This window comes from Hippopotamus amphibius, chromosome 5 (assembly GCF_030028045.1).
Source record: "Hippopotamus amphibius kiboko isolate mHipAmp2 chromosome 5, mHipAmp2.hap2, whole genome shotgun sequence".
Lineage (NCBI taxonomy): Eukaryota > Metazoa > Chordata > Mammalia > Artiodactyla > Hippopotamidae > Hippopotamus > Hippopotamus amphibius.
The window spans coordinates 152,502,296-152,646,474 of NC_080190.1; the positions used below are offsets into that span (position 1 = coordinate 152,502,296).

General features: G+C 38.2%; 2 protein-coding genes across 3 annotated transcripts; one reads left to right on the forward strand and one right to left on the reverse strand.

Moving 5' to 3' along the window:
• Positions 1-24,745: 24,745 nt before the first annotated feature.
• Positions 24,746-104,930, reverse strand: EIF3H (eukaryotic translation initiation factor 3 subunit H). Of its 2 annotated transcripts, XM_057736086.1 has the most exons (8): positions 104,772-104,930; positions 88,498-88,654; positions 39,614-39,781; positions 37,992-38,091; positions 36,681-36,830; positions 29,107-29,227; positions 26,926-27,058; positions 24,746-24,968 (listed from the first exon to the last, which is right to left on the reverse strand). In XM_057736086.1, exons 1-8 carry the CDS (start codon positions 104,901-104,903, stop codon positions 24,871-24,873), a joined length of 1,059 nt encoding a protein of 352 aa, XP_057592069.1. In that variant the 5' UTR covers positions 104,904-104,930; the 3' UTR covers positions 24,746-24,870. The 2 variants fall into 2 exon arrangements, with proteins under 2 accessions (XP_057592069.1, XP_057592070.1); XM_057736087.1 differs by lacking the exon at positions 29,107-29,227.
• A 13,585-nt stretch (positions 104,931-118,515) lies between these two features.
• On the forward strand, positions 118,516-124,777 carry UTP23 (UTP23 small subunit processome component). The gene is made up of 3 exons (XM_057737170.1): positions 118,516-118,799; positions 121,836-122,010; positions 122,963-124,777. The coding sequence occupies exons 1-3, from the start codon at positions 118,612-118,614 to the stop codon at positions 123,347-123,349; spliced, it is 750 nt and encodes a 249-aa protein (XP_057593153.1). The 5' UTR covers positions 118,516-118,611; the 3' UTR covers positions 123,350-124,777.
• Positions 124,778-144,179: the final 19,402 nt, after the last annotated feature.

Consider the following 144,179-nt stretch of genomic DNA (forward strand, 5'->3'; position numbering starts at 1 on the left):
CAAAAAAGTTCTATACCCACTCACTACCTTAGCATGCCTTCTCGAACTGCAAAGACTGAAAAACTGAAAATGGTATTTCCCATCATCTCTTGCAGTTAAAATTTGAACATAATTTAGGTTGGCCAGCCATATACGACGGGATGACATTTGTTAAATGTAATGAAGGTAAAGGTCTCATTTCAGGTCCTTCTGATGTTGCTGCTGATCAGCTTCATGGGGGCACTGGGTTTCCTGCAGTAGCAGTGACAGAAGTCCCCGTATCCAGTTGCTGACCTCACGGAGGTAAGAGAGAGAGTTCTGTGGTTCGTGTTTTACAGAGGTGGATCTGGAAACTGTAACATAGTTCTTAAGGCAGTGGTTGCCATTGTAATCCATGCCTGGATTACAACCCACTGTATTCGTGGACCCATCATTTGCTGTGTCAGCCTCCCAATTCTCTAGCTTCATGACTGTGGCCAAGGTGGCAGCTCCCCAAGCAGGATGATTCTGGACGTCACTCCTGAAGTCTCAGTCTACTCTCCCAACCATTCAAGGACCTTATGAGCACCTAATTCCCTTTCTGGTTAAAAAGTAGCTAGACTGGTTTATGTTAGCTGCAATGAAATCCTGTCATAATGGAAAACATTCAGAGGCATTAAATAATTCATTCAAAGTCTCATCTCTGAGTTGAATTCATGTCAAGGCTGTACTAGAACCCAGTTCTTTCAACACTAAGTCCTCTGTGCTTGGTATCCACTCAACTACACTTTGTAGGAATGGAAAGGGGGGTGAAATAAAGCCTAAGGAAAGGGCTTAGGTTTGGGATGAGGTTTTGTGCCCAAATCTTACTCCCAAACTCCCTCTCTCCTCTGGAGTTGTTGGCTAAGAAAGCATTCACACAGCAACAAATATCAAATAAAACAAAACATTATTCTTTTAAAAATAGAACAAGCCTCTGACACTCCCATAAAGTGGCTTCTAAGGTAAACTGGGGAGGTGCATGAAGTTTAGATTTCCTACGATGCCAACAGAGATGGTGGGATCTGTCAGCAGACTCCAAGCTTCTGATTTGAGCAGCCAAATGGAAGAGGATGGCCAACCTGTAACAGGGGTCCTTGGGCAGGGTTACCACCTGGAGGCAGGACCCTCAGGAGAACTTATCACATACACGGGAATCAGGCAGAGAGAGAGAATGAACAATGAGTTTGCATCAATGTCTTGGGCTCTGACCACCCAGAGTCGCGGCTCTTTCGCTTGTATTGCAGTGAGAAAAAGGAAGCTAGAAAATGGGTGGAGAGCAGAATGGAAGGGCAGGCAGAATTCTGCACCCTTATTGGGCAGAGGTGAGAATAGGGGCAGAAGATTCTGAGCATCCTTGTTCCCTACAGAAAGCAGATCTGATGGGGAATTCCAGGTCCTGGAGTCCAGGGTATCTGGACAACCAGGGGAAAAATGAGGGTACCATGTTCTGGAAGAATTGGGAAAAAAAATTTTGAGGAGACAAAGGTTAACAGAAAGATGCAGGGCATTACAGAGATCCCTTGCCCTGTTTCACCATCATGCTCAAGAATCTTTTGGAATTTAGAGATCTTACATCATGTGGCAGTAACAACATGTAAATGTGGAGTTGAGCATCTCTTCCAGCCTGGTGGTGAGGAATGCAAAACTTTTATACCTCTTGCTGGGCCAACTTAGCTCCATTCCCTTCTAAGTGACATCTGCTAATAGACTGGCATTCATCTTACTCTGGCGAGTTTATTTTATCACAGACGCACTGAGGGGAAAAAAATTGCAACTTACCACAATAAAGTAAATATCACAAGATAAATGACATTGTTGGAATGGAAACCACTTAGGGACTCAGAATGGTCAGATGCAAACAGTTTTTAGACTATTAGCTGTTAAAGGTTATGCCTTACGTCACCCAAAAGAGTTTTCCCCTAGATTTATAGCATGATCTCCAGGAAGATTTATTGCCTTCTTAATTTTTTCCCCCATTTTAACTTCATGAACCGTCAGCCTGGAATTCCTCCTAAGTCATTTAGGAATGAGGGGTTGCTGGGTTTTAAGAAACACTTGTGGAACGTTTTCTGCAATGCTAATATTCTTATCCTGAATCAGATTATGATGCCCTTGAGTAAGAACCAAATCATCTTCCATTTCCTTCCCCAGATTTACTCCCTAACGTTTTCCACCCTACCATCTGTCCCAGGAAAGTGACCAGCAAAGATACAGAATAAGCGTTCTTGCCTTTGGTTTCTAGTTGGGTACAGACACAGGAAGACCTGGCCTGAGACTGGAGGGAGGGAGGCATTTATCCCCCCATTTCCCTCCTCTGTGCCCCGTGGCTGACTGCTCCCTCACCGCGGAGTCACTACTCCCGTCAGGCAGCCCTCTCTTCATAGCTCACTCTCTCTCTCTCCAGGTTCCAGTAATCACTCCCTCCCCATGATCAACTGTACCAATTGTTCACAAATTTTCATTTTCACTCTCAAGAGTATAACCCTCACTCTGCTGATTTTTTTGGACTTGACCATTTAAAAATGCCTTGCTTTGGTCAATGGAACAGAAGCAGGTGTGCCATTCATCTCATCAGAGCAGAAGTGTTACAGGTGTTCTTGCATAGTTGGGCTCTGCCCCTCTTATCTTACCCTCCATCATAACAGTCTCAATGAAAGACTACTGTCAGCCTGGATTCTAAAATGAGAGGATACGTGGAGGTCAGCCAAGTCTAGCTAGGTTCAGTTGAGCCCAAATGAACCCAGCTGAGGCCAGCAGAGTCACGCAGAATCACCACCAGTCTACACCCTTCAGGTAACAGGCACAAGGAATGAATGTTTGTTGCCATAAGCTACTGAGATACTGAGGTTGTCTGTAGCAAAATTCAACTGATACACTCTCATTGCCCCTTCAGACCTAGGGGTTTGACCAATAGCTACAGCTGCTAGGTTCAGAAATTCGCTATACCCCTTGTGGTTGCCCTACACCCTTCCCAAGCCTTTAGAAATAGTTTCTTTATTAAAGACTCCTCAATCTGCCCAATATGATTACATAATCTGTTTCTTGCTGAGACTCTGACTGGTACATGTCATGTTTAGAGCTGAGAATATTAGAAGAAACCACAAAGAAGCTTGATATGGAATAATGTTCACCAAACTCTAAAAACTAAACAATAATAAGGAGAAAAAGAAAAGTGGGAGGGAACAAGAAGAGGAGGAAGAACACAAGGAGAAGCTGGAGGAGAAGAAAGAGATGAAGGAGAAGGAGGAGGAAGGGGAGGAGGGGAGGGAGAAAAAGAAGCAGAAGAGGAAGAAGGTGGTGGTAGGGGAGGGGGAGGGGAAGGAGAAACAATAATAATGGAGGAAAAAGAAGAGGTGGAGGAAGGGAGGGAGGGAGGGGGAGAAGAAGTGGGGGGAGAGGGAGAAGAAAGCAGTTATTGAAGTTCTACTATGTGCCAGACACTGCACTGAGAACTTAAAGATAACCTTATTCCATTCCTACAACAATCCTAGGTACTATCAGTTATGCCCATTTTATAATAAAAAAAAAATAAGATAAAAAGAGAGTGAGCAGCTTTTTCAAGGTCACCCTCAGAGAAGTCCAGGTAAATTGCCCCACAGCCTCAAACAAAGGAGAACACATCTAGTGTTGTGTGGTGGTGGGAAGGCCTCCTGATGACGCATCTTGAAGGATGGTGGAGTGACGCTAATTATCCACAACGCTTGACCAATGGGTGTCAGAAACTCTTGCCAGCCAAGGGAAAATACATCAACAAGCAGAGCTGCAAGATACCAACAGAGAAGCAAGCCAGTTCTTGCCTTTATAAACTATGAGTCCCTGAGTAGCTTGATTCATTTGGTGTCTGAGGATTGTGTGAAAGAAGCTCCACGAAACTGCCAAACATGTGTACAGGTGAGCCCCTTGTGATGCTGGCATCACCCACTGTGTTGCAGTGAATCCCAGGGCTCTCCTGAGTGAGGGATTAACATACAAGTTCCCTCTTAGGGCTTTGTTTCTGCGTCAAGATTGTCCTCAAAGAGGTGACCGTTTGAAAGAGGCCTCCACCTTGCACTGATCTTCCAGTCACGGGCTGTCCATTCACCAGTCTTGCGTGGAAGTCTGCCTCCAGAAGTGCAGGCAGATGGGCCATTACTCAAGTCTAACGAGCGTTTCGGAGGAAGCCACGCACAGCCAGCTTTGCAGCATCACCAGTGACCACTTACACACCATCAACACGTTATCCACCGGCTGCTGATTCCACTGTTGGATCCTCTTAATCTTTCATGCCTTCAGTTGCATCTCCTTGCCTGCAAGGGCTTTTAATCACCTGTGTTTATCTGCCAAACTCCTTCACCTTCAACACACAGCCTCCTCCCTTGTTTAGTCCTTGCTGAGCCAGGATGAATGGCTGGTGGAGAAACATAACTTTTGTTGACCATTTGATACGTGCAGCCCCGTATCTACAATCTCCCCTGATGCCCAACAACCCCGAGAGCAAGATATTATTACCCCCACTTTACCAATGGAGAAACAGGATCAAGGGCTTAAGTAATCCCATGGTAACACAGCTCCTGGACTTAAGAGAGTCCTTCTGCCCCTCTTCCCATCTACTGTTCCTGTCCTGGTGTAGACCACCTGGAACCACCCATGCACAGCCACACCCAAGGCCAGAACTGCCCCAGGAATGGCGGGGGCTCATGGATCCCTGCTCACTGCTTGTGTTCCAACATACTGATATTCAAAAGCATCTAATGCCCTCCCTGGGGGAAGATTTACTTCCCTGCCCCATTGGCAGCAGCCACTTGATTTTGCCAGAGAAACGTGAGCAGAGGAGATGTGTTCCATTTCCAAGCAGAGACTTTAAGAGCCAGCTGAGAGTCTGCCATATTCTCTTTTCCCTTCACTACAAGCAACACAGCTTTCGGGGTAGAGGCTGTTCATCAGTCTGGGTCATGGATTGAAGCCACCCACAAAGAACACGAAGCATGAGTGCAAGATACACCATTGGCTCGCCAGTCACCAAGATGGTGTCACTTGTCACTGCATCACAAACTAGCCTGTTCAGGGCTCTGAAACTCCAAGGGGCAGATACACTGCCCAGTATTATCTGTTAGCTTTTTAAATGTGTGATAATTACCTGAGCGGACCACGGGTCGCAACGAGCTGGGTTTGAATCTTGACTTGCCATTTACTACCTTGCCATATGCCCTCCTGGTAAGTTGCTTAACCTTTCCTTTTTTTTTTTTTAAGCTCTTTATTAGAATATAATTGCTTTACACTGTTGCACCAGTTTTTTTCTGTACACCAAAGTGAATCAGCTGTATTTATACATCTATCCCCATACTTAACCTTTCTGAGCTTTCGCTTCCTCATCTGTAAAATTGAGAATTATAGGGACTTCCCTGGTGGTCCAGTGTTTAAGACTCAGTGCTTCCACTGTAGGGGGCACAGTTTCGATCCCTGGTTGGGGAACTAAGATCCCGCATGCCATGCAGCATGGCCCAAAAAAACAAATTTTTTTTAGAATAATGCCTACCACATACACATTTTGAGAGAAATCTGAGAGATAACAAATGTAGAGGCCCTCACTCTGTTTCTGGTACTCTATAAACATCCCTCCAGCCTTCCTCCAACTCTAAGTACAACCCCAACACACGAACTGGTGTGTACACATGCGCCCAGCACACCTTCTCCAAGTCCTCACTGCATTTCCCCACTCCCTGTGAGCCCTTTCTTCCTGTCCTGTCCCCATCCTGTCCTAATGACCAGTGTTCAGACCATCCCCTGCCCTCCCCTACACTTCTGGACTTTCTCTCCTGTTCCCCTTCCCTCTCTCCAGCACCCCGCTCTCCCCTGCATGCACACCCAGACACGCATCTTCCTTCTGATGCCTTCTCTCCTTCCCTCCTTCCTCCAGTAACAACTCTTACCCAAGAGCCTCAACCTCTTTCCCTGCATCTGTAATCATCACTAAAATGCTGAGCACAGCTGGATTCTCAAAGCCAATGGTTAATTGCAGGGAGCTGAGGGTGACCCAATGGCAGTTTCAAGTATTTAGAGTGTGAAATAATGAAGATGCTGGTGCGCAGACAGCCTGAAAATCAGCATACAACCTCCCTGAACAGCTTCCAAGGGTTCTGATGAAAGTGCCTCTCCCCAGCTGGTGAGGCTTGTGCTTGAGCTAGGAGGCAGACAAGAGCCAAAGACCACCCCAGAGAGACGCACAGTGGGGAGAGTGCATCCTCAGACCTACAGGAGGATTTTGATAACTTCCCCAGTTACCATGGCAGCTTGGCTCAGAAAGGATCACACAGGAAGTTAGCGGCAAAATCTTTAATGAGGTGATGACCTTGAGGGCCTAAGTCTCCCCTCACCAGACACAGTGGTCCCCTCCACCTCATGGCCATTAATGAGTGACCCCACTAACACCCGTCATACAAAGAACAGGCCTACCTCCCATGGATGAAGAGGGAACCTGATCAAATATGTCACGGCCCAGCTGAGAGTTAAGAAAATTTTGAGAATAGTCGGTCTGTGCCCCTATCATACCCTTCTCTGCCTAATCCACAAATTTCTGGACCACAGTGGGTAGATAATACCCTAGGCGTGTTAGCATATTACTCTACTGGCCATCATATGGTCCTATGGGTTTATCTGCATGGAGGGAAGTTTCCCAAAGAGTCTCCAACTTTTAAAATGCAGCAGTTTTTAAAGTATTTACTCTATGTCAGTGCTGGGGACAAAGTAATGAAAAACGCAAGGCCCCTGCACTCAAGGAGTTTATCATCCAAGGAGGAGAAACATAAACAAACGATCAATTTTAACAGTGAGGGAGGCCCAGGAAGCGTGGGGGTGGGGAATGACGAAAAATGCTTATCTTGGGACAAGTGCTCAGTAAAAGATTTCATGTAAATGAATTTTTTTAACTGTGGAAATAACCAACAACTGGAACAACACACCAGGTACCTTCCCACAACAGGGCATTTGCACCTTCTGTTCCTCTGTCAGGAATACTCTTCCCCCAGGGACTAGTGTATGAGTTTCCTGTTGCTGCTGCAAGAAATTTCTACAGACTTAGCAGCTTAACACAACATAAACACATTCTCTTACCATTCTGGAGGTTGGAAATCTAAAATAAAGGAATCAGCAGGGCTACATTCCTTCTGGAAGCTTCAGAAAAGAATCCGTCTCCTTACCTTTACCAGCTCCTAGAGGCCACCTGCATTTCTTCACTCCTGGTCCTTCCTCACATCACTCAAACGTCCTACTTTGGTCATCATATCTCCTAAGACTGACTCTGACTTTTTGTTTCCCTGTTATAAAAATCCTTGTGATGACCTTGTGTCCACGAAAAAAAAACTCAAGATACTTTCCCCATCTCAAATTATTAATTACATCTGCAAAATCCCTTTCACCATGTAAGGCAGCATAGTCCCAAGTTCTGGGGATTAGGTTGTGGACATAATTGGGGGGGGGGGGGCATTATTCAGTCTTCAGAAACCCTCATGCCTCCTGTTCTTAACTTCTCTGCTTAGACACTACTTACTTCTGAGGTTTTCTTGGCCAACTTAGCATCAAATAGACATACTACCCGTAGCTAGGGCACTCCCTGTCTTCCTTACCCTGACTGATTTTTCCCATTTAATTATTCCCATCTGAAATACTATGTCTTTACTCACGATTTATTCCTCTCCCCTGCCACTAGAACATAAGCTTCATGAAGGCAGGAACCTTGTTGACTCTGATGTCACTAGAGCCTAGAACAGTGCCTGGTACTGTCAACTAAATGAAAACCTATAACCAATAGAGGAGATGGCATTGATGATGAGAACTCAGCCAGGCAAAGGGCTAGTAAAGAGAAAAGGGGGATAGGGAGAGTTCCAGGCAAAGAAAAAGCTTGAACAAGGCAAGAAACATGGTTAGTTCCAGAAACAGAAAGAGATTCAGTATGACTCTGAGGTGGACACTATTGGTTGCCCAACTGTAATCCATTCTCCCATTTCCCTTCAAATGGAACCTCAGTTTTGAGCATAAACCCCCTACTCATGTACACACACCCCGTGGATACTGACCCGCTGCCTTGTTCTTTATCACACAGCCCCTGGCCCCAGTGGGCTGCATCTCCCGGGTTCCCACATCAGCCACTGACTTGACCCATGGAGGTGCTGGTAGGAGACAGGAAGCATAATGGACTAAATATATATCCTCTCAAAATTCATTCGTTAAAACTCTTACTCCCAATGTGACTGTGTTTGGAGGTGGGGACTTTAAGGAGGTAATTATGGTAAAATGAGATCAAAAGGGAAGGCTCTCATCTGATAGGACTGGAGTCCTTCTAACAAGAGGAAGAGACACCAGAGTGCGCCCCCTCTCTCTCTGCACACACAGAGGAAAGACCATGTGAACACACTGCAAGAAGCAGCAGTTTGCAAGCCAGAAAGAGAGCCTCACCAAGAACCAACTCTGACAGCACCTTGATCGTGGACTCTTAGCCTCCAGGACTGTGAAAATAAACATCTGTTGTTTAAGCCACTCAGGCTGTGGTATTTCCATTATGGCAGCCTGAGCAGACTAAGACAGGAAGGAAAGAGAAAGAAAAAGCCAGGATATCTCTCTCCCTTCTTCTCTGACTCAGGCAGTTCTGTCTCATCAGTGGTTCCTGCTGGACAGGCCCACGTGGTCCTTGCATTCAATCCCCTCTGTTTTAAGAATTCACAAGGGTTCCTACTTTCCTGGTGGGACCCTGCGTGACATCTCTCATGGTGCATAAGGTGTGTGTGAGGGAAGCAGCACCAGAGGATGTTAGAGGGTATGCGGGGGCTGGTTCACCAAATCCCTTGTCCACCAAATTGCAGGGGGTAATGTCAGAGCTCAAGGTGGGGCGTAAGCAGGGAGCAATGCACCAACACAGAAGCATTTGCAACAGGGGGAGGGCCATTTTCAGGGCTCCATTTTAGAAAGATCATGTCACAAAAGGTATCTACCTGCAGCACCTGAAGGTTTATTCTCTGGGGCTTATATATTTTCCACGTGGTTTCTCTAACGCTGTGTAGACACTACCTAAGATTTCTCTTCCAAAAGGAAAGAAGAGTAGAGACAACACAGTGATGAGAAGGCGAAAGCTGGCCCTCCCACTGTCTCTGGACCTTGGTGTTCTCACTTGTAAATTGTGTCTAACTCCTAAATCTTGCCTAAACCATAGCTGATGTGGTAGGGCAGGCTATGGAAACTATGGCATCACCATATCCGCCCTTCCTCCCTTACAAACCCTGAATTCTTGTGCCTAAAAGCCAAGAACAGTAGGGGCTGAAAAATGCAAGCCAGAAACTCTCCAGTCAGCACTTTGAATACAGGATTTATCAGTTCCAAGTAAGGGTGTCATATGGGTGATACAGCAAATACCAGCTGGTAGCTGTAACTCAAAGGGCCAACATCTTGATCTGTACAATCAATCACAGGAAGCGAGCAGAGGCCTGTTTGTTCTTTGTCATCCATCAGGAAAAGTTCTCCAGTTGGTACACTTTTCTCCCTCTCTTTCCTCAGCTCTTTCTTCCTCATTCTTTTTGTTTGTTTGTTTGTTTGTTTAATATTTCTTGGAAACACTCTTCTGCCAATCACTGTCAGCGGCTACTCAGGGCCGGGTAAAGCAACAGCAGATGCACATGAGATGTACAGACTTGGAAATGAGCTATGGAGGGTGCGTGGGAGGGAGTCTTCCTTCCGAGAAAGAGCTGATAGAATGCTAGATGCTAATACAGCCTAAGACAAATTCTAATCTAGTAAGAATCATTCTTCAGGTGCATGGATGGGCATAAAACGGAATTTAACACATCACGCAGAACTGATTTCTTCTAAGTAATATTAGAAATGGTATTTTCCTCCAAAAGAAAGCCACTGCGATGCATATGTATTGCTAATATATTTAAGGCGGAAGAGGACAAGACAACAGCCTCCAACAGGGTCACGGGAACTAAACGGAAACAGACAACGTTAGAGCTCAAGGTGGGGCCTCCTGTCCCAGGAGGCCATGAATCATCTGAGACGCTCTAATGACAGGTATCCTTGATTATCAAGGTCAGAGGGTCCGGATGTGGTGGATAGGTGAAGGGGAACAGATTTTAAGGACACTGGCCTATTAAAGAAATCAGCTAGGTTTGTAGTTTAAGAAAAGCCATGGATTTCAGGAAAAGTCTCCTAGGAAAATTGGAAGAGCTCCTGGTCCCTCTCACTCAACTGTGATCCGCACAAACCTGTTTGTCAGCGTACACAAGCCATTCTCTGCCATCTACACAGAGCCACCCACACGCCGAGGACTCAACAGGGCCTATGGCTGGGAGGCAGCAGGGTCAGGTACCTGAGACGCCATGGGCCTTATGCTTGGACTCTTGCTGTCAGTCTCCAAATATTAGCATGCCATACTGTGTCCTTGAGACACACTTGCAGGACTAATTTTATAACCTGTTTTGGCATTTCATCATTTTTTAGAAGAGGAGAGATGACTGGGGCCTCTCTCAATACCGACAGGCCCTTGGTACCAAGGACTTGATAAAGTCTCATCAATAAGACCTACACGTCTCAATGACCTGGCCCCCACCAATGAGCAGATAAACCCAGACTTCTTTGATACTTTATGTACAAGGTCTCAGTTGGGTCTCCTTAAGAGTGTATGCTTGGGGTGGGAGTGGGGGCTCTTTTTCCCGGGAGAAAAAAAATGGAACCATTGAATCCCAAAGGAGAGAACATGAGGAAAAAACAGGAATAAACCTTTTTTGAACCCCAAGAATTTCTACAACAATGTGTCAGACATCATCTCTCCCTCTCTCTCTCTCTCCCTGGAAGGTCCCTAGCCCCAGCCTCTCACTCTCTCTGGAACACTCTTCTAGTCCCTCTTTATCTGGCCAACTACTGCTTGTCTTTCCAAACTCAGCCCCAGGAAATCCCTTCCTCCAGGAAGCCTTCCCGACTTTCTTAATAGCAGGCTGTCTGTGATACCACCTTGTTGGCCTCCTATACGTCTCCTCCATGGCTCCAATCACAACTGCAAATCACTGGTTGCTTATGTGACTGTTTGTTTCACGCCTGTCTCCCCCTCCAGACTGTCCACGCCAGGCAGGCAGTGCGGCCACCCCTCAGGTCTCTTGCTGCAGGGAGGGTGAGTGACCACTGGCCCCAGCTGCTGAGCTCACCTGCATCCACCATGGCGTCGTGCCAAGGCCTCGCCTCCCGTGGGCTCTTCCCAGCCACTGACCAAGGTCAGCACAGAATGCAGGTCGTTCCCGTCAGATGTGGGACTCCTCTGACAGGCAATGTCACTTAAGGGCTCCCTATTCACCTGGCCAAAACTTTCCCAGAACTGGGCTGCAGTCTGAGACTCTGGCTACCCAGTGTTCTTCCCTGCCCTCTCTCCTTTACCAGCCCGTCGGAAGGCTCTCCCCACCCCTCCAGCTCCCTCCTTTCTCTCTCGAAGGGCATCTGCTTCCTAAGGACCTGGAGGACTCGCCCCGACACCAGCAGTAATTCCTGCTTACTCCCCACTGTTTCCCCAGGGCCTGGAACAAGCCCTGGTGTATAACAAGTGTTCAGTTATATGTGTAAAATGAATACATGCTCGCGGACATGGTGAAGATCAGTTGAGAGAGCATGGGTGAATCAGAGCGTATCTAACTCATCCTCTGGGAAAATACCACCAGGAATATGCCCTGTAGAATCAATACCAGTGCCCCATTCCACAGAGCAGAGCCTCTGTATTGTGAGAGTGACCATACCAGTGGCTGAAGAGAAAAAGCTGTTCTCAACACTGCAACATCAGCACCAACACAGCTACATTTTACTGAGCACTTCATATGTGTTAGGCACTGACCACACAATTTATAAGCATTAATTTATTGAATTCTCACAACAGCAGTACAGGGTTAATCTTACGCCCATTTTACAGATGAGAAAATTGAGATTTAGTATATCAGGATAAAATTTTGCTGTGGTGATAAAAATCCTCAAATCTTGGTGGCTTAAAACTATCATATATAAACACTAGTTCTGTTCCTGATATCCCGTGCCTCCTCCTAGCCTTTCAAAGAAGGAGCTGATAAACCTTTTGCACCACATCAGGGGTGGAGTCTAACCTCTGCATCCTGAGTTGTTGATGTCCTGCTTAGCTTGGACCCTGCATCACCCGGGAACATCCATGACTTATTTGCTGGAGTCGGGCTTCAGGGACCTGAGGTCACAGGGATAGACACACTCTTGCACCGACACTCCTGGCTGTCACCAGTTCTGGAGAAACCAAATCAGCTGGCTTTCCATCCACAGTGCAAAGCCCACTTGCTAACTTCTCTTGTCCCTGATGAAAGCTGGCATCAGCCCTTTCAAAGACGAGGTATTTTATTATTTTTAGTCTTCACATTCTCACTGTGATTCTGTCCAGAATCCCCTTACTCTGAGCTTGTTGTTTTAGCCAGGCAACTAGGAAACAGTCTATTTTTATTTCAGCCTTCTATTTTTTTAAATTAATAAACATTAAAATCTCCTTTTGATAAACGTTAAAATCTCCCTATCTCCCAACAATCTTCAGACTGACTAGTTATCCCAAGTGACCAAGGGAATTTGATTGAGCTTCCCTTTTGGCAAATGCCAAGATGGGCAAGTTACAAAACCAACAGATTCCCTTTTTTTAATTTCCCCAAATACAAAATTAAACCATAATGTTAAAAAGTGTATTCAAACTAAACCTAACACTCCCACCCCCCAACCCCACTGAGGACACTCCTGGAGGTTCCGCTGTGCCCTCCCATTTGGTAACCACTGCTCAGAAAAACTGCAAGTGACAAACGCTATCACAACCCTCTAGACGGGAATCCATTTGGTTCCAGGACACTTCTCCCCTGAGAGACAACCTTAATACAGGCCACTCAAGGGACGGAAGAAACCAGCTTGTGAAAGAAAGAAAAGAGACCCTGTTTCCACATTGCCCCGCTTGTCTTTGACAGACGGCAGCCTTCCAACTCACAGCTCGGATGCTGCCAAACTTCTTTTGCCCTGAAGCAGCATCTGGTTTCCTGATTCAAGTCTCTCCTTTGTCAAAACGGGTTCTCTCCCAGCAGGGTCTCGGGTCCCTCTAATGCTTCTTAAGCCTAATTGGAGTCGGGGGTCTGAGAAGTCTCAGCTGCTTTGGAGAGTCAGGTAGTCCCAGGGAGGGAGACCTCGGTCCCATTCCTAGGACTTGCCAGTTGTGTTGGCCGGAGTCCTATGTCCAGTGATCTGAGCCAATCCCATAACCAGTTTCAGTACCTCAGTTTCCCCACTCATAAAACTTAGCGCTGGGACGTGGGAGTCTTAATGAGCATTGGGCTTTCCTGGAGAAATTAACCAGGTGCCGGAAACATCTGTGGCTGGAAGTGGAGTCTGCTGTATAAACAGAATATAGTATTCTTATACACAGGACTGCAGCTAAAGCTCAAATACCAACTAAGCCTGACTTCATCCTAAGTCCTATTTAGTAAGGCTCTTGGGAAAAGTCAATCTCTTCTCTTCTAGACTAGGTTATGTTTGAGGGACTCACCTTCTCATTTAGCTCACTCTCTTCAACTCAGGACAAAGGGTTTTCTGTAAAAAGTAGAGGAATCAATAATTCTTACAACCCCATTTTCCATTTAAATCATATAACAATACTCCATAAATAAATACCAAGAGAAAAGTGTGTTCCATATGGACATAGACAATATCTGTCTTACCACAATGTCCCCAAAGTACTGATTCACAGAGGATACTAAAAAAGGATTTGGGGAACAAATGAATAAATGCACAATCACCCTAGAAAACTAATACTATATGTTTGCACAGGTTTTAGGCTGACTTTATGCCATCTCCTTCCATGCTGTCCTCAGTTTATGAGCTTATTAGGGCAAAAAATACTTGATAAAGGCTCAACAAAGTCAACTTGACACAGCCAGTGGCAGATCAAGTCTCCAAATACCCAATTCAGTCTTCTTGCCTCTACAACCCACTGCTTTCCTTTGTCTAAAGTAAGGGTCAGAAAACTACAGCCCTAGAGCCAAATCCAGGCCATTGCCTGATTTTTGTAAATAAAGTTTTATTGGAACACAGCCACACCTATTCCTTTGCATATTATCCAAGGTTGTTTTCCCACGACAAGGCCTCTGAGTTGAATAGTTGCCATTGAGACCACACCCCCACAAAACCTAAAATATCTACTGTCTAGACCTCTATAGACAAAAGCTCGCTGACCTAGCTCTCTAACCACCTTCGCCTGCAATCCCATCCGTCCTGGAGCTCTGTGGTCACTCTGATTCAGTCACACAGCCCACACGACCAACAGCCCTTCAGGAACGCTTGCTCCTGGGAGTGCAAAGAGCTTTACCCATGTTGACCTAAAACAAAGAGACCGCCAGTTATTTGTCCAGCAAAACTGCATTTATTTGGGATCAACAGAGAATTGGAATTCTACAACCACAGTAAGCTGTCTGCAAGTCCCCACAGAGCAGGGAGAGGAGAACTCTTTTAAAAAGGGGGAAAGGAAGTTGGGAGGGCTACAGTGAACAGAGCCCACTGGGGCAACTGAGAGTTCAGAGTACAGTGGCTTTTCCCAGGCTGAGTTGTGACAGTCTCTTATTGGCTGAGCTCTTGCCAAGCAAGTAGAGGAAGTCTTTCTTCTTCCTGTTGGGCTCTGCTATGGTAGGGCTCAGCTATGATCACAGGATGTGAGAGCACCCTCTTCTGGCCTCCTGACTCTATTTTAATTGAGGTTTCTACTTATTAATTTTTACACCCACGTTATCCTATTTAATTCTCCCAACAATCCTATGAGGTATGCATTATTAAACAAAGACATATTGTGCTAATAGCACTGGACTGAGCAATAAGAAATTGCTATTTTTTGTAGGTCAAATACTGGCAATTTCATGTAGGTCAAGCTAACACTATTATCTCCATTTTAAAAATGAGAACACAGGAGCAACTGACCCATCCGCACTCAGTTAAGTGAAAGCACTCAGCTATTAACCAGTACTCTGCCTAGGGCAGCCACTAGCTATAATGCTTCTTCTTAAAACTTTACACTTCACTTTGTGTATTAAAGGTTGTGCTAATATTGAAGTAAAGAACTAATCTGAGTCTCTTTAGGCAAGCCTTTTTCAAATTTATTCAACCAGAAAAGTTCTGGGGATCCTCCCTCCCCCAAGTAGCACCTAAAAATATCCCACAAAACTAGTCTTCCTTGGCCAGAAACACCTCTGCTTCCTCCATCCCCATCAAAGAACTTGCAACATTTCACAGGCATTGTCCTCCTCAGTCCTCTGGCTGCAGCCACCTCCTGCCTCCTCAGAACGCCCACACAACTGCTCTGGGCATGCTCAATTTGAGACACACGGTACCTTGCTCCACTGGCAAATGGAACTCCATTTGCACTAAAATAATCTGGATAGTTCTTGCTGTTGCTGCTGGCTAATTCCATTTGCAGGAATAATGAAATTTCATCCTTGTGTGGCGTTGGATATTCATTTAATACACTTTAACCATCCCATACCTCCCATTTGTAATGCAAATAAACTGCATCTTCCATCAAAACTGCTTGCTCTCCCTCTAAATCCAAATTCTTCATAGGATTTATGTGCCGAATCAGTTGCAGGCTTTCTCCCAATGGCAGTGTCCAAAATCTGCGACTGGCTTTCAGTCTAGGTCAATTAAACAACATGGTATAGATACGCTTAGCGGGGTTTTATTTTGTTTTGTTCCTTTCTTTTTAAAAGAAAATAATGGATAGTACATATAAAATTTACAGTCAGGGTCTCATTTATTACAAATTTTCTTCAGGAATAATATAAGTCCATAGTTGTCATATGCATCTTCCCCTGACCCCTCCTAAAATATTAATTTGGTGGGGAGGTTAGAAATTTATCATAACCAATGACAGACATCAGGGCACAAAAATAGCAAGCCTCGAGTTTAATATTTTATTGCCATATTTTGAAACAACTGGTTAGGCAGATGCTACTGTTATCTTCCAATTACTTCTCATTTTTCCAGAGTTTGAAATGCAAGCTGTGACAAATTAAATCTAAATTTCTATATGCTTTTCTTAAAAAAAAAAAAAAGACAATTTCAGAAAACACTGCAAAAAGAGAGGAAGAAAAGGATATTGGCAGCAAGCAAGATGAGAACTCTATTCTCAATGCCTCCAATGACTTGTTTCAATGGCCTCAAGGTATGCAGATATGCCTTCCCCACACAGGCCACGCAGTCTCTATCCCAAAGATTCTTTGCACCAGGAACTTGCAGTTGCTAAAAAAGCAGCCTCCCTGCCAATTTTATAAAGGTGCTGAAGAAGAAATCCCACCACCAAATGCGAATAACTCATACGCTGGTGTAACACTCTATCACTGGTGCCTAAATATACAAGAAACCTCAAAAGACGTAATGGGTCATATTTCAGAGCTATCCGCTCAAACAGAATTGCGCAGGATTCCAATTGGCTGTGGAGATAGCATACAGCGTGATTTTTTTTTTCCAACATCAATATGTTTGCACCATCAACTATGGGGCCAGTGTTCAGCAATTACATTTTTGCTAGAAAAATAATATATATTTGAATCGTCTCTGTTTTTCATAAAATTGGACTCCTTGACCCTAATTAGGGGGAGCCATGGATAAAGGTAGAAGGCAGATTGTTACAACTCCTTTCCTCCCTGCTGCCGGGATTCAAGTAGATTTCTTAACAGAACTCATGTCACTCAGCCTTCGCTCAGTTCAAGGATGTTAAGAGGCACATGTTTGTTTCCTTCTCTGCAGTGTTAACACCTCTGCCTCTAGGTAGCCACTGCCATCAGCAGTCAGGTACACAAAGCCCTGCTATTGCTATTGTCTCAGGCTCCCTGCGCACCTGCTTTGTAATATTTATTTACTTACTTACTTATTTGGCTGTGCTGGGTCTGCAGCATATGGGATCTAGTTCCCTGACCTGAGATCGAACCCGGGCCCCCTGCCTTAGGAGCTTGGAGTCTTAGCCACCGGACCACCAAGGAAGTCCCCTGCGTACACCTGCTTTGAAATGCTGGTGACTCAATGAAAAGGCTCCCTGGCACCTGCATACAAGGCTCTCTCCGGGCTTTCGTCTTCTCCATCCCTTCGTCTTCTTCCCACTGCCTCCTTCTCCTTCTCTCCCACCTCCTCCTCTGTGCTGGTTCTAGCCAAGCATGCCTGCGGGCCTGGCTCCTTTATGCTCTGTCTGGAATCCTTCTCCAGAACCTGACCTGACTACTACTCTAAACCTCTCACAGACATGGCTACTCTAAAGTAATTCATTGCATTATGTCCTCCCAAAATCCGCTTAAAAAAAGAAAACGATTCCCAGGCCTATTTCAGACCTGACTTTAAACTCCCCAGGCAATAATGACACACAGCCAGATTCAGGGGCCACTGTTCCAAAGCAATCTTTCACAAGCCTCTGAAGCACCAGGGCGCTCCACCCTCAAAGGCTCAAGAATTTGCATTTCTGACAAGCTCACAGGTGATGCTCCTCCGGGGCCACACTCAGAGAACCACTGCCTAAGGATAAGTCCCTTCAGGTCAGGACTGCCTGCAATTCCAGCCCCAGGGCTCAGAACCCTGTGTGACACGTGTGTCTGCTGAACGACCACCAGAAGGTGCTCCAACATTAATACAATATAGTACGGAGGAAAACATACAACAGTCACCATTTAGAGAGTGTAAGTTTGTGATTCTACCTTCATCCCACAGTGATGCTCCATTTGCAAAGCTAAAACCCACTTGCCAAGTTAGACATAGCGAGAGACTCAGAGGCGCTGCACCGACAGAAGAAGCAACACTCGATTCTTTTTAAGGAAAAATGTCGCTCTTAATTGGTTGGCTGGTTGGTTGGCTGACTTCTTCCTAAAGGTAATGAGAGGCAAGCATCTAGTACATAAGAGCATCAGGAGAAAAATCATCTTTTTGTCCAATGGTGCTTAAACTGGGAGCAGTGATTTACTGCTCACACTAAATGTATTCAGAATCCACGGAGGATGTGCACGGCCAGCCTCTCATCACTTTCAGCAGAGCACCACTGCACAGCTGCTACGGTCCTTCCATACAAGACGGGAGATTGTCATCTGAGATCTGCCACATCAGGGCTTCATCAAAATGCAAAATCAACACCTTCCCTTTCTCCTTCTCCTACCCCAGATGATTTCTGAATTTCTATACATTTGCGAATTCACAGAAGCATGAGCAGAATGACATGAACATCACAAATGCAAATGTCTTTGTTCCTAACAAACTGCTCCAGTTCCTCCCTCCCCTAAGTTTGGGAGGGGGAAGCAAAGGACTCCATAGTCCATTTCATTCTAAGTTCTGAAGGCAGAGGCAAAGGTGAGTCATAGCGTTCCAAAGTGTTCTGTCACGAGGAGCTTTTAAACACACACCCCTCCCCCCACCAAGTATCCTTCTCTCCATTGCTGATTTGTACTTTAATAAAACTGACATCTGCATCTCTAAAGAAATATTTCACTGTCAAAAGAATCTAACTTAATTTTGTTTGTCTGAAATGTTTTCATCTCGGACCAAATTTAGAATACCCCACCACCTGTTTACCCCACCAATCTCCAGCAAAGCAGCAAAAGCTCACCTCTTCCATCCTCTTCCTAGCTGGAATAGTCAGGGTGACGGGGGAAAGAGATACAAAAGGTTTTTAATTAGCCCCTAACATCTTGTTCTTTCTCGAGAGTATGTGACCTTTGTGCTCCAAATGCTTCAGAGAACACACCTCAACTCCACGGGGCATCAGAGAGCATTTCGAAAACAGAAGGGTTCAGCAGGAAGGGGCAACACTTGAGTTCTTGAAGAAATGCTGAGACACAGAATAATACAAAAGAAGAGCGAATGATCTAGGCTATTTTGGAAACAATATTTAAAGCTCTTGGAGCCTGTTTCCTCATCTGTAAATAAGAGTGTGTGTGGTACCACTGCTCTATTTAAAATGGATAACCAACAAAGACCTGCTGTACAGCACAGGGAACTCTGCTCAATATTCTGCAACAACCTAATGGGTAAAGAATTTGAAAAAGAATAGATGCATATTTATGAATAACTGAATCACTTTGTTGTACACCTAAGACTAACACAACATTAATCAACTGTACTCCAATATAAAATGTTAATAAATAAATAGTGTGTGTGGTGGCCAATAGCTCAGGCTGGGTTCCCTCCTGCTCTAAAATGTTATTAAGGTATTCACAAAATAACTTTGATTTTTCTACTGCTTTTAAGGCTGTACCTTCTCAATCCCATTCAAGCCTTAGTATATACATGAGTTGGATTAGGTATTTTTGAGGTTAAAGACAACAGAAACCAACTCAAATTTGAAGGGGGAAAAAAGGTAGTGTTATTAAGAAGATTCAAAAGTGTTTTTCTAAGACTCAAGGGCAGGAATACAAACAGGCCTCAGAAAGAGACTGGAAACAGAAAATCCAAATGTTAGGAACTTGGAAGCACTCTTCCACCTTTGTACCTCTCTGCTTCTTCCCCTAAGCTCTTCTGTGCTACTCAGCCCTATATTACAAAACGGTTAACAAGACGTTATTCTCTTGTCAAGAAATGAGCCCAAATGGACACTGGAATCTCTTAATCTCAATTCTTATTTATCAGAAAAGGGTCACTAATTGGGTGAGGTGTCCACTCTGGCCCAATTGTAAACATGGACGTTGGGAGCTCACCACTGGGATCCTATGACTTTAGGGGGTGGGATAAATTAGGGGGCAAAACAGTTCCCCAAAACTGGTGGGAGGAGGGGAGAGAGCAGGTCACCCCAGAAGTGAAGATATCATACAAATGGGAAGCTGTGTGGAATTGAGAACTATCTCCCTAGAGTTGCGTTGAAGAGGGAGGTTGTGCTGAGGCTTGATTTCATAAGAGAAATCAAGGCCTGGGCTCCAGCCCTGGGGTCCTGCCACCTACAAGTGTGTGACCTTTAGTTAATCACAGCTTTCTGAAGTTGGGTTTCATCATCCCTGAGCAGGAATTACCAAGTACCAAAACAGTGGCTTCATAACACATCTGTACTCCTTTTCTACCCTAAGCAAAATACACGAGCAAGTACTCTGTGAGCTGTAAAACAATATATTGCTGCAGGAGATTCTTCTTTAAAAAGCTGTTTCAAAGGCAATGTAATTAGTCTATCCACCTTCTTTTCCAAGTATCTGGGTCTGCTGCCTCCGTAACGGGGGGCCCCCTTCAGCGGGCATCAGAGGGACTACAAGCCAAGACAGTACCACCCGTCCATTAAGACCAGACTAGATATTTTACGTAGGCAGCACATGCATTTTGTATTTCTCTGGCCCACTGCCTCCTGAGAGCGCATTTCTGTTATAGTACAGTGGGCTAGAAGTGGAAATCATTAGCTGTAATTCCCCTCTGTATCTCATTAGAGGTCTAGCTTCCCCTTAATGCACATGAAGACCTTTCATTAGCAGTAATGGCGGCTGCATGCATCAAAGAGAAAAATAGACCCTCACCATTTTGATCCAGATGAGGTTATTGGGACACTTGCCTGCCTGACTGGAGAATTATGATATCCAGAGACGCATGATTCCATCCGGGAAAAAATTAAAATCTTTATAACTGTTTAAGAAGAATGAAATGCAATTTAAAAGCCTCAAAATGGAGAAGGGCAAGAATCAAAACTAAAGAATCATAGGCAGATTGAATTCAAGAATGGGTTAAGCAAGTAAAAGCCAAATGACAAGATAAACAAAGGTGGGGAAAGATTACCCATGGGATCTGACAAAATAAGAACTGTTTCCAATACACACAAAGTAAAACATTGGCAAGAAGAGACTCCGGTCTCAGAAGAAAAAGCAAGGACCATTTACCGTCAGAAGCAGTAAACACTGCTGAAAGTTAAACAAACCCTTTGCCTCCAGGTCCACAAAGGAAGATGGAAGATGCCAGAAATGGCTGTGCCCTGGAGAAGGGTCAATGAAAAAAAATATTACCAAAGGAAACCGAAGTGACACCTGGGTTTACGTCTTGAGGTTGACACAAAAGCAATAAGAATACGCTCCTACTGCAATCAACTTGACTGTAAATAAGGACACTTGGAAATCAGCCACCCTGTATTGTTAAGGGTCTCATGAAGTGGGAGTCCTTCACTTTTGGCCAAATGTAAAAACAGTAATTTCTGGATTAAAAGAAGAGTTAAATCATTTTTATATTTCTTTATAGTACAGCATCTGTGAATTACAATTCTCTTATACAGCACTTCTTTTTGGAGGGGTAGGGGAGAATACATACGGAAAGAAACTAAATGTTTATCTGCAACCTATTGAAAAGGAGTTCCAAAAAGTCCCTAGAGTGAGCATGGATTCAGCACCCCATCTACTATCCCCTCAAATCACACAGTTTCCAAGGAATATTTAATTAACTTAGTGAGAATCTGAGGCTGCTATCCAATCTTTGATAGTATGCTAGCTATTGATTGAATGAAAGGATTGAAAACAAATTGCCTAACTCATAGTTGTAAGAAAATGCAAGTGACTTCAAAATCAATCCCACCAAATCAAATTGTGATTCTAATAAACTGATCATATGACAATTCATGTGAGAGCTTAACAGCCTCTGAGAACAAGGAAGATGTAGGTATTTAAAGAAATATCTGGGACAGACTGAACCCCTACAGAATGGCCCAAACTCCCCAAGTTGGGGGTGATGGCTCATGGAAACCATTCCGCATCCAGGGACTATGTTCCTAAAAGCATTATAGAGGCTTCAGCCTAGCCATTCCGGGTTACACTGCAGAGCCAAGCAGGCTTGAGATGCATTATAGGGAGTGTGCATCTATGTAGAAAGAAAGCTCAAGGCGATGGGTATTAGGTCACAGCTGTTTGCTCCAGCAATAGCTCTGGCGCCTCATTCCTCCTTCCCTACCTCAAGTAACGTGGAGTCAGATCAACCCCTGTTCCAACCCATCCAAAGAGGTTCAGACTTCAATTTGGGAGTCACCGCCCACTAAGCAGTTTCAACTCCTCCACTGCACATTCTTAGGACGTGGGATGCAGAAACCATCCACTGCTTTTTCCTCTGTCAATATTAATAGATTCAGATCTTCATCCTCCCCTTCATTACTTATCTACTAACCACCGTCACCCCTTCCACACATGCCAAATAAAGAAGGAAGCCTCTGCTGGCAGACAACTTGATGATGCTTTCTATAGATGGGCACTTCGGTCATTTGCTAAAATAAGCCCTGACAGGCATTGGGCTTGACCCAATTTGAGTACTATCAGCCCCATCTCTATGGCAGAACTATTGTAGAAAAAGATGCCTAATGAGAAAACTGATAAATGGTATATTATATATTTAATTTGAAACAGAAATGTTTACTATAAGATAGAATTTACAACCTAAATAAAAAATTCTTTCATAACACTCTGATATCCACACCAGAGTTCAAGGTCAGCACGGTTTGAAAGTAAAGCTGACATAGGTTTTCCAAAGAATGTTGTAAAAACATACTATGGACAGTGTAGCAACATTTTAGAAGACATTAAAACTTAAATATTTAGATGCTATAGATGAGAAATTACACCAAGCTCCATTAATGAGGTTAACATTAGATAACCACATCTCTATTTCCAAGCTTCAAAAAATGGAGAAAAAAGTTCCTTTAGTTTACCTCCATATTAAAAAAATAAGGTATTTTGGGCAGGCTAAAGATTCATTCTCTCAGGTATCTTCAATTAAGAACAATGCTATATTTTCTAGTATAGATAACGCTTTATAAGTTAAAATCAAATAGGGTTAATATCAAATAGGTTTTACTTTTCTTGGTTTGTAACATCTAATTTTCCATTAGATTAACATGCTAGTTTTTTCTGCTCCTTTTGTTCTTGGGTAAGTGAATGATTTATTAGACCTAGTACTCAGTTTATGGGCTTTTCTCATTTCAACTTGAAGAAATTGCAAATATTTATAGAAGATGAACCACATGTATTTGTTCCTGAAAAATGTCAGAACACAGCACTCAAATCAAATGCCGAACAGAAGCTATTCTCTAGCACTACATACCGCGGAGATTTAATTTCCATTGGCATGTTTTCCTAAACAGTTTTTCCCACTACACTAATTCCTAACTCAAAAACTACTGAAATCTGCTGTTAAGTATGTACTCACATATTACCGAGTTATGGGGACCTAAACAGTCATACAGAATTTCAGAAAGATCCACATCTTTAAAAAATACAATTAAATCCTATTAATCATACACCATAAGGAAAACAGTACATAAGATTATGTTTGAGCTGACTAGACTTACTTTTAGTTTGCTCACTGATACTTCAAGGGAGCTTTGTTTATCCACAACAAAACTCCAAATCTAGGCAACTAGAATGCAGGGAAATGAACCAAGAGTATATCATCCGCAAAGGCGGGAACCAGCTTTGTGTATCAACAATCCCCTCTGCCTAACACAGTCACACAAATATGTGTTCACTCCAATAAGGAATCGCCGTGGGTGGGAGTACAAATCAGTATAACCTATCTTGAAGGCAATATGGGCAATAAAAGGCCTTAGAATATACCCTTTCACCAGTCTGTCTGCTTCTAGAAATTTATCCTAGGAAAATTAATTACATGTGTACTTGAATTCTAGGATCTTCAAGGGCCAGATCTTTTTAAAAGCAAAACCTGCAAATAAATGAATATCCTGAACAGAGAGCCCAGAGCATGTCCTTCATCACAGTTCACACTGAGGCCGCTCCGCACCAACCACTGCCCGCCACGGGCCCCCGTTAGCGCTCCCTGCACCCTACAGGTAACACACTTGTCTCCTTCTCTGGATAAGCAGAGTGATGCCCAATCTGCCTCAGGGCACACAAAAGGGAAAAGAGCCAGGATGCAATCCAGCTGGCTGATCCCAGAGCCCCAGTGCTGCCTCCAAAACAATGTTGCTGCAAAAAATAAAAATAAAAAAAGATTTCTCAACTCTTCTTACCCGTCATCCATTCCTTTTGATTATCTTCCCAGGGGTCATGTCTTCAAAGGGAAAACCATCAATGACAGTCTCATAGACACACCTCCACCAGCTGGTAAATCTCACTGATTTTGATGTTATACAAATACAGGATTTTTTATTTTGCTTCAAATACAAAATTATTAAATAGTACCCCCCCACCAACGTAGCTCTTGCCGCCCAATTCTTCTTTCTTCACTCATAAAACTTGCTATTAGCAGAATCATATTTCATGGTATTAAAAAAAATAAACATGAAGTCCTCAATTTAAAACACACACACACACACAGAATGAATTTCATTTTCATACAAAATATGGTCCTTTAGTGAATTTTTTTTTTTTTTTAAATTCTTGTGCCCAGTGAATGGCCTATGAGCATGGGGACTGGGTGACCATCCCCTGAATAAATGAAAAGGCAGGCCCACGGGAAGCATGCCAAACGATTCCACGCCAGGGCACAAGGGGTGCCAGGACAAGCACAGGAGGCCTGGGGCTCCAGAGGCGCTCACTTGGGGGCGAAGAAGTCCTAGAATCCAAGGCGGGTGCCAGCACCTCCGGTCAGGCGTCGGGACAAGCAGCACTGGACTGGGGGGGTGAAACGCGGGGCCACAGCGGTAACACAGGTGGTGGAGCCTGAGCCTGCTGAAGCTTCTGGTCAAGGCCGCTTTATGTTTGGAAATATATAGGTATAAGCAAAGAAAAAGAAGAAGCTGAATATATCTAAAACCAAATGAGCAAGCAGTCAAGACTGTTTTAGTTTTATTTTATTATTTGCTAGAAAGACTTTTCAATATGCAAGTGTGCTTCTTCTGAGAGTTGCCCCAATGTGATCTCAAGAGTCCATGTTAACTCCTTTGCTGGAAACTTCCTTTTCTTAGTTGTTGTATTCTTGAAGAGCCTGGGCCATGAAGAGTTTGCCTAAGTTTTGAGCAGTGAACTCCTTGATGTTCTGGCAGTAAGTGTTAATCTGGCCTGTGCATTTGGGAAAGTGAGAAAGAGAGTCATAACATTCCACAAATTGTAAAATGACCCAGAATACTAGTCGAATGAGAAAATCAGCATAATACAGAATCATCAGAATTTTATTTTGTTATGTTTTGAATTAATAAAGAAGCAGACTCACAGATATAACTAGTGGTTACCAATGGGGAGAGGGAAGGAGGGAGGGATAACATAGAGGGAGGGAAACAAGAGGTACAAACTACTAGGTATAAAATAAGCTACACGGCTACTAACACGGGGAATACAGCCAATATTTTATAATAACTATAAATGGAGTATAACCTTAAAAAATTGTGAATCACTGGATTGTAAACCTGTAACATATTGTACAGCAACTATACTTCAATAAAATTTTTTTAAGAGTTTATTGTTTTTTTGTAAGCTCTTTATTGGAATATAATTGCTTTATACTCTTGTACCAGCTTTTGAGGTACACCAAAGTGAATCAGCTGTATTTATACACATATCCCCATATCCCCTCCCTCCCGCGACCCCCTCCCACCCTCCTCGTCCCTGCCCTCTAAGGCCTCACGCATCATCAAAGTGATCTCCCCATGTTATGCAGCAGCTTGCCGCTGGCTGCCTGTTTTACAGTTGGTAGTGTGTATTAATTCTATTCCTTCATAAGGGATAATAAAGAATATAGGGGGTTTTTTGGGTTTTGTTTGTTTTTGAAAATAAGCTATCTTCCACTCTTGGTTACATGGAGAATGAAGAAAAACGACAACTTTTGAAAAGATTATTAGCAGTTAAGCACATATTAGCTGTCAATCAAAATGTACTGACTGTGCAGATCAGACCAACACTGTCATTAAGACAAATGAGAAAACAGTGCTGGCTCCTCTAAGCCAGGTAGGAAGGAGATACCAAATCACAGAACTGTAAACTAACCAGACCCACCTGACCTAGATGTTAACTACAGCAGTTTTCAGTTTGTGCTCTGGAAATATTAACGGCCTCCTCCCGCAACCCCAGAGCCAAGACAGAGCAGGAGCAGGGAGCCCGTGTAAGGAAAGGGCTCTATCCCTGCATTAGTCTTAAAACTAATGATCTAATCTGATGCAACAATTACACATTTCTTGAAAGGAAAAGAAATATAATTTTGCTTAAACTAAACTTTAAGTAATGTGTCTCAATTTCCCAATTTTAATTTATACATGCACCAGAAAGCTTTAAGAATTTGTAATTTTCCCCCACACTAAAAATAAATCAGCAGAATTAAGAAATTGTAGATCTGCTCTTCTTTGAGTTGGATTTTCACTCTAACAAATCTCTCAGACAACTGGCTGACTGAACCAAACAGTATTCAACATTTATACAGAAATAAGGTATTATAGCTAAACAAGAGCATGAATGTTATATATTCAAAATCAAGTCCTAGCATAGGACACAAGACCTCTACTACCTTAAGGCAGTGTGAAACGTTAAGTATTCCCAGAGAAAGTCCATCCAGAATTACATTCATGTTGCTACAATACAAGTCAAAGTAAGGGAAATACTTCTTCAAATCAAAAACTCCAATTCAATTCAAACACCCACGTACAGACTAGGCTCAATGCTACGCTGGAATATCAAAAGTAAGGGGTTTGAGCTGACTGGTTTTTACATTATGAGTTGATAAATACTTTTTCTTGGTTTCCGTATAAGATGACTCACATAAAACCTTCCCATTTTAGAAAGTTTATATAATCCCATCTCAGAAGTGTTTGTTTAGATAAACACAGAGTGAAGTACTGAAAGGACCTTAGGAATAACAAAGACTGACAAATTCTTAAATTTCAGAAATTACAGGCGCTAGATTCAAGTTCATCATTCAACCATTTTAAATACACTAACTTTTAGACATCTTACTCTATGACTTTCTCACTGTCTTCTGCTTTCTAAAGAATAAAGAAAACCAGCCATGCTCTGCAGTGGCTAACAATACCTGCAATGAGCAGAGAATCCATCCTGGCAGGGGGCTGGTGTGGTTTGAAGAGCTTGGACAGATCCTCCTCCGGGAGCGGGGGTTCTCCTCGACTCTGGCGCTGCATGTTCTCCTGCTGGCGGCGCTGCTGATACTAAAATTCAGAGGGGAGATGATTGGTTTATTATCTTTACCTGAGGAGAAAAAAGGCCTCCCTCACTTTAGGTGATCAGCAAAATTCCTCTGCTTTGAATTCCAATCTCAGTTTTATAAATGTAACCCTTTGTAACTCTTGCTTCTTAGAGGCTAAATATGGCAACAGTCAAAGAAAATGTGCTTGTTGTAAACTCTAGTGTCACTCTGAGCTCTAGGAGTCTGTAACTAACGATTTGGAAAAACAAAACCAGTTATGTGAGAAACAGGGGGCTTAAAAGGCAAAGAAGCCCAAGATGAGTGAGCAAAAGGGAGTACTTGTCAGACCAATGATGACAACGGGGTAAATCGCACTACAGGTATGATTCATCTTAACTTAAAGAACTGAGTAATGAAAATACCACATTGGGGAATTTTTTCAACTTTATCCCTACTGATCAAAATAACAATAATACTGACTACTACTACAATTTTAATTGTAATTGTAATATTGATTAGTATTACAATAATACTGTTACTATTTTAACATCTCCATTACTGTTATTATTATAATAATAAACACTAACACTATTCCTAACAGCATATAATCATCTGTGCTTTACCTCTACAGCTAAGAATGAATATTAGCTCAGATAATGCTTGAAAAGCTTTCAAACTCTGGATTCTTACGACTCAATGCAGAGAAACTGGGTTTATATATAAAGGTATAGATTTACCATAAACTTATAGTTCAAACTACAATCAAGATGCTAATAGCTGTGGACTGCTTACAATAGCAGACGAAATAATATCACACAGCCTTAAAAGGTCAGGTAATAGGAAACCAGGGTAGGCTAGTAAAAATTTTAAGACCTTAGAGTCCTAAAGAAGGGAAGCAACTTGCTTTGCACTGATTTCTACTCATTATGGGGTATGAGAGTAGAAGTGAGACAAATCTAAAAATGGTTGTGAATGGTGCTAAGTAAGAATGTCAAATGCACAAATTTATGACATATTAGAATTCTAAAAATATCTCTTAAGATTGGTCTCCACAATTAACTGTTTCATTGGTGACAGATTTTCAATTTGATCCTCCAGTTGAGTCTTTTGCCTACAGAAGAGCAAGCAGGAGAATGGAATCAAGCTGGCTTATTCTCCCCAGTTTATAAGAGATTTTCACCATCACCATCTTCACCACCATCTTTTCAGTTAAAAAAAGATACTTTATACATTTATATGTGTTTTAAAAATTCTATGTGTGTAGCAATAAAGTATTTTAAAATTCATTAAATATATGAACATTGATATTAATTTTTAAAATATAATGTTCTCAGAACCACTTTGTGCTTAAAGTCCTATAGTTACAAACATCTAGTTTAAAGTACATTTTAATGAACAGAGTAGTCACTCACATGGATGTACATTCTGGAATCAACTTCTCTATGAATCAAATGCTAAGAACATTTCAGAGCAATATAGTCCAAAACAGTATTCCAGGAACTGTGAAAATCATGTGGCCTTCAGGCAACACTAATAAAGAAGAGATTAAATGGCCAGAGCAGTATGGATGTGCATATGAGAATATCCAGGTAATTCTAGGGTTTTTATCTGTATTATACTATCTATTTCACAGCAGTTGGTCCATTATTTCCTATCATAATTGCTTGCTCTTAATCACAATTGCTCAGTTTTTTTAATGAACTGAAGATTGCTAACTGTACTGCACTGAGCCACCTGCAAACCAATCATAGTAAAGAAATGAGCTGTGACCTTCTAGAATCTCTCTGCCTCTGGTTTTCTCAATAAATATATCTCTTATTTGCATAACCTTGGCATTACAATCTGAGCTTAATATACCAGCTCTCTTCAAAACAGGTATTTTTAAGTATAACTTGTAAATAATATATTAGGAACACACTATTTAAAGAATAATCTTTTAAAATATGATATAGACTTACTAGCTAAGCATCAATGCTTTACCAAAGCTAATTTAGATCACTTTGAAGATGACTTTTGAAGCATCATACTTAGAAATGAATTCTGCTTGCTGAATTTTCCCATAACACCAACCTGATGTTTCTGCTGCTGCTGTTTACTCGTGTTCCTCATGTATGTGTTGTATTTAACTATATCTTGGCTCATTTCATCCACTCTGTCCATCAGCAACTGGAGGGTCTTCCCCAAATGATTGCTGAAATATAAAGTACACTAACATGTCATACTTTAAAGTTATAGGTCTGCCACTGCTCTAAGCAGTTTTAAAATATTAAATTGATCTGCCATTTGCTAAAAAAAAAAAGAAAGAAAGAAAGGAAAGTACACACATACAGGAAAGCAAGGGTAGAGGAAAGAATGCGAGTCAGCTTATTATTAAACTTTCCATATGAAACCCACAACTATAACTACAAGGGTATCTGAAATAGCTCAATTTCTTATTGTAAGAGCATACACAAGTCAGAGTTGAAAGAGTTAAACATACCTAGCAGGGTATCTAAAATGCGTACTTTCTGAACAACCAAGTTGAACCTAGGCTCATTACTCCTGAACCCATTTCCTTAGCCCCACCTCAGCCTTTCCCAATCATGCTCCAGAGCATTCAAATCAGCAGCCACAGAAAGAAGGAACCAGGCAAACAGACTAAGACTTCCAGCACACGATTTCTCTGCCTGGCAGCTTCTCAAAGAGTAACAACAGCATTTATTCTGCAAGGCCAAATGAAGAAAGCGGGCTCCTTTCCCTCTGCCCTTCCTAGAATCTGAAGTACAGTCACTCATCTTTCTTTTCCTCTCCAGACATTGCTACTGCAGCTTACTTATCAAAGTCTTCTCATAAAGTGATGTTAATGGTTAGTACATCTCCCACCATATTCACTGATTTCCACCTGCAACTATCTCCTACCATGGTAAGGCCCATTACAAGTATATGTCCTCTAAAAATAACAAAAAGTACTCATTCATTCACTCCAAACACCTAAACACCTCTTATGTTCCAGCCTCAGTGTTGGCAAATAAAGAGACAACAGTGAATGAGACATTCCTGGTCTGGGTCTTCACTGAGCCTATAATTGATTGGGAGAGGGGAGAACAGAAGAGGGAAGGTAGACACTTAGACAGTATGGTTAGAATATCTCTTTTAAAAGATGACAGGCTGAAAGCAAAAGATTAGAAGGAATCAGCCATGCAAAAAGTATTCTAGGTGGAAGAAAGCACAAGTGCTGAAGGCCTGAGATGCGCAAGAACTGGACAAAAAAAGAGGCCTGGCATGGGAGGAGCACAGCGATAAGGGAGGTCAGACAAGCACACATGAGGAGCCATTCGCTGCCCCACACAACACCCCAACACCAGTTATTTAGTGTGAATGAGACTCTGCATGAATAATGCCCTCGTGACATGGTTTGCCTGAAATTTTAAAATGATTACCCTGGCTGCTATGCAGAGAATACACTGAAGAGTAGAAACCAGGAGACAGTTAAGAGTCTATCGTGGAGTGCTGGCAAGACACTCATACATTGTGGTGAGAATGTAAAATGGTGCAGCCACTGTGGGAAATAATTTGGTAGTTCCTCAAAAAGTTAAACATAGAGTTATCATATGATCCAGCAATTCTACTCCTAGGTACATTCTCAAGAGAACTGAAAACTTATGTTCACACAAAAATGTGCACATGTACACTAATAGCTGTATTATTCAAAATAGAAGGGGGGGGGGGACCCAGAAAAGGATGAATGGATAAACAAATTGTGATAAAGCCACACAATGGAATACTACTGAGTTATAAAAGGAACAAAGTACTGATACATGAATGAAACTTAAAGGCAGTATACTAAGTGAAAGAAGCCAGACACACAAAAAAGCCCGTTTACAATATGGTTCCGTTTATAGGAAATGTCCAGAAAAGGCAAACCCACAGAGACAGAAAGAAAGTAACTAGTGTCTACAGGGGATGGGGGGAGGAGAGGTGACTACTTAGAGGCATGGAGTTTCTGTCTGGGGTGATGAAAATGTTCGGAATTAGTGATTATACTTACACAATGTTGCAAATGTATTAAAAACCACTGAAATGCATTCTTTAAAAATGGTAAAAATGGTGGATTTTATTTTACTTGAATTTTTATATCTACTTTTAAAACTGCACATACACACACACACACACACACAAAATCTACCGTGGCATTAGAGAAGTAGTGGCGGCCTGGATCAGCCCAGTGGCAGTGAGCATGGAGAAAAGTGGGCAGAACTGTGAGTGAAAACGAGGGTGACTCCCAGTTTCCTGGCTTGAGCAGCTGAACGGTTGGTTACAGCACTTACAGAGAAGGGAAAGGCTGAGGCAGAAACAGACTAGGAATATCGGGAATGACTAAAAGTAAATCCAGATAAAACATGAATTCTATATGTATTCCATTTGCAACCTGAAGAAAATTAGAAAGCTTTGGCTCTTTATCTTAAATAGCAGAAAGAGCATAGATCTTGGGTGGGTGGGTGGGTGGGTGTGTGCGTGTGTGTGTGTGTGTGTGTGTGTAGACAAATCAATCTTTTAATTCCAGGTCTGGCAGTACCTACCTTACCTCTATCTAGTAGCTTGGCCTAATGATTTAACCTAAGAATCAAGTGCTTTTTTTCAAATTAAATCTTATTTCATATTTATCTTATTCCATGGTAATTTCTGTGAATCACTTTTAACTTTTAAATATTTCTTCTTCTTTGGAAATCAGATTAAGTATTCACCCTTCTGTTTTCTTCCAATTTCTTAACAGTCTGATTTTAATTCACCCATAATTTGAGCTGATGGTGCAAGGTCAGGAATTAAAATGATTTTTTTTCCCCAATAACTAATCAAATGTCCAGATCCACTGATTATTTATTAACATTGCTTTCCAAATAACTTTAGGACTGAAATTTAACAATACTGTGTCTTCTCACATGCATTCTTTCAACACACATTAGAGTACATACTTACTTTTCCAGTCACTGTTATATAAGACCTTGTTGCACTCAAAACATTCTAGTGAGAAGAAAGGAACACAAAAAGAAATGCAACACAGTGGTGGTAGATTCTATAATAGAACAGATGCATAAAAGATCGTTTGGTAGGATCAAATGAGACTTTCCAGATTACAACTGAATTCAGAGTTTTTAAAGGGCTGGAGACAAGGAAGATGGAAGGGACACTGCAGATACTGTGTGTACATAGCATGTTCACAGACACTGGCATGAAAAGTATGATATGTGTGAAGAATTGCAAGTAACTCAGCCCGTCAGAGAAGTATGGGAGAAGGGCGAGTTTGGGAAAAAAGAGAACAATGAAACTGAAGAGGCAAACAGCCACAGTGCAAAGATTCTTGGAAGCTAAGGATATAAGTTTGAATTCTATTCTAAGGACAATGGGGACTCAGCCAAAAATTTTAAGCAAAGGAGTAATATGATCATACAATTTGCATTTAGCAAGATCACTGCAATGAAAGAGGTTAGAAGCAAGAACTTAGGAGACTGTGAAAGTAATCAGGAAAAGAAATTAATGAGGCCCTGACCTAAAGTAGCAAAAGACAAGGAATAACATGAAATCACCCCAGGAATCACACACAGGAAGACAGACCAGAAGGAACACTGATATTTAGAAATAAGCAGAAGAAGGCTGACTGTGGAGAATGAGAAATAACCCAGTGGTGGTATCCTAGACTCCAAAGAAAGTATTTCAGGAAGAGGGTGTTATCAACATATTAAATGTTTAAGCGTCTACAACATCCAGCAATATCGTGATAAAGTCATCTTTTGCAACTTCAGTGAAAACTCTAACCACACAGAACAGAAGGAACACAAAGTGTTTAGGATTAGTGGAAAATGAGTAAACACAGACAGCGAGATGTAGAAAATTCTATTAAGAAGTCTGACTATTAAAAAAAGGAGAAAATCAAGTAAAAGGTGAAAGGAAATGGATAATAATGGCACGAGGTCAAAAGGTATTCTTTTCATAATTTTGTATTTTAAGATGAGGGTGGCTTAAACAAGTTTAAATGTCCTTACTTATTCTTAGGAGATACATGTTCAAGTATTTAGTGGGGGGCTAAGTGTAGTGTCTACAATTTACTTTCAGGTATTTCAGGAAAGAAAGTACTCATTTTTGTCTACAGAGAGAAAGAGAGAGGGTGAAAATATAGCAACACATACAACTAGTGAACGCAGGTAAAGGTTTATGGTGTTCATTGTATTATTTATTATTCTTTCAATTTTTCTCAATAGTCAAGCATTTTCAAAAAAAAAAAAGAAAAAGAAATTTTAATGGGAATAGCCAGTTAATAAATGTAACAGAAAAGAACCCCTTTTCCAGAGGAACTGGAGATATCCGAGGAAAGAGGGTAGAGAAAAAGAGAGACCCAGATGGGGCCTCAAGGAAGACACTGATCCCTCATTTTCATCATTAAAAGAATTGAGGTCCAAAGAACTGTATTAAAAACAAGAAACACTGTAATTAACTACATGATTACTTGTTAAATAAGTATTTTTAAAAAATACTTTTTTTCTTTTTTAAATAATTATTATTTTATTTATTTTCTTTTATTTATTGATTGATTGATTTTGGCTGTGCCAGGTCTTAGTTGCAACACTCAGGATCTTCACTGAGGCATGTGGGATCTTTTGTTGCGGCACGTGGGCTTCTCTCTAGTTGAGGTGTGTGGGCTCAGTAGTTGTGGTGTGAGGGCTCAGTTGCCCTGAGGCTTGTGAGATCTTAGTTCCCAGACCAGGGATCAAGCCCGCGTCCCCTACATAGGAAGGCAGATTCTTTACCACTGGAATACCAGGGAAGTCGCAAGTCATTTATGCACTTAAGTGCAAAAGAAATTCAGAGAAGGGAAAGATCACCACCAATCCTTGACTGGGTGATTGAGAAGAAAGCAGTGACACTGGAGAAAGCCATTAAGAAGAGTTACTGCCACCGCCGAGAAAGATCTATTATTTGTTCCAGACCTTACATCTTGGAGACTGACTACACTGATTTTTAGCAATGAGAAAGCTGCTACTAGAAGAGACCTTCCCTCTCCACCAAAAAACATCTTTAATGTAAAGTACTAACATTATGTGTTGCACATATATGTAATTATAGTGAAAGAGCACAAGCACAGGTATGTGGACTTAAACATTTCATAATATTTCTATTAATATAACGCTCTTCAGAAATCTAACCAACAAGATGAAAATCTGCACAGGACACGTCTTGAAGGGCAAAAGGAACTAACGATAATACATAACTATTGCACAGATAACATTCATAAGGAACCAGGTCCATTACAAAGAGCAATTTTATGGGGATCTTTTCAGTACCAGTTCAAGCAGAATACTGAAACAGGGAGTTATTGTTAGGAGTTTCAATAATGTAGTCTTTTCTTTTATTGCCAAGGAAACAAAGAACTGCAAACAGATAACTTAAACAGATGTGAACCTGGATGTGCAGTGATAAGTCTGCCCTGGTTGCAGTATCAACTTGTCCTTATTATCCTTCATGTGTGATGCCCACCCTTAGTTTACTTTTCTAAAGAGGAAATAAAAACAGAATTGTTTTCTCATGTGTGAAAAACCGAAGGCTTGTGTAACACATTTTTAAAAATTAATAAAGGCTGTTATGAAATAACCATTACCAGAACTTCCATCTAATAAAATTAAGAATTAGAATTTTTTTAAATGAAAGGGAATGTAGTATGTTTTATTCATAGCATAGAGCAAATTTATCAGGTAAATCAAAGAACTGGTACACACATAGGAGTTGTGAAAAGCAAGACCAAGCAAAATGTTTAAGGAGCTGCTTCAGAATGATTTCTGATGCGGGGTCTTGGAAAAAATTAATGGCAAATGATGATTACCATCATCATGCTACTAATATTATAAATTAAAATTTGAGAGATACAAAGGTTAAATTTCAGTCTCGTAAATTAGTATTATCAATTTGGGTCAAGGTAACAACAGTTCATTAGTATAAGCACTGCTTCAAGGTAGCTTCTTTTTTTTTTGCCTCCCAATAGGAACACCAATTTACTCTTTAAAATAACCTCACATGGAAAGCAAAGGTCTTCTCTTCCTATTTCACATAAACTACAGAAGATAAAAACTATAATAAAATATTTGTCCAGATCTTAGTTGCTATGGCAAACTGGCAACATTTTCTCGGCTACTCTAAATGCCGCTTTGGACAAACAGACATTACAGACCAGCTCACTGGTAATGGGAAAGCAGAGAAGGGCTGTATTTGTTTTCTATGCTCAATAAAGGAAGCTTGGGAAAAGGTGAAGACATAAATTACATAAGCAAAAGCTTTCACATAGTAAATTTAAAATTATTATATAGTTGTATACTTAATACATCAAATTGTAACCTTAGCTCAATGCTTTAAATACAGGTGTGCCGAGTGTGTTTGTGAAAGCAGTGAAGAAAAATATGACCTTCTAAAAGAGACAAATTAAAGGACTATTGTGAATATATGTTTGCAGTCAAACAGTACACTCTTTACTGCCAAATGAGCCTCGCAACCTGGCTGTATCACTTAGCACTCCGTTTACCATCCAGTTTCCATCTCCTTCCCCTGTAAAGACTTTCTAGCGGCCTCTGTGATGAATTTGTGCAGCGGAAGGTAGCACTTCAACCACAGTCCTACCCATCCCAGTGCATGGAGAAGAACACTGAGTGCATTGGTCCTTCTGGGTTCATCCCCACTTGTCTTATATTAAAGAAGTACAAAGCCTGCATATTCTTTTGTACAAGTTTCTATCTGGGATAGCTAGAAATCTGATAAATAACTGAGCTTCTGTTCAAAACTGGTTGCTTTAAGAAAACACACCTTGTTTTTCTCAGCCATTCAGCAAATGCATACTGATACATTACCTACTTGCCGTTAGCCTTCTCCCGCCACAAAACAATCACTAACATCAAGCTTAAAGGGCATTTAAGAGGAGCTACATATACGACTCTGTTCATATTTCTGTTAAAAGCAATACATGAGGGGAAATGAAATATTAATTCCATAAAGGAAATAATCTGTTTTGGAACACCTCAGTCAGCATTTTACCAATATAATAAATAATATCTTAGCAACTAGATAGCTAAAGCAGTCATGATGGAGCAAATTATGTCACCACTGTCTAGCAAAAGCCAGCGTCAGGTTCAGAATATTCTAATTTTGGTTGAAAATTCAAATGGAAAGTTTACTGCTAATAGAGTCTACATCTGAATAAGGCAAATGCCACAGTAAAACAAAGAAGCACTTTCGGTTTTCTCCCAAGCATTATTAAACATCCAGACATAATGCCATAGCTTCTAAGGACAGGGCACAATAAATAAAGCTGAGCCAAATCAAAAAATCCCTCCCCCCCCGTGGACATGTACCATCTCAAAGCAAAAATGACAGAGCGAAGCCAGCAGAGGTTCCTATAATAACAGGACCTATTAGTATTCAAATACCATCTCACTTTATCAATAACTATGGTGTTTTTCCTGGGATTTTAGCAGAGCTAGACAAGTACTACATGTTGTTACTATGTCTTAAGAACCTCAAAATGTGCTTAAGTAATTTTTCTCTTGTTTCACAGGTTAAAGTCTAAGTAAAAGAATCTTTTGCAGAAGGTGATAAAAAGGGACTTTTCATTAGACAGGGCCGCTTACCTGCTAGCAAGACTGAGCAATTCATGTTTATCTGCTACAGCTGACTTCTTCTCAAGCTCCCACATTAGGACGTTGATCAGATGTGAATTTTTAATTACAATCGGCACTTCTTCAAACATGTGCTCAAAGGTGATATTTCCCTTTTTCAATCTGTGAAGCATGTTAAAAACACTTTAGTGTGGTGGTCAGAAGTAAGTGTTAAAGTGATTATTTCATACATTTTCCCTAATTACAGGCCCTCTTCAGGATTTTTGTTTGTTCCATTAGCACTCTTTTAAAAGGGGAGAGAAACCAGAGCTTTACAGAGTCAAGCATAAGTTGAGTGATTTGAACAACTCTGAAAATGATCCGAGTTGGAGCTGTAAGACCAGAAAATGAGACTCTCAACAAAAGAAACTATTCTTTCTTCATAATCAGGTATCTTCAAAATTTCAGATACTAAATGTAAACACAATAAGAAATTATGCTAAATAATCTATATCTAAAATAGTTAAAATAAATAGCTAGAAAAGAGAAATACCCTAGTTCTTGGAAAGCTCACTTTAAAAGCGTACTGAACTCAAGAGATTAACAACCAGCAGGACATTCCACACACAATGGTTGAGAACACAGCAAGAATGCAACTATTCACAGTTTAGTTATAACTACCACGCCCAGGAATTGTTCATGAGTTAGCTTTTCTTTTTAAATTCTTTGCATCTTAATTTCTTTAGGAACCAAAAGGTAAACTACTAATGGATTGTCTGTCTTACACCAAGTCAAAGCCACTAACTTTAATTTAGTAAGAAATAAATTCCAGTGCCATTATGTAGGATCACAAACAGCTTTATCAATTGTTTGCATACCTGTCACCCACAAAATTTCCAAATAAGCCAGATTCCTTACTGAACCCTTAAAATGTTTATCTTTCCACACCACTCCCCACCCCCGCAAATGAAACAGGAAGTCAGAAAATAAGACAAACAGCTCACAACTGTTCTTACACAGAGCTTACAATCTGACAGCCACTGAACACTCATCCCATCTCCCTTTATTTAATCATATATTTCTTCAAATCCAGTAGCTAATTAATTCCCACTCTAACTGAATTTACCCATGGTGAGAACAACAGATGAGACATTCCATAAAGAACAGTTTAAACATGGAAAGGGAGAAATCAAGCGGCACTCAGCCATGCAGAAACTTCTACCGTCCACATGGCAAAAACATTACCACACCACCACCGAGGATTCAATACATGTGGCAAACTAATATTTTAAAAGAAAAATACCCAATCCTTAACATATGCGTTATAGGCCCCCAAACACTTACGCTTCAGGAGAAAAATCCTTCTCTTTACAAACTTCCATCAGTTTAGGAGTCAGTCTGTATGCCTTTAGCGAGAGAGACCCTTGGGCAGTTTTTATGGGATCTCAAATAAGGAAAAGAGAAAGAAATTACTAAAAATTTTGTCACTACCAGTGCTCAAAGGACACTGGTTCTAGGCACGTTGTTAATTATCATACAATCTTTGCAAAATGAAGGTCAAAATAAATAATCAGAACATAATTTGAAGCAGATTCAAACCAGTATAGCAAACAGTAAGTGAAAATGCCCGAACCTATCATCCTATTTACAACAGGCAGAACAACTTCCTCCTGAAACTATAAACAGAAGATATAAAATACAGTTATTTTCAAATCTATTCCTCAGCTAGCACCAGCAATCTTGGCAAAAATTAAATATAGCATATGTTCTATACATCTTATACACATCTTGCATAATTAGAAGGAAAATACTAATGAATATTAAATATGAAAATTCACTGGATGCACTTGCGTAGTTCTTAGTCCACTAATTTAAATGAACAGCCCTTACAAAATTTATCCATCCTAACAATCACTGTTCAAATGTTTTAGTTAAAGCAGATTCTAAAAACAAAACCACTAAAGTCAAAGTGCAATCACAAGTGTCTTTTTAGTTTTAGAGAAACTAATTTTGTCAAAACTAACTGCTTAAACACTCTGTGAGTAAGGCAGCTTAGCACTTGCTGCATGATAACGGCTCCGGCATGCCAATATGCGCCTAAAACCTGTGTTAACATTCATGTTGCCTGAAACTTAACACAGTGAAACTTTTAGCAATAGGTGATAAAATGAAAACCAAAATAGATTGAAACAAGTGGAAAATTCATCAAGGTCTGATGATGCAATGTTTCCAGCCAATATACGTACACTTTAACAACTTGTTCTTTACTGTAATCCAATTGTTAACATACTGAAACAATTTGGGGGCAGCTCATAAGATTGATCGTATTCATTAGTATTTTTTCTGACAGATACTCAGGACGTTACATTTACTTCTCAGCTGGAAACTATATGCAAGTCTGCCAGATATGGCAAACTGTGAGTGTTTGGGGAGGGGGAGGCTATAAAGCTGTTAAATTGCCTACAGTTCTGATACAGCACAGAACATCTGGTCTGGAGAGCTTGAGGAAACACCATTAAATAGGCCGAAAAGAAAAAAATCTTTGTGCTGAGAAACAGTCCAGGTTTTGTACGCTGCTGTCAGAGGTATAAAAAAAACTTGGCACGCTGTGTTATGATTGGTCAGTCACGTACAGAGCCAGACACTCCAGCAATCGGGGTTTGTTAGACATCTGGTCTAGTTCCACCAGTCCCTTCAAATGAGGGAGGGGAGATGGAGGAATAAAAATGAAGCAGCTACTCCAGCATTCCAAAATGTACACATCAGGGCTCTGATAGCAAGAAAAATAAACAGAAAGAAGGAAACCCTGTCTAGACTTAGCTGCTGCTGAGGCTGCTGCAGGAACAGAGTTGGTATTTACTTGAGAAGGCCTGCCAGGCTGCTCTTAGAGGCAAAAAGACAGAAAGCAAAAATAGTAGTAATAATATTAAGGGAAGAAAAGAATAATAAAGGAAACTCCTACTAACCGTAAATGAGAACGACAGATTCTTCAATGGCATGCTGGTAACTGAACTGAGAATCCAGAAGCGCCCGGGTGACGAATGAGCCGTAGTACGTGGACTGGTACCAGCCCACGTGGAGATGGTCGATGTTTACATGGCGAAGGCTCCGCATCATTTCCATCTGATATTGGACTAGACAATGGGGACGAGGGGGACAAAAGAAAAACTATTTAATGATATCACCCATATTAAAAACAAGCCTTTTTGCAAACAAATTTCTATTTATTAGCTAAAGGGAACAGGTTTCCAGATTTTCAAATTCATTTGCTTCATAGATAAAGAAAACAGATTAAGCTTTCAAATCATGACAGCATTCCTTTTCTTATTAACAAGAAAACATTTTGTAGAAATAGTATTAAAAATGTATTAATAATGCCTTATTCCAAACAAGTTATTATTTGTTAAATGTGTCTACTTTTAAGAAAAAATCTGTGTAATTACTGAACTGGTTGGCTGTAAGAAGTTACATTTGAATTAACATAGCTTTTAGAACTGAGAAGTTAAAATCATCGAGAAAACTCGAGAAAACTAACAGGGAAACAATTAACTACCACATTATTTAAGTATGAACAGGATACAAGCTGTAGCTGATTAAAAATATAAGAATTCATTTTTGCCTTCATCTGGTGCCCCCTGCTGCATGTGCTAAATTTAAAAAAGAATTCTTTTTTTTCTTGTTTCTGTGTTCCTTTGTGTTAAGTGATAAACACTTTTTTTCATTAGAATAGAGTTATATTTTAATCACCATGCATGGAATGAAACAGTTGGATGACTTTTACTTGTCAAATTAATGACTATAATGTATATTATTAATTCAAAGCAGTGTTACTAGAAAAATAGGTGCAAACTGACAATATAATAAATATTTTAAAAAGCAATATAGCCCAATAATGAGTAGCAAGTATGTAAAACAGGAGAAAATTTTATAGTTAACATAATATTCAAGCTTATTTCTATTATAATAAATGCATGACTGTGTTGAGTAAACATTTGCTTAACTCAGGATCTAACCATTTCATTTTTAAAACTCTTAATCAGGTTTTAGCAAAAGTAAAGTTAAATGTCTGTCATTTCCTTGGTTATAGCACTAGGGTTTTACAAAGCAAACGAAATTCAGGGTCATAAAGTATAAAAGAACCTTCCCCAGAGGGACACGGTCTTTTCAACACTTGTTACTAGGTAAAGAAATTATAAATCTGCTTATTCCATGAAGGTTATATTTCTCATGATAAAAGATGGCAGTCAACTCATCCACCACTCAAGAATTATGTTTTTTGAAGTTTGCTTTTTATATACAACATGATGGCCTCAAAAAGAGGCAGCATAAAATTAATATGGTAATCTTGTATCAATTATCTTTTATCTTAATTTTTTCATTCTATAGCATATGAGAGACCCCCGTTCCTAGGCAGTTTAACAGATTCCTACCAACCACATAAAACTAGGATAGGACCATTGCTATGGTCTCTGCTTTAAAATTTCATAACTCTCCTAAAGTAAAATCACTGACGGCTAGTAAAAATTAATCAAATGTAACTTATGAATGAAAAATTCTACTATCACCAGTAAAACAGGAGCCAGGACTAAATTTAATATTTATTTTAAAGGGATAGGAAAGAGGAGATGGGGAGCGATTACCAAGCAACTGACAGTATAAATACGATGTTACAGGATGAGTTTTTTAAAATTGGTACTTCTAAGACATCTGTCAATGTACGCTTTAGCTATAAGCAGAAGTCAGATTCTACCAATTTGCAATAGTAGAAAAGAAGAAAAGACCTGGAATCCAGAGATCTAGGTTCTCTTGTCGGATCGGAGATTCCTCCCGTGGAGGATACTGCTGTCCTCTGATGCTCAGTTTTCCCATCTCCAAAAAGATCTGAGAACTCATCCTAGTCAAAATGATATGACTCCACCCTGTTCACTGGATATCCTAATTATAAGTAATGATTTTTCTATAAAATAAAGCAGGGCCTCTAGCATGCATTAATAATTAAAATTAAAATGCATTTCTCTGAAAAATATTCTGTAATCTTACTAAGTCAAACAGCCTGAATACAACAGATTTTATAATAGCATTTTCAGGATGCATAAAGTAAAAAACTTTACAATCAGTAGCAAACCTCCAGACTCCTTCATCCAGAGTTTTACCTACCTTATAGACCCCCTTGAACAAGGATAAGAAGGAAAATGAAGTGTTTCTCTCAGCAAGGGAAGAGACTCAGAGATACGAATGAAGCCTGTCGCCCTGTGGAGTTACCATTGTAATAAATGCCAATGTATTTATTTCTGGGGATTGAGGAATGGAGAAATAAACCTCTATATTATGGGTGGGGGTGAGGGGGAGCACTTCTATTTTCCTCTTCTAAAGCTTAGAAAATCATGATATACAAACAAGATTTCATGAGGCTTTAATAAAAATTTATTTTTTAGGTCATAAGAGTTTTCATATGATGAAAATACAAATTTAAGCATTAAGAGCAATGACAGGTGAGTTAATAAAATTGCTTTTGAAAATCTACAGGGAACTGGAATCTCACTATTACACAAAAATATGTGAAATTTCAGGTCATTCTTCATCTTGGTTTAGATTTACCACCCCAATTTTTCAAATTAAAATAAAACACAACTTTAAAAAAAAAAATGAATGTCCTCTTAGAGATATCATCTCAAGAAAGAAATCTAAAAAGACTGCAAGTGAACCTTGAAAAGGTGAGGGTAAGGGTGCAAGAGCTCGAGTGAAGCTGGGGTGCACTGAGGCCCAGTCCTCGCTGGAACTACATGTGTGAGACTCCAATAAATGCACGGTTTCAAGAGGTTACTTCGATTTAACAAAAAAATTTTAAAAAGTCATATTTGTTCTATTACATGCATGCAAGAGACAACTCAGAAACAGCTAAGTGAATTTTTATTTCTACAGTCTTTTAGCTCTGTGTCCTTGTTCTAACGTTGACAGAGACATGTGACCCTTGTCTCCCTTCACAGTGCTTCCTCCTCCTCCAACCCAAGTTCTCAGAAAGTACAAAATCAAACACTACAAAAACTTCTGGGTAAACCTAAGTAGGGATTAGAAATGCACAGCAGACTGTACCACTAAAGTATCTCAAAACTGTTCTCCCAAACCCCCATCAATCAACTGAGCTGAGCTGCCACACCAGCTGACACCTATTCACCCATCTGACAAGGAAAAAAATCGTGACATAGTGACATGCCAGTAAACTTTACACAGGAAATAAGGAATGGTCACTCTAGATTCTAACCTCCCAGGCAAATGCCACTGCTTTAGTGGCTCTGCTAGTTCCTCTCAAGAGTTATACTGGAGGTGGAGGGGTGGATACTGGAGGTGGGTAGGTGAGGCATGAACAAGAGACCCAGTTTAGGGAGGACACTGGGTAAACAGGGAGGGGAGGGGCTCGTGCTATCTGGAAGGGGCTGTGAGGACATGTGTCCCAGCTCACAGGCTTGGTGAGTGGGGGCTGGTGCTATTTCCTTCTCATTCCCAGCCATCCTCACTTACCCTCCCTGCACTGGAGTTTTAAAAGAAGGGTAGAAAAGATGTGGCTAGACAGGGAGATTAGGTTCACTCCTATCTCTCAGAAGGAAGAGAATCACAGCAAAAGAAACAAAGGAGAAAGGAGAAGGAAAAGAAAACCAAAGTTCCCTGATACAAAATACCACACCTCCCAACTGTTGAGTTAATGCAGATCAATGAAATAAGAAACAGGCATTTACTGGCAACTCTGCCAGAGTTGGTTCAGGGTTAGGGACACTTTCATTTTTGTTCTAAAGTTCTCATACTTAACAGAAGCCCAAGTGGCAATTTCAACCAATGATATTCGCTTTGGAGTTAATGGCTAAATATTTCTGGAGAACTTCCCAAAGGTGAATAGCAAGGGGAAACTTTTTGGGAGAGGGGACTACTTAAAATTTATCATAATATTCAACAGAAAGACTCGGAACTGTGTAGTGAGATGTTTAGGAAAGAACATTTTAAACACTGTTAGTTTAAGGAGCAAACACCCTACCAACTGAGGAGAAACAGTGCACAGCAAATGAATTTCAAAGACAAATTGGTAGTTACTACTATGCCAACTCAAATTACTAATATAAAAGTTACACTTAGATGCAACTAAGGTGGTGCTACAAAATTTGTAAGGATTAAAAAATGAGGTGAAGTTTTATAAGTGTCTTCAACCTCTACAATTGTCTTAATTGGTTAAGCCTCTCCCCAGCAAAGGAGAGCCTGGTTTACAACACCAAATAACTGTTCAAAGTTTGGCACCAGTATATCATATTCACTTTTTCCAGATATCCTCTCTGCAAAACAGTCAGTTGTAAATTACCTAGAGCTAAAACTGTCTTAACTGAGGCAGGCTGCCCAATAACTATTCCTTTCAAATATTCACCACATTTGTTGGGCTTTCTCTTGTTTTATCTCCAAATATGAAAACACTGAAAATAATACGCTGTCATACTTAAATGCTATATCTGGACTCACACTGGCAAACTACCAAACAAGAGTTTGAGATTTGAGTTCTCCTTAAGATCAATGGGAAGGACAATGAATTAGAAGCTTTTCAGTTCAGCAGAATAATTAATCAGCATTCTTTTCACCTCCAATTCCTTACCTTCATGTTGAAGGAATTGAACCTTACCATCTTTATTTTATTACTTTAAGTGAGCCTTCATGAAATGCAATTTATCACCAAAAAAATAGGAACAAGGAAGTACCATAGTTAGCCAGGCTGGGATGAGCTGAAAGTAGAAAACTAAAGCTGAAGCATACTCTAAAACTATCTGTCTAGCAAATTAAGGCTTAATAGGGAACAATTAAAGAACCAAGTAATGATCTAAATTTTAAAAATTAAAAACAATTCAATAGACCAACTGTCTTATTTGACTACCTAATACTGTACCAAATAAATCTAAATAATTTAAAAATATATTATAATAAAATCACATTAAAAATATACATAAATATAGCCTAGAGGAAAAGGACAGTGCTAAGCACCAGGAAAGAAACTAGCACTTGGTGAGCATTTATTATATCAGACTTCCTGTTAAATGGTCTACATATGTTACTTGACTTTATTCCTCACAATAACTCTAATGAGCTAATCACAATTACTGAAATCCTTTTAGAACAGCTTGTGAAGTGGCAGGACGCAACTGAATTTTAGACTTTCTGACTCCAAAGCCCAGGCAACCACCCATTTACAGAACCTCATCTCTTCTTATTAATAAATGTAGAGTGAATCATTTCTGAATCAATAAAGCATAATAGAGAGAGAGCAAAAATACACAATTTCTAGGTTTTCAGAAACCACAGCTTGTGCAAGTTTGATCACTAAATTAACCAATAATTTAGCACCACCAGTAAGATTTTTAAGTGACAAAACTACCTTCAAAGATTTTTAAATGTCAAAGTTGAAAATTAAAACAAATATGTACTCAAACTCCTAAAACATTGCATTCTATGTTACTATTTGAAATTTGTGCCAAGACTACTTTGTAACTAAGCACTGGCTCAGATCAAAGATGACCTGCACAAACACATCAAGAAAAGGAACAAAGAGAGACCAGATGTAGTTGTACATGCTCTTTGCAGCAAAGAAACAAACTAAGCTCAACCAAGAGATGCAAATGGCTTTAAAGCAAACAAACAAACAAAACTCACAACTCTGAAACAAATCAATGATTACAACAAACATGACAGGGAAATGGAATACATCAAAAGCTCCTATCTGTTCTAGGGCTAATCTAAGGAGGGCTTTTTTTAAAGAAAATTATCCCAAGCTTCTTTCCCAGCAGCACCATGGGACACTGAGCGCAGACAGGCTATGAACTGCGAAGGCTCTGCCCCATTATTTAATAAGACAAACTATTCTGTGCTTTCCTCTTCATGTCAGATTTTCTGCCAAGCCACACATACGTTTCAGGCAATGTTCAAAGCTAGGAGCAGATGTAGATCTAAGCAAACAGAATGTGCATTTGAAAAAAGAATTAAATAAGAATCTACTCTGGGTGAACTACAGAGTATACATTTCTTAAAACTTCCATATTCTCTTCACCCAGTCTGCATTACACAGTCACATGCCGCCCCGCCCCTCCCCCCCATTAATACATCTGTTATTAAGGCCACTCTGGGACTGCTTAAGAACTATGTTAAGAGTTCAATTTCTCACAATGAAGTGTCCAATATAAATTCTACTCTATCTAGAAATTAACCTGTTCTATTTAAAAAAAGTAACAAAAATACTGTCTTTCTTAATCTTACGAGAAGTGTTTTCTCAATTGTTCACTTGCCCTGGGTGGTTTAATTTCTTCTTTGAAGTGTTTGTGAATTCTGACAAATAATTTCTTCTGTGTGCCAAGCTGGGAATACGTGAAGGGGATGTGCGTGCTTCTCTATCTTTTAAAACTATAAGGGTGAGTCAAAAATTATCCACACTCTGGCTGTAGAATTTATTTTAATTAACTTTTAGAAAAGACAAATACATCATTTTTCAACATAATCTCCTTGCTTTTCAATACACTTTGCCCATCTGTCAACAAGCTTTCGTATATCCTCATTAAAAAATGTTTTAGGCTGAGCTGTGAGCCACGAGTGCACCGCTGTCTTCATTTCTTCATCAGAAGTGAATCTTCGTCCTCATGGGGCTGCTTTCAGGGGACCAAACAGGTGAAAGTCCGATAGAACAAGATTAGGACTATAAGCAGGATGCTTTAACACCTCAAAACGAAGTTTTTGCAGAGTGTCGAAAGCGTGGGCAGATGTGTGTGGATGTGCATTGTCATGCAAGATCACAATGCCCTTGGATAGCAGTCCACTGCATTTAATCCCAAATTTAGGCTTCAGCACAAAACCTAAGTCTGCCATGGATTATTTCGGAGGTAGAGCTATGGCTCATTATTGATGGCTAACACTTGTGCCACCTTCCTTGACCTTCTCCATCCGTTCATACACACTTCTTCACGACAAAACACTTTCTCCATACTGCACACACAGTCTTCGATAAATAACGGCACCAGGTACACAGTACACCCTCAGACCACAAAAAACGAATCACTGCACACTGCTTGCTGCTCTTCTTTCATGCAAATTACAAGTGGAGTATCCATTTTTGCTTGCACTACAGTTACAAATGAACTGATATAACATGTTCACACCTGCACAGCAGTGACTGGGGAGATGGTAGCCTTGAACTGCAAAGTGCTGATAAGACAGTACAGCCAACAGAAGTTTTAATATAACTGGAGTGCGGATAATTACTGACTCACGCTTGCAGTAAGAGCTTTGAAAATTATTGGAAATTAGGGTTTTTTAGAGGTTTTAATGTATCTCAAGAAGTCTTGTATGAAATAAACTGGATTCTTCACAGAAAATAATGTGTATATTCTGCAAAAAATTCATATTATCTTCTTAACCAAATCATGAAACACAGCCAAGAGATCCTATTGCTTTGAGGTTATGAGAATTTTTAATACATGTATACATTTATGTCCGTGGTCATGAAAACAGATGCACATAAGTGAATGACAGAGAACAGCAACTAAGTTAATTGTATGTCATTTGAGATCTGTTTACACAAAGTGAAGTCACCTTGATGGGAGCAAGGGGATATAGACCCCCTTCCTTACCTATCACCTTGAAGAATTCTCAGAGAATAACCTGCTGACCACTGCTACCACTTGCAACAATTAAGAGCACAGTAGGTCAGAAGACCAAATGAGAATCTCTGGATTTAGAAATATATATATTTCATGCTTCTTTCATGAAGACATGTCATATTTATAGCTATATATAAAGTACTTGTTTAATGATGGCACAAAGTTAGGTGCTAAAAGAAATATTTCAAAAACATGATTGTTGTTAATATACTAGCGAATAGTCATAATTATTAGGAAATTACAGATAGGTAGGTAGATAGATAAAATCAATCCATATCCATCTTACCATGTTCACAAAGGACATGACGTAGCTTGCATTAAAACATAACCAGTGAAATCACGTCTAGGGCAAGTATAAATTAAAGAAGGTGGAAACCGAAGGTGAGGCAGAGACCTGAACAAAGTGAAGCAAACCACAGATATTTTGCTTAAAATATACAAATTTAGCTCTGAGCTCTGGCAATCAAAGCCAAAAAGGAAATAGAGTAACTTATATTATCCAAAGGGAGAAAAACACAACCTCTCAAAGTTCTCTAGTTCTTAACCCTAAAATAAAATTTTCATGTGGGGTTTCAAAGGAAAACTATTGTGCAGTTTTTTGAGAAGCAAAGGCATTTCTCTAACAGAACAATCACAACTGATTTGCCTTTTTCATAAAGCTAGGTTTTCAAAGTAAAATAAGGAGAGAATGGCTCATGATATTTTCAGAACACAGAAAACAGTTTGCACGAGAGGAGAAGGAGAAGGAGGCACGGAAGGGGAAGGGGAAGAGGCAGGAGCAGCAGCAGGAGAAGGAGAAGCAGCAGCAGCAGCAGGGGAAGGAGAGGAGAAAGCGTCAGCACAATGAACCAACCGTTTCATCCTGTAAGAAAACACCGATCGAACTCAGGCTGTTCAAAACATAGAATGGGATGCATTAGCAGTGAACACTAAATATTCAAAATAGGTAACAAATGATCATTATTTAGAAGTAACGTTTGCAAGTGTACAAGCAAAGATGTTCATCCTGAAACCATTTACTGAGCATCACCTGTGCTGGGAGCCTATTAAAGTTACAGTGACCTGATCTTTAAAGGTACCCCCTCTTCAATATGAGCTGGTGGTTAATTATCTCTCTGAACCTTAATTTCCTCACCTAGAAAACAGTGGTTTCAACTTCCAACCATATGATGATGGCAATTTTAAAAACTTACCTCCAGTCCAGATGGCTGTTTGCTTAACGAGCATTTTTAGGCAGTAGTTCCATAGGTAATGCACTCTATAAAAGTATACACTGACTTTTTATCAATCCCACCCTCCACGCCTACTAAATTCTATGTTTTCTCCCTCAGTGAGAGGCCCTGAGTCATCAATCTTGACCACCTTCTCCCACACTCAGCTCATATAGTCCTCTACCTTCTTTGTAGCTCTCAAATCTGTTTTCTCTAAGGCAAAAATCACAATGTTTCTAAAAATTTTAACTGGGAAATGCTCATGAGATGCTGAGGGTGGGGGGTGGGGAGGAGAAGGAGAACATGTGAATAACCTAGGTTGCTCCCTCCTCCTTAAGAGAAAAACTAGAAAGAAATATGCTAAGATGGTAACGGCAATAGTTCTCCAGGAATCGGATCATAGATGACTTTTGTTTTCAAATTTATTCTTACCCGTATTTTCCATGGCTTTCGGCAAAAGAAGTGTGCAATACATATGATATTAAAGAAGTACATGCACATATATCGATAGAATTTTCTTTTGTGGGCCAATTTATTACATTTAACCTGGTCACCAAATAACCTGGATACCAGAGCTCCTAAACTCTGGGAGCAGAGAACAAAATACAGTACCAGACTATTCAGAATCTGAAGTAGCCAACCTGGTCTGAATACCATCTGCTATGGACTGAACTGCGACCTACCCCAAATTCGTAGGTTAAAAGTTTGGCCCTCAGTGTGATGGTATTTGGTGATAGGGCCTTTGGTTTTAGTCTTAGTTGAGGTCGTAAGAGTGGGGCCCTCACAATGGAGTATGTGCCCTTACAAGAAGAGACACCTCGGAGCTTGCTTCCTCTCTCTCCATCCATAGGCAGTATGGAGTAATCAGGCTGTGTGAAGACACAGTGAGAAGGTGGCCACAACCCAAGGAGATACCCTTCACTAGACACCAACCCTGCTGCCATAACGACCTTGAACTTCCAGTCTCCAAAACTGAAAAAGAAATTCCTGTTGTTTAAACCACCCAGTCTATGGTATTTTGTTATGGCAGCGCAAAGCTGACTAAAATACCATCTTTAACACACATTAGTTGTGTGACCTATGACAAATTATCTCAGCTGCTGTAAGATGGGAATAAAAACAGTCATCAACTTCACGAAGTAGTAAAGAGGATTAAATGAAAGCCTTAGCAATAAGAGCTTGGTGCACTGAATAACCTTAAGAAGAACTCAATAGGTTTTCACCACCACCTATTATTCAGAAATGCTATTTACAATCTAGAGGTTATGGTATTTATCTAAGTCAAAGGAAAATTTTGGAGAATTGGGTTTGATTAACTTGGTCCCCAAGTGTTGTGTAAATTCCCCTTTTTCATCTGCATTTTGGGAGTAGGAAGAAATCAGGAAAATGGGAAAGAGGATTAAAGGTTGCATACATGACTACAAAAAAGTCTGTGTAACATCAATTTCATGAAACAGAATTCATATGTACAAATATGAATATGATCAAGAAAAAATCTACCATGGAAAAGGATTAAAGAAAAAAAAGGATTACAAAAGGAAAAAAATACTTCTTAGATACTTAAACTATAAGCTAATTATATTCAGTACAATAAAGAACAGATTCAATAAAGAAAGAGACAAGGTAGAGAAATTAGATTTCAAGAAAAGGTAATCTTGGGTATTCTATTATTACTGTGTATCTAACAATATAATTGCATTGTACTATATAAGTTTCTATCTCCTGATTCCATTTGTAACTCTTCCAAAGAAAGGAAATAAGCTCCCTCCCCCTTTCCCAACAGGTAACTTTAAAAACAACACTGAGAATAGGGATGGAAATGGGAAGGAGGCGTGAGCAGGAGTGCCACCTTACACAAGGCACTGACTGGGTAAAGGTTACTGGAAATACTGCCCACCCACACATTGGAGCTGAACTCAGTTCAATACAGCAAACCGCTTTCTAATGTGCCATCTATTGCTTGGTGGGGTGACCCACTCACGCAGCCTCAACTCTCCAAAGACAGTTTCCTTTACCTTCAAACATCAGGACAATCTGGATTAGAAAATCAGTATTAAAGATGCTAGAAGAAGAAAGCTTAAAGGACACGATCTTATAAGAGTATCCTTAACTGCAACCCAAAGAAGGGAAAGCTGGCAAGAACGGAAAGTAACAGGAGTTATCAAAAAGAAAAGGTGAGGAGAGCAAATAATTTCCTATGGATTATTTATATCAGAGAAACAGGAGTACTTATAACCACACTCTCCATCGAACCCTTTCTTGCCCCCATCTTTTTCCCTACATATTGAGCTTCATCCAAACTTATTTTTATGGGGTAAGGAATGAAGTGGTGTATGCTGAGAAAATGATCAAGCAGAAACCCTCGTAGCCACCATGATAAATCTAAGTTTGATCCCTGTGGATTGTATTTAGTGAGGCCGTGTTACTTTCCTGTTACTATCTCCTTTTCCCAAAACCATATGAATATGCGCTTTTGTGGAGAAAGGGTGTAAAGCTTTCACTAAATTCTCAAAGGGGCTAAGATCCAAAAGAGAGTAAGAAGCACTGAGAGGCAGTGGAGAACAAGCCAAATGTGGTCTTAGCTCTCCAGGAACTTCCACTCCTCTGTACACATGTTGGGGAAGGGTGGGAGGGAGGCAGGCAAGATGTGAAGCAGTGATCAATACAGTTCAGGAGCAGCCAAACAGCAGCACAGACAGCACTGACATCACCAAAGACACACCAACAGGAAGAGTAAAAACGACAGGCCGAATGTCCCCAGAAAACCCCAGTTTTCAGCAGGACACCCAACAGATTGTCCCTCTTACCCCTGTCCTACCAAGACCAGAAGTCCATCATGGGGAAAGCTGGATGGAGGCTTCATCTAAAATACTCCGCGATTTAGATTACTAATTCCCAAGATGGACAAGAGAAAATACATGCCTTTACCTATCAGGTGACATGACTGGAGCTAGTAAGCAAGACTGTCCTAAAGGCAAGGAGTGGTGATCCCAACAGAGAGGTAACCCTTTTCTATGTGAGAAGAATATACATTTTGGGGGAAAGCTGCTCTCTAACAAAAATGTTACATCATAAAAACACACTAATACAAACTGTATTCGGCTATGTTACAAACATACACTGGAATACAGTTCTACAGTCACACACTAAAAACCCTCCTCAAGCAATTTAGTAATCCTGTTATCTTTTGTAGCTTTTACACAGAGATCTCTAGAAGCCATTACTCAGACTTGTCTAATCAATTAGTTGTCATTATGTAATCTGAGGCTCCTGAGGATGCTTTTCTATGGTGGGCCTCTTGGATTAGAGACGAAGATGAAACAGAGCGTACAGGCAGGAAGTAAAAATCACTGAAAGGCAAGAAAATTATTACAGAAAGATGTTGGAAGGCTACAAAACAGACCAAATAATTCTCTTCCGCAAATAGCAGGCAAGATCCTGCCAGATGTTTGAAATAGAATTAACCTCTATGGGCTACACTGATAGAAATAAACTGCACAACTATAAATAAATATCTAGGGAAGCATAAATAACTATCTAGGGAAAGGCTATCTGTTTCACTTTCCCTGAACTTGTTTCAGATTGTTCACCCCCTACTCAAACCAAAAAAACTGTCCCTCACTGCAGTGTCCAGATACAGAGCCAGCAGCGTATACCGAGGCTTCAGAAAATGTGCCAAAGGCAGCTCAAACAACTCCTGCTTAAAAAGCTAATAAGTCTAATCAGAGTATCTGCAATGTTTCAAAGCATTTTCAAACCAGGTAATATCACCTTTACAACAACAAAAAAACCCCTCTTATTCCCAAAGGATATATATCTCTTCCTTGCAGAAAAGATTTTGATAGTCAGATAAAGGCAATACGAACAGCTTACAGAGGCTTCCTCCTCATATTTCGGGCAAGAAAAATTTTGAACAGCAAATTCACACATTCATCCCTTCATACATTTACACAGCAAGTATTTACTTCAAGCTATAATCTGCTGGACTTTTAGGTGCTGTCCGGACAACAGGGCGAAGAAGATAGAAAAGGGTCCTACAGCTGACATTCTAGTAGAGAGGAGCAGATAAGACACAGGGTGGCAGCCAGCATTCTTGGGTTTACTCAAATGCTTAATGTTGCCCAAAGAAAATACCTGGGTAATCCCATATAGTTCTCTGGGCCTTTAAAATGAGTAAACTATCTCTGTTAGTAACAATCAGGAAATCAGCTCTGGAATCAAAGGCCTGGCTTCTTACTTTGCAGAATAATATGGTGCAAAAGAATGGTTGCAGGCTGAGAAAACAGCAGACCTGAATGGCATGTTTGGCTTTGCCATTAAATACGATAAAATAAAGCAGAGGCAAACCTCCAAACAACCAAACGTCCTTAAAAATACAGTTTTAAAATCATCTAATTTTTTTCTCAAGTGAAAAAATTATTTGGATTAATGCTTATCCCATGGTAATGGTGATCACAATAAACAGTAGTAAAATGGCAATGATTACCCTTGTGAGAAATCTGACATTTTAAAAGCATTAAGGCACAGACCAGATAAAAATCCTCCATGAACAAAATTGCATGTGTTTCTTTGCTAGGTTTTGAAATTGGAATCAACTATCTCTATTGTGCCTTCAGGTGCTGATATTCCAGAGACAAATGGGGGAAGAATATTCCAGAGATAAATGGGGGAAGAAGTCAGTTTCACTAAAAAATACGGTCTAGGGACTTCCTAGCTGGCTCAGTGGTTAAGAATCCACCTGCCAATGCAGGGGACACCGGTTCAATCCCTGCTCCAGGAAGATCTCACATGCCACGGAGCAACTAAGCCCATGTACCACAACTAAAGAGCCTGCACTCTAGAGCCCGTGAGCCACAACTACTGAGCCCATGTGCTGCGACTACTGAAACCCATGTACTTAGAGCCCGTGCTCTGCAGCAAGAGAAGCCACAGCAATGAGAAGCCCACGCACCACAACGAAGAGTAGCCCCCGCTCATCGTAACTAGAGAAAGCACGTGTGCAGCAACAAAGACCCAACACAGCCAATAAGTTAATTAATTTAAAAAATATGATCTAGAAACTCTAACAATAAGAACCGTCAGAAGAAGAGGAGCGGTAACAAGGATCACAGTTTAAGAAGTGACAAGAATTCTAGACCACAGAGCATAAGTGGGTTCCTCACACAGAAAACAGGCCTCAGGCTAATCCCTGAAGGAGGAGGGAGAGGTTCAAAAAACATCATTAGGTTTTCTTCCCAACACAATTTTAGTTCAGACAAACAAGCACTGGAACAATCTCTCTCACACTTGAATCATCTGCAGAACATTTAATGGACATCTGCACTCACGAAAATCACCAATTTCAAGTTTTTAAAAAGTTAAAATCATCCTAATTTTAAATGTATAAATAAAAGTTTTAATAAAATTAAAAAGAGAAGATTATTAGAGAAATTCAAATCAAAACTACAATGAGGTATCACCTCACACCAGTTAGAACGGGCATCATCAGAAAACCTACAAACAGTAAATGCTGGAGAGGGTGTGGAGAAAAGGGAACACTCTTGCACTGTTGGTGGGAATGTAAATTGATACAGCTACTATGGAGAACAGTATGGAGGTTCCTTGCAAAACTAAAAACAGAGTTACCATATGACCCAGCAATCGCACTACTGGGCATATACCCTGAGAACACCATAATTCAAAAAGACACATGCACTCCAATGTTCACTGTAGCACTACTTACAATAGCCAGGACATGGAAGCAACCTAAACGTCCATTAACAGATGAATGGATAAAAAAGATGTGGTACATATATATATACAATGGAATATTACTCAGCTGTAAAAAGGGATGAAACTGGGACATCTGTAGAGACATGGATGGACCTAGAGACTGTCATACAGGGTGAAGTGAATCAGAAAGAGAAAAACAAACATCGTATATTAACACATACATGTGGAATACAGAAAAAAGGTGCAAATCAACCAGTTTGCAAGGCAGAAACAGAGACACAGATGTAGAGAACAAACATATGGGACACCAAGTGGGGAAAGCTGGGAAGGTTGGGGGGGAAATGAACTGGGAGATTGAGATCGCCATATATATATCACTAATAAGAAAAAAAATACCAAATTGTACACTTTAAACATATGCAGTTTATTGTATGTTAACTGTATCTCAAAAAAACCTCTTAAAAAAAATTGCTGTATATTAGTGACAGAGATGATATACATTTACCTCCAGGGTTTAAATATACAGCCTGGAGATGGATGACTTGGATTATAGGTTATATATCTAAGAAGCTTCTTCTTTTCTCATTCTATTTCCATTAAATTAGCAGCTCCTTACTCAGACTCATAGGTCCTCAGGAAAATCAAACAGCACTTTGTTACTGTCAGATGATCCTACACATATCAATGAAATAGACCAGATTCTAATCCTTGATTTCATTAAGCTCTGGAGCTATTCATATCCTGCTGCAGTATTTAGATTCAGATTTTTAAAATATGCCTAGCAATCTCATCAATGTCTTCCTCTAATAAACAAATTATCAAGGCTTAGTAAACTGGGAACACTTTACTCTTCCCAGTATCATAATCTCAACATTAAAAACTGTGGTATTTTACTCAAAATGAATACCGTAAAGCTACTCAAGATTCTACATGTTTAGCTAAAATATGCCACTTTAGCAAATTATTTGAAGGAAGGAATGGAAATAGCTTTTATTGGCACTGACTGTGTTATAAAGGAAGTATAAAAATGTAACCTCTACTCTCATGTCAAAGATGCATGCAGGTATCTTTCTTCTCACCGGCGGGTTGGAAAAGCAGAGTCAGATTTAATCTCCTGCCACACATTTTTCATTGAACATATTCTAAAGATAAATATTGAAAGACTGAAATTTTAATATTTTCACTATTTCCTTCCATACTAAATTAAGATTGGAAAGCATAATAGTATTATCTCATCAAGTCTAAAACGCCACTAAGCATAAGAAAGGAAAGAGAGCTGGTAACTTTAATTACAAGACACCATGGATTAAAAGGTGTATTACAATTTCATAATGTTCAGGTGCAAAAAAAAAAAGGAGAGGAGGGGAGGAGAATTCTAGAGCCAATGAAGCTGTTCCCTGTAAAGAAAGTAGTGTGTGGGCAGGCACTGTGGCAGTAATGCTCTTTTCTTGCCAAAAACACAATTGTACTTTATCAGTACTCTAACACACTTTTCCCAGTCTATATAACTCACAAAATAGTTGTTAAATAAAAACTCTCTTCTCTTGCATCATGGATTTTCCATGATAAACAGAAAATCGCCTGGCACTTTTCCTTCATACAAGAATAACGTATATGCTAAGAATGAATGCTTTTGTGTACATCAACAGTGAAGCTGAGTACCTAGCAATATGCACAGTTAATAGAAAGTGCTTTTGCATATTCTATGTGATTAAAACTATGCAATATTAACTAACAGTCATTTTGTAAAGGAAAGGATATAGGTACTCTGCTTTCTCTGCAAACATAGCATTTGTCATTAACTTTGCAGCTGCTTTTACAAGGTTCTCTGCAATAGCGCAACTTATGCTTGTTATTTTAAAAAAAACTGCTACTTTTAATGATGCTCTGGTAGTTGGGACTCTTGTCCATCTTTAGCAACAAGATTCATTATTTCGGGAAATAATTCTTCGGAAAGTATTTTACAGCTGTCCTGGAAAAACTTCCTTGATTTATAAAAATTGTCATAGTTTTAAGTCACATAAGTGTTTTGGTGGCACTATGCCACCACCTGACAAAGTTTCATAAATAACCAAAAACTTTGAAGACTAGGGGCAAATTATTCAAGAAGCCCATAAAACCTACTTTTGAGGCATATACCACAGTGATTCCTATTCACACTTTTCTTTTTCAATTGCCTGTATAAATCATCACATTCTTAGATTCTCATTCCCAGCATATACAGATCCTCTTTCCACGGAGGCCTGGGTTTCTACTGACATTCTGGGCCAGGTAATGCTTTGCTGGGGCAGGCCGTCCTGTGCGCTGCAGGATACTGCACAGCACCTCTGGCTACCACACACTAGATAACAGCGGCACTCCCCAAAGCGATAACAAACAGAAATGTCTCCAAACACCGCCAGTGTTACCTGAGGAGCAAACCCCAACTCTCCTCAGAAAACTGATGTAGGAACTGGAATCTTGTTCAATTATCACATTTATATTATTCTGAGACACAGATTTTGTTACTATTTTTATGACTGAATGAACCACTCCCCCCACCCCCTAATTTTTGAGATGGAATTACAATACAATAATAAGAATAAAAAGCCCAAATTCAACAGACAGAAATATGTAAATAATGGTAACAAATACGTAAATAATGGTAACAAAACAAACTACCCTATTAACTGCTATCCAAGACACACTGACCAACTCACTATCTTTTAGAGCGCACATACAAGCTTTAAGAACTTAACAATTATTAGCAATGTAGAGAAGTCTTCTAGGCAAGTTGTAATCAACCTTACACTTCAAAACGTAAAATGTATGAACACGACTGTTTCAATGCCTTTTCCTCTGAAAACACCAAAATTTGAAGGCAGAAAGTGAAGGTTTAATTTTTTTTAATATTCATATTTCAAGCGTTTAATATAAAATTCACTACTATCAAAATGTGATACAGGCCAGGAACATGAAGAACTTTCAAAGGCTTTAGAAAAACTATTAACAGATACACGTGCAGCTGAGATCCACAAGTTGGGGGCCAATTGTGGTGATCACACATTCTCATAACCCTCATGCTTTCTCACACTCTCACAAAGTGTCTTGATACAGTACTATTTACTAACACTAGTTACAGAAAAACCAGAGGGTGGGTAGACCAAAGCCTGAATTAATACAGTAGTACTAACACACATGGCAGACAAGGGAAAAGCTAGACATGTATTACTCATCTTTCAGGTCTTAGCTCAGAAACCCCTTCTTTCTGGAAAATTTCCAGGTTCCCCGAGTCCAAGCTAAGAGCCCTTACTTTGAGTACCATGCTTCTGCTCTTATAAGATTATTTCACTATGCTATAATCACCTTGCTGTGCCTACATTTTCACAATAAAGCCACTGTGTCCTCCGCACCAGGTACATTGCCTTGTACAAGTGGTGCTTTTAATAAGTCCTTGTTTTTTTTAAAAAAATAAAAAAAGAAAGAAAAAGGAAAAAAAAGGCAGGTGAATCCTATGACAGCTCTCCCTATGATATACAAAAGGAATAACAACAAATGCAACTTTATCCAGAGTAATTAATATCAAGGACAGAGAAAAAAAAAAATCCTGAAAACAACCTGGAACACTGCAAACACTAGGTTATTTGAAACCTCAGTGAGCACTGTAAAAGACTGTCTCTATATTTAGAAAGAATGAATCAACATTACACAGCTAATTTTACGTATGTCTTTTTCAGAAGAATATATTGTGGAAAAATAAAGATAATATTTAAGATTATGTTTAAATGGAGAATTTTACTCCACTGGACAGACTATAATTCAATATTATTTGTAATCAAGTAAATTTGAACCAAAATATGTCGGTTTTCACCTGAAAAAAATATGTAACTTAAAAAAAATATGTACAATGATGGTAAAGATATGGTTTAATTGCAGGGTGACATATGTTCCAAGTGTAGCTGGGCTCCAGTTTATATCTGTCCAAACCCCACATGATTTGGCAATGGATTAGGACAAAAGTTTCCCAATTTGTGTGGTAAAGTATATGGTCACACTTAAATGATACTCTCATATACCACTGAGACCAACAACCTTTAAGGAAACAAGCTGGCCCTAAGAAAAGCTTCCACTTACTGAGCACCTATATTTCAATACATAAATCAGATACTGCCTATATTTCATATGTAAGGAAGATATTACCTTTTCCATTTGTCACAGGAGTAAACTGCCCATATAATAGGTTAAATGACCACACAGCTCAAAGCTAGATGTTTCCAGTTACCAAACCTACATTCTTTTCAATATACCTTAAAAATGTTTATGTCCTTTAACTCTGATTCTTCTGCTGGAAATCAGCAAAAGGGTTATAAAACTCATAATGGGGAGGGGGGTATTTTTAAGTGATCATCAAAAACTGTTTATCACAAAAAATCAGAAACTGTCTAATATGTCTGACAATAGGAAGACGTTAACGCATACGTTTATGCCTTCAAGAGTTCACAATACAGCTTTAATAACAATGGTGAAAATCACTCAAAAACACAATAATATGTAGTATATGAAACAGATACAAAAGGTAAAAACACTCTAAAATTAAAAATGTTAAAGCATATTTCAAAAACTTGGAAGGAAATATACCAAATTATTAACCATCATTACGTTAAAGACACAAGATGGATAATTTTTCCTCTTTTCCAAATTCTCTGAAATATTGTTCTATTAATTTTTTATAATTCAAAAAAGATATTTAAATAAAAACTTAGCATGGGCTAAAAGTTCAAATAGAGTACATTCTGTTCTCTAATTTGTAACAAAATTCACATGCTCACAAAAGGGATAGTTAAGTTTAAAGATATAGATAAGATAGGAAGAGGAAAAGCAAAACAGGGATGCAAGAATTTGAGCTCAGTAACAGAAGCACTTCAAGAGGTAAACCAGATGTTCCTATGGAACTGCAGCAGAGGGTCCAGGAAATAAATTCATAATGTCAAAGGTTATATTCAGATCAAAGAGCATAAAAGTAGGGTCCATTTGCTACAGAATTGTCCATTACACTGAGGGGATCAAGCCACACTAAGCTCTCAGCAAAACTCAAATTAAAATCAGTTGAAGACTGTTGAGTAAGAAAGCAATGGAAAGATGAGAAGACTGCTTCCTCAAGCATTTCACTGGGAAAAGGAAGCCTGGCAATCCCGTCAAAACAGAGGTCAAAAGCATAAGTTAAGGGAATAGTGTCTCATTTGAGGCCATAAAAAGTTGTTACCAATAGTAATTAGCAAATATCCATTTTATTTGCTTTTACTACCATAATGTCTTTTTCTCTAAGCATCTCTCTTCTGTTTTACTTTTCTATAGATAAGGCAATGTTACAGTCCTTTCTCCAGGACTTCTCCAAACCAAATGAAAACCTCTTTAAATAGATACTCCTGTTTTCAGAGGCAGTATTGTTCAAAGGCCCTCACAAAACACTTTACAGGTCACACTTAAGAGGGAAGAAGATGCATCCTCTGGTTAAATTTCTCACAACAGGTAAAATGTAAAAATTATTCAAAGTGCTTGGTCTGTACCTAATAAATTTACTTTCCCTACAAAATTAAAACAGAATTTTATTAAAAGGACATGCAGGGTGGTACGAAGCCACTTGAGCAGGAAATATTTGATTTCTTGGAGATAAAAGTCTTAGCTTCCAACATCCTGTTACTTCTATTCAACAACCAAATCAAGAGAATATATGAAAATGAAATGTGTGATATGTTGTTTGCTATGGTTGTGATGCATGAACTTTTCCCAAGACCTCTGCTTAGATGATAATCATCTGACACTGAATTATGACTAGTACACTAAGTGCTTGTCCAGAGAAAATCAACTAAACTCACATGATTGTTTAAGGTCAAAACATCTCAGAATACCTACTATCCACAAACAGTAACATTTTACAGATGGTGTCATAAAACAAAAATTTCACTAGACATCTGCTCTCCTATCAGCAATAAGAATAGATAGAGCCTACCCCAGACATTAAATAAAGTGCCTTTTCACTGTCACAGTGCCCTGTATAATGAATTTATCTCTTTAGTATGAGAGAGATCAGCCTATTTCCTACCTAACTCTTCAATTTTGAGCTTTCCTTGTGTATTAGTCTGCATGGGCTGCCACAACAAAATACCACAGAAGTTTACTTCTTCATAGTTCTAAAGGCTGGGAAGTCCAAGATCAACGTGCTGGCTCATTCAGTTCCTTGTGAGCGCTCTCTTCCTAGCTTGCCAGTCTTCTCCCTGTACCTTCACATGGTGAAGAAAGAAGGGGAGGAAGCTCTTAGTATCTCTTCCTAAAAGGACTCTAATCCTTTCAGACCAGAGCCCCGTCCTCATGGTTTCTTCTAACTCTAGTTACCTCCCAAAGGCCCCATCTCTAAGTACCATCACACTGGGAGTTAGGGTTTCAACATGTGGACTTTGGAGGAACACAAAATTCAGTCCATAACAATTTGTATTTAAATTTCTCAGTTTGGCAATGGTGTGTGTGGAAAGGGATGGATGACATAAGCAACAATGTTTATTTAATCCATAAAATTTTTGAATAAAAAAGGCTGATATTAATATTCATAAAAAGGACTAAAAGAAAACAACACCAAAATTGGACAGAAACAAAAAATAAAATCTCTAGTTATCATGAAGATGCTGTTGTGTAAACACTCTGGTCATAACAGTACTCAGTGATTTATATAACCCAGGCAGGTTACATATGTTGAATTCTTTTTCATTTTAGCCATTTTTATTTTTTAAGCCACAAGATGAATAATAATAGCCTACATTTATTATTAGACTACACACCTCACATGTATTTATGATAATCTTCCTGACAGTTATATGGTGTAGGTACTATTATCCCCATTTTACAGACAAGGAAAACGTAAGAACTGTCTATTACAGTAGTACAATTTCAGAATACAGAGTTTAAAAGAAGAAAATAAGACCTGTCTCTAACAATTCTCTATCTGGAAAAAGGACTATTCACAAATCTGTAGTCTTTCATTTGACTATTAATAAAAAGAGACGGTCTTTGTTGTGTGTTTTAATCTCAAAGAGAAGCTATTAAGCTACAACCACTGGAGAGAGCCAAGATGAAACTGGGCAGAAGGATCAAGTTCTCACCAGATGGAAGTCCTGCAGACATGAGGGCTTTTTCCAAAATATTTGATTGAAAGCAGGAAGAACAGAGAGTGCATCTTCTGAAATGCACTATAAAACTTCCCTTGCTGGATCCACCCCCACCCACCCCCCGCCCCCAGCCCCACAGTGAAAACATAGAACAGACAGGAATAAAGCAAAGTTTCCAAAAGAAAAGATGCTGGGATTCCTCCCTTTCTTCAATTAATACGCATTTTTTAATTACCCTGCAGCGATTATATTCTTATTATTCCAAAGAAAGATGATGCATTCCTCGATACTACCACTACTTTTACAAAGTAACACTCCTAATGTTACATAAAAGTGCTAAACCATTATTGATGGGAAGGAAAAACAAAGAAATTTGGAATATCGTGAAATCTTTTCCAGACTCAGAATTATGACTAGTGCTAAAATTCAAAGATTGAAGGAAAAAGATAAGAAAATAATTCTTTTGAACTGTAAGCATATATTACAGGAAGTATGCATAGCATGAAAACATTTTATAGTGTTTATAAATCAACATCCTGCAGATGTTATGATTAAGAATATCCACAATTTGTTCAATTATAAAATGTTTTAAATTGTCAAATTAGCAAGAAACTCGTATCTGCTTCAAATGCTTTTTTGGAAGAAGTATGTAAATCATAAATAGTTGTTGCACAATCAACAAAGAATACTACTTCACTGTTTATTTCATAAAAAATAAATATATTCTTGAAATATACATTTCCCAAACCTTTTCATATAGAATATACATGCAATATCAATTACAAAGTGTAAAATGTAGCTACAGCACAACTTATTTGATATTATGCAAATCACCCAGTCTTTCAGGTTATAAAAGACTGTGTCTTTTTTCTTATTTATAAACAACCATAGTCTGCCTAAAACAAACTTCAAATTCTGATTTCTTATAGTGTTTGATACAAGAAACTAACCAGAAGTTTGCCCTAAAGAGAAATGAAACATCTGGTGAAATGTGTAATATGCTTCAGGATCACATCTGCTGCTAAGGTTAGTATTCTAATGTGATGGCTGTAATCTCCAAGCTAAGTGGTAAAAGCCTAATGGAGAATAAAAAGGTACTAAAGAGGCATCTTCTTCCACCACAGAGTGCTTTCTTTTTCTCAGCAATGTGCTAACAACTGGGCCTCACAGAGTACTTGGAGAACTATTTCTGTAATAAGTACACCCTTCAGTTCAAAACACGGACCTATTCAATGGACTGCTTCTACCATGGAACTGCTGATTGCGTCCCTCCCCCAAGTATATTAACTAGGCATTAATCAAGACAAAACGTATGCTATTTCTTGCCTGCGAGTCATCAATCTATTCTGCTTTTATTTTTCAATTCACCAATAAGAGAATATGGAGTAGAAGAAATAGGAGAGGAAAACTAAGAGAAAGTCCAGGTGACCAGGAGAGATGGCATTATTAATTCAAAAAAGGTTGCTTTCACAAGCACACCATGCTCAGCAACCTTTCTCCTCCATTCACTTTTAACTTTCAATTTTCTGCCATAAACAGCAACAACAAAATTCTATGCTTACTGCAGCATAAATTGCCTTACATTTGTGACACTTTTAAAAGCCCCTACTGTGCCATCAAAAGTTCCCAAACAAGGAAAGATCCGCACAGCAGGAGAGGAACCCACTTACATTTTCTAACAGCTGTGAAGGATCAGTCCCCTTGAGTAACAGAAATCAAATGCAAACTGAAAAGTGTTTAGAAATAAAATGTTTCCATCACCTCACACTATCAGCTACTTCCATTAGTATCCATGAAAGAGGCATGGATTTTACCCAGCATTTTAATACAATAAACTTTACTGACAGTAGAAAAGAGAACACAATTACAGACTAATCCTACTATTAAACACAGGAAGTCATCAACGAAGAAAATGAATACTCGACTTCCCATTTCTGCCGCTTCTCTACTGGACTAAACAACTAATCACAAAAGCCTTAGGGAAGAGTTTACAAGTGTTATTTATGAAGCTTATTTGGGGTTCCATATTCTAAATTAAAAACATATTACTTAAAAAATATAAAACATTTAGCATCACATCAGGAATTGATTTTACACCAAGTTCAAAGTCAGTGATAAGCCCTATGAGGGAATTTTATATACTTTGTGAAGGTTCTGTAAATATCTTGACTACCTACTCATCAGAAAGGATAATAGTCTACAATTCCTGGAAAATGAAAGATGAGTGACCAAATGGGCTCAAATCATCCATATTACGCTAAAAATAGGAGGATGTGAAAGATATTCAAACCTCATTACAGAATGAGTCCCAACTCCAGTTCCAGATGACTTCTGCCAGTATTTCCTGAGCACCTATCTCTTTTTCTAGGCACTAAGGTAAACACTGACAGAGTCTTGAATCAAGTCCTTGCCTTCAAGCAGTTCAGAGTAGGTAAGAAAGCCACATTAACAATACCATGCAATAAATTCAAGGTATATGGGCTGCAGAGTTAACACAAAGGGGACTATGTGGACAGGGGCATTAGGAAAGGCTTTACAGAGGTTCAAAACCTGTGCTAAGTTTTGAAGGATCGGTAAGGGCTTGCCAGGGAGAAAAAGTAAGAGCCGTAGTCGAGTCTGAGGAAACCACCACGCAAGGCACAGAAGAGTAAAAGACCTCAAATTTTTAGGGAACTCTATAAACAATCTTATACTATATAATGTGCACAGGAAAAAGAATAAGAAATAAGATGGAAATCATATGCCTCAGTCAAATCTCAAAGCATCACAGGCCAGAGATACATGGGCTTTACTGTGCAGGTAGAGAGGTACCAGAGAAGGGTTTTAAGTAGGAAAGTGACACTCTGAGACTTCTGGGGTTTTGTTTGTTTTTTAAGGCATCATTTTGGAGGGAAGAAAGGACCACAAAGGAAAAGACCTGGGCAAGGAAACCTGTTAAAAGGCTACAATAATTCAGGCAAGAGATGACAATGAAAGCCTGAAGTTAGATAATGTAGACAGACTGAGCGGTTAACATGAAAAATGGAATATGCTCAACAATGCTACAAATTAATTTTAAAAGGAGCTCGCAAAAAGTTTAAATGAGCTACCAAGAAAACATCAAAATTACAAAAGGCATTTTAGGTTGTGTACTGCATTAAAGGAATACTGCAAAACAATTTCAATTAGTAAGAATCAACAAAGTTTACACATTCAAGAAAAGGCCTAGAAATCCACATCATGCCTGCTTCAACCTTGGCGCTCCAGCATCAGACACAAAATCACAAAGTGTTATCACAAAATGCACAAATCAACAGTGCAACCTGAAAGTTTCCAAATAAATAACTACTATAATTTATAATTACATGTTACTATATTATCTAAAGAAAAATAGATGCAGGAAGTCAAGAGAAACTGATTCAGTCATTTGATAGGCTTTATGAAGTATTTTCTACTTGGCTATTTTTTTTTTCCTTTTAAGTGAGAAGGGCCAGGAGACACTTGTTTAACCTGGGGTGTTTTTACAGGGTTTTAAAACAGCATCATTTCCAAACAGCTTTTCCCGTGACTGCTTTCATTTCTGGAATAATTTTCAAATATACTGAAAACCACCTAAATTTACAAAAGCCCTCTAACAATTAGGGTTGCTAAGTTATTTATGTACTTGATTCCTATTAAAGATACTTGTAATAAAAACTTGGTCACAAAAGCAATCATTCATTCAATTAAGAAACCTAAAATGCCCAAGACACTAATCTAGAATGAATCAGGTCTGACTACTGCCTACAAATAAAATACAAGGGTAAGTCAAAAATGATCTGCACTTCGGTTATTTTAAAACTTCTGTTGGCCACACTGTCTTATTAGTGCTTTCTATTCAAGGCTACTGTCTCCCCAGTCACTGCTGTGAAGGTATGAACGTGTTAAATCGGTTCATCTGTAACTGCGGGGCGAGCAAAAATGGATGCCCCACTTGTGATCTGCACAAAACAAGAGTAGCGTGAGGTGATTTTTTTGGTGTAAGGGTATACCTGGTGCCGTTATTTATCGAAGACTTTGTGCACAGTATGGAGAAAGTGTTTTGTCGTGAAGAAGTGTGTATGAATGGATAGAGAAGTTCAAGGAAGGTAGCACAAGTGTTAACCATCAAGAAGGAGCCAGATGCCCATCCACGTCCATGGCTGACAATAACATTGAGGATAGATGTGAAATGATTCTGTCAAACAGATGAGTGACAGTGGATTCTGTGGCAAATCATTTACAACTCAGCCATGGCTCTGCCTATGAAATAATCCAAGACAGACTTACGTTTTGAAAAATTTGTGCTGAAGCCTAAACTTCGGATTAAATGCAGAGGACTGCTATCCAAGGGCATTGTGATCTTGCATGACAATCACATCTGCACACTTCTGCCCACGCTTTTGACACTCTGCAAAAACTTTGTTTTGAGGTGTTAAAGCATCCTCCTTATAGTCCTGCTCTTGCTCCACTGGACTTTCACCTGTTTGGTCCCCTGAAAGCAGCCCTATGAGGACAAAGATTCACGTCTGATGAAGAAATGAAGACAGCGGTGCACTCGTGGCTCACAGCTCAGCCTAAAACATTTTTTAATGAGGGTATACGAAAGCTTGTTCACAGATGAACAAAGTGTACTGAAAAGTAAGGAGATTATGTCAAAAAATGATGTATTTGTCTTTTCTAAAGTTAATTGCAATAAATTCTACAGCCAGAGCATGGATAATTTGACTTACCCTCGTACAAGCTGGGGTTAAAAATATAGTACTTTAGGGACTTCCTAGGTGGCGCAGTGGCTAAGAATCTGCCTGACAAAACTCAAATGTAGTCAGACGCCCTATTGCATTGAAAAGTCAGATTTTCTGTATTTTAATTAAACTATTACAGGTGAAATGAACTGCACCAATAGGAAGCACATATAACAGAAACATATCCCAGAAAATCCAAGGGATCTGACATTTTAATGCCATATCTACTCCTCCCACATATGATAATATATTTCTACCCAAAATAATCAGTATCACTTTAATAACTGCTGAAAATCATTTCTACTTTCACAATTATTACTAAATGTCAGTCATACTTGTTCTTAGAAGATACCAAGCCCAGGACCTTCTTCTCACTGGCCCCCACTTCTTTTTGTTTTTGTTTCCTACTACTTGGCCTTAAGCAAAAGCAAAGAGCTGGCCTAGGACTTGAGCTGACAATTCCTTCAGAGCATTAACAATAACTACTGAAGTCACTTGTCTATTTCTGAAAATACAGCAACCTGAAACCATCAGGTGGAGGGCAATACAATTAAAAGGAAAAATAGCTCCTCTCTTCCTTTATCCCGAGCTAAGGCAACTTACTGAAAGGCTGCACACACTTAAGTCCAGGAAAGGGTGTACTGGATTTATGAATCCTTCAGACTGCTATTAACATTACTTTTGATCCTAACTACCATATCGAGGTTGACTTAAACGGCGATGTACTTATTACTTAATTTTCTTAGTCTCAGTGTCTAAAACAAAAATGTCTAATATAATTGATACAGCAAATATTAAAAGATTAGTTCTGCTCTGTGTATTCATTTTAAATAAAGAGAACATTTAAAACACAGGTAGAAAATGCTTTAAGTATATTTGCTAAATTAGGCAAGTGACTAAGAAGAAAGCCATTATTCCCAACATATTAAAGGCTCTGACAATCAAATAAAATGTGAAAGCAATATGAACACATATCATGGCTAATCCATAGAATTCTCACCAAAATTAGTGACAGTGTTGTATCTTTGAGAATACACTCAACCCCAATGTTCACTGTTCAGGTAAATGTCGTTTCCTAGTATTCTTAGGTCAAAGGTACATTTAATAAACAGCCTTAGTGCACTAATCTTGATGGCAGCTCCTAATGAGAACAAACACTGCTTAAACTATTAAGTTAGGAAATAAAAGAAAAAGTTTCACTTTCCATCTATAAATAACAACCCATTTGTACACTTCATCCATGATACACATACCTACCACACTTTGAAAGAAATGCTGTTAACAGTGCCAAGAGCAGGCTTCAGTAAAAGACCAAATGCCACCTTTTGGTTTTGACCATCACTCGCCCACCCCCACAAACCTAGCATTTGGCGGGGGAGGGGGAAACATGTGCTTAAAAATCCCCAAGGACACTCCAAATAATGTACTCAAGTGTTCTTTCTTTTGGTTGTTTAATGTGTGCTAAATTTCTTGCATTTCTTGCCTGTCACACTATACCTTGCATTTCTTGCCTGCCATGCTACATGTACTCTTCAGTCATTTAATATTTAATTTCCCTTCAAAACACTACCACAAGGAACCTCTATTAAAAAGAAATAAAAATTTTAAAGCGTATAAAAGAAATGTCCTTCCATTAAAAGGGGGGGGGCTTCCCTGGTGGCACAGTGGTTAAGATTCCATGCTCCCAATGCAGGGGGCCCAGGTTTGATTCCTGGTCAGGGAACTAGATCCCACATGCATGCCACAACTAAGGAACCAGCGAGCCATAACTAAGGAGCCTGTCTGCTGCAACTAAGACTCAGTGCAATCAAATTAATTAATTAATTAATTAATTTTAAAAACTGAGTCACAGCTGCAATTTTCTAGATCATCACATAAGTCTAATCTATAAGTCAAGTTAGCTGTCGCTCACTAATGCAAATTACTCCTTCACTCAGAAGACATCAAATTTCTCATATCTACCCCTTCTCGCATTCCCACCACCAATGCTCAAATTGGTCTTCTTGCAGTTTAATATTTTTTCTTAAAACAGATCTGAAGCTTTCATAGCTGCCCACTATCAATGATACAAAGGCCAAACTCCTGAACATAATGATCAAAACTAATATAAAACTATGTTGTAGCTATTGACTGTCTCCATTTTACAGACAAGGAAACTGAAGCTGAAGGACTTTTACCATATTCCACATGTATCTATCAGTACCTTGGTCATGTAACAGCCTCTATTTTAAAATCTTTCCCCACAGTTAACCTCTTTCTCCATTTTGAGAAATCCTAATCTCTCATGTGAACTCCAATTCTTTAATGTTGCCAATCCCTAAATTTCATTGTTTATGATTTTTTTTCTACTGAGAGATGCAAGATATTGTTAATATCAGTGGCTCATCTTTGCAAGCAACAGGCAGTGTGGTTATTAAGAATTTATACATATAAACTTTCCACACAGACATACATACATTTACTTGGGTGTGTATGCCTGAATTCACTGAGTTATAGGTCCCATTTTATTAATTAAAACTGATTTGATAACATTCGTTTACATTCCAACCATTTCATAATTCAATTTCCCAACAATTTTCATCATCAGTAAAACACTTGACATTGGGCTCCTCTAAGCTTAACAAACTTTTTTTTTTTTAATTTCACCAAAACAGTTAATTTAAATGAACACATAGGTGCTCTGATTATTCTCTTCTAAGAGCAAGGGCCCTTAAGATCAATGGCAAATGAGAATGTAGATTTTTGGTTTCGAGGTTTTTTAATGGAAATAATGAAACAGAAGACAGTATTTTAAGTCTCAAGTAGCCAACGATAATCTGGAATTGGAGCAAGATCACTTAACCACCTGGGGGAAAAAGCAGATAACAAGACCTATTCTTAGTGGGATGGATGGTGGCAACAGCAGCTGAAACAAAAGATTAAAACCAATTATCAATCTCCTGAAGTCCTCAACTTCTTCTTAAAGAAAATCCCTCTTCATTTTTTAGTCACTACTTAGCAACAACGCCAATGGTCAAATGCAACTATGGTTTATCGTTCCTGTTTTTAGTGGATCAACTGACACTTTTTTAAAAAAGATTTATACAGTTTGGAGGGAAGCCAGAGAGCACCCATAAGTAAAACTGGCATCCAATATGGAAGTTAAATATAGCACGCTTGGGGTTCTGAGAGTCCATTTATAATGCAAAAGCTAGGTTAAACATAACACTGGTAGTTTTAAACACCTTTTTTGAGAAATGGGATGGGATTTTTCTATCACTGCTAATTTACTTAGAAATTATATGCTTTCCCAAGTTAAATCCACCCTTCTAAATATACAGTATGCTCAAAACATTCAACCAGCTATCTTTAATCATATAATAAGACTTCTGGCCTAAATTTATTTTGTTAAATTTCTTGATTCTAATCAGTTCTCTTTCAAAGCTAAGAAGAAAAAATACTTTTTCTAAATATGTTAAAATTAGGGAAGAATATATATTTTAATCACAAACAAAATTAAAACAAAGGAAACTAAAACAATAAAATTTTTTGTCACATTATTCAGACACTGTTAATACTATTCCACCACCTAAAGGATCAAGTTTAACTAATTTAGCTTTGTGTGCAACTTACAATCTCCCTTTTTTGGTTCTAGCCATTCAACAAATAATTTACTGAGCATTTACCATATGGCACTGTTCTACATGCAAAGGAAACAATACATCAGTCTTAATTCCTGAGCTCAATAAACATCCAGTCTAATAAAAGTGAATAACTGAAAAAGATAATTAAGATTAAGCCTGACAGTCCTCATAATATTTATTAGTTACTTATTTCCAAAAATTCTTTGCTACTCATCCCACTAGGAGGTAGAACTTAACTCCCCTCCTCTTGAGTAGTAACTCACTACTAGGGAAAAATAGTAACTATTCAGTGGAGAAACCTGGCAGTCACCCCCTAAACTGAGTGGCTAAGGTTAGTACCACCAGTACTAAAACATTTTTGATACGATGTGATGAGAAAGGCACTTCTCTTGTATTCTTCCCCAAATTCCATAACCTCAATCTAACCATGAGAAAGCATCAGACAAATGCAAACTGACAAGACAGTGGATAAAAGACCTGATACTAGTACTTTCCAAAATGTCAAGGTCAGGAAAAACAAGGAAAAGGCACAGATTAAAGGAAACTAAACAAACATGACAACTAAATGCAACATGATATCCTGGATTGAACCTTGGAACAGAAAAAGAAAAAACATAAGTAGGAAAACTGGAGAAATCTAGATGAAACCTGTAGCTTAGGTAATGGTATTGTACGAATTCTTAGTTTTGACAAATGACAATGCTTATATAAGATGTTAACAGTAAGGGAAACTGGTTGAAGGGTATACAAGAACTCTGCAATTTCTGTAAATCTAAAATTATTTCAAATTAAGAGAACAGAATAATCCAGGAACAAGAGAGATTTTGGTTTGGGTAGAAAACAAGTGGTTTAGCACAGCTGGCATAATAGGGGGAAAATTGAGGGTAGTGTCAAAGGACATGTCAGAGAGAAGCGGGAACCACATAATCTTCAAGATCTAGCTCAAATTTCACTACTTCCAACCTAGTGCTGAAGGGACTTCCTCTTCTGAAATCACATCCTATACCAGTCTTTGCATATAACCAAGTACTGCCTGGGAACAGTACAATACTTACTTCATAAAGTAGGGGATTATATTTAATGCATGCCAAATGCTCAACACAATTTTTGGCACTTGATAAGTGCTCAATAAATGTTAGCCATCCAACTGAGGTTGTAACGTTATCACCACCAATACAATAATAATGACGATGACGACATTCAAAGATCACTGCCTCCCCACGGCTAACTTTCAAGATTTTTACTTTTCAGTGATCTTTCCCAGTTAAAAATAGAAAAAAGAAAATTTCTTACTGCTATGTTCTTACTGATAACTAGGAAAAATATCTATTCTACTAATAATAGTAGAATCTTCACGTACAATTGCTTTTTTCCCCATACACGAAGAGTAATACGGTTAGTCAATAAATATGAAGAGATACTTGGAGTCAATAATCAAATAAAAGTTTAAGAACTGCAGAAAATGGAAATCAAAGGAATATCCCTGAAATTTCAATACAGCCAGGCTTCCACATCCCCCGTGTTCCACATCTGTGGATTCCATCAACTGCAGATTGACAGTGTTCAGGGAAAGGGAAAAAAAATTTCAGAGAGTTCCAAAATAATATGTAAGATAAGAAACTTGACCATCCGTGGATTTTAGCATTCACTGTGGGGGCCCTAACACCAATCCCCTGTGGATACCAAGAGATGGCTATACATCCTTTCTTATCTTCTTAACTGGAAAGCTGAAAGTCTAATAGTTTAAAAGCTGAAATGTTTCAAACATCCCAAAGAAAATGCAAACTATTTAAGGCTGGTTTTTAATTATTTCAAGCACTTTTTCTTCATCTCTTATATAATTTCATAGATTGCATAAAAATGTGTAGCTCTCACGGTGGTAATATATGCTATGTCAGTAGTCGAAGGTGTGTTTACTATAAAAGTTTGGAGAGTTCCTTTGTACAAAAGGCATTTTGCTGTGTATAGAAATGATTGCCAATAACTCTGTGTAGGATCACACATGGGAAATGTTAATTCCTGCATCAAATAGTCCTAGTATTGAAGTGTTGATGAGCTACAAGGAATGTTCTCCAATATCTAATTCATATTCTGTCAGAGATGGATCCTACCTGGTCTGAATGAATTCAGATACCCAATAGTATGTCTGAGATGGTACAGCATAAAAGTTAAAAAAAAAAAAGGTAATCTAAACTGTGAAAAGTTACATATTAAGGCACATAATATACAACTTTACTCATGTTTAGATATTAAACTATTAGGAACAGACCACATAAGGAGAAAAGTTGAGCTGTTTCTTCCAAGAGAAAAACTCTAACTTTTCAACCAAAACATCGATGCCCTAATGTTTCCATAAATTATAATGATTTCCACGATAAAGTGATAATTCAAAAAGGGTATCAGACACCACCTTCCCCAAGTGACCAAAGTTAGCATCACCAGTGATGTCATGTGGACAACATTCTACCCTCCAACAGGAAGTCATTAGAGCACTCACCGTTGTGGGTTTTCCCTTCAAAACTCTAGTTTAAACATGAAAAAATATCTGACAAACCCAAACTGAGGGACATTCTACAAAATACTTAATCAGTACTCCTCAAAACTACCCAGATCATGAAAAACAAGGAAAAACTGAGAAATGGCCACAGACCAGAAGGGACTAGGGGGACACGACGACTAAGAGCAATGTGGTATCCTGGATTGGATCCCAGAAAAGCAAAGGATATTAATGGAAAAACTGGTGAAATCTGGATAAAGTCTGGAGTTTAGTTAACAGTAATGTACCAAAGTTGGTTTCTTAGTTGCACTTATGTACCACAGGAATGCAAGATAATAACATTCAAGGAAGCCTGGTTGAGGGCCATAGGAAAACTCTCTGAACTATCTTTACAACTATTGAATACACCCAAATTATTCCAAAATAAAAAAGTTAATAAAAAAATGAAAACTCCAGAAAAACTTATAAAAGTTATCCAGTAGCCACAGATAAACTTTCTTGGAATAAACACTATCAATGCATTCAATCGCCAAGCTAAGTTTTCATAAATATTTCAAATATACCACCAAGAAGAAAAAGTCTTATATTAAGTCACAGAATTATAAAGAACATGACAGTCATTAACTCAACCACATAACTTAAAACCCTTCAGTTCAGTAGCCTCTTGCTGCTTACTAAATAAAACCTAAATTCCTATAAGGCTCTGAATGACACAGCCCCTTGCTGCTCACTCAGAAGGATTTATTGAGACAGCCTAGCTTTCCGAAAGTTGCTAAACAATGACAAGCTCATTCCCACCTCAGGGATGGCCTTTGCACTTACTTGGTTTTCCTCTACTCGTGGCTCTCATACAGCTGAATACACCTCAGTACCAGGGGCTCTGAAGGGATCCATTTGAGGTGGGGCACCACTCCCTAAAGCATCTGTTTATTTCTTCCACACTACTTAACACAATTTGTAATTATTTTATCTGGTTAACTGTCTTATGTCTCTCTCCTCAATGTGTTCATTATGTTATCCCTCAATATCTGGCAAAGTTCCTGAGGTAGCTGGCACTCAGTAAATATCTTTTAAATGAATGAATGAACCCATCAACTTGTAAAAACTATTCTCAAGACAGGACACAACTGTCTAAAGAATTCTATCCCATGAATGGACGGTTCTGTTGAAAGAGTGAAGTAAATCTACTTTACTCTTTATTTCTATTTTTAGTAGATCTTAGTTCTGCCCTTTGGAGCTTTATAATAAAGATTAATCCTCTCTCCTTAAGACAGCCCTAAAAATATCAACCCACATCTATATCATATTGACTATTCCAAACAATGCATGTACTTTTCAAAATGGTCCCAAAAGCTCCCTGAATTGAAAAATCTTAAATATTTAATATTTTAGTAAAGTTCATATCGCCCTGCTGGTTATCAACAGCTCACATTCACTGTACTCACCTGCTCTGTCATACATACCATTAATCTAGAACGGGTGCTTTTTACAAATTATTCAAGAGGAAAAGGGAAGACAAACAGGATTTAATTCTTCTAGAATATGTCAGATATTAAATCTATTCGCTACATAAAGTCAAGCTCTCAAAATGTGTGTATAAACTTGAACTCAACCTTTTGCCATTTCTTCCATCTCTCTAGTATTCACCTTTTCATTCTTATTGCTACTACCCACATTTCATTCAAACCTTCATTATCCATCTTCTTTTCCTGTCTCTAGACAAAAAAAAATCTGATTTTATACACTTACACCTCTGCTGGGGAACCTAAAGTGACACACAACTGCTTCAAGTCTAAGCCTCTTTTTCAAGCATTCTGTCTTCCATAATCTGACCCTATTAATATTTCAAATCACTTCCCCAAACTAAGTCTTTGCTCTAAGTGTCAGACCTCATTTTTCTATGCTTGTATCACATGCTTGTTCCTAAATCTATGCCTCTGCATTTTATATGAGTTCGCCTTTCCTCAATCAATGAGTCACAAACCTCTACCCTACTTTCTAAAATAAGAAAGTTACAAACTCTTGGTAAGCAATCTTTCCAATGCTCAAATCTTTTCCTATTTTTAACACTTTTCTCCTTTGTCTTATCAGAAAAAACAAAAAGGCTGTTGATTATCACTTTCAAATACTTCTTTCAGTACCAAGGGTATTAAAAGAAGACCATTCTTACGTGCCCTTAACCAGGCTTAAAAGTTACACTGGGACATGGAAACTTCAAGCCAAACTACAAGAGTTGTAAGAGTACTCAAAAATCAAGACAGTGAAAATTAATGAGCATATCAATAAATGTACAAAGCATTTTACACATAAATTTTCAAAGCAGCACTTTCAATAATGATTATTATTACTATTATGCTAAGGACAATATTGTAAATTATTCAATCTTCCCTGTCCTCCCTTTACTAGTCAAAATGAATATTTATTTTCCTAAGCCAAAACATTTGCTTAACTACATAACAAAGATACTACTAAATACCTGTGAAAGACTATTTCTAAAATTAGTGGAAGGAAAGTCTGTTGATTTTGATGACTAAAAATTTCATTCGTCTGTATTAATAGGCTAGCTAAAGTTTAAAATTTCAAGTTCAAAGACAAAGCAAGACAATTTATCAAACAAATTAAATTCTGTGATTAGTATAATTCATTCATTATGGGTGAAGTAGTTAAAAATCTTTCCATAAATTCTCAAAGATGCTCATCAAAACCACTTAATACAAGCTGAAGGGAAACCGACAGCAGTACTACATTCTCAAGACCTGAAATACATATTTTAAATGCATGTATTTATATCAAACAATAATTAATTGAATTATACCAAACAGCATTATAGTGCTCCACTACCATATGACAAACAAAAGTGTAATTATGATCCAAGCAAAAAACTAAAGAGAAGCAAGGTCAGATGAACTTGATACTCAACTGCTGTACTTTCAAGCTTTTAATTTTGTTTAAAAGGTTTTCTCATCCTAAGGTTCGCTTAGCTGTTGAACTTGCACCTCCCCAGAATTTCGGCTTGGCCAGGGCCTTTCTTTTTAAAAAAATCTCTTTGCAGTGAAAGAAATTATGGTTGAAATCACAAAGATGACAAGAAACCTTAGCAATTTAAATAGACAAGCCTTGAAATAATATTGTGATCAAAGTATCAAGCAGCCTAATAAAACCCAGGTGGCTCAAGCTTATCATACATGGTACTCATTACCACAATTGCACTATTTAATCTACTTCCTGGTGTCAACAAAAACTTTCTGTTATTAATTCCCTACAGTTATGGATCTGCTTAAGTTACTGCAGTTTTCTGATAACACAACTCTTTGTCCAAAAAAAAATTTTTAAAGGGGGAACGAGTCTCATTTTAAATGTTTTAGAACTAGAGCCACGGTTGGTAAAACCACGGAAACCACAGTGGCTTTGTATTATTAGTCATCTATACAAGGTTATGTTAATTCCTAAGGAGGTACCAGATGACTCATGATTAACAGTTTTATAAGAGCTCATATGTTTACATCAAAAAGGTAACCATATGCACACACAAAGAACTATTATACAAGTTATAAGCCTCAGATTCAAGTAAGAGATTTACCCACTGACAAAGGTATACAGGTTAGATTCTGCCAGTCAACCCCTCTTACCCATGCACAACTTCTCCATCGTTCATATGGTTGGTTCCCTATTGGTTACAACTTGTAAGATTTCAAAGCAATTTTCCCATCTATAGGTCTTACTGACCTTTTTTAAAGCACTTAAATGTTTCTCAGGAAACCTGTTTTACAGCATAATTTGTTTCCAAAAAGATTCCATTTAGGCAATGTAAAAATGCTAACATTATTAAATCTACCTCAAATACTGAAGCAGCAAAAAGATTTATATCAAAAACTAGAGAAAAATAATAATAGGGTGGCATGATCATGGTTACTGTCTCTGGATTTTCTAGTTGGTCTCAAGCATAGGTACCACAACATCCAAAAGGTGAAACTGAGAGCTGAAAGTATCGCAAGCCTCCAGTTTGCAGACAGCTGGTTGCACTGGTTACAAAGGGAAATCACTCACTGCTCAGTGTTTCATGAGTGGCACCCAGTGTTCACACAGATCCCTTACAACTAACTGATCCATTTCCTTTCCATGCTCTCTTCTCTCTCACTCTGCTTGCACAGATGGCAGTCACAGCAGATTGGAAGCATTGCACAACATACCACTTCAGCATACTGTGTACTTAGTAAAGAAGGAAATTCACATGACAGACTTTATCAGTACTGTCTGTTTAACTCATCTGCAAAGCAATGTATTCTAAAAAGTCTTCCTGTGTCATCAGCTTATCTCCTAAGTCAAATTAAACCATCTATTCGACCTACTGTTTGTAATTGCATTCAATGGCATTTAATAAGAACGTATTTTTCCTTCCTTAGCCTACCCAGATCAATTTATACTTTCAATTAGTTTCTTCATTCTTTCAGCACTGAAATGGTCTTAGAGTGCCAGAGCTAACTGTATATATTCAACTACCACTAATTTTCTGTTGACCTAAAGGTTAGAATTGCCCTTCGTTTTTATTTAATACCTAGTATACAGGCAGAAACTTAGGAAACTTTCTGAATCTAGTGTTAAATTCAACAAACATTCAATTCCAGATGTGCTGATAGTAAATAACACCAAGAAGTAAATACACCATGCCTACAAGTCACAACTGCGTGCATGTGCATCACTCACAGAGATTTCAACAAAATACTGGAATTACTGACAACCCTCCTAAACTGTGGTGAATTGCACACTAGACGGGCACGTTGGAATTTCTAGTTCTGGATTAGCCACTCATTTTAAACTTGGGCCTCTTTGGGCTTCAGTTTCCCACATGCAAGAAGAATCACAAAAGTTCCTATTGTGATCCACTCTGCAAATGTGAAAATCGAGGCTAGAGACACATGATTACAATTAGTAATGAGCCAGAACTTTACAGGAACTCAATCTAAATTTCCTTCCTTTTATGCTTTTCAGAAAGTTTGCAAGATTTGTATAAAAATGATTTAAAATTTTTTCTCAACTAAGAGGTATAATGGTAAATGTGTACATACACCATTTCCATATATGTGGAATTGGTTACTGCTTATTTTTTATCAGGCTACCCATAAGATGAGGAGACAAGAAAGAAATACAAATCTGGATTCTTGCAAAACATCAGTCTCACAGTTAATCATGTCGAACATCTCCTAAAAGAGCAGGGAAGTAACCCAGACATGCTTACTGTGATTTTAACATTTCACAGTATTTCTATACCATCCCATTCCTCATTCATTCACCAGAGAAAATAGCTAATACCCATAAAGGTGTTATAGCACCACTCTTCATACAATCCTTCGTGTCTTCTAGTAATGAATCTTTTCAATGTTTTGTTTTATCTATGTTTTCAAGGCAGGAATGGTGATAAGAGCGGTATGAGGAAAAGAAGAAATTTCTAAATTAAGGAGAAATAATTCACCTCACCAAAAAAGTCTTGCTAATAGATTTTTAAAACTGAGCACATTTGATTACAGATTAAATTACTGACAGAGAAATTTTCATCTAAAAGTCTAGGAGTCCCTACCAAGTGAGATCAAAAATATTTCTAATATGAAAATGAAAAACATGATGCGTTTACGAATCTTTAGGAACCAAATTATTTTACAAAATAATGGAATCACTCTGAATTGCAAACTTGGAGATGTGTAGATTTGCAGACACATAAACCCAAGTCATTCTCCAACTGCACAAAAATTTTTCTAGACACCTGCACCTGAACAGCAACCTAATCTTCACTTTATACACTAATCTGATTTCACTAACATAATATGCTAACAAATCTCCCCACGCTTCAAGTCAAACACACTGCTTGGAACAGGTAAGTTCTTTAATGAATACTTCAGAAAATATCCTTAGCAAATACAGGCACGAAATGGCCAGTGGAAATGTCTGGCACATAGTTCCCACTGAAATACTGACTTGATGAATGAATAACAAATAACAAAGAAAGAAAAAAGAAAAGAAGAAGGTAAAGTGACAACAGTGGAGCCTGGAAGCTACAGTAGCTTGAGGACAACTGTTATTTGTGGAGTGACTGCTGGGCCGTTAACACGTGCCCCAAGTCCAAAGTTCCCCAATTAGGACTCTGCTACCGGACTCTTACAACCACTGTGGCTGCTTATGGGACTAGCAGCCTGCCACCAAAAACTGTCCCCACAAGGTCCTCACTGATCCAATTCTACAAAACAGAAACAAGACAGATACATTTCTGCAAAGACCACTGGAATCATTTTGTGATCTTCTCACCAATCAAGCAGGGAAGAAAGGCTGTCTGTATATTGAAATGTCTGTAGGTTAAATATTAGGAAAAGGGTGAATATGTATGCGGTGAAGAAGCGGGGAGATACAGGGTTGCATTATAAACCTCTGCCATTATACTGTTACTTAACTCAAAATAAATATTGCCTTTGTTCTCAAATGTATCAGAAAGCATCTGAAGCGTACTGAGTAAAAATTACTGATGTTTAAAAAAAGGCAGCAAATAATTCTTATGTTGAAAAGGGATAAAGGTATGAAAACACCAGTGTGAAACTGATAACAAGTAAGTCTTGAAGAGTAATCTCAAACAGATAAAAGTTTCAAGAGCTATGAAAATTTCACCTAGAGAGATGAATACAAAACAAACAGAACACTTCACTGGCATATCTAAGATATCATTCTCAATATAAAGGGCAGTTTGCAAAACTCAGTATTAGCACCAAAACATCAAATCTAACTGTAAGTAATCTATCAATCTATAAAATCTGCAGATCAGGTAATGTATTTAATTGGGGAGTGAAGCCAGGTAGCGCTTCTCCTGGGCAAGACAGGAAGCTAGCTTGAGCTGTGATGGTTAGGACAATCTTTGGAAAAATAGAAATAGCAGGGATCTTTGGTTACACACTGTAGCTGTGGGCTTGACATTTTAATTAGTGCCAAAACAGTTCATTTTTAATGGTTATTACCTTACAGTTTAGTAATAAATTCAAATATCTATACCTAATGTTGTTGTGGTTCAAAAGTAAGGCAATTTTTATTTAATTAAAATTTAAACTACTGGGAATAGTAATTTAAGGATTACATTTTTAGACCTGGGAAACTTAGGAATTTTAAATACTATTTAAGTATTGTATCCACCTGTAATTTTCAAATCTTAAAGTATTACTTTAAGTCTGCACAAAATTTGAACAGGTTTTACTTGGCTTCTTTCCAAACCATAGCACTTACGCTTTAGGGACCAAGGGAGGGTACAGTGTAAAGCGCTTTAATTTTTTAAAGCAGAAAAATCTTTTACCTTGACCACATTTTCAATACTATATCCTTCCATGAACAGGAGTTTCTCATTTAAAAAAGAGCGGGGCGGGGGAGCCTAAATTTTAAAACATGCAGTAAACGCAAAAATATTTCTCAAGCTTTTAAAATGAAGTCAGACTTTGTTCCTACTCTTGTATTTAAAATCTGGAGACACCCAAACTGAAAGAACAAAAAAGGCATAAAAATAAAGGATTGATGCTTTATATTTGGATTTCACTTCTCATATTCTAATCACCTTAATAAGCCAAAAATTAAACATATAAAGTAAGGTTAAGATTTTATGTTAGTTTCAAATCACAAACCATAGCTTTCTGAGTGATCAAAATAATTTAAGTAAGCAATAATCTAAAGTTCATTACCCTGAGTATTCAGTGATAAACCATTCAATGTGAATGGTTTAACATTTTCAAAATACTACCATGAATAACAACAAAGAGGTCAGTACCCTGGAGAACTGTGCCATCATTCAGCATACAGATTCTCTCTAGTTACCTGACTATACCATGTTTCATCTAAAATGAAATATATATGAAATATTGTACTAAATATTTAAAATTTAAGTATCCTATTTAAATATTTATTAAATATTTTAAATGGAGCAAAATGCAGCGTGGGTCCTGAGTTTCTAAAAAACAAGGCACTCAATTATTGTCAGGCGTCTTTTTTTATGTATCAAAAGAGCCTAGATGTCAAAAACAACTTCTCTACCTGATATAAAATCAGCAACAAAATTTGAAAAATATTATCAAAGAACATAATTAGCTATGAACAATAAAGATGCCAAATTGAAAATATATTAGTTGTTCTTTATTTCTAGAGATGCTTGTGTTATTTACGAGGGCCCGGAAACGTGAATAACTGGAACAAACCACAGCACGTAACTTCCTTAAAAATTACTTAAAATACAACTAATAACCACCTACAAAATCAAACTTTACCTCTCCTGTAAAGCCATCCGCCAAAAAGAATTAGTAGCTCATATCTGAGTGTTGCCATCATTTTTCCCCTCCTCCTCCTAGACTTAGATCAATTCTGTTTCACAATTCTTTATTTACACACTTGTCTCTCCCACTTAAAATCTTTCAAAGCAGTAACTAGGATTTCATACCTGTATCTTTTTCACCACCCACTCAATTTAATTTGCTGGATAACAGCTGAAAAGGAATTTTTTTTCTGAGATCTGAAACATTTTATTATACCTCCACTTAATAATTTGAGGTCACAAAGTAAACATGCTCCTACTTCTCCAACAAGTTTCATAACACACTCCAATACTATCATATATATTTCCAATATTTCTACCAAGAAAAGCTTTTCCAGGAAAAAAAAAGCAATTAAAGAAACAGGATTTTTAAAAAAACAAATCTGTCGAACAGATCACAGTGATCACTGTTCATACAGATAGAAGATAATACAGATAATAAGTAAACATCATGCCTTTTCACAAAATGTTCCCATCTGTCTGAAAAAATATGAAAAGCTTTCTCTATTCTGCCTCAACTCTTCCCTGAATTCAAAAGCAATACAAAGCCGAAATAGTAATCATCCGCTAGGTTTAAAGTAGTTTTGCCCTCAGTGTGGGCTGCAAGCAAACTAAGGAGGAGGAAGGTGAGACTTCAGGAAGCAAGTAATTAAAGAGACTTTCTCCAATGTAAAATATGGCTTACCTATGTAGAAAGTATTGCAAATAATATAACTATACAAACCCACTCTCTCTGAACCCAGTGATACAAAAATAACACCCATGCCATGAAAAATTACATGATTACATTTCATTTTAATTACATTTGTGCCAACTCATATTTCAGCCTTTGAAAAGTCTGTTTAAGACTATACTACTGCTTTTCTTTTGGAAATTTAATGATAAAATGATTGCATATAAACACAGTCTACAGTAGTATTTCTAGCTCTAACACTAAACTTGAGTAATAAAAAAGAAAATAATTTTCAAGTACCTGAAGACAAAGAGAAAGGTTAAGAGCTCTGTGTGTGTACATATCACCTCACTGTGTGGAATTACTTCAGTAATTACACATGCTGCACACATCAATACTGTCTCAGTCAGGCATCATTTCATTCCCCTAACTGCATTTTAGTAGCACAATACAGTCTTCATGCTTCATTTCTGAAAGAAACTTATTTGAAGGCCAAGGATCATCCTTTGCGACTGACTTAAAGGAGCAAAATTTTAAAAACTGTCTACTCCAAATATGAAAATTATGAATTTGGCTCTGTGCAGAATTAAGCAAGCTTGTTATATCACCTGCAATATTACATTCATTTAGTCTGCTGAAAAACAAGACAGTGAGCTATTAGATCTGGGTTTAATTCACTGCACTTTATAACATATTTAAGGAATTCAGTTGTATAAAACAGAATCTGAATCTTATCAGATGAAAATATTTTTCCCTTTTAGCAAGCCTCGGGTTGCATGTCTGAGAAAACAAATTAGTCTCCAGTTCTCCTAAGCTTGATAATAGTGCCCCCTAATGGGAATTTTAATATGAGTTTTTCTACTTAATTTTTTTAAAATCATATATTCTCTAATATGAGCACATTATCTCTCTAGAAAGCAAATTCTATAACATAAAAGTGTATAAAGACTTAAACCAGTCAAAGAAGAGCTATCACATATGCAAATAAAAAAGTGAATTCAAGGAGAGAAACTTCATGCCAACAGTTTCTGGTTTTCTGAATCACCTTATTTTAACGTAATCCATCGTAGCACGACCCAAAAAATTAATCTCATAGGGAAATTATCCTTCAGCTATGTTCCCAGTGTTCAGTAAGTGAGCAATTAATACATGCTTGATGAAAAATATTATAGAGTCAGATAAAAACTGGTTCAGAAGTGAGTTATTCAGCGTCACACAGATCCTAAGTATAGAGCTGAGATTTCCACTGAAGTTTTCTGGCCTCATACCACTACCTTTCCGCAATGCCTGGTCACAAGTCTACAACCATTAATTGAAAGCCCTTCTTCCCTATTATCTACAGACAGTTCCCACAAATCTCAATAATGCACTATGTGGGGTTTTTTTTTTAAAAAGAAAAATGCATTAAAATTAAAGCAAAAACTGCCATTCTGATACTTTCCAGGTGCATCAGTGAAACAACCACTTGATAATACCAACATTTTCATTACAGTGCCCACAATACATTCTGGACCAAGAGTCAATGGCAAGGGCAACATCAGGAAGAAATAACAAACAAAAAGCCATTGATTTACAATGAAAAGAAAGAACTATCTAACTTTATGAGCACAGGAAAATAAAAAGGAAAAGTTATATAAAAAAGCGATCAAATTTTCTTAAAGAACCAGAGAGTAAAAAAAAAAAAGAAAAATTCAGGCTCAGTGCCCATGTAGTCTCTGTCACAACTACTTAACTAAGCCACCGTAGCAGGAACACAGCCACAGAAAGTAACTGAATGGGCACGACAGTGTTCCAATAAAACTTTATATGCAAAAGCAGGCCCACGGATCATAGTCTGCCAGGCCCTAATTTAAAACAACTTGGCTCACAGATTAGAAATCTCTACTTTACATGAGGCACAAAAGCAAACAAACCAAAAAAAGAACCAACCTAACACAACACAAAATATGTAGTCACTAAAATTATTAAATGTTCGGTGAGTATTTTACTTCCATAGGGTGAAAGGCAGAGAAAAAGATTCTTCCCTGAATAAATATTAGTTTTAGCAAACATAAAATACCAGAAAAGCAGTAGGCAAAATAACAGGCCTTCAGCATGATTTAAAATAATCAACACACAGGACTATAATGGGAAAATTTAGCTTTTATCAAGGTTTGATAAAAATGTAATTAATGATGACTACATACTAATACCCATTAAGATAAATAAATGGATTATGTGAGAGAACCTAACTTAAGACTACTACAGGAGGCTATGAAAAAATACAGGGCATTGTCTTAGATTTTTCATATATATAAGAAAAATAGCAAATCCTACTAGCTTCCAAAGGCAAATCAAGAAAAACTAATTCAGCTGTTTTTCCCAGAAAGCAAATTTAAGATATAGAATAATGATGCCCTACACTCAACACCCTTTAACACTGGCTTCCACTTCATTAAGTTTCTAAAATCAACACCATTTTAGTGGGAAAATCATGGGATTTGGGACCAGGCACCCACAGATCTCAATCTCCATTCTATCAATTCCCAATTAAATGACTTGGGACAAGTTGGTATCAGTTTCCTAATCTGGAAAATGAGACAGATAAAACCTTCAACTCTGGACTTCCTAGGTGGTGCAGTAATTAAGAATCTGCCTGCCAATGCAGGGGACACAGGTTCGATCCCTGCTCCAGGAAGATTCTGCATGCCGCAGAGCAACTAAGCCCATGAGCCAAAACTATTGAGCCCATGTGCTGCAACTACTGAAGTCCACACACCTAGAGCCTGTGCTCCGCAACAAGAGAAGCCACCAAAATGAGGAGCCCGTGCACCACAATGAAGAGTAGCCCCCACTCTCCACAACTAGAGAAAGCCCATGTGCTGCAACAAAGACCCACCACAGCCAATAAATAAATAAATAAAACAAATTTTAAAAAAAACCTTAAACTATGCAGCCCTGATTACAGAAAATGTACATTTAATACACAGCAAACAATGCCCTGTAATTTTTTTATTATTTTAATCTAAATTGAAGTCTGTTCTTAACTCAGTGTTATAAAACACTCTTTAAATGAGCTTCTTAAAGCACACATTAATGAAAAGGCACACAAGCCAATTATCTCAAGTCCATAAGAGAAGTTAGCTTCCACTGATCAAGACCTAAAAGTAGTAAGACATTTTGCTTTTGTTCATCTACCTTAATTGCACTGAACATTATTTCTTGCTCATATTCGGAACTGAGATTTTATACAACAAAATTAATTATGTGAGAAAATCACATGACAATGTAAATTGTTCAGGAATGAATTCTGCTCCCAACTGTGCCACTAACCAGGACACTGGATAAGTCACTTCAAATGAACCTCTTAGGCTCCTAACTTGTAAATCAAGGAAATTGTGCTAACAATCCAAGGTTTTCTTCCTTGTCTTCCAGATCTAAAATAGTTATTGCTGAATTCTAACTGAGCATCTCCAGAGATGGTGGTGAATATGGGAACAGAGATATCTTAATACTGTCAGAATGGACTGAAGAGAAATCCCAACCATAATCCTATGTGAGTATTACACACATTTAATATTAATACTACAGGGGTTCAAATGAAACAGGGAGATCCTGGCTTCCTTAAAATAAAATAAAATGCATATTGCACAAAAGGTTTTTTTTAATGCAAATACTTCAGTGCCTAGAATAAAACAGCCTTGGTTAGTTTCTAGAAGTATTACCTTAAAAAAAAAAAAAGATGTGTAGACCAAACTGGAATATCAAGGTATTAACCTTATTAAGAATACATTTTGTGTTAATATATGTTCAAAGTACTATGAGGTTGTAAAGTCAAATGAGATAACATTTTATCAAAGTAACACTTTATCAAAGTTAAAAGTGATCAATTTAAAGTTATATATAAAATGAATAACAGAAAGGAAATTTTTTTAAAAATTTCATTTACAACAGCATCAAAAAGAAAAAAATACTTAGGAACAAACTTAACCAATGCAGTAAAACACTTGTACAGTGAAAACTACAGAACACTGCTGAAAGAAGTAAAGATGACACAAATAAACAGAAAGACATCCATCCTGTATTCATGGACCAGAAGATTTAATATCGTTAAAATGTCCATACTAATCAATGATCTACAGATTCAATGCAATCCCTATCAAAATCCTAATGGCATTTTTTTTTTCAGAAATAGGAAAAAAACACCTAAAATTTGTATGGAATCTCAAAGGACCCTAAATAGCCAAAATAATCTTGAAAAAGAAAAACAAAGCTGGAGACCTCACACTTCTTGATTCCAAAACATATTACAAAGCAACAACACTCAAGAGTGCAACGTTATTAAGGCTCGGCGCTCCCAATGCAGGGGGCCCAGGTTGGGAGCACACAGTCTTAATCACTGAGCCACCAGGGAAAGTCCCAGACGTATTAAATGTGGCACAGATAAAAACTGTGGTGTGTAGAAGAGGTACTTCTAGCTGGAAGATAAGGTAAAGTTATATAGAAAAGTGGTACATGAGCTGGACTCTGAAGAAAAGTTTGATTTGGAAATGAAGAGATTAGGACAAAAGGGAAAAGTGGGAAAACACAATTTATGAAGAATAGCAAACAGTTCAGAAAGGAAGTAGGAAGAGAGACATAACTAGAAGGGTATCCTGGAGCCAGATCACAAAGAATCTTGGACAGCAAAGTAATATACACTTGCATAGTGTCTGCAATGTGCCAGGTTCTGGTCCACAAGCTCTCTATAGATTAAATCATGTCATCCTCAGAACAGTCATGAAGAGGTAGGTACTATATTTAATATCTGAATTTCACAGCTAAGAAACTGAACTACAGCGAGGTTATATAACTTCACGGAGATCACACAGCCAGTAAGGTTTCAACCATGCTCAGAACCACCACCCACTACTGGCTCCTGGTAACAAAGAGTTTGGAATTAATTCTCTCCAGGATGAAGAGAAATAGAACACTGCTCTTTTTTTTAAAAGTAAACAAATGCTTCCATGGAAAAGTAAATAGATGCTCATACAGATAACTCAAAGGATAAAGCAAAAAAGAAGGGGGAAAATAGTTTTACTTCCCAGAGATAAATGCTGTTAATGTTTTTTCTCTTTCATGCCAACATATTTTAAAGCCCCATGGACACGAATTAAAGAATAAAAGAGAGCTGAGGCTGGAAAGAAATATAGCCTGCCCGCCCCCCGCCCCCACCATCCCTGCTCCACAGCCCCCACCCCAGAAGCAGCCTCTTTCTTGATTTGACAAGTGGAGGAAATATTTATTGAAATCAGGTCTGCTACTCATCCATCTCATAATGTTTGACAATTACAATACTGCTTCTAAGTCTACTATTGGTTATCTTAATCATTTTAAATTATGTAGTGGTCCTGTACTTATTCTCTCAGCTTTGGTTGGCTCATTCTTCCCTTTGCAAAATGAGAATATTAATTCCTCATACCTCCTTTCAACTTTCTTCCCTTGACCTTCTGCAACTGCACTTTCATAGTACCAAGGCTGTTAACATTTATATTCTCTGCTGCAACCATAATCAAGTCTTCTATTCTTTGTATTTAGTTTGACTGTAAGAGCTAAAAAAACCAATTAACAGTATTTACATTTAAAAAAAAAAAGTGCAACGTTCGCATAAAATTCCTAGAAGAAAATACAGGGAAGAACCTTCCATAACATTGGTTTTGGCAATGATTTATTGGATATTACATCAAAAGTACAGACAACAAAAGTAAAAATAGACAAGTTGAATTATACTAAAGCTTCTGCACAACAAAGGAAACATTCAAAAGTGTGAAAGGAAGAAAATGTCTGCAAAACATACACACGATAAGGAGTTAATATACAGAATATAAAAGAACTCCTTCAAATGAACAACAACAACAAGATCCTAAAAAATTAGCAAAGGACTTGAACAGACATTTCTCCTTCTGAAGAAGACATAAAGATGGCCAACAAGCATATGAAGAGATGCTCAACATCACTAATATCAGGGAAAGGCAAATCAAAACCATGAGAGATTGCCTCACACTTGTCAAAACGGCTATCATCAATAAGACAACAAATAAGTGTTGGCAAGAATCTGGAGAAAAGGGAATCCTTGTACACTGCTGGTGGGAAAGTAAACTAGTGCAGTCATTGTGGAAAACAGTATGAAAGTTCTACCAAAAAATTAAATACAGAATTATCATATGATCCAGCAAATCCCACTTCTGACAGGAGTATATATCCAAGAGAACTGAAAATAAAATCTTGAAGAGCTACTTGCAGCATTATTCACACTAGCCAAGAGGCAGAAACAATCTAAATATCCATCAACGAATGCATGGGAAAAGAAAATACAGTGTACACATACAAGGGAATATTCTTCAGCCTTAAAAATGAAGGAAAGCCTGCCACATGCTACAACATGGATGAACGTTGAGGACATTAAGCTAAGTGAAATAAGCCAGTCCCAAAAAGACATATACTGCATGATTCCACTTATCTGAGGTATCTAAAGCAGTCAAACTCTTAGAAAATAGAATGGTTGCTGCCAGGGGCTGGGGGAGGGCAAAAAGGGGATAGGTTGGTCAGTGGATACAGAGATCTGGTGCACAAGTGGCATAAAGTTAGCACTACTATTGTACATTTAAAAATAGTTAAACTGATAAATGCTTGTGTTTTAACTACCATTTTTAAGAAAGATATATACAAAATGACTTCTGAGAGTTCAGACAAGTGAGAAATTTATTTTTCAACTAGATTTTTTTTTAACTCCTTTAGGATGCTGACCCTTGCCTTTGGTATGAGCTTTTAACCACTACTAGCCTTTGCTAACAAAGCAATTACACCTGTATCACAAAAATAAAATGCTCCTGAAAGGCTTAAGGAGTGTCTTCTTTCTGAAGTAGGTAGCTCCACTCACCTCTTCTTAAAACAGTAGGTCAAAATACTACAGAAGGAAGTAGGTGTTGGACATACCGATGATCCCTGACCTTCACAATGTATCTGGCAAGCTGACTTCATAACGGGCAAGTTAACATCAGCACAGCTCCTATCCAAATTATCGGAATCACAAATGCCGAAAAAGTAAAGGCCAAACTAATGAAGTTTTTTATAATAAATCTTCATTTCAGAGGATTTGTATAATTTTTTTCAAGAAACTCAGAACTAGACTACCTTGACAGACTCCCAATAACAGATTATCAAAGGTCATCGTGAACAATGGATTAACAACCATTTGTGTGCACTGCAAAGACACAGTAAGATGAGTAGCCTTACCTTCATCAAAGTCAGCATCATCTTCAGTGTGCTGAGGGAAAGGAAAGCAGTTGGTAATTTCAAGCCTATCTTCTACAACAAGGCCCAAAAGCACTCCCTGAACCACCTCAGTTCCTTGTCCTTCTTCTTGGTAATGTTTGATAATCTTTAATACTACCTAAAAGGAAAAAAACAGAAAGAAGCTTAAATACCATTCCTATAGTTTACACTTCCCTTTATTTCAAAGGAAAAATAAAACTTTACTGGTGGGTTTGCAAAACCACAAAATTATATAACAGGACTAACCAAATTTCTTACAAATCATTTCCTTTACTCTTATGTAAATTATAGTCTTACATAGTCTAAATGTACATCTGCAACTCTTGGAATGTGAAGACATGTCAAAAATGTCCATGTATAGCATTCACAACCTTCAAGTCAAAGCTCCCTAAACATCCAAGAGTTCCTACAGTCAAATCAAACAACATCACCTCAACCTGAGACTATTACAGAGCAATACCCTGTTAACCTTTGTTAATAGTAAGATAATTTCCTGCCACAGATGATAAAAGCATCAATAAGATACAGAGATAGAGATCTCAATTATCTGAACACCTAAAAGCAGAACCCTGACAAATTCTCAACACCTCAAGATGGTTCCTGAAACACAGCACCTCACATTAATCAGAAGAAGCAACAACAGCAACATGCATCCAAGAAGAATCTGCTCGGTTACAGAGAACATAAAGAGAACCCAGTCTCTAGCACTACCTAATTTTTCTCAACCAGAAAGATACATCAAATAATCTCTAATGGAATAGCCAGCTCTTATATTACTCTCTCCTTTAATATTTCCATAAAGATAAAGAGGTAACACTGCATGATTGAATGGGCAATTAATTTAAAAGTTCACAGTAACAGTAATGATTAACAATAATTCGTACAACATGAGATTGTTAATATACTACTGGGCTTTGAATAGTGCTTCACACATAGTATTTAGTAGTAGTAGTAGTCTGTTATTTAGTTCAAGCCCACAGCCTGAAGACTAAAGGGCAGTACAGTATAAAATATAACGGACAGTTCTCAGAGGGAAAAATAAGTCTAACAACAAAATGATAATTAGTATTTTACTGATTAGTGTTTAATTTGAAACAAGTATATTATTGATAGAAAAAAATCATTGGTAACCAGTTAATAACACAGGTTACAATTACTGAACATCATGTTCCAGGCAGTATTCTAATTATTTTGCATGAAATATCAATCATGTAATTCTCACAACTACCTTAAGGAAAAGGCATTATTATACCCATTTTACAAATAAGAAAACTAAAGCAGAGAAATAAATGACTAAAGATCACACATCCAGGAAATGGCAGAACTAAGATTTAAACCAAGTCAAATTCCAAAGCTTATGTGCATATTTTAACAAGGAGATGACTTTCATTTCAGTAACTTAATAATTAAAACCATGAGTTAGGGATAGATATGAAGCAAAGACTCTGTGATGAATAGATCCAAAAAGACCTTACACCAGGGTAAGATCCAGACCGCCTAAGAAGAGCAAGCAGTCAGCAGGGAAAAGAGCTTAATGTAGAAGGACACCAACTAGTAAGACTGGCAGACCTTCAATACTGTGAAGTGGAGAAAATGCACAAACCTTACACATTACTGTATAAAAGTCCTCTCCACTTCTTGAAAGGCACAAAATGGCCTTGCTTAAGGGGTCATGCAGAAATAGGAATGATCTCTAGCTCTAGCACTTACTAGCTGTGATTTTGTGAAAGCTATTTAATCTTCCTAAGTCTTAGATTTCTAACTTGCAAAATGGAGCTACTTCATAGCATTATCGACACTATTAAAAATGAGAAAATGTATATACTTCACACAGGGTCTGCCATGTAATAAATGCTCAATAAATAATCAATATTTCTTACTTTATCAATAAAAAAAACAGAACTGTTTAATCCCTAATCAACTTAACTCTGCCAAGGACAATCATTTTCACACTTTAAAAAAAGAAGAAACATGGACGATTAAGGAGGGATAAACAAAACTGATAAAGAGTTACTACAAACACATCTACCAACTTGCATAGGTTACCTACTTTCCTGTATACTTAACCCTATTAATGAGATCACTGAATCACAGCTGAAATCAAAGTAAATGAGAGATGCTAAAAGATATCTAAGCTTAATGTAGATCTTTGCACAAATCCTAGAACGGCTTCCTAACAGCTGGTTCCTATGCGTGCAAAAAGGAGTACTGATGACTAGGGTCTGGCATAGTTTCACAAAAAGCCAGGACAAAATAACCTTACTTCCTTTTATAAAGAAAATAGAAATGAAAAAAGATAATTATTATGTTTAAAAACGAATTAGCTTATAGACGCTCTATTCTCTCACCTCAATCCCAAATCTAATTTCTTTCAAGCCGTTATATCTCAGATTATACAAATTGCTCAATCAAAAAACAAAAGAATAAAAATCAAGAAGTCAAAAAAACAAAACAAAAACAAATTAGCATAGTTCAAAAATATCTTACATTGAAACACTGTCTTAACTCTAACCAAAGTGAACTGTAAAGGGGTTGAGAGCAACATAATCAAACAGCACAGCAGCCTGATATGCTTGCCCCAAGAATCAATGCAATTTATACAGCGTCCACAGAAGTACAGGGCTCCAAGTAAGAGAAATTATCTCACTCTTTTTAGCATCACTGACCTGTTACAGCCAGTTCTCTATGACGACAAAGAGAAAATGTACCAATAACAGTACTCACATGAACAACGGGAAAAGCACAGCGGTTTAACCATAAGCCAAAGGCAATCAACATGAATAAGTACACCCCAAGGGGGCTAATTACAGGCGAGAAAGTTTAAACCTGTCATGAGAACCAGTTCAACGATTTCAACTCTCTCCAGACTAGGCACAATCACAAAGAGCACTTTCCAAATAGTGAGGCACTAGAGGGTGTGTCTTACTTTGAAAAAGTCAAACTAAGGACCACAGGTGATAGTTTCAAAAAAGAGGGTTCCAATTTTAAGGATGAACTCTCTCTAGCTTATGGTTGTCCAAAACAGAAAGCCTTTAGGAAAGGCCTGGTGATCACTAAAATAATTTCCAACTCTAATATTTATTATCTTGCCAACTTAACAAAATCTGGTGAAATAAAGCACTCAGGAAAAAAAACTTCACCAAAACTAAGCAAACTCATTCTTCATTTTGACATTTTATAGCCTTCCTATTCCCTACATACACACTAAAATCTCAACTCCTTAGTTCAAAACATAATGTACTGGAATTGCATTACAAACTTCAGAGAAGCAAGAACTTACTGGATACAGAGAAATATTCCATATATTATCAGTATTTATAAGTAAGAATCCATGCACTGCTCATGGTCTCCCCTCTTAAATGTTCTTCTAAAAGTGAAGAGATGTTTTACTCACCACATCTTCAACACCCAACACAGGTACTACCACATAAAAGATGCTCAAAATATATTTGCTAAAGGAATGAATGGTAAACATTTATCAGCCACTTACGTCAAGCACTCCACTAGTGCCTCACATGCAATTACTCATTTAGTCCTCACAAGCACTCTATAAAGTCAGGAATGTTATTTTCCCATTTTATAGAAGAGGAAACAGATAATCTAACATAGATTTATTAAATCAGGGAGGTGAGAGCTGACTTCTGACACCAAGGTACATTTAATTACCTCACAGTAACTAACTAACTTTAGGCTTCAAATAAGTTTTTCATAACAAGGCTGAAAATGCAGTGGCAACAGCTCTTGAAGAACTCTCTGTAACTAAGTTGTAGAAGCAGGGTTTCTGTACTGAGTGAGAAAAGTTCAGTGAAGGGTTTACAGGGACAGGCAGCAAATAGACTGAGGGAATGTTGCTGGTGGTCACATTTTTTGTGCCCCAATAACAAGAAGTCAAAAGGCATGACCAGGAAACTGTCACTGATGGTAAGCATGCAATTCAGCTCTTTATCTTTAGCAGCACTATCCTCACAAGCCACAAGATGGGAATGTTCCACCACACACGTCCTGTTTTAGCCATGCTTGCTGGCCTTTCATTTTCTTTCCCTCCAACCAAGCATATGCTTCTGGCCATAAGACAGTGCTGATATACTTGTAACTAATCCTGTTTATTGATGTCATGCTACCAGTTCTTACTCTTAAAAACAAGATACATGGGAAGCTTAATAGCTCTACAAAACAAAAACATACTTTATTATATTTTGTATATAAGCATCACAGATGTTCTCAGCTTATCAAAATGACCGGGGGGGGGTTGAATAAATCAAGAGAGGTCTTCATCTGGCTACACATTACAGCCATCAGTATTTTTAAAATACTTAACCTGAAACCCAATCCCTGAAAATCAGAGTTAGTTAACCTGGGCTGGGGTTCCTACACTGGTTTGTTGGGTTCGGATTTTTTTGTTTTTGCTTTGGTTTTGGTTTCTATTCTTGTTTTTAGATTCTCCAGGTGATTCTAACATCCTACTTTATTCTAAATTTTAATGAGGTAGTATGGACCAGCATTCCTTTTTTGTTGTTTTGCTATAACTCCTCAGGTGACTGCAATGAACTTGACTGGTTAAACCACAAGTTTTCTGTTTTAAGACTCCCTGTGTTGCTAAAAAGTGAGTACACTGAGAAATATAGACCCAAGAATGAACCTTTTATTTATAAAAGCATGAAGAGAAACTCAAGCCCTACTTGGAAGGATCTCTATAGTAAAGAAATGAGAGGAAAGGTAATGCGAGCAGTTCATCTGAGAAGCTTTCGAGTATTCTTTATAGCTTGACCCCATATTTATGACCACTTATGAACTAGTGCCGTCCAGTTCCTTTATGCTGTAAATTAGTGGGTAAATGAAGATTCTTCTACAAATTATGCCTTAAGGGACAGAAACAAACTGGCCAGCAGAATCTGAAATTACCAAATTTTCCTACGCCTCTCTAACACTGTCATGCTCTCGGTCTAAATGCTTATTAACCTCCTTGATGTGCCCTGCACAGTAAGCACTGTTCTTGGAATAGGTCAGCAGGCTCTAGAACCATCTCCTTCATACGATTATTTACAACTACTTAACTTCATCAAACTGTACATGTAAAATGAGTGGGTTTTATTGCACATAAATAATACCTTAACTTTAAAAACTGTACATACTTTTAAAATGTCTATTTGATGAAGAAACAATTCATATGTACTCACTCCAAATTTTATCCTCAATTTCAGAGTTCAAAGATCCCCTGAAATGCTATAAGGTCCAAGGAACTAGATTAAGAACCACTGCTATATTCCGACATTATTTGTATTTTATATATGTATATATAAAAAGTTTAAAATAACTCGTTTATAGTAAGCCTAAGTAATCAAAAATAAACCAAAATAAATCAAAAATAAATCTGTATTACTTCAGAAGTCAGAGAGGTATAACATTCAGAATTTTCCTTTTAAGATATTTTAGAATTTAATGAGATTAATTATGTAAGTAACAGATAATTTCAGTTATCTGGAAAAATCTGTTTATGTAAAACTAATTCACCAGAAATTGGACTGTTTAAATGTTTACATACACGCACGCACACGCGCGCACACACACACACCTACCACCAAAAAAAGACATGGCTAAAAAATCCAAACTACCCAAAATTCTACACTGACAAGTATACTTCTCCAAGTACATAAATCCTAAAAGCAAACATTGAAGCCTGAAGGTCACAAAGGAACTAAAAGAGATCTAAAAACCTCTTAAAAAGCATATGCAGTAATTCATGTCTATGTACTTAAGGGCATTTTCTTGGAAAAAAAGTCCACGGCATTCACCAGATTCCCAGAGGCCCATGACACACCAAGGGTTACAAACTAGAGTTTTAAAAATTAAGTAGTGGGACTTCCCTGGTGGCACAGTGGTTAAGAATCCGCCTGCCAAGGTACAGACACAGGTTCAAGCCCTGGTCCAGGTAGATGCCGCAGAAGTAAACCCATGCACCACAACTACTGAGCCCACGCACCACAACTACTGAAGCCTGTGCACCACAACAAGAGTAGCCCCTGCTCGCCACATCTAGAGAAAGCCAGCATGCAGCAACAAAGACCCAACGCAGCCAAAAGTAAAAAATAAAGAATCTGAGTCACAAAAACAATTTAAACTTTAAAAAAATATTAAGTAGTAATAAAAATGTATCATATACATGCAGTTATGCATTTATGTTTATATGAACAAGAATGGTGTGGAAAGAGATACCTTTTGTGAATCTTTGCATTAATTAATTACTTCTAATAAGCATGTATTCATCTTTAATTCAAAAAACATCAAATAAAAAAATTACGGGAAAAAATACTAAAAGACAGCAATCACTGCAATCTACTGCATGGAGTTGCACAAAGAACAAACTAATTTAATTTCCTTTTTTGACAGTGCTATTGAGTTGACAGAATGGTATGGACATAACATATCTTAATTTTAGCATGTTCTTTGGGGTATATAAAAAAAAATATATGGACTGAATGAAGCATGGTTAAATGGCTTTGAAAGGAGAAGAAAAAGAAAAAATCCACACACTATAAGCCTGAGCAACTGCTGACTTTAAATTCTAATCTCTTGTTGATATGGTTACTCTTCAACTCAATTCACAGATGTCGCTGCATACACATACACAAAGTACCAGAAGATATGCACACGTGCACACACTCAAGGTGAGAGGTAACTTCTAGATATACAGACCGGTTTTCAACAAGCAGAGAGATCTGTTTAAGAGAAGCCTAACCTAAGCCAATTATAAATCAGGAAAAACATCAGTTCAAACTTTCTGCAAACTTATGGCAATAAATCTTCCCTAGGAAAAGCAGCAGGTTTCCCACTGTCTCTGTCCTACACATAAAAAGGATCTGTTGAAAGCCCAGTTTCAATGATTTGGGACTTAAGTAGTTTCAAATTGTTAGTACTACAACATCTATCATTTTTAACCTTCCTTTATATAGCTGAGCTCATAAGGACTGCTCAGAGATTGCAACCTATATTGTGCACCCAGAGTAAACAAACACTGAGTCTATTTGTTCATCTTTTTTTGAGTTCACAGATAAGAAATGCTGACATAACTAAAATGTTTTACTATTAAACCTAATAATGAAAAAAAGTAAATCTAGTGGTATTTAGTGATCACAATATTATTTTAGGTAGGTTCTACTAAATATTACTAGACACTGGTTATAGGAAGATGCTATTATCTAAAATAGGCATAAAAGTCATTTTTAACAGTCCTTCTCAAACTGTAAGTAGCAAAGAACTCATTTTCCTCCAGTCCACCACAGACCAATATTTTAGTCAAAGAATAAAAATTACTTACTAGAAAGAGAAAAAAAAAATTCTAAAGACATAAAGAATACAAGCCCAGGGGTCACAAGCTTGGCTACACAGCAATATTAAACTGCTGTCAAACTTTCTAAAGACTCAGTCTCAATCCCCTGCTTATCTCAGGCAGGCTAGTTAACAGTTCACACTTCAGGCTGCACTGGTTTATGGAACCCGTAACATTAGGCAGGTACGGTTCTCTCCCAATTCCAGGAGTGGAACATTCAGAGTTTATAATCAAATACTTCCTAATTTATGTCACTGATAATGAAGTCTCCCCAAATATAACATTATCTCAATAGATGTGAACTCCAAACTGTGTAGCTATCAAACCCAGAGCTTCCCCCACCAGCCCCCAGCTGCTACAGGAGAGGACAGGCCAGTGCTGGGCTCAGACCACTATTCTCTTAGCTTTGATTCTATTCTGAACACTGTATTTTTAAGAAGAGTAAAAACAAATTTCAGTGGCATGTGATTTTGAATCATGCAAACCTTGATCTGCTGTCTTCCACTGGTTGTCTAGTACACAGTAACTCTAGAACTAATCTTTATTTTTGTGGGGGAAAAAATGTTCAAGTGAGAGAGAAAACTTTAGTAAAAGCTTAAAATAAATTCTTACAAGTACACATAAATGTGAACCTCTGGTCTGTACAAACAGGAAAATCATACAGCATAGTTGAGTCACAGTACGAAAATTCAAAATTAAGCTCTGTAGCCTTAGGCAGATTACCTGATCCCCTATCTTATCACCTATCTCCTATGGAGATAAATCAGTCAGTACCTATTCTCACAGCATAGTTACAAGGATTAAAAAATAACCCACCCAAAGTACCTATGAAAGCCTAGAAAAGCCTCAATAAATGTTAGTTACTATTAAAACTACTACTATTACAACAAATATTTCACTTAATTTCATTCATCTGTCCATCCATCTACCTATCCCACAAATATTTAGTGAGTGACTAGAACATGCCAGATACCCTCATGGCACTTACATTTGTCTCCTCAGAATGTTCAGAGCCAACATTCCTCAGATATTTTTTTCAGTCTTATAAGACATAACTATGACTTATTAAAAATCAGCCACCTAACACCAAACTTTCATTTTTGGTAAGACTTATCAGGCATCTGCACCTAGAGCTCTTTTAACAACCAATACCACATGGTTTCAGGACAAGATTTTTTTAATCTTCATTAAAAAGTCAAGAGTGTGAGTAAATTGATTTATTCAAAATATTGTGTGTATGTGTGTGTACGGATGGATGTAAGTTTCCTTAAAAACATCATTATCCTTGCTAAAAAATAAAGACTAGATCCACTACAAGAGTTTCTTAAAAATCTGAAATAAAAATGCAAGACCCAAATTGCACCAGTTGCTGGCCAGACAGAAGGGGTCAGACAGGATGCATGATTCCTCGCTGGCTTTACTCCAGTTTTGTAGATTCTGGGAGGTAAGGTCTACAGCCTGAATTTCTCACATCAATCACCGTCAAAGAACAGCTATTCCTGTAGAAGAATTTTAGTCTCAAAGAAACTGTAATGCCACAGAATCTCCGTTAGCATATTCTGTAAAGTCAATATCTAGACTTTCATTTAATTCTGGCTTCTCTCACTGACTGATCTGTGAACTTGGCAGTTTTCTTATTTGGTTAAGCCTGGATCATTTTTTTCTAGCAATGAACAAAGAAGGTAGTTACTGCCAAAATGTAAATTCAAAAAACAGAAAGCAGCATTAGTCTTAAATTTAACACATTTTATGGCTCAAGTGGGATAAGGTTCCATTTCATAACTGGCTGAGTCAAATAATAAATAGGATTTAAATCACTGCCGTTAAGTTTTGATGTGAAAGAAATTCAAGTAACTTCAATAAGAAAAAAAGATATTTTGCTCCTGACATATGGAATTCGTTATAATGTTCCAATACACTTAATCAATATCACTTCTATACTACTGCAGTTGAAAGAACATAAATCAACTAGCAATTGTCAGGGAAAGGGGGAGAAGGACAACATAGCCTCAAGAAAGTCAACAGAATAGCTCTGCTCTCATCATAAAAAATTAGTAACAAGAAACTACAATGATGCAATCGAACATACAAATGTATTATTTCAATTCAATGTTAACTGGTAAGAATGTTTAACTTATTTTTACTTTACCAACTCAATATATATAACCAATGAGCAAATTTTCCCACATACAGCTAGAAGGTAATTTCCTAAAGTAAAAGGCTTCGCTGGAACAAAATTCACTTCCCCTCTCACACAAAACAAACAAAAAAATTTCAAAGCTGTTATGAGCTGTCTGCTTCCTAACACATTTTATTATATTCAGGAACATGAACCACTGCTTAATTAGAAGGCCTTAAGGTGACTTTAGGAGCTCTGATTACAGTTTGTTTCTGCTTCCTTAGCAGGAGGCAATACCTGCTAAAATAGGTCCAGAAGAAAACATTAAAAAAGAGTAACTGTAACTGCCCCTGGGAAGAGGGTGGTTGAAGATAGAAATGAAAGTGACAGTTTCTTTTCATTACCTTTTTTTTTGCCTTTTGATTTGTGCACCATGTGTACCCAGAGAAATGGCTGTTTAACTAAACAGGTTTAATAAATTAAAAGCACTTCAACTTTCCAGCATAAAAAGTATACCACAATAATCCCAGGGGGAGATGATTATTCACCTTCTATATCCTCAAGAGGTCCTTGAGAACAAAACTAAAAAGTTATGCGTTTCTGTACAAAACATAAAATGGGTTGTCTTCTATCCAAAAGATAAAGATGTTGGTTTTGTTTTAAATGCTACCCTTAAACCAAACTTGAAAGCAGTACAACTACAAGCTCTCATGTGGAGGCTATAAACAAATGGTAAAGAGGATCTTAAAAGTCAGGCTGTAAAGTCTGATTTTGTTTTGTTTAATGAGGATTTTCCAAAGAGTTTTTGTATTCTAGGACCACAGCTACTAAGTAAGTGATCTCTTAAGAGAATCCAAGGGAAACCCTAAGGAACAATCAAGGATAATACCAGAAGACTGGGTGACTTGGGCAGATATGTGAGTGTTATCACTATCAGACAGGAAATATTTACTGAATTGATGAATCACTGTAATACTAACATGCATACTTAATTTTAAAAATAAAAACTAAGACTTTTAGAAATCGTAACTTTCAGCTGACAATGGCACCAAGAAAGAGCACTCTATACTCTGTACGTGGGAAAGCATACTGAACTATACAACTATTCTGGAGACCAGTTTGGCAACATGCTTAATATGCTTAAAAACAGGCACAACCACCTTTAACCCATTAACTTCAACTATAGATATTAATTAAAACACTGGAGACACACTAGAAAATTCCAAACTCTTAACAATGTACCCACCCTCAAGTTATGAGCTTATAAACTAATTTCCTTTGTTTTATAAAGTTCTCCAAATTTTTCTTACTGTTTTTTGTTTTCTAAAACATCCAATCTTAGCACATTACTCTTATCCCATAGATAAACACTTGCTACTTATGTCAAATGAAACTAGTTGGGGACAAGGACAGAAGATAAAGGTATTGAGGGAAAAAGTCTCATGTTAATCAACAGGATATAATGAATACCTGTGGCATTTGCGTACTACTTGGGAGGAAAATAAATCCTTAAAATTTTATGCCAAAATACAGTTGATATTCAGACTCAAAGAGTAAAAAAGTTCTATATTTTGAGTAAGTTAATACTGAATTACCACTATTTTGCTGAATCCATTTTTTTTTCTTGTATGCTTGGGCTTAGTACCAACATCAATAAAACTCCAGAATACAGCTCTGGTATATACCAGTACCCACTTCAGCCCTTTCAGTTTTGATGAAACAAGTACAGCTTGTCATCAAATAAATGGATATATAAATTACACTATATTTTGTTATCAAGTCTAATCTTTATAGGAGATAACCATTGTATAGAATGATCTTCTATAAATACTAGTTTGCAGGGATAAAAATAAAGCTATTTTCTCTTTAAATATATTTTCCCATATCCTGAAATAATATCCAAGTACCATAATTTAAATATTTTATAAAAACAAAATTATGAACTAATTTCCCAGAGAAAAGCAAATGCGACCAAGTTTTCATGTAAGTGCTGAAATCAGGAACTTTTATCTAAAAAACTATCTAAAGTAGACTTGGTAAAATAAAAATAACTGGCAAACACCCTCTTCAAAGCCTAATGCTTTATAGAGGCTCTTCTCCCCAATACAAGGGCTAAAGGCCCAGAAAAAGGTTGCCAAGGTTTAAGATATCTGGATAAACTCATGAAATCCTGGATAATAAGATCAGAACCTCTAATTATATAGGAGCTAGTTGAAGCCAAAGGTGACAAGAAAGTAAGAGATAAGAAACCAGCAGTGTGATATAAAAGACCTACTGTGCCCAAACCTTTCTAATGTCAAAACAGACATTTGGGAAGTGATATATGCTGTTTAATCTAGACTGCAACAATTACAATTTAAATTTCTCATTATATTCCACTTACTTGGTAAAGCATCCAGTTTGGAATCCCACTGTAACTAATAACAACTATTAAAATCAATCCCAACTACTAAAACCGTTACTGACAATGATTAAACATCAATAGGAAATTTTATATGTTAAGCTTTTATTACAGTAGGAAGGCCATGCATTATCCTCATATTAAAGCAGAAAAAATGCTATTAAATCATCTCCTCCATGAGAAACACCATGTATCCTAAGCTCCTTAAATCATCCCCACAATAGCTACAAGAAACAGCACTAATATAGCTTGTCACCAATGGTGTGTATGCCATAAACACAGGAAGCACTGTCATGAAGTTTTTTTTTAAAAAGGCAATGGATTTCAACAAGCTCTCTGACCTTAATGCCCAGGATGTCTGCAGGGTTATCCAAATCTTGGAAGCAACCTGAGATGAAAAAGTCAGATGGACTTAGGTTTGCCTACCTAAGGCAAGTAAACTACCTTACTTAGGGATACCTACTAGTACTACCCCTGACTCTCCTGAATATACAGTAAACCATTCATTAACAGCATATGATTATATGCCAAGATAAGCAACACAAGCTGTCACCATAGAAAGTTCAGAGAAAGGAAGAGATCGATGTGGCCCAGAGTAGTACTGCTCAAACATTAATATGCTATAAATTACCTGAAACAGCAGGTCAGGAGAAATTCTGAGATACTGTATTTCTGCATTTCTAACAAGCTACCAGGTGAGGCCAATTCTGCTTGTCGTACTGCTCCCTGGACCACACTTTGAGTATCAAAAATACAATGTACAGGGCTTCCCTGATGGCACAGTGGTTAAGAATCCGCCTGCTAATGCTGGGGACATGGGTTCAAGCCCTGGTCCCGGAAGATCCCACATGCTGCAGAGCAACTAAGCCCGTGCACCACAAGTACTGAGCCTGCACTCTAGAGCCCGAGAGCCACAACTACTGAGCCCACGCACCACAACTACTGAAGCCCACGCACCTAGAGCCTGTGCTCTGCAACAAGAGAAGCCACTGCAACGAGAAGCCCGCTCACCACAACGAAGAGTAGCCCCCACTCTCTGCAACTATAGAAAGCTTGCATGCAGTTACAAAGACCCAATACAGCCAATAAATTAGAATAATAATAAAATAAACTATTTAAAAAAAAAGACAATTGTGAGAATTGTATGGTATATAAATGATACTTCAATAACGCTGTTATTGAATATGTGTGTGTGTATATATATAAAAAAGTATAATGTACATAAGAAAGGTAAGATTCAGACTAGCTTGGGGGAATGAAGTGGATTTTACATGAAAAGTCGAATAGGAAGAATTAGCTTGATCTTATCTAGGAATAATGAGAGCATCTGACTACCATGAAGATTCACTTGTCCATTCTACAAGGATATACTGAGCACTGACTCTGCACGATGTACAATAAAAGACACGCTGACAAGTCTATTGGAATAGACAATTAAGATTATTGAGAGATACCATTTCACACAAGGAAAACAAGCCATCTAACTGTCCATTAACATTTAAATGAGGAAAATCATGTTCTAGTCATACAATGAAATGCTATATAGTCCTGAAAATGAATGAATTATAGCTCCTCACTCTAGAACAGAATAATCTCAAAATCATGGTGAGATATGCATATATACGATTCAAGACATAGGCGAACATATACTATAATTTAATTAATATTTCATTCACTTTTATTAATATAAACAGGTCAAACTAAATAAACTGGGAATATTCTGTGTGGTGAAGCTATAAGGAAAACCAAGAAATCACCGAAACAAAGCTCACAAAAGTGATTATAGCTTTTGAAGAAGGGATGGGAGGAAAGGATGAAACAGCAAAAGGGGCTTCAAAGATACTCAAGAGTTCTGTTTCTCAAGTTAAATGGCAGGTAAGTGGATGTTCATTTTGTGATTATTTAAATTATGTACTACAGACATTATTTTGCATGTATCACATATTTTGACTTTTTTTATTTTTACAGTTCTTTGCTAATGTTGATCACTGATGTGATCTTTTTAAAAACTAAGTCAGGGAATTGGTGATGACAGATTCTAGTAGTAATGAGTTAAAGAAAGAATGGAAGACCACAAATATAGACAAATTCTTTAACCACTGACTTCAAAGGAAAAAAGTGAGGACTAAGAATGAACACAAAGTACTAAGCAAAAAGAGACAGGGCTGAACATTTTAATATTGGAAAGTCTGAAATGGTCATATATTAAGATAAAGGTAACATTAAAGATACAGAAAATTGATGAAACAGGACTAAAGGTTAGAAAGGAAAGGCTCAAGAAGAAAAGAAGAAAAATTGGCCTTGGCCATTACCAAAGTGCCAGAAACAAATGTGATTAAACATCAGGCTAACCAAATTAGTCTTGTGTGGCTGGAATGAAACGTTCCTACATAGAAGCTTGGAAACGGCAGCAAATAAACCTGAACATAAAAGCAAGGGCAACATCTTGGCGGGCCCTGAATTCATTGCAAAGTCACTAAAAACATTTCGAGGGAGTCCCTGGCAGTCCAGGTTAAGATTCCGAGCTCCCACTGCAGGAGGCATGGGTCGGGGAACTAAGATCCCACATGCTGTGCAACACGGCCAGAAGAGGGGGAAAAAAATTTTCAAGAGGAAAGTTAATAAGTTCTGAACTTTCACATTAAGTGAATGTTTTAATAAAAGTATGAAGGATGGACTGAAGCAGGGTAAGAGAACAATTCAAGATGCCATTAAAATAATGTTTATAAAAGAAGATATCAGGACATGAAATAGGAGTAGTACAAAATTCATCAATCTATCCTATCTATGTCAATTAACTGGTTCAGTTCTGGGAATATAACAGGTGAAAAACCACAATCCCTGCCTGCCCTCAGAAGCTTACATCTAGTGGGGAAGACAAGAACGCAAACAAGACAATTACAGGTAGTAGAAATGCTGTGAAGGAAATAAAGGTGATGTGATGGAGAGTGATGGGTGGGGATGGAGCTATTTATTACAGGGATGTTAGGCAAGGCTTTTCTCGAGATGTCAACATTTAAGCCAATACCTAAAGGCTCAAAAGAAGCCACGGAGAAAGAAGAAATATTTGAGAGAGTATTTCAGGCCGAGAAAACAAAACACTGAAAGTTCACTGTGACTGAAGCCTAGAGGAAAGTAGGAGGTGAGTCTGAAGAAAGAGACAAGAGTAGCAGGACTGTGAAGACTGTATAAGAAGTCTATATTTTACTGTAAGTGGATGTGATTGGTGGCATATAGATGAGAAGCAGATGAATTCTGACATATTTTGGAGGTGGAGCCAACAGAATTTGCTTAAGGACTGGATGCTGAGGGTAAAAAAAGAACAAGCATAAATAAATGCCTAGGTTTTGACTTTTTCAAATGGGTAGACAACAGTTTCATTTACTAAGACGGGAGAGACTGAGGTGAGATCAATGAATGAGACAGAAGAAGGAGGGAGAGTCAATTTTATTTTGGACAGGTTAAATTTGAAGTACCTATGAGATATCCAAATAGCGATAGCAAGCAGGCAGTTGGAGATATAAGAGTGGCATTCAAGAACCAAGTCTGGCAAGAAATATAAATCTGGGAGTTATCAAAATGCAGATATTTAAAGATTTGAAAAGGGGCCTTAAAGAAAGTCTACTACTATAACTTCTACAAATAAAAACAGCAGCAGCTGAAATTAAATGGTAATACGTTTAACCATTTAATTTACCAAGCATAAAGAGATTAATTAACAGGCCCAATATCATTCAGCTAATTTTAGAGCTGAATTCCAACCCAAGCAGTCTGACTCCAGAATTGTGCTTTCATCTACTTTGTCAAGCAGAGATCAGCTGGAAAAAAACCTAAACTCAAATCCTGAGGCACTCCAATGTTCATAGACACGGAAAGGAAAAGCCAACATAAAAGATATTTGTTCCAATTACGCGGTTTCGGGTAAGCGCTGAATCACAGGCTCAAAAGTGGCTACCAAGTAAATCCCCACTTGAGAAGTTACAGATGTCAGATCCCAGCAGAGAAGCAATAAAGTTCACTCTCCGGTTCCAAAAGCCCTAGAGTCCTAGATCCTTCTCCACACATCCGTCACCTACTTGTCTCCCAGTAGTCATTCTCCCAATACCCTCTCTCACACTCAGGCATCTCAAAACAAGACCCCAAGAATCCGTCAGACACACACCTTAGCCTAGGTCGCCTTTCTCAGCCCTCAACTCCCCCATCAGATAGCAGAGAAGGCGGCCGCCTCTCCCGAACAGAAAGTTAAGATAAAGAAAGAAGATTTGGGGGAAAAACCTTGACCCAGACTCAGAAAGCCCAGAAGGAAGGCTGCCGGGAAGCACGTCTGGTGGGACTGGGCTGGGAACTGAGCTCCCCACGTGGGCCTAGGGAAACGGAAACCCACTCACCAAGCCATCTATCTGCACTTGTTTCACGGCTGAATCTCCGGACCCCCCTTTGCCTTTGCCTTTCCCTGCAGCGCCGGTGGTAGAGCTGGAAGAGGTGGCAGTAGAGCCTGTGCCTTCCTTGCGGGACGCCATCTTCCCAGCCAGACAGGAAAAGAGAGAAACGTGAATAATCGGAAGCGGAAGTACAAGCTTCACGTGACGTCATGCGCAGTCTGGCGTTCGAGGGGCGGAGCTGTTAGGAAAGGCTAGCGGAGGAGGGCCCGCCTCCCTTCTGTTTTCCAACCTCACCTTCTTCGACAAGGGAATTCTCTGCGCATGTGCATTGTGTGTTTGCGGCTTCTAGCCCATAGGCTGCTTTAAGAAAGGCAAAGATAGAGTTTTTAAAATGTTTTCCACTTTATGTTTAGTCGGTCTCCATTAGGCAGTTGATCATAATTGAATTATAGCTCTTATTTATGTAGTGTCCCATTCGTAAAAAATGCTTTCACTTCTAATTTTTTTAGTTAATCCCCTTTCCCAATCTTGTAAACTATGCAGAGCTATACCAACTTCCATAACATATTAGGAAACTAAGACGTGATTTGTCTAACGTCCTTCTGTTAATTAGTGGTGAGCCTATATTGCAGTTTGTTTAAAATTTCTTTATAATTTTTGTCCTTTTAAATATCCCACTGAGTCAGAAGGAGAAAAAATATATATACTAACACATATATGTGTAATATAGAAAAATGGTACAAATCAACCAGTTTGCAAGGCAGAAATAGAGACATAGATATAGAGAACAAACATATGGATACCAAGTGGGGAAAGGGAGAGGGATTGGGGTGGGATGAATTGGGAGATTGAGATTGCCATAAGTACATTACTAATAGGAAAAAAATATATCAAATTGTACACTTTATGCAGTTTATTGTATGTCAATTGTATCTCAATAAAAGTTCTTTAAAAAATAAATATCCCACTAAGATTTTCCAGTCACATATGCTAATCACACTATCTGGATTCTTGTAAGCCAAACCAAAACAGTCTATGCGGGCCCTCTGCATGAAATAGCCCACAGCCAAAAGGTACAAATACAGAGAGAGAGAGAGAGAGAGAGGGCATGAAGTAGAATTTTAAACAGGAAATTAATATGATCACCCTAACTAGAAAGGGCCTAGAAGCAGTGACACTTCCTTCACTAGGATTCCTGGTTTCCATCCTATCTCACTGGCTGTTCCTTTCTTCTCAGTCACCATTGCTGATTTCGTGACCCTAACCTAATTTTAAAAAATTAAATTTTAATTTATTTTAATTAAATTAATTTAAGAACAGCAGCAGTGTTTGGTCCTTGTACATCTTCATTCCCTTTACTCCCTATCTCAAGGCTCATTGTGCAATGCTGATGATTCCAAATTTATATTTCCCCAGATCTCTCCACTGAACTCCACACCAGCATGTCCATCTGCCTATTGAACATCTCCACTTAAATGTCCCACAAGCACCTCCAACTTAACCTTTCAAAAAGTGAGCTCCAAATACCACCTCCCCTCAAAAAAAAATGTTCTTCCCACAGTCTTCCCCATGTCATATGATGACAGTTCTATTCTAGTTGACAAGAACAAAGCCCTCGGGGCCATCTTTGACTCCTTTCTTTTCTTCACACCCTACCCCTGATTCATTGGAAACTTCTGTAGTCTCCATACTAAAAATGTATTCAAAATCCAGACTTCTTTTGAGAAGATGAAGTAAAAACTATTTTTTCCTATTCCTCCCTATAAGCACAACTAAACCCCAGGATATTGTATATAAAAGAAACATAAGAAGACTCTGCAAGGTAAAGAGGAGAAAGACTGGTTAGGGACATGGGAACCCAAGGAACAACACAGTGGTGATTTCCCAGTTTCTATTTGCCACATATATCCCGGACTTGGAGCTGAAGTCCAGTTACCTGAAAATATCAACAGGCACAGATTTAAAAAGCTCCAACAAAAGTCTGTTCTCTGCACGCTGCCAGTAGAGACCATGTGGTGAGCTTGAAATTTCACCCTCACCAGTAATAAGGCACACACTGTCCCCCAGTGGAGTGATGTCAAAGAAGGCCTAGTGGAGACTAAGGATTTCACCACAGCTGGTAATAAGGCCACTCACTCCTAATGCCAGTGAAGGAAACAAGAAGAGCAGTAATGAAGCATTACTACCCCTCCCATCCAGAAGGTATAAGTTCAGTCCTAGTGGGAGCTGGAACTCCCATCCTCCAGCAGTAACAATGAACTAGTCCTACCCCCAAGGGAATCAATGGAGGCTGAATTTGGAACTTGTATTTGTACCCTCATAGGGCGGTAACAAGAAGGACTCCCTCCTCCTTCCATTGCCAGAGCTGTGTCAGAGGAAGTCAGCTAAAACAAATGTCTCAAGATCCAGTGTTCTGCACAAATAACAAATGTTAGTGAGGATGTGGAGAAAAGGGAACCCTCATACACTGTTGGTGGGAATGTAAATTGGTGCAGCCACTGTGGCAAACAGTACGAAGGTTCTCAAAAAACTAAACGTAGAGCTACCATATGATCCAGCAATTCCACTCCTGCATATATATCTGAATAAAACAAAAACGCTAATTCAAAAAGATACATGCCTCCCAATGTTCATAGCAGCATTATTTACAATTACCAAGATATGGAAGCAACCTAGGTATCCGTGAACAGATGAATGGATAAAGAAGAGTGGTATGTACAAGGGTGAGTCAAAAATTCTGGCTGCAGAGTGCAGGTAATTTTTGACTCACTCTCATGTATATATACAATGGAGTACTACTTAGCCATAAAAAAGAGTGAAATTTTGTCATTTGCAGCAGAATGGATGGACTTGGAGAGCATTATGCTAAGTGAAATAAGTCAGACAGAGAATGACAAATACTGTAGCATATCACTTATATGTGGAATCTGAAAAATGCAACAAACTAGTAATATAACAAAAAAGAAGCAACTCACAGATATAGAGAACAAACTAGTGGTTCCCAGTGTGGAGAGGGAAGGGGGAAGGAGCAATATAGGGGTGGGGGAATTAGAGGTAGAAACTATTAGGTATAAAATAAGCTACAAGGATATATTGTACAACATGGGGATATAGCCAATATTTTATAATACTATAAATGGAGTAGCCTTAAAAAATTATGAATCACTATACACCTGTAACTTATATAATATTGTACAGCAACTATACTGCAACTTTTTAAAAGTTTAAAAAATAGAAAAAAAAGATCCAGAGTTCTGTAACAAAATACCCAAAAGTCTATGTCTCAGTTTAAAAAAATCACTCATCATCTCATCAAGAACCAGGAAGACCTCAAACTGAATGAAAAAGACAAATAGATGTCAGCACTGGTATTACACAGATGTTAGAATTATCCAACAAGGATTTTAAAGCATTCATTATATAATGTTTCAACAAACAATTACAAACACACTTGAAACAAATGAAAAGAATGTCACCAAAGAAATTCAAAGTCTCAGCCAAGATATAAAGGAATGAAATATAAATTTAGAACTTAAAAAAATACAATAACCAAAAAACAAAACAAAACAAACAAAAAAACCCTCAATGGATGGGCTTAACCACAGAAAAGAAAGGACAATGGGAAAAAAAAATCAGAGGACTGGAGATAGAATGATAAAAATCACTCAGTCTGTACATAAATTAACAGAATATAAAATGGTACAGCCACTGTGAGAAAGAGTATGGCAGTTCCACAAAAAAATCATCATACAATTACCAATTCCACTTCTAGGAATATAACCAAAAGTATTGAAACCAAGGACTCAGACAGATATTTGTACACCAGTGTCATAGCAGTATTATTCATAATAGCCAAAAGGTGGAAACAACTCACATGTTCTTCAACAGATGAATGAATAAACAAAATGTGGTATTTACTTACAAGGGTGTATAACTCAGCCTTACAAAGAAAGGAAAGTCAGAGACATGCTGAACTTTTTCAACAAGGATGAACCTGACAACAGTATGCTGAATGAAATAAGCCAGACACAAAAGAACAAATATTGTATGATTCCATTTATATCATATGATTTGGCACCTAGAATCATCAAATTTGTAGAGAAAGGAAAGTAGAATAGCAATTACCAGGACTTGGGAAGAGGGAGGAATAGGGAGTCACTGTTCAATGGGTGCAGAGTTTCAAACTGGGATGATGGAACAGTTCTGGAGATGAACAGTGGTAATCTTGCACAACAATGTGAACACACTTAATGGCACTGAATTTTTCACTCAAAAAAAGGAGTTTAAATACAAATTTTTATGTTATGTATATTTTACCACCACTTAAAAAAGGAGACTGGAACAAAAAATGAACAGAGACTCAGAGATCTTTGGAACTATGAAAAACACCTAACAATCCTGTCATTGATGTCTCACAAAGACAAAAGAAAGAGAGCAGGGGTTAAAAGGTATTTGAAAAAATAATGAATAAAAACTTCCCAAATAGGGGGAAAGTCATAACTTACAGATTCAAGAAGTTTTAGTGAATGCCAAGCAGGGTACCTCCAAAGAAATTCACACCAAGACATATTACAGTCAAACTTCTGAAAACCACACAAAAAATCTTGAAAGAAAAAGAGGGAAAAAAACAAAAAACACAACTTATATTGGTTTAAGAGAAAAACTATTAGACTTAGAGTGGATTTCTAATCAGAAACCACAGAGACCAGAGGAAGTTGCATAATATTTTCAAACTGGTAAAAGAAATAATTACCAACCCAGAAACCTACATCTAGCCAAAATATCCTTCAGGAATAAAAAGGAAATCAAAACATTCTTGGATGAAGGGAAACTAAAACAATTTGTCACCAGCAGACCTACCCTAAAAGAATGACTAAAAGAATTTCTATAAAAGGAAAGGAAGCAATAAAAGAATAAACATTGGAACATCATTAAGGAAGAAAGAACACAGTAAACAAATATATGGGTAATTACAATAGACATTCCTTCTCCTCTTGAATTTTCTACATTATATTTGAGAGTTAAAGCAAAAATTATAACATTATCTAGTGTGGTTCTAAGTATACATAGAAGAAACACTTAAAGCAAATAAGGGCTGGTTAAGGGACAGGTAGGGAGGTCAGGTTTCTATAAGTCACTTGAACTGGTTAAATGGCTTAACAGTAAACTGTGATGTTATTTTATCTAATATAATACCTGGAGGAACCACTAAAAATGCTTTACAAAGGGAGACACTCAAAAACACCATAGATAAATCAATATGAAATTCTAAAGAATGTTCAAATAACCCACAAGAATCCAACAAAAAGAAAACAGAAATAAAAAGAGAGAATTACAGGGGAAAAAATGAGTAGCAGTCTTAAGCCTAAACATATCAATAACTAGATTCATATAAATGTTCTAAATACACCTCTTAAAATACAGCTATTGGAAGAATGGATAAAAATATTGGTAGAATGGATAAAAACAACCTAACCATAGGCTGTCTAAAAGAAACTCATTTCAGATATTATGAAATAGGCACATTGACAGTAAAACGATGGAAAAATATATCATGCAAACCTTCATCAAAAGAAAGCAGGACTGGCTGTATTAATATCAGATAAAAGCGAATTCAGAGCTAAGATAATCACCACAGACAGAAGGAAGTATTATATAATGATGAAATGGTCACCAAAAACACATAGCAATTCTAAATGTGTATGTCCTAGAAACAAAGCTGAGCTTATGTTGAGAAAAAACTCATAGAGCTCAAAGGACAAATAGACACACTCACGGTCACAGTTAGAGATGTTAGCTCTCCTCTCTTAACAACAATATCCTTAAAATCAGCGAGGATATAAAAGAATTCTGCAACACCATCAATCAACAGAATCTAATCAATATTTATAAAACATTCCACCCAACAGCAACAGAATACTCATTCTTGTCAAATCCCCATGGAACATAGAGATCACATCCTGAGTCATGCACCAACCTCAACAAATTTAAAGTAACTGAAGTCATTTCAGAATGTGTTGACCAACCATAATGGATTCAAACTAGAGGTCAAAATATTAAGGTAACAGAAAAATTTCTAAATGCTTGGAGACTATACAACACGCTTCTAATAGCCCGTGGATCAAAAAGGAAGTATTAAGGGAAATTTTTAAACACACACAGTAAACTGAGTGAATATGAAAATATTCAAAATTTGTGGGACACAGCTGTGTCAGTACTGAGAGGAAAGTTTATAGGTAAATGTATGCATTACAAAAGAGGATATATCTCAAATCAATAAACTAACCTTCCCCTTCAAGATCCTAGAAAAGTAAGAGCAAAATAAGGCTGCAAACATGCAGAAGAAATTAAATAACAGAATACTGAATATATTTGATTACCCAAATAAGGTTGCTCACAACCATTAAGTTGTACTTTACCCACTCTCCAAGAGGCAGTTTTGATATGATTATTAATTTCACTGTGGATATTCACATACTGGATAAAATTAATGTACCCTGAATTCCCAATATGTTCTTCATTCTCTCTGTCACTGGAACTAAAGTTTTCAGTATACTTCTATATTTGCTGGAAATATTTCAAATTTGGTTGGAGGCAGAAAGAGAGAGGATGGTGAGGGCCTTCCAAAGCAAGCTGCGGGCGCTGTCCATGGGTGATTACCCATGCGGACAGGAAGCAAAGGATAGCCTGCCATACCTGAGTGAAAAAATGAAAAAATAAACAGTCTGACTCATTCTGTTTTTGTGGCATAGTAACTCAATCCACTTGGAAAACACAGCTCAGTAAATGTCAGACTGTGACCAGTCCATGCCTTAGACCCAGCCAGTATTGGAGCTGTTTTCCCTCACTTAGCTAAGATTTACCTAAATCCCTTTCAATGCAATAGAATAGAAGAGTCAAGACACCAAAGGTGAGCCAAAGAATTTCTGAAAATGTCACTTTATTCCTATTTAGTATTCAGGTGAGCCAAAGGATTTTTTTTTTTTGAATGTTGATTTTTTTCTATTCAGTTGTTGCCTTCTTCCAGACCTCAATGGAAGGCAAGGTCCTTCTGGACATCTTGACAATCTGAGTTGAGCTCTGGGCTCACAGACAACCTCTATAGGACCAACTTAGCATTGTTCCAGCCTTGGCATGAAGGAGGAGGGTAGAAAGTCACCTGACCTTCCTGTTTACTGTCCCTCTGGAAAGTAACCATACATTCATGACCTACAACTGTGGGATGGTTCTTCTTTAGTACCCATTAGAAACAAAAGAATCAAGGAAGCACCATTTGCAATCAAAATTTCAGTGAAAGCCTATAAGAGGTGTATGTTCTTATCTCTTCTGTGTAGATTATTTTCTAGGAAAGGAACACAAAGATCTTTTTTTCCCCCTTGAGAAGGAGATACCATTATGTGATGGTTACAGGATCTCTGCAAACCTCAGATTAGTCACTCCATCGTTAGGGAGTCATAAGTAACAGGGTACAGAGAGAAACAGGAAGCCTACCTTTCAACACTATTCACTCATAAGGATCAGAAACTCCCTACTCTATGGAAATGGGAGGAAAGGGGAAGAGCTGTCCTATCTCCTCCCCTCCAAAAGAATATATGGTGCCATCACGATTCATGAACAAGGCCTAGGACACAAAAGTTAGACAGAAGCAAAGCCAGAAGAAACAACACATAAACTGGGCAAAACTTAAGTTCTGAATTAAGTTCGTACACTCTTCAGGAATCCACAAATATTCATCTGGCCAAAGGAAATCATTTGGCTTAAAACACTAAACACTTTGCCAATATTTAGCTAAAATGGAAAAGATGCCTTTGGGAGATAGTTGAAAGCAGCTAACAGCAATACTTACTTCTGCATCCCAGCCTCTTCACAGTGGTGTCTAGGATAAAACAAGAACATATGCAAAACACCTTAAATTTCTTTACGGCAAAGTATTATATAGGTAATATTAGCCTTTTTCCTTTAAAACTATATTTTGTTGCCTAGATTTAAGAAATAGTCCATCACTTAGGATGCTTTGGGCTATGAGCAACCAAAAACAAGTAAACAAAAAACAATTTATATTATTTTAAATAAGAAGGAAATGTGCATAACTAAATGCTTAGAGGGCGTAGACTCCAAATGAAGTGGTGTAAAGACTCCAGTTCTTGACTCTGTCTTTTACCGTGTTTCGGTTCTGTCCGCAAACTGGCTAGCTACCCCTATAACCTCAAAATAGCTGCCAGTAGCAAAGAACACAATGAGCTTCTTTTTTATGCTTACTGTAAGAAAAAGAAAACCTCTCCTCTAACCATGGGGAGAAAAGTCTTTCTCTTTAGTCTGGGCTCAATTTAAGTCATATGCCTTCTGTATATATATGGGGAGAGACTATGTGAGGTTATACTTTAAAGAACTAAGTAATTTGTTCAGAATTATGAAAAGTCACAATAGAGAGGGGAGAGAGCCAATAAAAAGAAAATAATATTCATTTATACCTATGACTCAGCATGTGGGTATTTTCTATGTTTGCTAAAATAATAATTTTAAAAATGACATTTGATCTTCTCATCCCAGTATTTTGATGTATGACTTACCAAGTAAAATGAAAAGAAAGTGATCTCGCACTGAAAACATTTGCACAGATTCTGAGAGTGACTTTTATTTGGTATAATATCATGTAACTAGTACCTTGTATTGGTGTAATTCAATTATAAATACAAGACTTTGAAATAATATTCTACTGAATTATTGAAAGCCTGTTTAATTTCTTGCCACTGGAAGTTCAGTTTCTGCCCTGAAGTCCTCCTGCTGCTTAAAAATATATACGAAACCATGAGTGAAAGGGTTGTCTTCAACATTTTGTTCAATATAAATAAATAGTGTTTTTAGAAACTCCTTTAATGCCATAATCTGACATAATTCTCAGTCTTTAAACTCCTTTAAGTAACAGTAATAATATTTTCTTACCTAGAGTAATTTTATAAGGATTCATTAATCTTCTAAAAATGCTTTGATAGGTTAAAAATGAATGACCCCATACTGTATCAACCTCTTTACCAGTTTCAGTTATGATTTAATCAAATTTCAACTGGCAGTTTGTTATGTATGTATCAAAGTAAAACATTTTGCACATTGCTACCAGTACTTAACATTTTGTTTTTCTCTACCATTGTATGTTTTTACTTCTTTAATTAATACCACTGAACATTTTGTAGTAAAATTCCAATGGAGAGCGCTATTCAGATCTATTGTGAAATAATGAATTCCTTTCAACTTACCTCACGTGGCAGTATTTGTTCTCTGTATAATTTCATTCAAATAAATTATTTAGCAAGCAAATTTGCTAGTCTAATTTTATAGCCATCTGACAACAGTCATATGATCACCAATGGTGAACTACTTCCAGATCACTGTCTAGTTTAGAAATATCCTCAACAGAGCAATCCCTTGACATTTTTTTCTGAGAAACAGTTTCTCCTTTGTGATTTAAGGAAGAGCCTACTGGTACTAGCTGGGCCAATAGACAGAAATTCTGCTTGCTTTCTTTAACTGACAACTGGGCGACACTAACATTTCCTTGATGTTTCTTGCCCAAGCAGCTGGGGTTTTTCATATTTAACTAACTTTTCCAAACAGGAGATACATCCCACTGATATTCTCAGTTCAAATCAAATTGTTTATATATTCAAAAGAAACAAATGTCAAGAGAGCTTCTATAGCATGTGAAAAGGATTTAGTTTATGTTACTTTGAGAAAGTATTTTACCTTTCACAGAAAACTTATAAAATAAGATTTTGAACCTGTTCAGAGAAAGGGTAATTGTACTGGTAAACAGTAACCAACATCAAAGTTTCATCAAAGACATTTGCCAATATAAAATTCTCTAACTCTGGCAAGTAGTTTTAACAGACTTTATCAATTAGGATTGGGTTTGGCTGCATATAAAAAAGACAATGTATCAATATAGGTTCCTTCTTGGTTGAAAAAAATGTACCATTCTGGTGAGTGATGTTGATAATGGGAGAGGCTATGCATGTGTGGAGACAGGGGCTACATGGGGAATCTCTGTATCTTCCTTTCAATTTTGCTGTAAACCTAATACCACTCTAAAAAATTAGTCTCAAAAATGAAAAAAAAAGAATAATAGTTTTAAACTATGTTTATTTTTCTTCTCATGTAAAACAAGCCCAGAGGCAGAAAGTCTAGATTTGGAAAGGTAGTTTCATAGTCACCAATAGCCCAGACTCCTTCTCTTATCTACGCTACTAGCCTAGCACATGGCCTCCATCCTCAAGGTTACCTCTTGGTCTAAAATAGGCTGCTAGAGTTCATCACAACCAAATTCCAGGGAGTGGTTAGAAAGGCAATGGAAAAAAACAAAAGTGCCCATCACCAAATTAAGTCAACTTCATTTAAGCAGATTTCCCAGAAGTCCCTTGTATAACTTATATATCCTTGGCTACTGTACTTAACTGCACAGCAGACTGGGAAATGGATTCTCTTTTCTAGGCACACTACTGTTCAGAATAAAATTAGGATCCTATTACTAAAGAGAAGAGAAGAGATACTGAGTGTCAGTTTACAGTCTGTGTCATATTCATTCTGTTAAATGTGGTGATTTTGTGAGAAATTTCATGCAGCCATTAAAAATAATGAATAAGAACTATATCAATTCACTGGGAGTATGTGTGGAGAGGATTTCCACAAGGACTATTGGGTGAGAAAAGCAAAATGTACAGAAGTGATAAAATAGTATTCTATTTTTGAGTAGTATAGAGTGACAAAAGCTCTCCATGTGTATATACATGTATGTAAATGAGTATATGAATATGAAAAAATTACAGAAGGGTACACAGGAGATTAACATGTGTTATTTGGGCAAGAAAGAGAAGAATTAATCTCCTGTGTTGTTCCATTGCTCCTCTTGTTATAGCAGGCATGTGTTATTTTTGTAATTTGAAAACCATAAAAATGTTTTTTAAAAATGTGGTAGCCTCCAGAAGCAACCTTCATAAAACCTTCCCTTATATATACAAATTCACAGTAAAACAAGTCCCAGATGGTGTTTACCCTAGGGGATCTTAGTGAAGGACTAATAGGCCCACAATACAAACCAGTTTACCTAAGTTGTTTTAAATTATTTATTTAGGGAAATTATTTATTTAAAGAATATGTTAGCTGGATAACGTTAGGGAGAACACTGTATTCCTTTGGAGCTAATGGATGTTAACAAATGTTTGCAAATATTTAACTATGAATATAAGGCAGAATAATATCACAATAGATATATTTGCTGAATTATTTGGTATACTAGCGTTTATGAAATTAAACAAAATAAACTTTATGAATTGTATTTAATATTTACCTATTTAATTCCACTTAGGACATGAATCTTTCATGAAAAGTCTTGTTTGGGAATTAGTCATACCTTGCAAGAATAAATCATTTTCATGTCAACGTGGCTTCATCAAAATTTCATGAAGAAAGAACTTCAAAATCATGTACAACATCATATTATAAATTATATTTGATCCAGATGTAATAAAGAATATGAAGAGTATGAAAAAGTAAAGAAAAATAAGTTAATCCCCTACCTCAACTGAGTGTCTATTTGGCCTGAAAAATATCCAGTGTACTGACCTGAGGAAAAAAATAGCAGTTAGCAATGCTGAGACATTCCTGTTCCTGCACTATAAGGTCAAAAAAATGTTCAATGATTTTTAAAAATTTTAATTATATTACAGTAATTTTCAGAGTAAAATTTCAAATTTAAACTTATATCCAAATAGTTTGTTCAATAATGGCAGTATTTGGCTTCTGCCTTTGTTGCGGCCAAATATGGATTTTCCAATACTAGGTCATTTGGCATCAGGCCAAAATGTATTCAGTGGACCACCTAATGAAAATGTCCCATTGGGTAAAAGTGATGCTTTACTACAGACAGTCTTTCTGGAAAACTAAGATGCATAATAAATGACTTGGGGAGATTGTAATAAATGTCACTCCCTCTCCCTCAGTACTTATTCTGGATCAGAAATGGGCATATCAAACAAGCTGTCTAAGAGCTTTTCTGCATGCCCAGGATTATGTTTCGAGAAACACTGCTGTAACAGAAAATTTTGTTTTAAACTTGATAATCACCAGTATGCACTGTCTTCTTATTTGTCAAATAAGGATCAGTTGTGCAGATAGCACTGTCACATACATGGAGCTTGAAAAAAAATGCTACAGTTTAGTACGTTTTAAAAAAAAACAAAAAACAAAAAAACTGCAGCACGACTCATATCCCTAGTCCTGACCACATTTTTCTTAGTAGTGAAACGTGGCCAATGGGATGGAGCTGGTAGATAAATCTGTTAGCCTGTTTTTAAAAACTGTTTTAACTGTTTTGCAAGGCTGGGATAGTATATTTTCTCTGTCTGTGATGGGATTATAGTAGGAGTGGTGTGTTGGCACACAGGGATAAAGAGCGTGCTCATATTGGAAGGTCATGAGCGATTATACCCAAGAACCATGAACCCAATCCTATAATCATGGCTTCCAATTCCTAAAATTATTTTCAGTTAAATGAAAGCAGTCATCTAAGTGATGTGCTGCAAATCAAGACAGGGCTAACATTACAGAAGATTTTAGTTCCAATTTCATAAACCTATATCTTCAAATAAAACCCCAAATGCAAATAATACATCTTGATCACTTTGTAAGTTATTTTTCTGCGTTGGTTCTTGCTTTCAATCTTTAGCCAAAACTAGATCTGGGACAGATTCCAGGCCAGAAGAAAAGATGCAAAATTCCATACTCCCCATTCTTTGATTATTTTGCCTAGAACTGAAGTGGACATGTGGCAGTTAGCCACTGGGGAACTCAAAATTCTCCGATTCACATTCTTCGTTAATCAAGTTGACCCAGTAATTTCTAAACTTTTGGTCAGCTTTGTACCTCCCTGTTAGTAACCCAGTATGTCGTCTTCCTACCTCAGAGACTATAGACATAAAAAGAGTTCTTAAAAGTCATCTACTCCTGCCAACCTATTTGATAGGGAGGAAGCTGAACCCAGCTTTCCTGGAGAGTTGCTGAAGGTCAAACGGCTTGGGTTAGGGGCAGAATTAGGACTCTAGCTTAGGGACACTGACTCTTGGAAAACGAAGCTCTTGATTAAGTCCTCCCCAAACTCTCCTTGTGAGTGATTTAGGATGGTCTCCAGGAGAAGAGGAAATGCAGAACGGTGGGACATTCTGCCCTGACATTTGGCTTTTAAGTGAGGGTGGGCCTGTGGCGGGGATGTGTACGGGGGGCGGGGGGGGGGGGGGGATGTGCGAGAACATTTTAACTTCAGGCAGGAGACCTGAGTTCCAGTGATAGTTCTGACACTAAAGAACCACGTACCCTTAGTAAACGTGCTTAACTTCTTTATAAGAAGGCAACCACTACAAAACTGTCCAATCATATTCGCCCAATATACTTTGGTCCCTTTCTTCCCTCATTTGTGAATTATTAACATTCAAGGGAAAAATATAAGGTAAATCACTTAGAACAGTGTCGTGCCAGGTAACGCACAAGAGACAACGTTTACTTTTTCCTACCCCGGCCCATGACTGCGCAGGTGCGCCGGTAATCGCGCACCTAGTCATCTTCCCGCTTAGGCGCAAGCTCCGCCCCCGAGGGCGTGCCCCTTAAAGCGCGGGCACCGGGTAAAGCGCGCTCTCGTCTCGGCGTGATGTAAACCTGGCCCGCAGATGGGGGCGTTTGCTTCCGGGGCTAAGGGGGCCTTCATTTCCGGGATAAGCCCGTTTTGCCGGTAGTGGGTAGTGCAGGGGGTGCGTTCGCTGCTGCTTGCTGGTCCGGTGGCCTCGCTCCGGGAAAGCCAGGCATGAAGATCACGAGGCAGAAACACGCCAAAAAGCATCTTGGCTTCTTCCGCAACAATTTCGGGGTCCGCGAGCCGTACCAGATCCTGCTGGACGGCACCTTCTGTCAGGCGGCACTGCGGGGCCGCATCCAGCTGCGGGAGCAGCTGCCCCGCTACCTCATGGGGGAGACTCAGCTCTGCACCACCAGGTGGGCCTGGCCTCCGGGTGGAGACGCGGGGGCCCCGCGGGTGCGGTAGAGGCGAGGCCGCTGCTCGCAGGCATCCATTGCGGGCCCTCGAGGGGCAAAGCGCCGCGCCCGCGAGGAGCTGACAGTGCGGCGGGGCCGCTAAGGAGGATGGGCGAGTATCCACCACGTAGGCAGACGGTATAATACCCGGCGAGTGTTCATCTTAGTCGTGCTTTGCATTCCGACCTGGTTGCGAATATTGGGCCCAGACCTACCAGCTTTGTGATTTCGGGCAAGTTATTTAATCTCTCTGAGCCTTGGATTACTCATCTGTTAAAAAGGCTCGACGCTACTTATAAACTTGCTATACAGTCGGATGAGATATAGTATATGTAGAGCATTTATTGGTAGCTCAGCCCTATCCCTTCTGAGTGGCGGCTGGTTGTGTACATAGTTTTTCCCAGTTTAAGACGTTTTCAAGCTTCGCAACTGCCCCCTGATGTAACATCTCTGATTCCCAAAAAAATAAGTCGGGACTCGATGTTAAGAAGTTTGTCCAAGTTTATTCAACTGTCTTTATTGAGCACCAGCCTTATGCCAAACACTGCTCTGAGAGCCAGAGGATAACTTGGTGAACAGGATCGTCTCCCAGCGCCTATGGCCAGCAAAGTGCATAAATCAACCGCTGATTGGTGTGTTTCGATACCAAGTGTAGTTTCCCCACTTCGTTAAAGTGTGGGAACACGGAAGATGGAACCTTGGGGAGTGGTTGGAGGGAGGATGGAATCAAGGAGGGTTTCACTGAGGAGATAACTTTTGAGCTCAGTCACGGTTCAGTTCTGAGGGGAAGGACATTTTTTGAGTGAAAGAAAAGAGAAGTGACTTGTAGGGGGACCTCTTGAACAAAGGAGTGGAGTGGAGTTGTGAAATGCCAGGGAAAGACATTAGAGTACGGTGTATATTTGGGAAAAAAGCTGGGAAGAAGAAAAGTTGAGGTTGCACAATGAAGAACTACTATACAGAAACTTGGGGGTTTTTTTCCTTTGTAGAATATTTCCTTTAAAAAGTGAAAAGAGAAAATGTAAATGACCCATAATACCACACCAGTGACTTCCCACTTTTAACATATGCTGTATCATCCAGTTCTTTACACACAGGTACACATGAATGGGCTCTAACTCGGCATGTGATGTTAATGGCCTGCTTTTCTCACCTAACACTACTACATGAACAAGCTTTCTATATATATTCAGAACTTCATGTGGGTTTCATTCAAGCAGAGCCTCAAGTGGGTCATAGATACCCCCTAATTTTTGATCCCCTTCTTCAGGGCTGCCAGACAAGTCCTCAGATGATCTGTGCTCCAGAGTTGATTGCTTCTGGCTACAAGCCTTATCCATTTACCCCTGTCTGTCTAATATAATGTTTTTTATATTAATGTTTTTAATACAGTGCTGTAATATAAAAAAGATTGAGAAGTACTGCATGAAATTATATTCTGCAGCGTTTTTCCCCCTAGAGAGTTTAACTTCTGAACTTCTGGAATAGTTCATACATACACAAAAATAGAATAGTATAATGAAATGTCTGTCATCCAGCTTTTGCAGTTATCAACATGGCCATTCTTATTCATTTTTTTCCTTCATCCCCCTTAGCCTTACTGATAGTTTATTTTAAACATATTGTTCTGTCATTTCTTGGTGTATATCAAGAGATAAATGCTATCAGACATGAGAAGTATTTTCTGGAAAAGATTATTGCAGCTGTGTGAGGGGTAAGTTGGAGAAGCAAGAGAATGAAGACAGGCAAACCTGTTTTGTGGTTGTCTAGTCAAGAAATAATGGGATCCTGAACCTGAGAGAGGAAAGGCGGGAACCCAAAGGTTTTACAAGAAGACATTACAGAAGTACAGCAGGTACCAACAGCTGAGACAGGACTACCCACGGTTGGGGTAAGGGCAGGGATAGGAGTGAGGAAGCAAAGGGCAAATAGAATTTCTGGTTTCTAAACAGGGTATCTGAGAAGATAATAAATTCAAAGAGATAGCAAGCTCTGGAGAAGTTTGGAGGTGGGAAAGTAGTTTGATTTTAAACATAGTGAATTTGATGAAGAGCTGATGGCAGGGTGTCCATAGGAAATATTTAGTAAATAGTTGGCAATTTAGGCCTGAAACTCAAAATAGAGTTCAAAATGGATGACTGTAGAAAACAAAATCTCTTTTAAAAAGGAAAAAAAAGCAAAAACTAATGGGGTGATAAAGTGGATGAGGCAAGGTAGAGTCAGGCAAGGGCTGGATAGGGTTGAAGACATCTTTTGACTCAGTAGTTCTCATAATTTTTAAGTGGAGCTGAGGAAGTCCCTGAGGAGCTTAATAAAATGCTAATATTTGACTCCTCAAGAGGTTCAGGTTTGGGGATGAAAAAGGAGCTAGAAATTAATATCACTATGTCATTCTGATAGGGATAGTTTGTAGATGACACTTTGAAAAACATTGCCTTATGTTAATATGAAAATGCAAAGTGAAAGAAAGTTGTGATTGTTGTTAAACAAGCTGGTGACTTGAGAATGTTTACTTTTCTGAGCTGAAAATATTTTGAAGGTGTACCGATTTGTACTTGAAGTAGAAGCCTGTAGCACTGCGGTTGGGGCAAGGCATCTATTGTCAAACTACTTAGATTCACATTTCAACTTTACCTCTTATTAGTTGTTTAAATTTGAGCGTGTTACTTGAAATCTCTCAGAATGAGGTGTTCTAAAATAAGGATAATTTTAAAGTAAGCTGCCAACTTTGTAGGGCTGTTTTGAGATAACAGAGAATTTATGTAAGGAGCAGTTTACATGCTGCCCACCCTTCATAAGTGCTCAGTACATTTTAACCATTTATTATGTTCCTTTTACTTAGTGTATGCATTTTCTGGGTCTTTTAAGAGTGAAATGGTTACTGTATGGTTTGTAGTTTGAAAAAAAAATTGAGTATTTTCTTTTATTCTTGCTTTATACGAACAGCCAATTTGTATCTGTTATATTTGTGCGCTGCTAATAACATTTTTTTTTCAGGTGTGTGTTAAAAGAGTTGGAAACATTGGGAAAGGACTTATATGGGGCAAAGCTGATTGCACAAAAATGCCAGGTTCGAAATTGTCCCCATTTCAAGAGTGCAGTGAGTGGATCAGAATGTCTGCTTTCCATGGTTGAAGATGGAAATCCTCACCATTATTTTGTGGCGACACAGGTGATACCACTTTTAAAACCAGAGTCAATATTAATCATTTCTGTTTATACTTCATATGGAGCTATTTATCATTAGAAAAAATCAGATGAAAGTGGTTTAAGTGTTTCAACTTTTAAAATTCAGTCATTCAAGTTAATTTGTAGTCAGTAAAAGCAATTGTCATTTGAGAATTTGAAGAGAGAACCTTAAGCATAATGATTTTCTTAATTACTGAAGTTGCCTTTTTTAAAATAAAAAATTTTTGACAGAGATGTGATGATATGTTTTAGGACTCTTGAGGGAAGGTAAGTGGAGCAAAGATTTTACATTTTACATTTATACATGTCTTTTCATGTTCCTATATTTCATGCTGTTTCTCAGAAAGTTGTGTTTCATATTATTTGAGACTATGCCACCAGTATGGAGCTGTTTCAGGCTGGGAAGCAGGGGAGGAGAGACTCTCAGGGTCGATATTAATGAATAAGTTCACATACATACAGATTTCCTTAAATTTGCTTGTAGAATTATAAAATTACACAGTTAGAAACAGAGCTGAGTCTAGAATCTGAGTCAGCTAATTCCTACTTTATTTCTTCTTTCAATCTCTGTGAGCATTCTTGACCCTTTCTGAAACATATCTCAGAGTAGAAACAAGGGACATCACCGAACATATTTACCTTTGTATTAATTTTTAATTCGAGGTCCTAGAAAATTTGTGGTCTTAGAATATTGATCAATATAGAATTTATAAATCCATTTCACATTGTTGCCACTTAACTGTTTGTGCTCAGTGTTTTTCTTCCTTTCTTTATCATAAAATACACTCCCATTAGTAAGACATACTGATGTGAAAAGTAAAATCTGTCATGTCTTATTTTCAATATAGCCCTCTTTAAGTTCTTAGAAATCTATTTAAGGCATCTGATTTAATTGATATATTTGAACTAAATAATTCCATTTTTTTTTTAAATAGGATCAGAATTTGTCTATGAAAGTAAAGAAAAAGCCCGGAATTCCTCTCATGTTTATTATTCAGAACACTATTGTCCTGGACAAACCTTCTCCAAAAACAATTGCATTTGTTAAAGCAGTAGAGTTGGGTCAGCTTGTCTCAGTGCATGAGAAACAAAGTATCAAGCAACTTAAAGAGGAACAGGGTTTAGTAAAAGACCCTGAACAGAGAAGAAGAAAAAAGCGCAAGAAAATAAGTGGCCCCAATCCTCTTAGCTGTTTGAAGAAAAAGAAAAAAACACAGGATACAAACTCATCTGCCTCTGAAAAGAAAAGGAAAAGAAAAAGAATCCGAAACAGATCTACCTCAAAAGTACTTTCTGAAAAGCAGAATGCAGAAGGACAGTGAGTCCTTTGGATACTTATAAAGACATTCAAATAAGAAAATAAATTTCTTTTTGAAACTGGAAGACCTTATGGTAAAAGACTAAACTTATTTTTGTAAATGAATATTGACCCACAAGCCATACAAAATTATTTGTAAAGAAAAACCAGAGTGGACAGATTTAGGTGTGATCATGTTCAGTTTCAGTTATATGCAGATAGTTTAAAAAAATCATATAGTACCAAAACGCTTGTGACAAAAAAGAGGTAATCCTGCTTTCTCATTCACAGAGGAAACTTCCTCTTTCAACTCATGTAGTGGTTGTAGAATTTACCTTTATATTTCCAAACAATATGAATATGCTCCTACCTTTTTATCTACCCATTATTTATTGATTTCCTACTAGAAAGAGTGGAAATTTTGCTTACTTATTTTACTCTACCATTTTTCCAATATATTAATATTTCAATCTTTATACTTCCCAGATTCAGTATTTTCATTTTGATGACTATAAACTTTGCTTACTACTGAACTAAGTAGCATGCTAAGATTGAATTTATTTCTTATGTTACTTTTTTGTTAGTCCAGAAGTTAATAATGACCTCATGTTCTTCTAGCATCTGACTTGATCTTGCCATATTCTCTAGTAACTCTGGAAAGGATCTCATAATTTTCCATATAATATCAGGTCAGTTCTTACCCCGGTGATATTTCTGGAGCCATCCCTCTGTCCTTCAACGTGAAAAGGTTTTCTGCCAAGCGTGTTGCTCAGCTGTCACCCAGGCACTTCCTGTCCTTGCCCAGAGAATCTACTTTGTCGCTTCTGTAGCCTAGATTCTTCATACTAGTCTTTCTTGATTTCTTCTGCTGTGGTGGAGCATAGAGTGTGTAGGAGGTACATTTTGAGGCTCAACCAGTGTGTCTAAACTTATATTTGTTGCACTGATAATCTAGTAAGGTAAAGAATTACTTGTTGAAAAATCATTTCACTCAGGTTTTCTTGAGAACTGAATTGTTTATAAGCTCCTGGGGGGAAAAAAATCCCTTTACTTTTTTTGAGTTCCATTTTTCCAGTACGGAGGGTGATTTTCTTTTAGATGTAAATGTTAAATGGCAAAAATTCCCAAATAATACTCTTTCAGGTTGGCTTTAAATGTTACTTTAAAAATGTCTAAAGGGTGAATTCAATTAGGAATTGAATAATCAAGCTTTTCTTTTTTGGCCCCCTCCCCACTGTTTTAATCATCCTTCAGGCCAAAATTAAAATGTTTTTGCACTGTAAGTTTGAGGTAAAAAGTTGTCAGATTGCTCCTGACTTTGAGTTGCCTGTGATGTCTTCAAATAGTGCTTCTTCATCTGTATCCTTAGAATATCATGATCATGTGTGAAGTACTTCATGAATAAGTTCTAATTTATGGCTAAAATAAATAACTTTTCTTAAATACAAGAAAATTCAAGTTTATTCATATAGAAATGTCATTCTGAGGTGAATTCATAGATGCTTTTTTTTGTGGAAAGTGGAATTTTAGCTTTACACCAGGAGGACCACACAGGTTACGTTCCTGTCAAGCCAGATGAGTGTTTTCTATTGTCATTTCATGATTCTGGTTTAAATTCTTAATGGTAGGAACATTGGTTTTTTTTTAAGGGAAGCAAAGGTACTGGAAAAAAGTGAATATGGTTCTTATGAGGAGAATAACATCTGTCAATAACGACGAGAGTTAAGATTACCAAATCAAATGTAGACAGAGTGATAAAGCAAGTGAAATGTACACTGATACTCATTTCAGTATCCTCAAATGCATACATTTTAGGTATTTTTCTTTTTAACAAGGTTTATATTTATTCAGTGCTATCTGATTGCCTATTAATAGAGTCTAAACTGGAGAGCTGGAAAAATCAACTCAATTTTATAAAATAGTAATTTTTAAAATATAAAAAGTACAATGCATTATAAAACATTTAATATCTTATAACTTTGATTAGTCATATGTATATTTTCCTGATAAAAATTACTTTAAATTTAACAAAAGGATCTCATATCTGTGTACTGGTTCTTTAATGAATACTACCCTTTAACACCACTGTGAAAATTGCTAGTGCTACTTGTTTTATTTTCTCTGTACAAATTAGAGAAGGAGGTGGGAGGCCATGGGAGTATGTATATGTGATCATAATCCAGTCTATGGTTTGGAAAAAAAAAATGTTGAGAACCTCTGCTTTAAAGTGTAGCCACTTGCTTTGTTGGGGATAAAAGTGGAATACATGTGCTTTTGAGCTCTTTGAAGTTCGCCAGACTAAAAAAATAGTATTTCTGAAAACCACTGTCCTTTATGAACACTTCAAAATAAACCGTTTGCAGTTCAGTTTGGGTAGGATTCTGTATTCCCTACATTTTTAAAGCCCTACAGCCATTTCTCATCCCCACAACTGTGTAAATTAAAACTAGAAGTTATTTTAGAACAACTGAATTTCAAAAGCAAAATTGCCTGTCTTCTATTTATGCATAGAGTTAAGAGACTGTATTTTATGACTTCATCTAGGTAAGGCAAGATGACTGTGATTTGACAGGTGTATTTTTTTTTTGACAGATGTATTTTTAAAGTATGTCATTTGATTGTACTATAGCTTTTCTTAAGAATTTTTAGTTTAGGTGTAAGTGAAAAATAACTTTGTATGGCTATCTCTATATTAAAAGTCAGAAGTAATTGGGAATAAAGACAGAAGATTAGGTGTCTAGACTGAACTTAGGGACTTTCTCGTATGATCATTTTTTTTTGTTTTTTGTTTATTTTATTGGCTGTGTTGGGTCTTTTTTGCTGTGTGCGGGCTTTCTTTTTAGTTGCCGTGAGTGGGGGCTACTCTTCGTTGTGGTGCGCAGGCTCCTCACTTCCATGGCTTCTCTTGTTGCGGAGCACAGGCTCTAGGCATGTGGGCTTCAGTAGTTGCAGCACATGGGCTCAATAGTTGTGGCTCATGGGCTGTAAAGCGCAGGCTCAATAGTTGTGGCACATGGGCTTTGATGCTCCGCGGCACTTAGAATCTTCCTGGAGCAGGGCTCAAACCCGTGTCCCCTGCATTGGCAGGTGGATTCTCAGCCACTGCGCCACCTAGGAAGCCCTCGTATGATCTTTGATTGGTGGCTTCCAAACATTTAATCATACATCCTTGCCCATAGAAAACTTTTGTGTACACCTATAAAGTACATTTATAAACTGCATAGATTTACTACTGTACATTATAAAATACACACAAAAATAAAGGATAATTAAGATAAATTATTTTAAAATCTTTGCCATTAGATGTCTTTATTAGTTAATATTTCAAAGTATAAGGCTTATCAGTAATATTGGGTATCCACCTACTTGAAGTAGTTTTTATAATTACATTTTTTGTCAAATCTGATTAGGTCATTGGTTTTCACAAAGTGTGCTAGGAGTAGGATGTGTCAATACATATTTGTTGGATAAATGAAGGTAAGATTAGGCCTTCCTCGAGGCTGAGTTCTCTTGAGGAAGGACCCTGGAAGCATTGCTACAAGTTTTCCTCGAAGCCTTCCCCAAAGGGACCTGTGGCCATTTTTTTAGAGTGAACGTGCTTTGGGGAATAGAAATATCCAGACCTTTTGCAGATTACTAGACCCTGGCTCTGAATTGCTAGGGATGCAGAATGTGGCTGGTCCAACATTCAAAGTGGAGGTTTATGGTGGTCAGGTGATAAATTGAGTGATGTGCCAAGTTTGAATCACAGTAGGTCCATGGAGCCCACCCTGTGTTTTTTCTCCAGTTCCAGAATATGTAATTGTTAAAGACATACTAGTCTCTCATTTATGGACTAAGGGTCATTAGGGTATGAAGGGTCAAAGGGAAGCTATTAGAATTTCTTCTCCCTACCAGGATAGTAAACCAAAAGAATAGGACATCTTTGGAGGAATTGCAGGGATTGCTGCCATCATCAAATACTTAAGTGATGCAGCGATGTTGATTCTTATTTCATCTCCATTTAACACATCTATTTGGTCTGTGCAGAAAGCAGATGCATCTTGAAGCATGACTAGATGATTTTAATGTTAATCAGAGGGCAACTCATTTGTAGGAGCTCTTCTAGATGTAATATCTTTGCTGGAATAAATCAACACAGTTCCTGGCACCTCATGGAAAATGTTTTTTTTTTTTTCTTCCTCTTAACACCACCAAAATCAGTTTGCTTTTCCTTGACAAGGTCAATAGTATACCTTTACAGTCTTGCTTCATGCTAAGTCAGCTCACCTGCCTTCAGCCATAGTGTAGTCTGTGGAGATTGTGAGCACCTCGACATTTCACACAACATCACACTGACCCACTACATTGATGGCATTATGCAGGTTAAATCTGATGAGCAGGAAGGAGCAAGTACAACAAACATCTTAGTCAAGTTAGGGACTTGGAAAGAATAGGATTGGAACATTGGTGAGAAGGATGTCTGGTGGAGAGGTATAAGGATGGATCTTTCAGACTGGGCACAAGTATGAAGATAATTTGTGTCCCATGTGAAAATCCATCAATAGGCATTCACTGCAGGGGAGGCTCTCAATAATCAGGTGGACAGAATAGCACTTTCTATAGATGTCAGCCTCTTTTTCTGCCAGTCATTGCTTGTTCACTGGGCCCATGAACAAAGTGGTAATGGTGACAGAATGGAGATTATGTATGGGCTTCAACAACATACCTGACCTAGTTAACACTACTGCTGAGACCAACACTAAACCCACAGGATGGCACCATTCTGGTAGGGAGGGGAAAGGACCAGTCAGCTACTTGGTGGCAGGTTGATTACACTGGATCTTGTCCATCATGGCGGAAATAGAAATTCATCCTTAATGGAACAGAGCCTATTCTGTATATGAATTTTCTTTTCTTCCCCATAATGCTTCTGTCAGTATCACTTAATAAAGTGCCTTATTTGCCAACATGGTATTCTGCCATCACTGCTTCTGATCAAAGAATTCGTGGTATTAAATGGTTTTGCTATAATATGCCATCATGTAAATAATGCCAGTTTGGAGACAACACCTTGAAAGGATGGATATTCTCTTACCAGATGGAGCATAAACTTTGAACCAGAGATCAATGTATGGTGTGTCTCTTTAAAACCTAGAATACATGGGTGCAGGAATTAAAGGATGGAAGTGAGAGTAGCTCCTCTCACTATTACATCTTATACCCACTAAGAGAGTTTTTGCTTCCTCCCCTCACAACTTTGAGCTCTGCTGTCTTGGAGGTCTTGTTTCCAAGGAAGGAATGCTTCTCCCAAGGGTGTAACAATAATTCCACTAATTTGGAAGATGAGACTGCCACCAGGTCATTTGGGGGTTTCTTTCTTATGCCTCTGAACCAACAGGCGAAAAAGAGAGTTACTCTACTGGCTGAGATAATTGATCCCAATTTCAAAGAGCAAATTGGATTGCTGCTACAGGATGAGAGTAGGGAGGACTATTTCTGGAATTGAGGAGAATCTCTAAGATGCCTCTTGTTACTACTATATCCGATAATACATGTTAGTAAAAAAAACTACTAGAAACAGAGGCAGAACCACAGTGTATTCAAACCCTTCAGGAAGGAAGGTTTGTGCTACCTCACCAATTAAAGAACAAATAGAGGTTCTGGCTGATGGCAAAAGAAACATGAAACCTGCAGTTGCAATAGCCAGCCTTCAAGATGGTGCCCCCAAATCCTCACCTCCTGGTATTCATAAGCTTGTGTGTCCTCTCCCACACTGGATAGAGCTGACCTGTATAACCAGTAGATACTAATATTATGGAAATGATGGTGTGTACCTTCTGAAGCTAGGTCCTGAACAAAAGTAGCTTCCATCTCGCCCTCATTTGGATCACTTGTTCATGAGGGGAGCCAGCTCCCATGTTGTGAGGCTGTTTAAGTAGCTCTATGGAGAATTCCACGTGGAGAAGAGAGGATGCCTCCTGCCAACAGCCCACATCATCTTACTTGCAATGTGAGCAAGCCATCTGGGAACTGGATCCTCTAACCCTCCTCAAGCCTTCTGATGACTGCAACCCAGCCAGCATCTTGACTGTGATTTCATGGGAGGCAGAACCACTCAGTTAAGTCACTCCTGAATTCCTGACCCATGGAAGCCATGTGAGTTGTTGTTGTAAGCCACTAAGTTTTGCAGTAATTTTTTATGTAGCAATAAATATAATAATGGAAAAGCTTAAAATATCAAATATGACCCTATAACCAGTTATTGTACGTAAATTATCTCTAATAGCTATGAATATTTTCTTCCTTGTTATGTGTATATGTCTCTATAGCTATGTGCATATATGTATGTATAATATATATGTACACATATATATTATGTAAATTTTATACAAATATATGTATATATATATTATTTGTATATATACAATATATATTATGTGAAAGAATCATACACTTATACATACGTACTATCTTTTCTCTCCTTCTTTCCCTAATTATTTTATTTTATTTTATTTTTTTTTTGCACACGGGCTTACTTGCTCCGCGGCATGTGGGATCTTCCTGGAGCTAGGATCGAACCCGTGACCTCTGCATTGGCAGGCGGATTCTTAACCGCTGCGCCACCTAGGAAGCCCACCCCTAATTATTGTATACAAGTGTTTTTAAAAAATTTTTTTATTGAAGTATAGTTGATTTACAATGTTGTGTTAGTTTCTGCTGTACAGCAAAGTGACTCAGTTATACACATATATACATCCTTTTTTATATTCTTTTCCATTACGGTTTATCCCAGGATTTTGAATATAGTTCCCTGTGGAACTATATAGTAGGACTGTATAGTAGGACCTTGTTTATCCATTCTGTATGTAATATTTTGCATCTAACCCCAAACTCCCAGTCCATCCCTCCCCCTACAAGAGTTTTTTAATTGAGGTTAACTCTACCATTTAGTCTTTCAGTAACAGAATGTCAGCTGCAACTGAGATTAAAATTGTGGGGTAATTAGCATAGCCTAGAGATAGCTACAATGACCATTAGGATTTTGCATCTTCTCATTTTGTGAAGAGTGCAAGAATACCTTCATTTGTATGAAGGACAGTTGCATTGTTAGATGAAACAGGGAGTTGTTAATTGTTGTGTGAAAGGTTAAATGTGTAAAGAAGGGTGCATATGGGTGCTGAGTAGCCAAAGGGGTGGATTGTGCCAGCTCCAAGCCCACCTTTCTACCCTCTGCATTGTGGTGCTGGAGCTGGAACTATGCAAACCACAATCCTTTGGTGGTAGCTTTCTTGTAGATTCTGCCAATGAGGGACATTAAGGCAGGACTGACCTGGAAGGAGAGTAGAAATAGAAAGGACATGCTTCTTCCCGTGAGCGTACTGTAAACTCCTTGACTGCTTAGGGTTCTCGTGAGTGTCACTTCTTCACTCTAGCAGCTGCAGTTTCTTACTAACTGTCCCTGCATCAAATTTGTAACACTTGCAGAAACAGCTTTATTGCCTCCACCCCTCTCTCCCAACCAGAGAGCCAGACACCAGCACTAGGGGGCTGGAGCCCATTCTTCTGAGATGTGTGTGGGTACCAGACCCATGGGGCCCCTCCTCTGAGCTGAGAGACGTCTGCACCAATGCATTAGAGTTTGCCTTCTCAGGGGTTTCACCATCAAAGGCTCCTTCTCTACACCTCTCTTTTAATAATTGTAACTCTTTCTGTTTATCCCCTTGCTTTAGGGCAGAAGCTGCTTCCTACAGTTGCTACCCCCCAGAATTTTTAGGGTTCTCTTTCTACCTATTTAGTGTCCTGGTTAACAACTTGATACCTAATTAATACAGGTTTATATTAAATTATCTCTTTCACATGACTGGTGTGGTTTTTCTCTCCCAACTAGACCCTGATCCAGTACAAGGCTTCCAGTTAGCCAAGCCTGATTCAGGTGTTCATACTGAAGCCAGTGGGGAGGGGGTCACCTCTACTCTAATTATATAGACTGAGATTGGATAAGGGATAGTTCTCATCAAAGGGGAGGAGGGATCAGGCAAAAAAAATCACATCTAAGCATTAAGATAATCTTGAAAGATTATGAAAAAAGAAGGTTTCACAACATTTTTCTCTCCTACAAAAACCGCCCAAATAAAATTATTGTGAAGGTGAAAAGACAAATGGAAATAGATGCCATTTCACACCCACTAGGATGAGTTATAATTAAATAGACAAGAAATAAGTTGTCAAGGATGTGGAGAAATTGGAACCCGTATACATTGCTGGTGGGAGTGTAAAATGGTGCAGCTGCTTTGGTAAACAGTCTGGCAGTTCCTCAAATCCTTAAATATAGAATTACTGTATTATCTGGCAATTCCTTTCATAGGTATATACCCAAGAGAAATGAAAGCATATGTCCACACAAAATTTGAACACAAAAATTCATAGCAGCATTATTTATAATACCAAAAAGTGGAGACAACCCACTGTCCATTAACTGATGAATGAATGAATAAAATATGGTATATTCATGCAATTTATTTGGCAATAAAAAGAAATACCAATACGTACTACAACATGAATGAATCTTAGAAATATGCTGAGAAAGAAACCAGTCACAAAGCATCATATATTGTGTGATTCCATTTATATGAAATGTTAAAAATGGGCCATTCTATAGAGACAGAAAGTGGATACCTATGGGCTAGAAGAGATGGCGGGTGGATAGGGGGTAAGTGGTGGAAGGTTTATTTTCAGAGTAATGAAATATTCTACAGGGCTTCCTAGGTGGCGCAGTGGTTAAGGATCCGCCTGCCAATGCAGAGGTCACGGGTTCGATTCCAGCTCCAGGAAGATCCCACATGCCGCGGAGCAACTAAGCCCGTGTGCCAAAAAAAAAAAAAAAAAAAAAAAAAAGAAATATTCTACAGTTGACTATGGTGATTAGGTGTGCAATAATGTAACTATATTAAACCATTGAATTTGTACACTTTAAATGGGTGAATTGTGCTATATAAATTTTATCTCAATAAAGCTGTTAAAAAAGTGTGTACATACAGTAGGTATACAATACATATTCATTCATGAATTAGTCATACAACCAAGTGGATTGAAAAAAATATACTTCGGCACTCTGGATGTTTTTAAGGGGCAGCTAAAGAAAGAAAAGAAAATGTATGATTGTTTCCTGTTTCTTTAAAGGGAAAAAAAATTACTGACAAGCTCTTTAGGTGCTAATATTTCATTTCTTTTTCTCCTGTGAATTAATCCCTAGTGGCTCTGCCAGCTTTTTCATGCTCACTGTCCACTCCCTGATGTATTCAGAAAGATGCCATCTGTTCCCTTCAGTTGCCAAGATGTTACAAACTATCTAAAGCTTTCCACAGGTAGTAAATGCTGAAAAGGTACATCTTTCAAATGCCCATCACTTTGCGCACCTATTGTACAAAGATATTTTGTTCAACTTGATGTGAAAATGACAATCCCCATGGAATGAAATATTTTTAATCTCCAAAACTGAATTAGCAAATATCAATATTTTACATGCATGGGGACCAACATGAGCGCGGTGCTGTTTAGCTGTATGATGTGGTAATGTTCATGCTGGCACATTCAGAAAGGGCAGGGCATGAAAGGAAACTGTCTGGGAATGGCGTGGACGTTTAGAAGAGCCATATTTATTGTTATCATGTATCGTCTACATTGGTGCCCCTTAAAGTGATAGCGAACTTAGTCAGCTGGGCAGGTAGGTAGCATCCCTGATTCTGAAGAATTTTAGGTTTTTAATGTCTCATCATTATTCTCCCAAACACAATACATTTAGATACTTAGAGCTATCAGTAGGTTTTTCTTTGGTTAAATTTTAAAGAAAATGATTTTATTTTACCCTTGTTTTCTAGCAGCGCTTGATGTCAATTCTGGCACCTAGATGCTTACTAAATGTTGAATGAGTGAGTGAGTGAATGAATGAATGAGTCAAATTGGATTAAATGAACTCTATTATTATCACCTGTATTCCAGAGTCTCTAGCCTTGCTGACTCATGACTATTAGTGTCACAGTTTCTTTTATGTGTGACAAAATAGGGCCTGTCTAACTTTGCTTGCCAATATAGCACATACATTGCTCCAAACTTTATTCCTTGAGCAATTTGGCATTTGGAAATAACCAGTAGTTAGAATGAAGAATCTAACATTTTGGTGAAAAGGAAGAAATACTTAAACACTTTTTTTTTCTGGCTACGTGCAGCATGTGGGATCGTAGTTCCCTGACCAGGAATTGAACCTAGGCCCACAGCACCGAAAGGATGGAGTCCCAACCAGACCACCAGGGAATTCCAGGAAGAAATATTTAGAAATACGTTTGATTGGCAAAATATCATGTATCCTTACTGAAACATTGTTAATCTCATATGCCTCTAAAAATTATTGACTGCTTCTCTCATCACTCTGTTATGAATTATTCTACAGTGACAATGTATATGTGTGGGGGACAATGGGTGTGTGCACTTTGTTGCACATAACACACATTCTTTGTTAGGACAAGTGTGGTTACAGTGCACGGCTACCTACAGGGCCCCTTCATTAATTCTGAAGCTCTGTTTCTCAGAGGACATTGTTAATTCCCAGAGGACAGAGGTACACTATGTCTTTCCTTTCCATCTCTGTCAACCAAAAGAAAAGCCGAGTATAAGGAAGCATTCATCTAGCCACATTCAGACGTGCTGTCTGATTCAGTGTCCTTCCTACTGTGTCATTATCCTTTGCACTGATACACACTTTGCCCTGACATCAGGAAAAGACAATTTCGTACTATCCCTCATTATTTCTCGCTGCAGTGAGAAAGTACTTTTGTCTCTTTGGATGTAACGTCCTGTCATCACGTATTAATACTATGTTCTGGCTAAACACACTCTGGACCATCTGAGATTTGGGGGGTGACTTTGGAGAAGTAAAAGGAGCAGAAGAAAGTGACTGCTAAAACTGAAAAAAGAAAAGGGAATTCAGAAATATGTATATACATAATCAGCACAAGAAGCAGAATACTGTGGGACAGTGGTTCTTAGCTCTAACTGTGCATCAGAATCATGGGAAATAGTAAAAACAGTGAATAGATGCCCAAATTCCATCTGAGAGATTTAGATTCCTTTAGTCTGGTGAGAGATCCAGGCATTTGGGTAAATTAAATGTTCCTCACATGTTTCTAATGTGTGGCCAGATTGAGAACCTCTGGTGTAGAGAAGAACTTGGATTTGGAAGTCAGGCAGGTCCAGGTCCAATCAAATGGGGCTTCTCTCAGCCTGTTTTCTTTCTTATGGGTAAAAAAGGGTAAGTATGGATTGTAAATAAGATAGTGTCTGGCACTTAGTATATGTTCAATGAATAGTGCACAGCTTATAATGGAATACCATGCAGCCAATAAAACTTTTTTCGAAGGCCTACTTAATGATCCAAGAAAACAAATGTTTGTTCCCTTGCCCCCATTCTCTCTCCTTCCCTGCACTGCCAACTTCTGCAGGCCATGCCTGGGCTCCACCTTCCTTCCTAAGGACAACACAATTCAGAGTAGCCTTTCTCATCTCTTGGTTGCAAATTTGTTTCTAATGAGACCTTTCAGAAAATCAAATGAGAATCTCTAAGGGAGATGTCTGAATATTTTAAAAGCCCCCCAGGTGATTCTATTATGAAGTCAGGGTTCAAAAGCGCTCAATGGAACAATGGATCTCAAACTTTGGTGTGCATAAGACTCATTTGGAGATTTTACTAGAACTCAGATTTCTGGGTCTTAATCTCAGAGAGTCTGATTCAGTAGGTCTGGGGTAGGGCCCAGAATTTGCCTTTTTAACAAGCTCTCAGCTCCTAAGACCAGCATCAGCATCAGCTGGGAGCTTGTTAGAATTGAAACTTGAAGAGCCCTTGCCCAGAACTACCAATCAGAATCTCTGGGGGTGGGGTCTAGGAATCTCTGTAACAAGCTCTCCAGGTGATCCTTAGACATGCTAAGCTTTAGGAACCACGTGTTAGATGAGAAGAGAACGCCAAAGTAAGACAGAAGGCACCACCAGGGATCTGGGAAGGTCACCAAGACTTCAAATGTCTAACCTGGGAACCAGAGTCCGAGGCTAGAGCCAGGGAAACCACAAGGAGTGAGTATAACGGAGAAGTGGGTCTTCTAAGGAAACTCTGGTGACATTGCTAAACCAAGGGGAATGAACGTTAAATAAAAACATAGCTGTTCCCTACAAATATGGAGGGGATGTGGAATTATGGCTTTTGTTTTTGAGGACGAAACAAAATGATGCAGGCAAAAGTGTTTTTCAGTGAGTGTCTGGCACATAATAAGTGTTTAGTGAGTCATATGAATTATTTTTTATTAAAGTATCACATTGGGGGCACTCCATTTACTTATATTAGGAAATATAACCTTTGTGCTTTATGTTCCTGGTGTTAACAAATAGAGAAAATAACTTAGGTGATACAGATTTTAACACCTCATGAAACGGACAGTCTCCTTGCGGAGAACTGCAAAATAGGGTGGAAGGCAGAAAACGTTTACAGGATAAAGAATAAGATACGAGGAAGAGAAAACTAGAAAATATCTGATTGGCTGGGACCACCTCGTCGACCTTGTTTGGAGTGAGACGGAACTAGGAAATAGGTATAGAGCCCAGAGTTGGCTTGGAGTTGGGGGATGGATATACATGCTGACTGGATATACTACGTTTCTGGTCAAGCAGAGCATTTACAGGGGCACAAAAATTATCTAAGCTTTGGTTTGCTTACGTGGCGCCCTGGGGAGGATCTGCTCCATCTTGGGCCTAGAAAGTTATTTCAACCCCGGGCTTCATGGTTAGGTATGTTACTGACTAGGGTTCTTTGCCTCCTTAATCAATAGAAATTGATCAGAGGCCAGGCAAGAAATTCAGGCAAGGCTTTATTGGGCCCCTACAGCAGCAGTGGGGAGGGAGAACAAACAACAGCATTCCTTGCTTGCTCCCTCCCTTGGGGAGAAGCTTTTTCTTTATATGGGGTGAGGGTAGGGGTGTGTCCAGGGTTTGGACAGGAAGGGTGGCTCAGGTGGTTTGCCCACCCCTTAGGTGGTACTGTGTATAGACTGCACGTACAGTACCCTGCTTTTGCTCCTGACACCCTGCTTTTGCTCAGAGCTCTTCAAAAGTGGCAGTTGGGTTTTTTGGTCTCTTTGTATCTTTTGTCCAGAATTTGCCCTAATTGCACATGCATGCCGTTATTTTTAGTCCCATATAGTTCCCTTGTATTTTGTTGTTTGAGGAGAGGTGTGTCCAGGTGCAAGCATTGCAGCACTTGCAGCAAAGGGTCCCAGGTCCCAGGTGGGTCTCAGGTATACTGGCCATCTCAAGTTAATTTTTGTGTATGGAATGACTTACGGATCAAATTTTATTTTATTTTTTCTATATAGGTATATCCAGGTGTTAAAGCTGCCTTTTGAAAAAAGACTTTCCTCATTAAATTGACTTCTATTTTTCCATTTTTTTCAGTTAGCAGTTTTTGCTTTTATTGAGGTATAGTTGATTCACCATATTAGTTTCAGGTGTATAACATAGCGATTCAAAGCTTTTATAGATTATGCTCCATTTAAAATTATTGTAAAATGTTGGCTACATTCCCTGTGCTGTACAATATTTCCTTGTATCTTATTTATTTTATACATAATTATTTGTACCTCTTAATCTCCTACCCCTATTTTACCCCTCCTCCTTTCCCTCTCTCCACCAGTAGCCACTAGTTTGTTCTCTGTATCTGTGAATCTTTCTGTTTTGTTATATTCACTAGTTTGTATGTTTTAGATTCCACATGTAAATGATAATATACAGTATTTGTCTTTCTCTGACTTGTTTCACTAAGCACAATACCCATCCATATTGTTGCAACTGGCAACATTTCATTCATTTTTGTGTCTGCTATGTGTATATACACATATATATATCACATCTCCTTTATTCATCTGTTGGTGGGCACTTAGGTTACTTCCATGTCTTGGCTATTGTAAATAATGCTGCGTGTATCTTTTTGGAGTGCATGTATCTTCTTGGGGTGCATGTATATTCTTGAATTATTATTTTCATTTTCTTTGGATATATACACCCAGGAGTGGAATTGCTGGATCATATGGTAGTTCTGTTTTAATTTTTTGAGCACATCCATACTCTTTTCCATAATGGCTGCTCCAATTTACATTCCCACTAACAGTGTACAAAGGTTCCCTTTTCTTCACATCCTTACCAAGGTTTGTTATTTGTGGTCTTTTTGATGATAGGTGTTCTGACAGATGTGAGGTGATAGCTCATTGTGGTTTCGACTTGCATTGCCCTGAAGATTAGTGATGTTGAGTATCTTTTCATGTGTCTGTTGGCCATCTGTATGTCTTTGGAAAAAATGTCTATTCGGGTCTTCCGCCCATTTTAAAGTCAGGTTTTTTTTTTTGATAGAGTTGTATGAACTTTATATATATTTTGGATATTAACCCGTTATCAGTCATATTTGCAAATATTTTCTCACATTTAGTAGGTTGTCTTTTTTGTTTTGTTGATGGCTTCCCTTATTGTGCAAAAGCTTTTAAGTATAACTAGGTCTGATTTGTTTAGCTTTGCTTTTGTTTCCTTTGCCTTAGGAGATAGATCAAAAAAATATTGCTACAATCTATTTCAAAAAGTGTTCTGCCTCTGTTTTCTTCGAGTTTTTTTTATGGTTTCAGGTCTTACATTTAGGTCTTTACTCTGTTTTGAGTTTATTTTTGTATAAGGTGTTAGAGAATGTTCTAATTTCATTCTTTTACAGGTGGCTGTCCAGTTTTCCCACCATCACTTATTGAATAGACCATCTTTTCTGCACTGTGTATTTTTACCTCCTTTGTTGTAGATTAACTGACCATAAGTATGTGAGTTTATTTCTGGGCTCTCTGTCCTGTTCCATTGATCAATGTGTCTGTTTTTGTGCCAGTACCATACTGTTTTGATTACTGTAGTTTTGGTTTAGTCTGAAGTCAGGAAGCATGATACATCCAGCTCTGTTCTTTCTCAAGATTGCTTTGGCAATTTGGAATCTCTTGTGTTTCCATACAAACTTTACAAATTGTTCTAGTCCTGTGAAAACTGCCATTGGTATTTTGTTAGGGATTGCCTATTTTCCTTTTAGATTGCACGCTCCTGAAAGACTTGGACTTTATCTTATACTCCTTTGTATCTGAATTAATTAGGATTTGGTTTGGCTCTGACTAATAGGGAGGCAAAAATGACAGTAGCTTGGATACTTGTATCAATTAGGTATTCCTAAATAACAAGCCACACCAAGCTCACTGGCTTAAATCAATAATCCTCTACAGTTGTTGGCTGTGGTTTAGCCGATCTAGGCTGAACTAGACGGGATAGTTCTCAGGTTGTGGCAGCTGAGACAACTCTGCTCCTCACTAAGGTCTGTGGTTTGATAGGGTTGGCCTCCTTCCGTCTTGGATTGGGGTGGGAGCCAGGCTAACTAGGGATATTCTTCTCGTAAAAGAAGAGGCACAAAATAGCAAGTAGGCCCCATAATGCCCAGACTCAGAACCAGCACACTGTTGTTTCTACCCACAAAGAAGTCACATGGCTGAGCCCACAGTCAGAGGGTGGAGAATATACGCTGCCCATGATGAGGCCATGGAAAGCATGTGGGTATGGGAGGAGTGAAGAATTAGGGGTAATTGTTTAATCTACCACAACAAGATGGAGATTTATTTCTTTCATCTAAAAATCCAAAGATTGGCAAAATTCTCAGGAAATCAGGCTGCTGCTTTTTTTTTTTTTGGCTATGTGGCTTGCAGGATGTTAGTTCTCCAACCAGGGATCAAACTCAGGCCCCCGGCAATGGAAGCACAGAGTCCCAACCACTGAACCACCAGGGAATTTCCTGCTTCTATCTTATTGCTCCTCTGTGCGTTGCCTCATTGTCAAAGTTAACTCATGGATTAAGGTGGCTTCTTTAGCTCTGTATCAGGTAAGAAGAAGGGACGAAGAAGAAAGGGAACAAAGGGCACAGGCCAACCGTCATGTAAGGGAGGTTCCTAGAAGTTGTCACATGACGCTTCTACAACACGTGGCCACTGTTTGTTGCAAGGGAGACGGAAAATATAATCTTTATTCTAGTTAGCCATACCCAGGTAAATCAGGGCATCTGTTACTAAGGAAGAAGAATGGATATTGGGGACATGTCAATAATTTGTACATATAGCCTTGTTCAGAGGATGGGTGCAGTAAATATTTGTTACTGTTATTTTAAATTTTCTACATGCTGTGAAACAGTGGTTATTAATTTTTTATGGGAGAAGAGAGTAGCTATTGTCAATAATAAAATAACAAGAAAAAATGTGTTTTTTAAAATTTAGAGATTCAAATTTGTTTGGCATTGTAAGTGCTTCTTTCTGGTCCTACAATTACAACTGACTGAAAAACATTTTTTGTATAAATAGCAGTATTCTCTCAATCTCTAGACTTGACTCATCGACTTCAATATTATTCACATCAAGGGAATAAAACTAATAAAATTCAAACCCACAATGAGGTACTACTACACTCCTATTAAAATAATCAGATTGAAAAAACAGACAAATGGTGGCAAGGATATAGCACAATTGGAACTCTCGTAGATTGCTGGTGGAAATGCAAAATGGTACAGCAACTTTGGAAAACAGTTTGGCAGTTGCTTGTAAACATTCACTTACCATAAAACTCAGTAATCCCACTCTTAAGTATTTACCAAGGAGAAATACAGGCATATGTCCACACGAAAACCTGTATGCAAATATTTATAACATCTTTTTTCATAGTCACTAAAAACTGAGAACAAAGTGTGCATCTGTAGGAGGATGGATAAAGAAATTCTGTTACAGCCATACAATGGAATACTACTGAGCAACAAACATGCAGCAAGAGGAATAAATCTCTGTGAAAAAAAGAATCAAAAGGCTACAGACTATGTGATTTCATTTATATGACATTTTGGAAAAATCAAAATTATAGGGATAGAAACCAATTAGTGGTTGATAGGGGGCTGGGAAGGAGAGAAGATCAATGGTAAAAGAGCATAAGAGAACCCTTTGGAATAAGGGAAATACTCTATCTTGAGTGTGGTAGTAGGTACAAAATTGTATTTGTCATCTTTCATAGAACTGCACACCTAAACAAGGTTAATTTATATATTTTACAGTATATAAATTACATCTCAACAAACCAGGGCAAAAAAAATTATTTTTTTAACCTTTTTTTTTTTTTTCCAAATTGAAGGATAATTGATTTACAATATCGGGTTAGCTTCAGGTGTATAGCACAGTGATTCAGTTGTATATATGTATATGTGCTTTTTCAGATTCTTTTCCCTTATAGATTATTATAAGATATTGAGTCTAGTTCCCTGTGCTATACAGTAGCTCCTTGTTGTTGATCTGTTTTGTATAGTAGTGTGTATCAGTTAATCCCAAATTCCCAATTTATCCCTCCCCCCTCTGCCCCTACTTTCCCCTTTGGTAACCATAAGTTTGTTTTCTATGTCTGTGAAAAATTCTCTTTTTTTTTACCCAAAGGTAAGCAATACAAATTTAATAAAACTCAGGAGGAAAAAGTGATTGATTTAAATTGGTGTTTGAAACTACTTTTTATGAAGAAAATTGCAAAGTCAGTTATTTCTATAATCAAAGATTCATTTATAGCCTAGAATTAAATCTAGCTTCAAAGAATTAATTACTTTTGCATTTTTAATTTTAGTCCCATATCTGCCGTTGCTCAGCGTGAAACAGATAAACCCATTTAGGAAAATGCCTCTCAGCCTTGTTTAATAGTGGCTCAGGTTACAGTCCACTAGGTATTGAAGGGCTAAAAGGAATTGTTTTCATAATGTAAAATGGCATATCCTGGGGCGATGGCAATAATATGAGAAACTTCTGTAAGAGTAATTGTTCTGCTCTGGTAAAAGAAAAGATGAATAATAGCTCTCTCACAGATTCAAGATGCAATGCTTGCTTTCATTACCACTTATGCATACTAAATATGAGAACCAAAGATTTTCCTGAGGGAGGGCTGAGGACATCATGGTGTAAAGAAATAGATCCACCTGAGTGGAGATAAGAGGTGTAAGGGTGGGCTGAAGGGATGAAGGAGGTAAAGAAAGTTCATCTCAGGGAGGGGCGTGTCCTCAGAAGGCTTAGGTCTAACACTAGAGAAAGAGACACACGGACAAATAAGGCAATAACGTGTGACAAGGGGACAGACATCTTAAGTTCCACCTCAGGGGGCCTTGGAGGTCACATAGCTCATGTGAAGAGGAAATTCTAAAACTGAGACAAGAAAGAGAGAGAGGAGTGAGTATTCCGTGTAGCTGGAGTAGTTGAGCACGGCACAGAAATATGGAAAGCTCCAGAGTGGACAGTTGTGTCGGGTTGGGGTTTGGAGAACAAACAGGGTGTGGCTATAGAAGAGGCTGGTACGTTTGGGGAGACAGGCAGGAGGCAGCTCTGTGAGTCCCTGCAGATTTCTGCCTCTACTTGGTCCTATAGGCAATGGAGAGCCAGTGTGGACAGTCATATATACAGATGGCCCCCAACTTATGATGTTTGATCTAATGATTTTCTGACTTTATGATAATGCGAAAGCAATGTACATTCCATAGAAACAGTACTTTGAATTTTGATCTTTTCCCAAGCAAGCAGTATGTGTTACGATACTGTCTTGTGATGCTGGGCAGTGGCGTTGAGTAGAAGCCCTGAGTCATCCATGTGATCACAGGGATAAACAACCCACACACTTCCAATCATTCTGGACCCATATTACCATTCTGTTTTTCACTTTCAGTACAGTATGCAATAATTTACACAAGATATTCAACATTTTATTATAAAATAGGCTTTGTGTTAGATGATTTTGTCCAACTGTAGGCTAATAGAAGTGTTTTGAGCACGTTTAAGGTAGGCTGGGCTAAGATATTATGTTTAGAAGGTTAGGTGTATTAAATACATTTTTAAATTTTTTATTTTTTATTGGAGTATAATTAATTTACAATATTGTGTTTCAGGTGTACAGCACAGTGATTCAGTTATACATGCATATATATTTATTTCTTTTCAGATTTTTTCCCTTATAGGTTATTACAAAATATTAAGTATAGTTCCCTATTAAATGCATTTTTTAAAATAAATTTATTTTATTGGCTGTGCTGGGTCTTCATTGCTGTGCACGGGCTTTCTCTAGTTGCAGTGAGCAGGGGCTACTCTTTATTGTGGTGCACAGGCTTCTCATTGCGGTGGCTTCTCTTGTGGAGCATGGGCTCTAGGCACGCAGGCTTCAGCACTTGTGGCACACGGGCTCAGTAGTTGTGACTTGCAGGCTCTAGAGCGCAGGCTTAATAGTTGTGGCGCATGGGCTTAGTTGCTCCTCGGCATGTGGGATCTTCCCAGATCAGGAATCGAACCCACGTCCCCTGCATTGGCAGGCAGATTCTTAACCACAGTGCCACCAGGGAAGCCCCAAATGCATTTTTGAATTAATGATATTTTCAATTTATGATGCATTTATTGGAATGTAACTCCATCGTAAGTCAAGGAAGATCTGTATCTGAATTTTAAATAAATCACATTGGTAACTCTGAGGAGTGTGGGGGTATGTAGGGTAAGAGGTAGGGGGTGGGTAGTGGGGATGGGTAGACAATTTAGGAGACTGTTGCAAAAGTCTGGTTGAGAGATGATGGTGGCCTGAAATGAGAGGCAGTAGCCATGTGGATGTGGGGGACAATTTTGAGAGCTATGTAGTAAATTCCTCAGGACAAAATTCCGAGGAAGATGTAGAACCTTGGATAAGGTTCATTGTTTTAAAAAACATGATTTGAAAGCTATATTATCAGCTGGCTCCAGCTTGCTTCTGTAGTTCATCTATCACCACTGTCTCTTTGTTTCATGCCCTTGCATCCTGCCTTATTGGCTTCATTCTCAGGCAGGGTCCCCAGACAAGGCCAAAAAAATGGTCCAACATTTTCAGGCTTATGGAGAAAAGACTTAGAGTTGAGGATGTGGGCCAGTCCTCTGTCAGGTGCAACTTCTGGGGCTGTTCACAGTGGGCCTATGTGAATGTATTTCTCACAGAGAAGAGAGGTGTTATTATCAGGAGAAGGATGAAAGAGACTCAGCAGGACAACACAAATTACCAAAAAAAGGATCTCCGTTATATGTTCCAAATTTCCACAATAGGTGGGGTTTTGGATTGGCATAACATGGTATAAAATATAGCATCATTTTGCTGCAGGGTTAAAGAAATGACTAGGCTAGCTGGCTTGGTGTCCCAGGGTGCTATTTCATCTGGTGCCATGTGGTGGTTTATATCTGCTCTGTCCTAGTATCTCTCAGGATGATTATCATCTAAACTGATTGACTTTTATCTGGGACAAATGCTAATCTAGACCAATACTAGGGTGATAGGTGTAAACCAGGATGGTCCCAAGCAAACTGGAGCATATGGTCACTCTCATGCTGCGTGCTGCGTCTGGCTGGACTTCCAGGAATCTCCTGGTTAGTTGATGCTTTCTTCCTTTGGTCTAATTCTGAAACATGGAGTCATGAGGATGCATCTGCCTCCTCGCCACCTGAGGTGGGATGGTTCTACTTCCTGGTCCTTCCCTCTTTTTCTTTCCCTACATTCCTCCATCACCAAGAGAAGATATGAATATTAGCCTGACCTCTTTCAGGGGATGGGCAAAACATGGGATCCAATGACCTTTTGCATTATATTCAAATTGCCATCATCAGGCTTGCATTTTACTATTTTATTTTGATTTTTTTTTTAAGGCAGAAAAATTGCAGATGGTGGCATGAATAAATCATTCTGATTATTTGTGTGTCTCTATA

Coding starts and splice junctions, on each gene's coding strand:
- EIF3H (XM_057736086.1), bottom strand. CDS start 104,903: ATGGCGTCCCGCAAGGAAGGCACAGGCTCTACTGCCACCTCTTCCAGC. Junction 36,831..37,991: donor AAGGATTTTTCTCCTGAAGC/GTAAGTGTTTGG, acceptor CATGCTTCACAG/ATTGAAAAAGGGAAATATCA. Junction 29,228..36,680: donor TTGCTCAGTCTTGCTAGCAG/GTAAGCGGCCCT, acceptor TTTATATTTCAG/CAATCATTTGGGGAAGACCC.
- UTP23 (XM_057737170.1), top strand. CDS start 118,612: ATGAAGATCACGAGGCAGAAACACGCCAAAAAGCATCTTGGCTTCTTC. Junction 118,800..121,835: donor ACTCAGCTCTGCACCACCAG/GTGGGCCTGGCC, acceptor TTTTTTTTTCAG/GTGTGTGTTAAAAGAGTTGG. Junction 122,011..122,962: donor ATTATTTTGTGGCGACACAG/GTGATACCACTT, acceptor TTTTTTAAATAG/GATCAGAATTTGTCTATGAA.